Source organism: Diadema antillarum, unplaced genomic scaffold (genome assembly GCF_040938485.1).
Source record: "Diadema antillarum isolate AM-2024a unplaced genomic scaffold, OU_Dant_1.0 scf00000211, whole genome shotgun sequence".
In the NCBI taxonomy this organism is placed as follows: domain Eukaryota; kingdom Metazoa; phylum Echinodermata; class Echinoidea; order Diadematoida; family Diadematidae; genus Diadema; species Diadema antillarum.
Window position 1 is genome coordinate 2,743,006 of NW_027271100.1, and position 142,833 is coordinate 2,885,838.

The window sequence follows — 142,833 nt, forward strand, 5'->3', positions numbered from 1 at the left end:
TTGATCTTCCCATCTCCCTGACTGCATACTGCAGTTATTCATCACCACTGGCTGGCCGCAAGCCAGGATTCGCCCACTGGTCTCGCTCAAAAGCAGCGAGCGGGAAAATCAATGACTGCGAACGACTCCGGACTTCGACCCATTGATTTCACACAGCCCGGTTAGCTCAGTCGGTAGAGCATGGGACTCTTAATCCCAGGGTCGTGGGTTCGAGCCCCACATTGGGCGTCTACTTTTTCTTTTCTTTTCCTGTTAACAATCACAAAGGGCTGGGGATGCTTAGAAGCAAGTTCAAGGAGAAAGCTTCTTTTACACCGACAGGAAGGCTGGACGGGTCCCGCAAAGAGACGCCACAGAATAGTAACACTTTTTGTCATCTTCATTTGGCTGGCCAAGACGGCGGTCTAAATCACTGCCCTGTAAGCACGTGTTACTCCGCTCCATAATAGTTCATTTGTACGAAAAATGCCCGGACAGATGATTTTTTTTCTATATTTAGGCTGCTTTTTGTCATGCGCTTGAGAGGTTTAAACATCGAAAACCTTGACGCCTTATTCCCATTCTTGAAATAGCATCTATTTCGTTTAATTCGTAACGCTCTGCCCACAAACACCAACATAAATCTTATTAACGTTGTTTTAAAGAGTTTGAAGGAATTGCAACTTTCTGAGGAGATGTTATCTTATTAATGTTTCACATACACAACATAGATTATGAAGACGATATTGCGTCATCGTATTTAAAAGGATTTAAACCCCTCGATCGCAGAATACCAAGTTGCGACGGAAAATTACTCGTTTTACCCGAAACCAAAATACAATGTTATGTATTGAGAAAGGCTATTGAAATTTGTAGGCTTTGAAACTACTTGTAATGCCCATTTTGTAATCAATGTCATAACGGTTAACCTGTGCTTAAAATACCAGGGGCATAAATTAAAGAATGGGTAATAAACTTTATACAGGATTTCTGAAAATTTAGATCTCCTTTGCCCCAGTAAGTGGACGGCATCACATGCATAAAATCAAGGGGTCATCTCAGTATTAAAATATGCATCATTTTAACCCTATATATTACCATGTTACGTCTATCTTGTATGGCGTAATTGCATTAATGTATATGTAGGGCCTATGCTGGTATCAATAAACCGAAAATCATGACTTCTCTCCCTTTTTAAGTAATACGTTTTACGGATTTTTAGATCAGGTCAAGTAATTACAAGAAGATGAGAATCGAAATTATAAGTTCGATAAAAAAAATCTCTCAGAAAAAGAGTTAGAGACAAAAAAAAAAAAAATGCCGTGACCAGGATTCGAACCTGGGTTATTGCGGCCACAACGCAATGTCCTAACCTCTAGACGATCACGGCTGCCTGTGATTATGCAACGCTCGGCATGCTAATAAGTACTGCCCTGTAACGGAGTAGCACTAACCCTTCATAACTACATTTACAATGAATACTATTTGCAGCAGGTCGGGGACGAGGAAGTTCGAGCGAATTGCTTGCATTCATTGTAATTATGCAAATGAATGCGCTATATAACGTGATCATGTACGGTGATGAGGCACATCGTAGATTGTGACATGTAAAAATGGTGACAAAGCAACAGCGTCAACAGAGGAAGAAAGAAGAAATACTGATGAATAGAAGGAGAATATTTAATTAACATCTTATCGTCAGTTGGTAAATTTGTAAATCATGTCTTATATAAATTATGCCTTAATCTTTCACAATATGTCTGAAACAATGAGAAGTTCAAATATCTAATAACGAACGGCAATTTTCTCTCAGTACGGAACTACAGTTACTAATGACAAAATACTTGTCAAGTTTTGCACAATATAATTTTTCAGTGAAAATCAGAGTCTAAAAAGCTCACTGTCGTCAAAGCCCGGTTAGCAAAGTCGGTAAAGCATGCGACTCTTAATCCCAGGGTCGTGGGCACGAAGCCCCTCATTATTTTGGCGAGTTATTTCCATTTATCTTTTTGTTAATATATTCTTTTTGCTAATTTATTCTTTTAGCTAACTTATTCTACTGCTTAATGACTTATCTGTGACTTATCAATAAACTACTCATGTCGTTATCATAATCATTATTAGTTATTTTTTATCATCAAATAACATTTGTAACATTTATTTTAGAAAGCGGCATTTCAAATATCAAGTTGTAGAACAACGAATACCGGTGAAAGTTTCTGCGTTGAGACAAAAACTTTAATTTCGAAAGTATTACTTAATGCTGATATCGTCGAAGAAATGTCGGAGTAAAGTATCCTAGTCCTGACTTAATTATACCCCCATCCACCCTCTATCTCTCTCCCTCTTACGGAGGGCAATATGCAATATAACCTCGACATGGTGTCAAATGCATGTCATCTCCAAATGACAGGAGAATCAACCGTACAAGGAAAATAGTGCAAACTCATGCAAGCTTCAAAGCAGTAAACAATGACTTGAAGGGAACGAAGCCAAGGGAGCCGTCGATATCAAAATCACAAGATGGTCCTTGTTTGTTGTTTGCTCGTTTGTCAGTCTGTCTGTCAGGTGACAAGGTTAGCAGCATGAGATGATTTGGCCAAATATTTCACACTTGAAATAGTTGAAATTTCATTAATCTGTTAAAAAACAGAAACATCCTGGGGTCAAATTCCCGTTTGGTTTGATGAATTACTAGTATGAGTCAAACAATTCAAATTTCCCCACACAAACCAAGGGCTTGCGATTCAAATCGTAGCCATGATCGTAGACCTACTGGACTGCTGCCATATTTTACGAAATTGACATGTATCCCGTACATCATTAGCGGAGACAATGTGGCAATGTCATCAGACTGTACTACATTGCAACATATACGTTTGCCATATGTATTTTGTATTTCCGCCAACTGATATGTACCCTCTAACATGGAATTCTAGAAGATACAACAAGTAAGTAAACAACAAGCTGTCTGTCACTTGTTGAAAACACGGAACTCTCTTTTTTTTCAGATTTGCAGCAAACTTTGTTCGATTTACTTCGGGGTCGACACACAGTGATAAATCTGCTTGGACGATGGACTTGACAATAGGCCTCTTCATTTCTAATGCGCCGTCACAGCCCGGTTAGCTCAGTCGGTAGAGCATGGGACTCTTAATCCCAGGGTCGTGGGTTCGAGCCCCACATTGGGCGAGTTATTTTTTTTTTCTTTAATTAACAGACGTTAATTTGTTCGTTGCACAGATAGATATAATACTCTACTGCACTGCGCATTACAACATAATAGTCATGACATACATGATTCATGATTTGAAGAGATTCTTTTTAAAGACACATTTTATAAAAACCCGAAATGACATAGTCTAAGAAGAAAAGTAATCAAACTTTAATGCATTAGCCAAAGATGCTATTTAAAAAAAAATCTATTCGATATATATCAGTTGTGTCATTTTATATCAATCCCTGCCCGTGTATATACCACGGGAACAAGGGAAATTTGATATGAAAACTGCGGTAAATGAACATCCTTGGCCTTACCGTCATATTTCTCACCGCCTGTAGATCTGTTCGGTCGATAAGCGTCAAGCTGTCGGCGAGAGAGCGTAAGTCATTGGCCATGTCCTGGGTTTACGAAAGGCAGACATTTAAAAAGGAATACCCTGTAAGTTTGTGGCAACATAAACATGGCTGATGTATATGTCATTCTGTTAATATTAATCATTCACTTATGGTGCTAAAAAATATTTCTCATTGATTTCGTCTTGTCAGAAGGATCAGCTTTTGAAAACATCAAAACTTTCTTTCGTTATTTATAGTTACTGTTTTCAATGTTCTTGATGTTGTTGTATCAATGTTTTCCCGAAAGAAGATGCTTTATTGTTAAATCAGTTATCAGGTGATTGAAAGGCGGGACATTTAGACGTCCTTATTAGAAAGACTGAGATGTAAAGGAGAGACTGATTAGAGAGTGAAAGTATACACGAAACACGGCAATGCAAACATGAGATACAATAATTTGGACTTACGGGATAGGCACCAGCAACTGCGTCGGCTGCATCGTTGAGGGCGTCACTCACATTGGTAAGACTAACCTGATTGATTGCCAGCTCCATCTGTCCAAGAGGCAAAATGGGGGGAAATGTGCAAACTAGACGATATCACACCTATAAAAGATGAACTTCATGCTTCTTGTTGAATAACATCAAATTAGTGTATGATGAACCAGTATTAAATTCCAATGACGGGAAAGTTGATATTGGAAGGGCACAAATTCCAATGGAGAATGCTGCAAGCAAGGTAGTAGGCCTGTATATATTCTTCTTTTTTTTACGATCGTGGTGAAAGCAACGTATCTCCTTCGAAACATTCCAATGATGGTCTAGGTAAAACTCGAAGATTAAATTTGGATATCTCAAACGCATATCATATTCAGAGATTTCTTGCAACAACGCACAGTCAACCACAACTTGTTATGATCATTTAGGCTTTGGCATGACGTGTTGCACAAGAACTTTACATTCTTACGAACTGCGTCGCAACAGGGCCCGTAGTAAAAACCGATATTAGAATATAGTGGAGGTTTAATCATGTAGAAATACAATACATACAACATACATAACAAAGGTATTCCATTCTGATGGCTACTTGTGTCCATTACCTCTGAAAGAGTGGTGGAAATATTTTGCGGTGACAACTGTCCAGTCAGCTCGTCCAGGAGATCACCAGTCTGACCTTCGGGCAGGATTTCAATCCCGGAGACGGTGTCATTCACGAGATCGTACACACTGGTAAAGTTTGGTAACATCTAGAGGAAAAGGTGGAGTAACAATTGAGTCTCATGTTTGTTGTTTTACACCCGTGGGAAGAGTATTATTGCATTCCAGCAAATGTTCATTTTAGGGATGATAAAGGATGAAGACACCATCTCCACCCCCATGTCCGGAAAATACTTATTTGTTTATGAATTTCGCATTGTTCAATGTATTCATCAAAAAGGCTCAGCTATTCAGGTATGTAACTGTCCATCAACGGCCTTCCACAGAGAGACAGACAGACAGACAGACAGACAGACAGACAGACAGACAGACAGACTGACTGACAGACAGACAGACAGACAGACAGTCAGTCAGACATCCAATACACTTCCTTACCATTTTTGCGGATGTTATGTTACGTCATTGTTTATTGACACTTTGCGACTTTGGTTGGTTGAAAATTAAAACTATGCTTATAAATGTAGCAGCGTTATGTTACCAAAGCAGTAGGAAAGATTCTACTGATTATATTTGTATTATACTGTATTTATTTTCCGCATAAAGCACGACACACAGCGGCTGGAGAGCCCATCCTTGGGGGCTTGTCAGCGAAAAACCACTGATATCGAACGGAGTCCAGGGGGAAAAAAAGATATATAATTGCATATACAATGCATATGACATTGGGAGGAGAACACGAAAAGTATTTTTAAAGATTGTAAATGTGTCTCCGTTAGCTGTATTTGGATGAAAAAAGGACAGCTTTGCTGAAACAATTCCGGTGGTCTATGACAAAACAGAGCATTGAAGACGAACGACACCCACCTGACGTATATCTAAGTCAAGAACAATGTCTAGAAGTCCTGATGACTCAAGATCCAAAGCATCGTAGAGAGTGGCGTCATCCTTACAATCTCTGGAATTGTAGAAAGGACACGATAAAGCATAGGAAACCATGACAGATTTTGGTTAGTTGTCATGACGTCAAATTACCATAATAATTATTCATATACAGACATGGTCCTCTCTATGGTAGAGTGTAGTAGAAATATGAAAGAGAGAAAACTATTATGATGTAAGGCAACAGGGGAAGATACTGATAATTTCATCGCTGTTAAAAATATTGTGGTTTTTTTTTCTCTTTCTGGATTGTTTGTATTTAACCCCATTTACACAGTGCATACATCATGGAATAAAGTTGATGATGTCCTTTATATCTTGCTTTTTATGAAAAGTTTCTCCTTCAAACTATTCGGTTTACAATCACTAAAGAGAAGTCAATAATTACTCACTCGAGAACCTGGTAGACTGAGAGGTTTTGAGTGGTGTTACCAAGCGGGAGATTACTAATAGGCGAGCTACCTCCCCATACGACCGGGTCGTCGACGACCTGTACGTAATAGGTAGACAATGAAGCGGCTTTCGGCATGAAGAACGATACATTCATGGATTGCAAAAACGCTTCGATGAAACCCGTTTGTATAGGTGGATATGTTACGCGATCAAGATGTACGGATATTTCTTCCCGTTTAACCGTGTATCCTAGCAACAAAAAGAAATGAAAGTCAAACGAAAGAAGTTGACAACCATGACAACGTTAATCATATAAAGTTTTGTGCGTGTGTGTGTGTTTTAATTTCAGTGCAGCTACTCATGCAAAAATGTTACAGTTTATTACTTTTAACATCGACGACATTATCATGGCGACGATTACGTTTATTTCTATCACCAATTTGATAAATTGATATTTCATTAGTTCATCATATTATCAGCATCACCATAATCGTCACATATAATAATGTCTAAAAGCTGTAAAGGTTACTGATAATAATCAGGACTGTGGGGGGGGGGGGGCATCAAAATATGATAATGATTATGATGACTTTCACCTCTCGAATGATTGACAGGTCGAGCAGAGTCTGACAGCCAATGGAAAGGGTGGATCCCAGGAAGAGAAGGACGGCAGCCAATAGGCACACGAGGAGGGAGATGGTGAAAGACCAGCAGGCGGAGCTAAAAGAAAAGTCATCACCAGATCGTTGAGTTTGAGAATACCTGCCATTTTAACAAACTCTGAATTAGGCGATTTGCGTTAGTATGAATATCTATAATGTATGCCAAACATCATGATAATACGATTCCACTAAGGAAAATGCTTCTGCAGATGACGACTACTACCTCATAGCATCCAATTTTCATGATCACCTCGAAGTCACTGATCATGAGTTCCATGTGAGTGATCAGTTGCAAAGAGAGATCGTTAATGATAAATGATATCTGTACATTGAATGATTTCGTGCTTTCAAGCACACAAATGAAGTAAGCACGCTTATCAGTTGTTTTGACTACATACCCCATCAGCATAGTGCCTCCCCATTCGCTAGGGCAGCCTCGATGGGTGGGTCCGGTGTTGTACCTCAACCCACAGCAAGCCAGTAGCAGCCCAGCCCCCGTCAGGATCACCATCAGCCCTAGGACCAATGGTAGACACCTAGCGATGATCTTGCTGCCCAATATAAAACAAAGAAAAGAACAAGAAATAAGGATACTTGATTTAGAGTAGAGATGTCTTTTGAAATATTAAGAGCGAGCGTCACGCTATGCCGTTTCAACATCAGTATTCGCACACTTTTAGACATCCGGCATCGACTGACTGAATATTCACGTTTCTTGCGTGTCTCTTTTTTTCGTGTTTACATTGTCACAAAGATTATCAATATTCATCATAATACTTGACTCATATTTCATGTTCGAATACAATGAAATTTTTGCTTTTTATTTGTTTCCTTTTACCTTACATAATGTATTACAATATTATACTTGAGTGTGAGTATAGCGTTGTGCTTTCAGTCACAGCTCTACAAACAAGTGTAGAAGCGACTCAAACAGGCTCTTATAAATCTTTGGGCAAAGAGTCAGCTTTTATTTACCAAATCAATAAGATTAATCAAGTGGTATTTCTAGTGGCCAGTAGTTACATAGATAGCAGCTTGACACGAATTGTGTTTTTAAGCTGTTACAATAAGCAACATCAAAAGGGGGACATGAACGCCAAATATGCATTATACTTCAAATGGTAATAAAGCAAGCTTTAAACGGGAAAGCATTCAGAGTCAGTAATGTTGACATAATGATTAAACATTGTTGTAATTGACATAACCCTTCGGGCAAACAATAATAAAAAAAGAAAACTTCTTGCAGGCCCGTAGCCAGGATTTTTCAAGGGGGGGTGCGGTCACTAAAAAAACGGACCTTCGGTACCAATACCAATGATGACACACACACACACACACACACAATTATATATATATATATATATATATATATATATATATATATATATATATGTATATATATTCTTTGGACGACCGAACTACAAAAGTTGTATAAGAATTTGCGCGCGAAGCGCGCCGCAAATTGTGAATTTTGACTGTTTTAATGACGTTTTAAAGTCTCGAGGAAATTTGTATTTTTGTCTGTTGCATGCAATCGCGTTACGGTATTTCATCTAGGAAATAGTAAAAACTCATTTTGCCAGGAAGTTGCAAAGTTTAATTGTGTTCGAGACTCTGCGCGCGTAGCGCGCCGCAAAATTGAGAATAGTGATTTTCCTGGTGTTGTTTTAACTTTTATTTTTTCTATTGTATATACCCGCGTTAGCAGGCCTGAAGCCAGGATTTTTAAAGGAAGGGGGATTGCGTTAATTAACAAAACGGTCCTTTGATACTGTCCCGGGAGGGTAGCGACAATTAAAAGTTGGACACCATGCTCATACATGGACTTTCAAAATGGCCCCTAAACGAGTAATGATCATATGATTTTTTTGGGCCTTAAAAACAAGTATTCCTTAAATGTTTCCTGCACCCTAAAGAAGTACTTCATCATGATTGAACAATATACCATTTTCCCAAATTTCGGCCTTTTTGATACCCTTTGATTATATACGCTCGTACATCACACTTTCCATCTAATCCGTGAGAAAAAACGACCCCTATTACGCGTTTTCTTTAGCGAGTATGGTCACGGTGTCCACCTTTCAGTTGGAGTTTTCCATCCCATTGGATGCTGTTTGGAAGATGAAACATTCACTTTACTATACAGTATATCAGCCGTTGGTATGCGAGTTTGTCAAAAACGAAAATAAATAAGAAAATTTTTAAAACAAAATGAATTGTAAATGTGAACCATTTATATTTTGCCTCCTTGTGGTAGGATATTTCCAGCATTTCCGAACTTTCAAATAATCATTTTAGATTTAGTAATATTAAAGGTAGTAGATCCGATTCGCAAACATCTCCAATATCAGTCAAATGTCATATTAACCATCATGCTAAGAAGGTTTTCTATGTGAAATTTGGAGGTCAGTGAAATTCAAAAATTAAACATCCATTAGCCATTGGAAGAAGTATATAAGCGCCCGATTGCAGACAGCAGGTGGCAAGGTGACCGTTGCAACTACGTACATTATTACCACCTCCGAAGGAAATGCACCAGTCCGACTACAGCCACAGTGGCGTATCTAGGGAAAACGGCGCCCGGGGCAAGCGCGAAAATTGCGCCCCTAATTTCTGAAAAAGTGTTCAACCCCAACCCCATCCCGGTAGGGACTTTTAGAAAAAAGGTCCACATATGCTTTTTCAAGCACTTAAAAGGGGTCTTTTTGAGGGTGATTTAAATGTAATAAATTTAGATAGATATTGGCGAGCGAGCGCAGCGAGCGAGCCGAAAATTTTTGTATATTTCGCGTCATCATCACGTTTGGTTCATATCTTCTTTTTGATAAATTGCGGCGAGCGAGCGCAGCGAGCGAGCCGAAAATTTTTGTATTTCAGCTTACAATACATGGAATTCTTGTCATTTTTTGCTTACTAAATCTTACAATTCTAATCAAGATATTGTGACGGCCTTATAGATAACGATTTATACCAACAAACTTAGGACTTGAAAAAATACTCCAAATTAGTACTCACGAGTGAGCCGAAATTCGTATATTTCCGCGCCATCATTACGTTTGGTTCTTATCTTCTCCTTCTTCTTTTTTTTTTTTGATAAATTTTGGCGAGCGAGCGCAGCAAGCGAGCAGAAAATTTTTGTATTTCAGCTTACAAAACATGGAATTCTTGTCATTTTTTTGCTTATTAAATCTTACAATTCTAATCAAGATATATAAGTGACGGTCTTATAGATAATGATTTATACCAACCAACTGAGGAGTTTAAAAAATATTCCAAATTAGTACGCACGAGTGAGCCGAAATTCGTATATTTCCGCGCCATCATCACGTTTTGTTCTTATTTTTTTTTTTGATAAATTTTGGCGAGCGACCGCAGCGAGCGAGCCGAAAATTTCTGTATTTCAGCTTACAAAACATGGAAATCTTGTCATTTTTTGCTTATTAAATCTTACAATTCTAATCAAGATATATAAGTGACGGCCTTATAGATAACGATTTATACCAACAAACTGAGGAGTTGAAAAAATATTCGAAATTAGTACGCACGAGTGAGCCAAAATTTGTATATTTCCGTGCCATCATCTTGTTCTTATCTTCTTTTTTGATACATTTTGGCGAGCGAGCGCAGCGAGCGAGCAGAAAATTTCTGTATTTCAGCTTACAAAACATGGAATTCTTGTCATTTTTTGCTTATTAAATCTTACAATTCTAATCAAGATATATAAGTGACGGCCTTATAGATAACGCTTTATACCAACAAACTGAGGAGTTGAAAAAATATTCCAAATTAGTACGCACGAGTGAGCCGAAATTCGTATATTTCCGCGCCATCATCACGTTTTGTTCTTATCTTCTTTTTTGATAAATTTTGGCGAGCGAGCCGAAAATTTCTGTATTTCAGCTTACAAAACATGGAATTCTTGCCATTTTTTTGCTTATTAAATCTTACAATTCTAATCAAGATATAGTGACGGCCTTATAGATAACGATATATACCAACAAACTGAGGACTTGAAAAAAAATACTCTAAATTATTACGCGCGAGTGAGCCGAAATTTGTATATTTCCGCGTCATCATTACGTTTTGTTCTTATCTTGTTTGTTTTTTTTTGCGCCCCCCCCCCCCGTAATGTTCGACACCTTTGGTGCCCTCGTTTGATCCAGTAGGCGATCGCTTCAGAACGAAAGAAAAAAAATTGCAGCCGCTGCTCCGTGTAACATTTTGCTTTCTAACAATGGCATGTGTGAACACTTATACATTGTCATTTTGTCCGCGTTATCATCACGTTTTGTTCTTATCTTCTTTTCTATACATTTTGTCGAGCAAGCGCAGCGAGCGAGCCTAAATTTCAGATTACAAAACATGGAATTCTTGTGTGAACATAATTAACATTGTCATTTTTTGTTTTTATCTTGTTTGATTTGGTTTTCTTCCCCCCCCCCCCCCCGGGTCCGGGCGAGTTTTTTTTTTTTCGTCTTCTTTTTTTTTTTTTCTTCTTCTTTTTTTTTTTTTTTTCGTTTTCGGCGCCCCCAAGGAGTGGCGCCCGGGGCACGTGCCCCCCTTGCCCCCCCCCCCCCCCCCTAGATACGCCACTGTACAGCCATCATCGAAAAATGAGATGGAATGTGGAATGTATTTGGTCGTTTTTGCTCCCAAACTTAACAGTTATGTTGTCAATAAGGCTGCTACGTATCTAGATAATGTCTCACATATAACTGTATCTGGATATTGCGTTGAAAATGATATTTGGCGAGAAACAAAAGCTTGAAATCACAGGAATTCACACTGCTGACAACGGCAGACAGTGAAGGTCAACGGCTCAAATTTTCGTTGGTAGTCTCGTCACGTGATAGTTCTGTATGGATTGTACACGTTCCCTATGACAGCAATTGTGAATGGGTAGTCTAGCTTTACTGCAAATTTGCGTCAGGACTGCTGAACCAATGGACAAGATTCTTATGTCACAAAAATGGGCAGAACCTCTACTTTCTGAAACCGTGCGCCCCAAGTTTGTGCGATCTTCCGTTCTCGAGATATCCCGTCTGGAAGAATTGCAAGACGGCAAAATATGCTCAAATTCGTCAAATTTGGACTGTTCGCCATAGACAATTCTACTCATAAGGTACTTTTCTGATCTAATTTGCGTCACTGCTACAAATGTTACAATAAAGATATATACACATAAATAATCCCTAAAGTGTCCACTTTCAGAATCCGGGCGCCCCAAGTTTGCTTCTTAAACAGTTTAAAAGTTATGGCAGATTTTGTGGAAAAATGCGTCGATTTTTGACCCGTTTTACGTGTTGTAGCGTTCGCGCGGAAGCGCGGCTTCGCAGATGACCGAAAGTTTTCAATATGTAATAGCTCGCACAAATTGATACATAACATTTGTGTTTGTGTGCATGGGGACGATCCGATGGTTCATACAACAAAAGGGTTTCGTACAAATATTTTTAACATTGTTAAACGTACTCTTCCACATTTACGTAGCATATAATGTGTCTTTATATTTATTTGGATTGTTATCTTGAGAATTGCTGAAAACCGTTATTATGAAAAAGTGGACCTTTCAGAATTTGGGGGGGTGCGTACGCACCCGACGCACCCCCCCTGGCTACGGGCCTGCTTCTTGTGTATGTGTTCAATGACTTACACATTCTGTTCTTCGAGTGGAATTTGCAGTGTAGTCGTAACGGTGTCATTCCAGGAACCAAGATCCAACGTGTCAAACATCTATCCAACGAAGAAATTGAAAACAGTCGTGATAATATTTCATTCTACTAGTATTTTGCAGTTTATATTGCCATTACATTACCGAACACACAAAACAGTTACCATCTTGATTCACTGGGTCACAACGAAGCAGGTTAACTTTAAAAGGGAGCGATTATCGGTTGGTCGCGGAAGAATGTTGAATATTGTGCGTGTGGCAGCAACAAATTGTTAAAGAGAAACAGATGTGAGCACACAAAAAAAAGGCAAACGAATGAAACGCGTCGCCATGAAATGCAAAATTACTGAATAGGGATATAGGCACACATTCAAGCGTCTCCAAATCTGATAAGCGAACTTTCACAATCATATTTATCATGTCTCCAGTCTCGATTACCGAGGGAAGTATGGAGACTCTCATGGATGACTAACAATGGCGTCAAGATGAAATAAAGGAATAATTGGTCACCCGTACGTCGTTCAGAGTGGATGTAGTATCGTTCACGAGACCTTCCACGGTTCCTCGAAGATCACTGACCGCCGCTCGCACGTCTGTACGTAATTATTTGCAGAGAAAACAATCGTATTATACAAATAACCATTATAACACTAATAAAAAATATATCGATAGCATTACTGCTAGTGTTACTATTCTTATTATTATCATTATCATTATTATTGTAATTATTGTTATTATTATCATCAATCATCATCATCATCATCATCATTGTTGCTATTTTTGTTGTTATAGTTCAGTAACATACGAAAAAACGTTGATATTATGAATATGATACAAGAGTAACAAATTATTTTTGAAAAAGCGTTTAATTCACACACTTTGCCGCAAAATGCAACGACGGTGTCAGCATAATATCTATTTTTTCATTATTATTTCAGCAGTTGTTTTCAATATACCTTCAATCGTCGAACCACTTGCATTGACGATCAGATCTGGCACATTTTGCAGAGTGGCGTTTCCCTTTAAAAGATAAAATTATGAGGAGAAAGAATTATTTAAGTTGATTCACTTCAGAATACTTATACGCTTACTTTCTTGCCAGCTCCTAGATATTCTCATACCTTTAACAAACGAATAATATTTGGTATGTGTCACCCTCGGACAGCTCGTCTCATTGATTTTTTGCACAAGTCAATGAATGCGCTACATGAGAACCAAACTTCACGTCTTCAAAGAGAATTGCAAAATTTATATACCTTCTCCATATTTCATGTTCAGAAGTTTCCTTACCAAGGAGGTATACCTCCCATTAGCCAAGAGGTCTTGACAAAATGAATGAATGAATGAACAAATAAATAAATTAATAAATTAATAAGCTAATAAATTGATTAAATAACTAATTTCACTATCCAATGCAATAATAATCACTTTAACTGTTTACAAATATTCAGCTACATAGAAATGCACGGATAATAAAAATCAGAAAATATGCTAGTGATGTCTGACCCCATGCAGTTCAGGTAGTTACAAAGAAAAGGTTATGCTTACCTCTTCTAGCAAATTCCTGATGGTTGTCATGGCTATTTTGGTCTCATTTCGTATGGTTTCAAGGTCGAGATTGAGATTGTCTTCGATCTGGGAAGAAAAATATTTGAGAAATTGTACAGCGGTAACGTTAAAGGGTCGCGCTGTGACTAGCAAGTTGCAACGTCCAATGACGTCAGAACCTGTTGAAAAGAATATTGGTGTCGTAAATCGTTAATATCTCTTTACTATTTTTTTTTTTTGTGTGTGGTGCGTGCTTATACTCTGACACCCGATACAGACATATACAATATTTGCAGGCCGTCTAGCTGAGGAAACCTGTGATGTGCCTATACTAAGTCTTCTTGACTGACGATCTCTATAAATGTTACGAGGAATGAATTAATGATCGTAATTGTTATCGTGTATCGGAAAAAGGCATACATCATTGTACATGGTTGCATTCATAAACATTGTACGTACAGTATACGAGGCTGATTATGGGTATGAGTGTGTTTAATTCCTTAACAGGCAATCAGCTCTGTTTCCATCATATAGGCCTATACTGTTTCATCCGGGATCTTCTAATGTTCACATCAAGAATGTTCTTCATGACTCCCAAATCGTTACTCAAGGATGTCACGTTCCCGCGTCGTCAACAGACACCAGAGGAGTCTTTGATATAATCACATCAAATCGATAGGAGGGGATTCTTGACTTTTGTAATGACAGTCCTTCGGTGGTCATGTCTGGGAGAAGTCTGAAACGATCAATATTAATTGAACATGCACAGAGAATGATCTACAAGCCCACTGTCTCAGTCGAAAGAGAAAGTAGCCCATGTGAATCGTCTCTATCCTGTTCGTCAGTGCCTCGTGTAGTCGCCCAGGGCCCATACATACAACGAGTCTCCAAAGCCGAGAGGAAAAGTCAATCATACTGCAAACAAGCTTCACTAAGACAAGACTTCGTCCCTAGAATTCACATTTCAGGTCACGTTGACCAGTCTGAAAAATCCACTGAATCACAAATGTTGATATTAATGACACATCCACTTACACAGAATATCGCACGACATAATTATTATTACATGATGGCGTTAATCACATTATGAAATTGGTGCTCGTACCCAGTAACAGCACTTTAAATCGTGACCCTACGATTTTTCACGTAGAGCAAAAATATTTGTTTGTCCATGGAGTTATCACTCATATAGCAAAAACAGTGGTGTTAGATTTAACACCACTGGTGTTGAATCTAACACCGGCCGAACTTCAATAAAGGACCACACCATCTGGTGTTGAAGTAACACCGTCTCTGGTGTTGAAATATCCAACACCCATGGGTGTTAAAGGGTGTAAAATTATACCAACACCAGCCTCGGTGTTTTTTCAACACTTAAGAGAGTGTTAAGAAGTTGACACCATAATGGTGTTCATTTGACATCCCAACACCAGTTATGGTGTAAGTTCAACACCCGTGGTGTTAAAATATACCAACACCAGCTTTGGTGTTGCTTAGATTATTGATAAGTTGACACCACTTTGGTGTTCTTTTGACACCCTTTAACACCAATGACGGTGTAACTTCAACACTATTTGTTGTTAGAATCTATACCCCAACACCTGTCATGGTGTTATTCTAACACTTCAAAGTGTTATAAGTTTGCATTATTTGGTGTTTATTTGACACCACAGAAGTGTTGATTCAACGCTTCAGAGTGAGAAATAAATTCCAAGTGATGCCAACTTATTAACAATTTGAAGTGTCGATACCTTGACATCATTTCACACTCTCCACATTCAATCGCACAAAATAACACAGTAATGTAAGTAGGCGAAAGACAGTCACGTGCTACTAGGTTGATCAAAATATTTAATAAATTCTGTCTGTCACAACAAAACACAATAATTCTATTACATGTAATGAAAGCCTCATCTCTACAATATAAGTATCAAAATGGAATACCTTTGACCCTGTCAGTTGGTTCTTTGATTATCTATACAAATGAGATACATTATGGCTATTGTAGGCTAAAATATCAAATTTAAATACTCACTCTGAATACCTTTGGCCTTCTTGGCACTATCAATTTGAATTTTCAAATGAAATTGATACTAGTATTATATCTTCTTGGCTCTATCATTCAAATGTTCAAATTGAATTGCCTACTCAGCTGTATAATTCAAATATTCAACATAGATCATCCAGTCTGGTTGTAAAATGTTAACATTAAAAAAAAAAATTATACTCTTTCTTTTGATCAATGCTATTGCAAGTGATGATACAAGCATGTGAAATTCGGATCATTTAAATATTCAAATGACACACATAAGGCCTTCTTGGGCCAATATTTTCAACTCGAACTGGATGTAATTGATACCCCCACCTAAAACTTAGAGAGTTAGCTCAATTCATGATATTCTTGTATGCCTTTTGTTGAAAAAAAGTACAATGTAACAAAAGTTGTTACCATAGCAAGATTACTCAACAGTGAGATCAGTGTGCGACTCATTTTAAGATTACACTGGTTACATGAGCGAAACCTCAAGTCAAATGCTAGAAAACTGAGGGAGCTCACCCAATTCACAGTATTTTTTGTTTGATTTTCATTTTAAAAGATGGTTGCCATTACATTAGCACTCTATTCAATATTTCAGGCCAGATGCTCAGAAACTGAGGGAGATTGCATAATCAACTGTTGTGTAAGTTTTTAATTTGAAAATGTCACTGCCATGATAACACTTTCTTTGACCGATACTAAAGATGACATTTGCACATTAGCGCACTACAGTGGTCACGTGCCAAATTTCAAGTCAAATGCCTAAAACATGAGGGAGTTATGAGTCAATCACAATATCTTCGATTGCTTTGTATTTAAAAAAAAAATAAGTTAGCATGGCAACGCATTGTTTAACATTGACGAGAAAAGTGTTTTGCACATCTAGAATTTATCTTGTCACAATATATAGGTGTCATATCTCAAGGTTATTGCTAAAAATTGAGAGAGTAAGCTCAATCCACTTGTAGTTTATACGATTCTCATTACAAAATACCATTAACTTGACAACATACTATTTGACAATGACGAAAAATAAAATTTGCACAGGTACATAATACAGTGGTCACATGTGCCAAATTTAAAGTCAAATGCTCAAAATCTGAGGAAGTTAGCTGAATCCACATCGTACTTGTGGATGATTTGTATGAAGATGCTGTTGCCATGGAAACGGATTTATGACCCCCACAAAAAGTGTGTTGCACGATAACATATTATCATAGTGACCATATGTATCAAATTCAAATTTAAATGCTAAAAAAAAAAGAAACTAAGAGAGCAGCGTGATCCACACAATTTTGTATGATTTGTTTAAAAACTGCAATTGCCATGGCAACAGATTTCTGGACAATCGAATTTCAACAGAATTGATTTAAAACTGAGTAGCTTGATCCACATTCTGTATTTGTAATCTTTATGAAAATTTGATGTTACCATGGTAATGCATTACTCCATACTGACACATGTAAACTAGGACATGTAAAAATTACAAGGTCGTTGTTCAATGTCCCCTGGACTAAAGGTAATCACCTCCTCATCAAAAACTGTCATCGACTAATGGAGAGTACTGCTTCATCAACTGTATACAACTTGTATCATCAGTCTCTATCTCGGTTCCTCCATAGAACTGGACTTGGAGTATCTTCACAGTTTCATTGTCACAATGATGATTCTTCAAGTGTCTTCTAAAACCATTGAACGAATCAAATTATGTCCGTACACAGGCCCCCTGGGCGCAATTTATTGTTTGTCCATCACTCAGTCCATGTTCGTATGGCAAACAGTGAAAAAAAAAAGCAGTTTCAGTGGGAACTCCTAAAGAATGCATCACTTCATTATCTATTTGAAAGTTTAGATCTCGGTTCACGAACTCGGGGTAATTCCAAATGTCCAAAGGTTGATGAGAGGTTTTGCATACCGTAGACAAAACACATATTTAATGTGCTTTGAACAATGTGTCGAAGGCACTCTGAATGATATCACCAGGGCAGGGTAGTACCAAGTGGTCAACAATGAAGTAATATTGGTACACATGTATGCTATCCTTCTGACGTCCTCTGTCAAGCAAGCTGCATCTTCTGATCTTCAAGCAAGCAAGCTGCATCAAGAGCTGCATCTTCTTCTGCTTTCCCTCTTCAGGTGGTGATCAAAACTAGCATCAGGCTGAAAATGTAAGGAAACAATGAAAAACAAACAGACATTGTATGAAAATATTACAAATAAAAACTAGACAAATTTGACTGTGACCTTTATTTCGATTCCATACACGTGTAATGCAATTTGATAGACTCAGTCATACATAGGCTTAACACATTTTATTCACATTTATGATTATTTTAACAGATTTCAAGCTATCACACACACGGAGGGATGGACTACTCAAAACCATAACAATTCAGGCACCACTTCTTGGCAGAGGATAATAAATGGATCTTATTCCATTTTACTTAAAGATCACTATAATTTCACAATTAAAACTCACTTATACCTATTTTGTCTTAAAGAAGCTTTGAAATTTATCACTTTTCTCTTATTCGTGACTGATCAAAAAGCAACTTCAAAATTTCAGCCTACATATGGGGAAGACAATCTTTAAAGTTCAAGGATCGACTTTGAAGCATTCATGAGTAAAGTTCTCGTCGACATCAGGACATAACCCTGACAAAGGCAAGTGCGCAAAAATATTCACAACATCAAAAAAAAAAAAGTTAACCTGTGAAACATTGAAAAGCAAGTGATCTTAATAAATTACATAGTCCAACAACACAAAAAAAACAGAAAATTTCCCTTGACCTCTAATTTCTTTTCTAATACAAAAACAGATCATAGAAAGTAGAAAATGCAAAATCAATTAAACTCGTAAAAATCAATTTCATTTTCAGAATACCAAAGTACTGTGAGTTCTAATTGCCTGTCCAAAATGACTCATAAAGGCTTGTTCAGATATGATGACTCAAACTCCGGCAACATTTTAGTGTACAAATCAATGCGATATGAGATGGTAAAAAACAAACAAATAAACAGATCAAAATGCAACAAAACAAAACAAAAACACTGAGGCAAGAGAAATATATTTTGCCACACAGTGGCAAGAAGTTATGGTGCAATCAAGCTCAAAAGTAAGTGAAGATACAATGTCATGAGTTTATCTTTATCTTATTTTTTTTTTTTGAGTCATGTGCATTCATTAACATAAAGTGGCGTGGTTCGGCGCACCATATCTGAACACTAAAAATGTCAGGGGGTTTGTCGCATCATATTTGAACAAACCTTATAGTCATGTAGACTTACCTTTTGAAATCGGATAAGGTAGTCTATAGCCAAAGCCACAGCAATCTTGCACAATCCTTGCGCCCTGGTTCACAGGTGGAAGCAGATAGAGTACAAGAAGGATTTGCAGGTTACTTACATTCTATGCTGTGTTGTAAGAAATGCATGTTATATACAATATATTCTACGACTCATTAACAAAGTATCCAGGTATCAACAGAAATTATCAGTGAATTGCACTGCATAATCAGGGAGCATTAAAAGTAAAACATATGATCCTTCATGTAGGATGAACCCATGGGTTGTTGTGTGACTTCTTTTAAAAAAAAAACAAGAAAAAAAACCTCTTCTTTATTTCATCAGCATCTCCAAAATAACAAAATTATATTACATATTGATTTGTGACTGTGAACTTTTATATTACAATTGAGTTTGGTGAAATCCATTCATCTGCCTTTGAAAAATCAAAGACACAAGATATTTCCTGCATTTTTTTTTTTCATAATGAAGGGCTCCTGACCCTTGATTATTGACCTCATGACCCTTATCGACTCCAGGGAAACGTTTGATAAAATGTATTGTCAGATGCAAAGATTTCAGCTACTTATAACAGTTGTCACCAATGACAAGTTTTGTGGAACGCCCCCTGGATTTACATAGCCTTACCAAGTTTTATTCACAGATGATTGTTTTCAACTTGCAGCATGATACACAAGAAACGATATTGGATGGATAGACATCTAGAACATAAAAAAGGGGGCTTTCAAAACCTGTAGTATTGTGCATACCCTGACTGCTACCAGGTCTGGTGGTACACTATTTGATGATTGCTCCAAGTCTCATGAATCCACATCAGTTTTCCGCATGTGTTCTCCCAGCAATCTCAACAGCTTGACTGTGAAGGCTTTCCTCTTGCTAGCTTGACAAGACCTTCCACCAAAAACTGGCCACTGCTCAAAAAAGCTTGGCATCGTTGCCTGGGAGAAGGAGTGAGAAGTACTGTTCAACCTGCAAGTGTAAGGACCATGAACATACATACATGTAATTATCAAGTGGCTACAAGTCCGCAAACTGTCAAACTGGTGCGCAAGGTGTGATGCACTGGCTTAGGATTCAAAGTACTGAACATCCACATAACTGCACTAGTGTATTTACTGTATACAAGTGCATGAAACAGATTTATCTTGTGTGCATGAAAGATTTGATCAGAACTGCAGAAAACAAAGGGTTTTGTTCAGGTGGCTTCAGATTAATTCAGTCGGTGATTCTATTATATATACCTACTTGAGATATGCTCATAATTTCAAGTTCGTTTTAATTAGCCACTGGGGGGGGGGGGGGGGGCAATAATATCCTGCTTCCATGTATTCATCATCTTTATGCAATGTACATTTATGCAAATAATATTTGAGAAATGGAAAAATCAAATGCCATTTTGCAATTGATCTACTCTCATTTTCAAGGTTTTTTAGATAGATAATAAAAGGTCTTTTTGCAATTCTGTCATTTTCAAGATTCTCAAGTGCACTATTGCCAATATCATTAAGTGTGGCAATAACATAAGTATGGGGAAGAGGCATATTCCAGAAGGGATTCTTTTTTTTTCAAGAGATTATTTCAACAAATACTAGGGGTCTACCATCAAAGTAGACGTATATTCCCTCACCTGAATCATGAAAAAAGCGATGATACATGTATTCTATTTTGACTCATTTGTGAAATTTAGAATCAGTTCTCAGACAGAGAACAACTGCCAGTTATTAATATGGGCTGTGATTCTGTTTCTCGCTACCCTTGAACTCGCACCTTACAATTAGATCTAGAGTCTAGAGTCTTAACATGGACTCGGTGGAAATACCGGTTTTACATGCATGTGACGTCATCAACTTTATAAGAGCATATTCTTATATAATGTAAATTTGTAAGCGGTTAGCAAACTCATAAATAGTAGTACTCATATTAGAAACTAGTTAGTAGATTCTAACGTAAGATCCACGCGCAAACACTAGCGTCCTATATAGGCCCCTACGTTCCTACGTGTACACTGTAGCTACTGAAAACATCACGTAACCTGTTGTGATAAACAAAAATCGGGTCGGGAGAACCCCCCACCCAGCCCCTTTAATCGGGTATTTACGCTCTTTTTAGAGCGATATTTGCTACTAGTACCTAGTACTAATTTAAACCTAACAGTTTGGACCTAGAACAGTTACAGTAGGCCCTACAAAAAATATAGTAGGCCTAGGGGCCTACCACTATACCTACGAACATGTACAAACCTACGAACATGTACACACAAACATTGTTCGAACTTCGTCTTCGTGCACGTCAGTAGCGGGTAATGATTTGCGCGCTAACAAAGATCCGCACCAGAGCCTCAGAGGTAAGAAAACTACATCAATAACAATACAAAATGCCACGGAACCTTTTATATTTAGAATTTGATGATATTTTTAAAATGCAATTATTGGACAAAGGAACCCTCAGCAAAATTCGGACTCAATGCACCGCTCCAGCGCGTTGGTGTTATGGCCTATTATGTATGGCAAACACTATAGGCTACATGTACTTAGTATGCTGCGCTACATAGTATACTATAGTATTACGAGCGTGCAAAGACAAAGTTGTTTATAATATGCAATGAAATCCGTGAAAATCATGCACATCGTTTATGATAGAAAATAACTGGTACAGGAAATAATTACCTTAAAAGATACTTATCCCCGCTGACAGACTTAGCAAAGTCACCATCATAGATTCAATGTCATTTTTAGCCCCAGACGACATCGAAAACCTGACTATCGCGATGACAGACGTTGACGACTCCGCGCCACAGCAACAAATTTCAGGCATTGGCATGTGTAACCAATGAGATCATCGGACTGCGAACACGTGACTTTCTCTGGTGGACAACTAACACCGATACGGTGTTATTAGTGAAAACCCCCTTTTCATGACAAAACTATAACACCACTTGGGTGTCATTTTAACACCGAGAATCTAACACCCAATGGATGAGAGAATATTGGTGTTAAATTAACACCGAAGGGTGTCAAATTGTGTCAATTTAACACCAAATTTAACACCCACAGTTTGACACCCGGTTGGTGTTACACTTTTAACACCGCATTTTTTGCAGTGTATGGTGTAACGGCACACAACATGGGGGAAGGGGGAACTCACTGGCCCAAGGGTTGGAGGGGAGTTGGGCGGGGTTGGGCGGGGTCCTTTGCGACTTATAGTGGTGTCAAGAATCATCAGTGAGATGTTAATGTTTTATTGACATATTACCTTTCATCATCGTCAAAGGTGATATCGTAGACTGGCAGTAAAGAAAAAAATGTGGGGAGTTTGGTTTGATTGCTTCCATCCCAGTTTGCGTACCAAATTTGGGTCCTTTCCGCCACTATCCAGAAGAGTTTTGATTCCTTGCGATCTACAATGAATTTCAAAATCCCTGCAAAATATGGGAAGAAACGGGAAAACAAGTTTCACGTAAATGGCAGAATTCGGAATCCATGGCACGCCCTTATCCTTGTACATCTCATGAAATATCGCTCATTAAAGTTGAAACTTAGTAAAGTTACTTACTGTACTACTGCGTGCGCAAAATAAATGGGATCCAGGGCCCCGTTGCTAGAAACTTTGCGTTTAAACGCAACTCCAAAAATCAAACGCAAGTCCTCCAAATCTCTTGCAACTTTGCGTTTAAACGCAAGTTGAGCTTCTAGCAACGGGGCCCTGGTGACTGATTCAATCAACAATTTCGTTTACTATAGTCATGATGCCATAGAGAGGCATGATCATACCTGGGAATAAAATCTTGAATGACTTGGAATGGAATGGATCTGGGTTTGTGTGCTTGTTACCAGACCATTCAAAGAAAACAAACATCGTTGAGACGTTGGGCCCATTACAAGTAAAAAGCGGTACCGGTACCGTGACACCATCAGACATGCAATTATCAAGAAAGCACTCAAAAACACGCCTAAAACAGAGGAAGAATTATATTCCGCGCGAATGGAAATCACTGTGTGAATAAGTATTCTGTAGATATTGCATGTAACACTTTTTTCCCCGCACTGAATATGGAAGCCTTATACATGGGGTCTATAACATACATTAATTTCTTTGAATTTTTGAGAATACAATGTGCTATTTGCATTGCGGATTGTTGTTTAAAAGAAACACAAACCCAAAAAGAAATGTGGATTGAGTGAAAGCAACAACATTATAGATAGAACACAGCAGTGAAGTTTGAGGAAAATCGGACAATCGATGCAAAGGTTATTATTTTTTACAGTTTTGGTGTGGAACAGCTGGATGAGGAGACTACTAGAGGTAATGGCGTCATGTGTGGACAATAATCATTTTCAAGAAAATATAAAGGGAATTCCAAAAAAAAAGATCATTTTTCATGAAAATTACACATTCGATCAACTTGATACTGACATGTGTAAGAGTAGCATGATTATTATTTCCCCGCTTTCTGAAAGCGGTTAGTCAAGTGCTCTTTCATTATGCTATATAGAAAAGTGAATCTTTGTGGAATTTTCTTTATATTTTCTTTATATTGTTGTTCATTAATACGTCATAATCTCTATTATTCTCCTCATCCAGCGGTTCCAACACCAAAACTTTAAAAATTTATAACTTTTGCATCGATTGTGTCCGATTTTCCTCTCTCTGATTTAGTGCACATCAAATCATTATAATATGACAATCCTAAAAATGCAAAAGCTCCTTAGTTTGGGAGGATACCTTACTAATGTTGCTGCTTTCACTCAATCCACATTTCTCTTTGGGTTTGGGTTCCCTTTAACAGAATTGCCTCACATACTTACGGAAGCTTATATAAGTGCCAACCAGATGACGCGATAAGAAGACGAGAAGACAAGTTAAAGTTCAAGTTCACCTTCATAGACATGTGGGTTGAGTGAATGCAGCAATATTAGTAGAACACATCAGTGAGAGTTTGAGCAAAATCGGACAATCCGTTAAAAAGTTATGAATTTTTGAAGTTTCTGCTCAGTCACGGCTGGATGAAAAGACTACTATAGCTTGTGATGTCACATGAGTACAACGATATAAAGGAAGAATACAGAAAATTCGACATATTTCCATTTTTCTCGCATAACAAAAGAACACTCGGCTTCTCTCTTTCAGAAGGCAGGGGGAATAATATTACCCTTAACGTACGTCAGTAGCAAGTCGAAGAACTGTGCACTTTATTCAAAAAGTAAAGTTTTGTGAAATTCTCTTTTTATATTCATTATATAGTTGTACGTATGTGACATCATACACTGTAGTAGTCTTCTCTTTCAGCAGTGACTGCGCAGATACTTAAAATATTCGTAACTTTTGAACGGATTGTCCAATTTTCCTCAAACTTTCAGCGATGTGTTCTACTAATATTGCTGCATTCTCTCAATCATTATGTATATGAAGGTGGTATTGTCCTTTAAATACCGAGAAGCCGAGTTATTGGAACTCGGCAAGTCAGTCGACTTGTTTGGGTCAAGAAGACAAGAAGCCGAGTTGTTGAGTCGATTTGTTTGGGACGAGAAGACAAGATGATGAGCTGTCGAAACTCGGCAACTCGACTTGCTTTGGACAAAAATACAAGATGACGGGTTGTTGGAACTCGGCAAGTCGACTTGTTTGGGTTAAGAAGACAAGCAGCCGAGTTGTTGGAACTCGGCAAGTTGACTTTATGGGACAAAAAGACAAGATGACGAGTTGTTGGAACTCGGCAAGTCGACTTGTTTGGGTCAAGAAGACAAGCAGCCGAGTTGTTGGAACTCGGCAAGTTGACTTGCTTGGGACAAAAAGACATGATGACGAGTTGTTGAAACTCGGAAAGTCGACTTGTTTGGGGCAAGTAGTCAAGATGACAAGTTGTTGAAACTCGGCAAGTCGAGTTGTTTAGAACAAGAAGACAAGATGAAGCGTTGTGAGAAGTCAGAAAGTCGTCTAGCTTATGACAAGAAGACAAGATTACCTTTTGTTGAAACTCGCAAAGTTGACTTGTCTGGGACAAGAAGTTTAGATGATGAGTTGTTGGAACGCGGCAAGTCGACTTGTTAAGGACAAGAAGTCAAGATTACAAGTTGTTGGGACAAGAAGTCAAGACGACAAGAAGCCGAGTTATTGAAACTCGGCAAGTCGACCTGTTTGGGTCAAGAAGACGAGATGACGAGCTGTTAGAATTCAGGAAGCAGACTTGTTTGGGACAAGATTTAAAGATGACAAGTTGTTTGGGACAAGAGGCCGAGTTGAAAATCGGCAAATCGACTCGTTTGGTACATATAGACAAGATAACGAGTTGTTGAAACTAGGAAATTGACTTTTGGGGGATAAGAAGACAAGATGATGAGCTGTTGGAACTCTCCAAGTCGACATGTTTAGGACAAGAAAACAAGATGACAAGGTGTTTGGACAATGGGACAAGAAGCCGTGTTGTTGAACCTCGGCAAGTCAATATACATATTTCTTTGCGACATTTGCAACTTCATTGCGTCGTGGATTTGCATACTGAGTTTCTCTTCCACACGACAGCAATCTCTCGGAAAATTGACATCCTTCCTGATTTTTGAGCTATTTGCCATATTCCACAAATTGTTATCATGGAAAAGAATAGTACTGGAATACGTCTTGCCTAGTTGGCACTTATAAGCTTCCGGCAAGACGGAAGGCAGCAACTTGCTCTTTAAAGCATCTGAAACTATCTGAAATTATATTAAACTAGGAATAAATTGTGACAGTAAATAATACGTACCTATATGCCTTTCTCTTCAAGCCTCTTCATTTGAGATTTTGAAATTTGGGGGAAAAACTGAAACTAAATTATGCAACTAATTGGGATTAAAACCAAATCAAAGGCATGCACTATTAAGCCATTCACTCTGGAAATTTAAAAAAAGAATCATTGAATAAGCGTTTGTGAGTTATTCAACCTACAAACTACAATTGACAAAAGTAATATCATAAGCATTTCTCAACAAAATGTGATATTAATACATAGCATTTATTTACCAAGGGCGGAATGGGGAGAGGGGATATTTATCTATGGCCACTAGCACTAACCATTTTGACAAGCTGCAAGAACTTAAAAAAAAAGATAACAGAGTCAAGCTTATAGATCGATTTACGGAGGTGGAGGGGAGAAGGCAGCTCAGTTCACAGGCCTGTCATTTATGTATATTATGGTCGTTCCTTTACTTCTACAGCAATATCATATTTCGCAAACATATTGTTCCCATCTCCCAGAGCACCCCTCCCCACCAAGCAGGGGCGAAGATAGCAGGGGGAGGGGGTGGTATGTACAATCATCCCCCGCAGGTTTCAGAGACAGTAAAATATATGTGTTCCTGATAAATCGCCTGATTTTTCCTCGTGAAGGGTGGTGGAGGGATTGGGGCAGTTGGCAATGAAAATATTGGGGGAAAATATTGTCCCAGACCCCCAGTAATTCCCTCCAAAAGAGAATTATAGCAATATTTACAAAGCAATGCTTAGAATTTCACAAAGATTAAAACTAATCTAGCATTAAAACACAACTAAAACAGGACAATTTCGACACGGGCTTTGCGCGGAAAAGGCCAAAACATCAATAACCGACAAACATATCACTTTCCTCCCCCCATAATAATTCCATCATTCCTTCCTTGCACAAAAGAAGGCAATGGTTAGAAAAAAAGCTTAGAATCACACACAATTAAGCGTTAAAGAACCACCAGAACGGAGCATTTTTTTAATTCACCGCGAAAGTAAAAGAAAGTTAACGAATGCTAACTTTCGTTGTACTTTTTTCAACTCCTTTTGTACACCTAATGGTTTGATTGTGTATTGATTATAATCTTGCATCATTTTATTCGCTGTTTTGATATATCCCTTTTATCATATTGTCTTTTCATATCGTACCTTGATCTGGTTACTACAGTAACTGATTTTAACTAGACGTTTTGCTCCTTTCAACTCTGCTTGTTTGAAGTGGTTTTTATGCTTATATTTATGTAACATGATTTTATATTTATATAGTTGGAATGTACAGGACTTTAATGTAAAACAGCACTCACCTGCTGAGCTTGTTATCCTGTCAAAATATGTTGAAAAAAAATAAAAGTTAAAAGAATAAATAAATGTTTAAGAACCTTTTTTATACTTCTTATCCAAAACAAGTCGACTTGCTGCGTTCCTACAACTCATTTCTTGTCTTCTTGTCCTTAACAAACCGACTTGCCAAGTTCCGACAATTCGTCATCTTGTCATTTTGTCTCAAATAAAATCTACTTGCCGAGTTCAAACAACTCATTATCTTGTCTTTTTGTCCAAAACAAGCAGACTACCCGAGTTTCAACAACTCGTCTCTTGTCTTCTTGTCCAAAATAAGTCAACTTGCCAAGTTTCGGCAACTCGTCATCTTGCCTTCTTGTCCCAAACAAGTAGACTAGCCGAGTTTCAACAACTCGTCATCTTGTCTTCTTGTCCAAAAATAAGTCGACTTGCCAAGTTTCCGCAACTCATCATCTTGTCTTCTTGTCCCAAACAAGTAGACTAATAGCCAAGTTCTAAAAACTCGTCATCTTGTCTTCATGTCGAAAACAAGTCGACTTTCCGAGATCCAACAACCCGTCATATTGTCTTATTTTTCCCAACAAATCGACTTGCTGAGTTTCGACAACTCATCATCTTGTCTTCTCGTCCAAAACAAATCAACGCGCCGAGTTTCAATAACTCGGCTTCGTCTCTTCTTGACCCAAACAAGTCGACTTGCCGAGTTTCAATAACTCGGCTTCTCGGTATGTAACTTGTCTTCTCGTCTTCTTATCGCGTCATCTGGTTGGCACTTATAAGCTTCCGTACATACTCGACCCGGTACGGAAAATGTGGCGACGATCCTTGTCCTTCCAACCGATTGATATTACTTCGTGGAGGTTCTGGTGCACCGCAAGTATTCTCCCGGACCTCGGGGAGACTCCGAAACCTGTCGTGGCGTTGATGTTCGATATCGTCGATCGGTGGAAGTCGGTGACATCGCAGAGAGAGACGTTTTCAGGGACGTGTCCAATCAGCATGGCATCTTGAGGTGCTGCGATCACGATCGTCCCTGTTTCCGCTAAATTAACGCAATCAAATGGAGATATAGGCTAAAGTGAGCTCTTCCCTGCTACCGATCAAGAAAGCGTGCGATATTATTGTTTCACGTACTGATGTCATTTTCATGATTATAATTTTCCCACGTGACTCATACGATGTTCACCTCTACGAATTGATCATCTCTCGTAATCTCTTTCTTCCTCCTCTTTTTTTTTTTTGAATGAACATTTTTTAATGTAATTTGAATGAAATTCCTAGCGTTGTGTCTTTCCATATACATCATAGTAGGGTTAATATCACGAAAGATTTGAAAGATTCAAATGAAAATTCATTCACTGGCTCAACTTCATTAAAATTCTATTTTGAATTCTGATCCATGTGACATCTTAGGCCAACATTGAATTTCACGTGATCCCCAAGCATTCGATATTCAAGATAATATGCGAGCGATATATCTACCTAGTTCGCACTGACTTCCTTTAAAGTATTTGAGGCATGTGCAGTGGAATCCATCATCAACGTTTACACAGGTACCTCCATAGTGACAGGGGTTAGAAACGCATGCGTCAAAAGTTGCTTCTTTTTCTTCTTCTTGTTTCGTTCTGTCTGTAAGGGAAGAATCAGATGGCATCATGAATTGGGTCCAGTTATCATAAGTAACTTTCGTCAACATCTTAAATTTTTCATCTATTTTTTCGTCTTTTTCAACTAAAAGTTTCATAAAATCGAAATTGTTGGCATGTCCTACACTAGCGGTGGAGTTTCTCGTTCTCGTATACTAATTAGGAAACTTCGTTTAATCGTGCTGTAATTTCAATTTAAAAAAAGAAATTAACAAATACGACATCACTGTACAATGATTTTTTATATGTAATATGCATGGATGCATTAGCATGACTTAACAGTGAGCGGTGATGTAGATAATTCAAATTCAAATTCATATTCATTTATAAGAAAATCATTGTACCATGCCGCAGCTACAGTCACGGACGTCCTAATAGGTGCAGAGCAAAACTGGCACACACACAAGCATACTGATACGTTATACGCATATTTATACATGCACACACACGTACATAGACAACTATCTACAAGATGATTATTTGCATAATATACATAGATATTCTGCATCACCAGCTTATTAACGTACTCACTCTCCAAAATAGAAGAGATTAAGACAATGACAGATAGAGAGAATGATAGCGGAAAAAGTCTTAGAACTATATATTCATGATCATACGCTTTTGATATCAAGCATGCAGGCTTCTTTGCTTTCAGACAGATTTCTTTTATTTGCCGTATTCTTGGTTTTAATGTTTTATATAGAATTTATGCATGAAGGTAACCACAGCGACGGCGCGTGAAGCGAAATGCATAGTAAAATAGGAAGACTATAGTATGTACTCACTTATACTTTGTATTATTGTACATTTATGAACATTTCTAAAGCTTTTCGTAGGCAAATCACTCTTGCTTTGTGGTTTCTGGACGTTTAATGTCAACTACAGTGAAACGTGGTGGCATTATTTGATATTATTGATCGGTGGGGACATAACAATATCTTAATGTTTTCTTTCCTTTTTCAAAGTTAATCTTTAGGAACATACTCTCTTTTCGTAAGCAGGTTTGTCTCTCTGCGTAGCAAATGAAACAAATAAACAAACTAAAAAACAAAAACAAAAACAGAGTGAAGAACATGAGCTGGGTGGAAACCTCAAAGAGGAAAGTTTGTAATTTGTTTAGTGCTGTGGATGAATCTGATCAATATTGATTTTATGTGTTGCTGGTATTCTATACAAATGAGTTATTGAATGATTAATCCACTCAACGTACTGGTTGCCTCTACTTTTCGGCACACGAAGTAACCAGACAGCTGGTTACGCCAAGTGCCACAGCCATAAGCCGCGACCCTCGGCAGCCGTACGAATGCCGGCTCCGTCTGAATCAGGGATCCGTTCTTCAGCTGCAGCAGACCACACCTGGCCCCCGAAAAGTGGCTTGAGGGCACTGCTGTTGTATTGGTGGTTTTTCTTCACGACGTCTCATACATATCACCAAAAGAGACTGTAATGTATAAGACAAATGATAAATACCACAAAGGTAAATCTAACACTTCCCCACTATACGTCTCTCTCTCCGTGGCGCCCCCTCCCTCCTCTCTTGATGTATATAGGTAGAATTGGGTAGAATTTATGTTTTGCAAAACGTGCAGATATTTCATTTGAGCTATTAATCAAACTACACGCCTCGGTTTTGCGCATGTTTTATATCAATTTACACTGTGTTTACTCCTTGTTGGATGGACCTGGTTGGACACCTTGTTGGATGGATCAACTGAATTGAAAAGAAATGAATTGAATTGAATTAATTGAATTGAATTGAATTGAATTGAATTGAATTGAATTGAATTGAATTGAATAGAATTGAACTGAATTTATTGTCGCAGGAGCAAATGTCATGCAATGCAACCATCCATCATTACTATTCTAGTATTCTGCCGAGTTAAAGGATTTTCTCTTTAGGTTTATAAATAGTCACACTGTCATAAGAACCAAGTTTGCTTGTTGAAAACCCATCGTTTTTTCTTCTTCACACAGAAATGGCTATTTAATGTACTTTCACGACAAAATTAAAAAAAAAACGAATGGATCAGAAATATCTTGGAGAGTTTGAACTGGATTCTAAACGTTTATTGTATTACTCATAAGATTAAAAAAAACACACACACTGCAGAACTAACCCCTTTTCAGTGCTGTATGATGCCATGTTTCAGGTGATGTTTGTTATTCTGAAGATTCGTTAGTACGAAAAAGAAATAAGGTTCGGTATTCCGAAACTTCGTTATTCTATAAAGCACACAATTTCCGTATGATGATGGGTATTAAGGTTACGGTCACAACCCCCAAAATCAGCCTACTCTGCGACAGGTCGGCGAGTTTTTAGTCAAATCGGTCGAGCACCAACCGGTGACTAACCGGTGACCAACCGGACATCACTGATTTTAGGGAATCGGTCGGTCGCCACTGAAGTTTTAACGCGGAGTTAAAATTTCACCGGCGACCGCCCAGTTTTCACTCGCCGCCTAAAATACGCTCGGTGTCCGAGCGGTAACCAACCGGGCATCGACGTAAGCAAGCGGTCGCCACCGAGCGATTTAGGCAACAAAAATAATAGAAAACAAAAATGACAAAAGCGCAGGGGACAAAAAAGTAATATCGACAAAGGACTAGATGAGGAAGAGGAGCTAGGGCTATCTGGAAGAGGCAGGGAGATGGATAGAGGAAACCCCACTAACTTCTCCTCTTGAAATGAGAAACATGTAACTGCAGCTTCTTTCATTCTGATATTCTCCGCGACGCAGAAGAGGACTATAGACTAGCAATATGAGGGACATTTAAGACAAGAATTAATGATCACCGGCCGGTCACCGAACGATTTTGTAAAAATCGGCCGGTGGCAGGTGGGAGATCATCCAGTTGCCGGTGGGGCATCACTCGGTGACTGGTCGGACTCTGCGCTGAGATGATCCCCATATTTTGCAATAACGTACTTTATTCCATTTTCAGAATTACGAACCTTCTTAATAACGTAGCTTCGGATTAACCGATCTTCGGAATAACAAACTGTAAAAAACAACCAACTGCGAGGTGTGTCAAGAGATGAGCTTTGGAATTTGTAGTGTTACCTTTATCCTTATGGAAAAGTCTACTGTTAGTAGAGAACCTGTTGTGTTTTACTGCTTTAAGAAAGAAAACGATTTTCGATTTTCCCCGAAAAACGTACAAGTCATCACAGTCAGTTGTTACTCTTTCAGTTTGTTTTGTTGTTGTTGTTGTTTTAAATCAAAGTAACATTGACAAAATTATATGTCAGTGTCTTATTTCATAATTCAATCACAATCGAACTAGTGGCGTAGGAAATCATAACATCTGTTAACTTTATTTCATTGGAGCCTATTCTTAGAAATTTCATGTTACTTTAAAACTCGATTTTTAAGACCCCCTTCTGTCATACACAGAAAAACAAAACCTTCATTGATTATATACTCACCGAATAACAGAAAGTGCAGACTCAAAATACAAAACTTCCTGTTCATTGTCTTGTGAAAAGCGGAATGAATGTTGCTGATTAAGCCTGCTAGATGTGAATGGCATTGATCTATGGGAAAAAAAATAGCAACATCCAGACCCGGAGAATGATTCCAACAGGTTTTCAAAAATTGAAGCAGTGGTGGTAGGGGTTCTGTACTCTTCTTTCCCTTGACAACCGTGCTTGTGGAGCTGCTTATGAGGAGAGACGATAGCGCGAGCTAGCTCATCAGCATCAAAATGAAGGATGTCTGGATATCCCAGTCTTTTCTTTATAATTTATTCTATTAGTTTACTTGTCTCTTCGTAGAAGATTTCATAATTTGTGAAAAAAATCACTATATAGTGGCAAATAACGTCGTCGAACTACACCCATGGATCACGTTTCTAGTGCGTGACTTTAGGCGCAGACTATACCTGAAGCTTGCAAATGAAATTAATTATGAAGTTCAGAGAAGCAGCAAAAAAATCTGTCTATTCGTTTTCGTTCTCAGTGCGAAAACAAAATCAAATTTGCGTTTTCCTATTTCCACCTTTCTCCTTTCTTGTTAAGGAATGTTCTCTCGTACTTTACACCTGTACTCATGACTCTACGACCTCCAACATTCAAGATCTCCAATCGATTCAATGGACGGTTTACATTATTTTACACACAAAAAAAGTCAGACATGTTAAGTTGAAGGGGAAGAACGAAAGAGCGGAAGTATACAGTTATCAAAAGAGAGAAGAGAAACAAGGAAAGAGCTAGCAACCACTTATTTTAAGCTTCATTCATTTTTCCCATAGCACCGTGACTCTGTAATCTATTTTCCAGAACCCAATTCAGGGCTTATCTAAGCAGTATGCACGTATCTTGTTTGCTTAAAAGGATTCTCCAACTTAACTGAAATACTCGTAAAGACGATCGCGACTGGCGTGTCATTTTTCAACCCTTTTACTGGCACGTACTCTTACGTTTATCATAAGAATCCTTCCCAGATATCACTTTCTTTCTTTCTTTCTTTCTTTCTTTCTTTCTTTCTTTCTTTCTTTTTTGGCAAACATCAGCCTAGTTAATCACTTATAAAGACGCCATGGTTAAAAAAAAGGACCCTCCTCTCCCCCGTCTACCACGAAGTCGTCTGATAATTGTGATGATTTTGTGTGTGTGTGTGTGTGTGTGTGTGTGTGTGTGTGTGTGTGTGTGTGTTTCTATCATGATGGTAATCATGCCTTCAAGCTGAATGCTCACTGTGGAACCTTGTGACAGAATTGCAATTAAAAAAGGGGGAAAAAACAAGGTAGTTCACTCATGCACGGGGTTGCTCATAATTATTACACTCAAACCGCTTACCAAAGAACGGAAACCAAGATTCATCGTCACTCATATTTACGAAGACTCTAAAACAAAGAAATAAAAGATTGCGCTTTCACTATTGTCCGTTGAGGAAAGGATTCTGTAAGACACTATTTACCAAAATAAATGAATTTTCATGATACTTATGATAGTAAGAAATCGCCTCGTCATGCTGCTCTCGTGTCTTTGAAAATATGTCCTTATTGATTTTCTTGTTATTTACATGAAAATGGCCTATGTACCAAAGACGCTTAACTACTCTACTATCTTTGACATGTACTTCAAAATCCCATTTCTTTTTGCATCCAACGAATAGAAAGACTCCTGCCTAATCATCTTTGCGCTTTAAAAGCGTCAAAGAACAACAGCTGTTATATATATCTATCCCAAACCTGAATCCAAATCATACGATGTATAGAAAATGTAAAGTGGCAACCCTTTGTAGACACACAATGAATATTGTACATATACATTCATTGCGAAAACAAAGTCAAATTTGTGTTTTCCTATTTCCATCTTTCTCCTTTCCTGCTAAGGAATGTTCTTTCGTACTTTACATCTTGACTCTGCGACCTCCAACATTCAAGATCTCCAATCGATTCAATGGACGGTTTACATTATTTTACAAAAAAAAAAAAGTCGGTCATGTAAGTTGAAGGGGAAGAACGAAAGAGCGGAAGTATACAGTAATCAAAAGAGAGAAGAGAAACAAGCAAAGAGCTAGCAGCCACTTATTCTAAGCTTCATTAATTTTTCCCATAGCACCGTGACTCTACAATCTATTTTCAAGAACCCAAACAGCCAAATCAGAGCTTATTTAATCCGTATGCACGTATCTTGTTTGCTTAAAAGGATTCTCCAAATTCATTGAACTACTCGTAAAGACGATCGCGACTGGCGTGACACTTTTCACGGTTAACAACCCTTTTACTGGCACCTACTCTTAGGTATAAGAGACCTTTCAAGATGATAGTGTGATTCTGTATAATTTCAATAAAACATAAACTTAAAAAAAAGATATCACTTTCTTTCTTACTTTTTTCCTTTTTTGCCGACATCTGCCTAGTTAGTCACTTATAAAGACTCTATGGTTAAAAGGACCGTAATATCCCCTCCTGTAGGCCTTCCAAGAAGTCTTATGATAGTACCGGTATGTGTGTGTGTGTGTGTGTGTGTGTGTGTGTGTGTGTGTGTGTGCGTGTGTGTGTGTGTGTGTTTCTATCAAGACGTTAACGCCTTGAAGCTGAATGTTCATTGTCGACCTTTGTGACATATTATGATTGCAACTTAAAAAGAAAACAACAAACAACAACAAGGACCCATGCGTGGGGTTGCTCGTACACAAAAAGCGCTTACCAAAGAACTGAAACCAAGATTCACCGTCACTTACAAGACTGAAAGACAACGAAATAAAAGATTACGCTTTCAATATCATATAGAGGAAAGTTTTCTCGGGTCGTAAAGGCACGAACATGTAAACAATGTCCTTATTTACCTAGAGAAATGCATTTCACCATCGTCTTCGCGCACCTTCACATTCTCATTTGTTTTTTATTTGATGTGTCTATCATGCCCGCTGATGGCGGTGCTTTTCTGTATAAAGTACACTGTCTGTGTGTTTGTTTGTTTGTTTGTTTGTTTGGTTTATTTCTGCATTTTCTTTCTCCGAATACAATTGCAAATGAAAACAAAATGATACAGATACATACAAATCAATACAAAAAAAAAAATCATTTGCGTAACAACATTCAGTCTGAAGTGGCATAATTATGAATCAAAATAACATATTAAGGCTTACTGTATCTAATAACAAAGGAGAAATCAATACAGGGGACCGTCATCATAAGCAGAGCTTGACGTGGATGAGGCCCTATCTGAATATGTGATACCAATGTAATACAACACCAATTATACATGTACTCATAAAACTCTTAATCTTAATACACAAAACACATTTTGCTACAGAAAAAAAAAACAGAAAAGAAAAATAGTGACTTGGCGCTTTAGAACAAGAAAAAAAAACAGCACGCAGCACCATTGACTGCTGCATGGTATAGTAGACAATAAAAGTGTAGGTGTGTGCGAGTGACAGTGCGTCGTGTGTGCAGGTGACAGTGCAAGAGAGAATAAAGGCTGTAGCATGCCTATTTTGGGGGTAAGGTATACGCTTTAATGAATGTATGCAATATCATTATCAAAGAAAGGAAAGGAACGGGAGGGAATGAAAAAAAAAACACTTTGCATGGATCAGGGCTTACTGAGACTTCAGAAAAAAAAAAGTACATTGATCAAAAACTACTAACTGGAGACATATTTCAATAATAAATACTTTTTTTAATGAGCTTTAAAGGAAAACAGTGAAGTACACTGCTTTAATTGATCAGGTAGGTTATTCCAGACATCGGGACCGTAATGTCTAATTGATTTCTGAGCTAAAACAGTTTTGGGGTTTACAAGGTGAAAATCTGTCGAACGGCGAGTTGGATATGTGTGTATATTCGAATTTAAGTGAAAAATATTATGAAATAAAGAGGGAAGTTGATTTGTTGCATACTTGTACATAAATATACCTGTTTGTAAAATGTGGATGTCCTGAAGCTTCAAAGTATGCAAACGATGAAATAAAGGATCTGTATGAGATAAATATGTGGAATTAGTAATAATACGAATAGCACGCTTTTGGAGTAAATACAATGAATTCAGTTTAGTAATACTACAATTTCCCCATACAATATTTGAATACAATATATGAGGCAAAATTAAAGAATTATATAAAATAATCAGGGATCGTTCTGATAAGAGATCTTTCAACTTCCAGAGTACACCAATATTTCTTGATAGGGTCCTTTGTAAACAGGATATATGTTCGTTCCATGTTAAATGAGAATCGATTGTAATGCCTAAAAATCTAATAACCTGTTTCTCGCAAAGAGAAAACCCATCAATTGATATGTTGACATTAAGATCCTGTGAGTAGGGTTTTCTAAAATAAACGAAATTTGTCTTATTAACATTCAAAGATAACTTGTTTGATTTAAACCAATTCAATATATTCAATAATTCAGTGTTCAAACGATTAACAAGTGTCCCTATATCATAATCTGATGTAATAATGGATGTATCATCAGCAAAAAGTATAAAATTCAAAGATGGAGAAGAACCTATAATATCATTTATATAAATGTTAAACAACAGAGGCCCTAAAATGGAGCCTTGAGGTACCCCACATTTAATATCAAGTTTGTGTGATTCATAAGACTGAAAACTAACATACTGTTGACGGTTTTGCAAATAATTTATAAACCAGAGCAGAGCGTGACCTCGTATACCATACGTATTAAGTTTATGTATCAATACTTCATGGTCGATGGTGTCGAATGCTTTCGACAAATCCATGTATATACCTATAACATGCTTTTTATCAGCAAAAGCTTCAATCATTTTATCACACATGTGAGCGATTGCATAGTCAGTAGAATATCCACTTCTAAATCCAAATTGATTGGGTATCAATAAATTATTGGTTTGTAAAAACTGATATAACCTTTTATACACAATTTTTTCAAGAACTTTGGATATACTTGGTAATAATGAAATTGGTCTATAATTACTCATTAATTTAAAGTCATCTTTTTTATGAATGGGAATAACTTTTGCAAGTTTGAATGAGTTCGGAAAAATGCCTGTTGAAAGAGACATATTAAATACGTGAGTTAGAGGGCTTGCAATGTAAAAGATTATTTGTTTCAATAAATGAACACTAAGACCATCATGCCCACTCGATTTAGTTGTTTTCAGATTCTGAACAATATTGATTATTTCATGGTCATTGGTAGGCGTGAGAAATAATGAATTTTCACAAGGATTGGGTAAATAATCAGTAAAATGTGTATTACATGAATTCATATTAGATGCTAAACTAGGACCAATATTTATAAAATAATCATTAAATGAATTGGCAATTGTGGTAAAATCAGTAATTTCCTCATTGTCAATGATAACAGAGTTGGTAGTTTCTTTTACCGTCTTTCCCATAAGAGCATTGACAGTTTTCCACAATGAAAAAAGATTATCCTTATTTTTTTCTATATTAGTTGAATAATACAATTTTCGGGACAATCTTATTACTGATGTTAATTGATTTCTATATTTCCGGTATTTCATAAATGAGTTATTACTTTGATTCTTTATTGCTTGCTTATATAACTTATTACGGGTTGATATAGACCGCATAATACCTTTGGTAATCCAGGGTTGTCTATTTTTCTTTAAAGGTTTCCGTTTAACCAAAGGAATATTTCTCTGATAATAATACAATAATCTGCTGATAAATTTTTCATAAGCAGTATCAGCATTGCTTTCATCAAATACATCGTCCCATTCTTCCTGCGCTAAATCAAATATCAAAGAATTTATATTACTTTCTGTTTCCTTATAATACATTTGAGATTTTTTATTTTCAAAATATTGTTTTATTTTCAAAGAACTATTGTTGATGGTAAAAACAGGTAAATGATCGGATATATCATAATAAAATATACCATTTGTGAATTCTGTGTTTATTACATTTGAAAATATATTATCAATAAGAGTTTTTGATGTACTGGAAATTCTTGTTGGGTTGTTGATATGTGGTTGAAATGAGAAAGTTGCTAATAAACTTAGCAACTGCATTGTATGATTATCAGAATTATTTAAAAGATCAATATTAAAATCTCCCATTATAAAAGTGTCTTTCTTTTCCTGAGAAATAATACTCAGAATTTGATCAAAACTTTCTAAAAAACAATCAATGTTATTTCTTGGGGACCTATATATATTACCTATTATTATATTTTTTGCTTTACTGTTCACAATTTCAACAAAAATATCTTCCGTACCCTCGATATGTAAGTCATGCCTGACTTTTATATCAATGTTATTTCTAATGTAGAAAGCAACCCCACCTCCCTTGCCTAAGTAACGATCAGAACGATACATTCGATAATGCTCTAAATTAAACATTGGTGGTGAATTTGTATTAAGCCAAGTTTCTGATATGCCAATTATACTAAATTGAAAATTTTGTAAAGAGGAAAGAAATGATTCTATGGAATCAAAATTCTTATTTAAACTTCTGGCATTGATGTGAAGAAGACTAAACAAATCCAAAAATGATTGAAATTTATTTTGTTTTATGAGTGCATTAAACTCGGCAGTTGTGTAATAAGTACTTTCGGAGTCATTCAAACTTTGATCATCAAAGATCATACCATGAGGGATCATTGTCGGTGTGGGGGTATGAGTAGAAATTGAAGGGTTGTGGGAAGAGGTTTGAGTGCAAGTGCAGGTGTCTGTGTGTGCATGTGCGCTGAGCGTGCGTGCGTGTGCATTCATCTTGAGTGTATGTGATAAAGAGTGAAGCGTCTAAATTATTTACTTGAAACTAGAGTCACCGTATACAGAACTAGAAAAATATACAATGTCTGGAATATGCGGGAAGAATTAATGGGTAAAAAAAAACCTACAACAGTATTTGGCAGTCTGCCAGGGGTACCAAAATGGGTAATTATATACAGCAAATATTATCTAAATAATCACTTTTTATATATTTACGAGAAAAAAAAAACCAAAGTGATTGCGAAGAGAATCACGATACATACGAGTCTCATTGAACCCAGAGTGATTGAGCAAGAAGATGACAGGAGCAGTGACATTGGTGTATTGACCAAAATTTAAAAAAAAAAAAATCCAGCTGGTATAACAATCTCAGCTCTGGAGAGGTACAAAAAAAAATGGAATTTAGCAGTAAATAGCCTTGTGTGAAGTACTGAAATTATTGTGAGCTATTACGAAACCAAAGGAGCTAACAGTATACAACTTAATACGGTTAATGAACTTAGAGAAACTTGGTGGGCTTAAAGTCATTGGACAAGGGTCGTCGTACTGGACTAAAATTCCCGTGCATATTTTTTATTATCTTTCAAAAAAAAAAATCAAATTTATGGCAGTTAAACCAAATCGGTGTTTGCAGCACCAGGGATAAAATAAACGCACTGACATATTCATGCAGAAACATGCTGTCTTTAAACACTGTGAAAGTGCTAGTTGTTTCATTACCCTCTTTTAATAGAGGGTCACACACACAAAAAAAGAAATGGAACAGAACCTGGCTGCACATACAGATGTATATTCGTATATAATGTGGAATGACGATCGAGTTGTCGCCTCAGGATTGGAATATTGCTATGTGGCATTGAACAACGTGTTACTAATGTCTCTCTTTGCCTCGTTACAGACACCATTACTCCAGTAGGTGTCACCAGTGGCGTATCTAGGGGGGGGGGGGGCAAGGGGGGCACGTGCCCCGGGCGCCACTCCTTTGGGGCGCCAAAAACAAAAAAAAACGAAAAAAAAACGAAGAAAAAGAAAAAAAAAAGAAAAAAAGGGGAAGAAAAGGAAGAAGAAGAAGAAGAAGAAAAAGAAGAAAAAAACCCTCGCCCGGACGGGGGGGGGGGGGGGGGGGGGGGGGGCAGAAAACCAAGTCAAACAAGATAAAAACAGCACATGAAGATGATGCGGACAAAATGACAATGTATATTGTGTTCACACATGTCATCTTATATTTAGCAGGCAAAATGTCACACGGAGCAGCGGCTGCAATTTCTTTCGTTCTGAAGCGATCGCCGATTGGATCAAAGGAGGGCGGCAACGGTTTCGAACATGGGGGGGGGGGGGGGGGGCGCAAAAAAATCAAACAAGATAAGAACAAAACGTAATGTTGACGCGGAAATATACAAATTTCGGCTCACTCGCTCGTACAAATTTAGAGTATTTTTTCAAGTCCTCTGTTTGTTGGTATAAATCGTTATCTAAGTAAAGGCCGTCACTATTGTGATTAGAATTGTAAGATTTAGTAAGCAAAAAAAATGGCAAGAATTCCATGTTTTGTAAGCTGAAATACAAAATTTTCGGCTCGCTCGCTGCGCTCGCTCGCCAAAGTTTATCAAAAAAAGCAAGAAAGATAACAACAAAATGTGATAATGACGCGGAAATAAACAAATTTCGGCTCACTCGCGCGTACTAAGATGGAGTATGTTTTTCAAGTCCTCAGTTTGTTCGTATAAATCGTTATCAATAAGGCCGTCACTATATCTTGATTAGAATTGTAAGATTTAATAAACAAAAAAATGACTAAATTGCATGTTTTGAAAGCTGAAACGCAAAAATTTTCGGCTCGCTCCTGCGCTCGCTCGCCGAAATTTATCAAAAAAAAAAGAAGAAGATAAGAACAAAACGTGATGATGACGCGGAAATATACAAATTTCGGCTCACTCGCGCATAGTAATTTAGAGTATTTCTTCAACTCCTCAGTACCATGTTTGTATAAATCGTTAGGTTATAGGTTAGGCCGTCACTATATCTTGATTAGAATTGTAAGATTTAATAAGCAAAGAGATAAGAATTCCATGTCTTGTAAGCTGAAATACAAAAATTTTCGGCTCGCTCGCTGCGCTCGCTCGCAAAAATTTGTCACACAAAAAAAATAAGAACAAAACGTGCATGTGATGACGCGGATATAATATATGCAAATTTCGCCTCACTCGCGCGTACTATGTTGGAGTATTTTAGTTTGTTGGTATAAATCGTTATCTATAAGGCCGTCACTACATCTTGATTAGAATTGTAAGATTTAATAAGCAAAAAATGACAAGAATTCCATGTTTTGTAAGCTGAAATACAAAAATGTTTGGCTCGCTCGCTGCGCTCGCTCGCCAAAATTTGTCACAAAAAAAAAAGATAAGAACAAAACGTGATGATGACGCGGAAATATGCAAATTTCGGCTCACTCGCGCGTACTAAGTTGGATTATTTTAGTTTGTTGGTATACATCGTTATCTATAAGGCCGTCATTATATCTTGATTAGAATTGTAAGATTTAGTAAGCAAAAAATGACAAGAATTCCATGTTTTGTAAGCTGAAACTCAAAAATTTGCGGCTCGCTCGCTGCGCTCGCTCGCCAAAACGTATCACGATTTATTACATTTAAATCACTTTCAAAAAGACCCCTTTTAAGTGCTTGAAAAAGCATCCAAAAGCATAAAGTCCCTACCAGGATGGGGTTGGGGTTGAACACTTTTTCAGAAATTAGGGGCGTAGATTTCCGCGCTTGCCCCGGGCGCCGTTTTCCCTAGATACGCCACTGGGTGTCACGTATATAATATCTTGATACCTGTACAGCTAATTGTAGAATTTATTATCTGCATGCTTTTGTTGAAATCAAGTCAAGTAGTATAGTGAGTATGAGTATAAATAAGAAATAACGTGGTCGTGCTGCTCTCGTGTCTTTAAAAATATATAATCGAACTATAGCTATAATTCACTGCATTCAGAAACGCAATGTTTGCATAAACACACACACACACACGCAGACACACACACAACACAACACACTTAACTTTCTAGGCGTACATTGTATTTACTTAACAATCACGTCTTAGTTTGACTGAACTAAGCATGATCTTTCTCCTTTTTTGTACATCAATGGGTGAACGAATCGACATTATTGTCACCCTATATCATTCACGATTCCTGATTAATTCCTTTACAATGCACCTGAAAAATCAAACACTTCAATCCTGAAGGCCATCAATGACCATCTTCTCAAATGGACACTTTTGTACGACTATTGAGGGGGCGAATAGTGTTCCCGTCACAATACTGTATATAACCACATCATTTCCATTACATTTCTCTCTTCATAATAATATAACGTGATCACAGTTCCGAAGAAATACGATATATACTCTCATCTCCCTTTTTCTATTTGGACCAAAACACCGCTTATACACGCTTGGGCAATCATTATTTTATGAACCTCTGACATCTCGATTCTTAATAACAATGACGCATTCAGACATTTCAAATGTATTTCCAAATCTCTACATTTATTTCATGTCAGAATAAAAATAAATAAAACGATAAATATCACATTTCAAAACTGTTTATATAGTAGTGTGAGTTCATTAATAGATAAATAAGATTACAATCAAGGGCACTAATGTTGGAAGAAAAAAAAAAGGAAAGGAGAGGACACACTTTCTTCCTGTGAAAGTATCAGTAATTAAGCCTTGGAACTTCGCCCTTTTTTGATCAGCAGGCCTTCGCATAATCTTTACGTGACTGCTGATATCAAGACTTCACAATTTTGTTGGGGCAAAATAGATTTTGCTTTTGTTCTTGCTTTATCCTTCTTCAAATTACCAATCCAATTTTATGATCCGATAGGGTAAAATATGCAGATTGTAGTCTGAAGACTATTTTCGTGGTGCAACAGGGGGGTTGCTCTGGGGAGAAATTTTTACCCTAGAAAATGCATACAGTAAATTGTGATATTGTCATTATTATCACAGAATTTGATAATAATGATTGTGATGGACCATAATATACGACCTGACTTTCAAAAGCAGCATACTCTACTCTGTGAGTTGGATACGCTCTCCGCTATATACAGACAAACCACAGGAAAACAAACCATGTCCGTGTCCATCCATGACAGTGGTATGAGATAATGTGGCTGTTATGATTGACTGAAAACAAAAAATAATGACATTTCTGGATCTCTTCATTTTTCGATACAGTATACAGTGTACATCCGGAATCGCTCGTCGTGATCGTTGACCCGGAAACTGACACTCTTTGATTTCCGGTGTCAACGCCAACGCCTCTATCCAAGACATTGTCGATTGCCGGGCGTATGCCTATTGACAACAGGTGCTTAAACGTAATTACAATTTTAGTAAGATGATGATGATGATAATAATAATAATGATAATAATAATAATGATGATGATGATGTTAATAATGATAATAATAATAATAATAACAATAACAATAATAATAATGATAATAATAGAACAAAAATAGGAACAGCAATAATTACATTATCGATTGATTAAATCATACTTTTGAAGAATTGAATAGAAAACTTTATACAAGAATCTATAACATCCATACTTAGGCTGTTATAACACAAAATTCTACTTTGCATTGACGTCAGAGCTTGCACCATATACAGTTGCACATTTTTCTGCATTGCTAAAATCAAACATTCCATGAAATATTTTAGGGTGTATAGATACTATGATTCAAAGTTCAAAATGCCCATCGCAATTTCTTTTTTAAAATAAAAAACGTTTGCGTATACTGTCTTTCGATCACATCAAGACTCATGTAATGAATTATAGTACAGGAGTATATTGTTACTGGTCTTGCACAGGCAACTAATGTCACGAGAGCGACAGAAAGGCAAGAAAGGCGCTTGTGCAATAATTTTACATGGCATGCCACACAGTTGAGACCAACTGCAAATTGCAAGTATAGTCGCAATCTTATTCAACTCTGTATACATATTTTCATCGACCATTCTTGAAAGGCAGTCAATCTTTGGCTTTACGTTATTCATAAGAGTTGAAGTGTATAATACGATGCACTTCTTAATGTTTTCTCTGAACTGTAAAATGTGCGTTGGAAAATTTCAGAATTCATAAATGGCAGCAATAGCTTTTAAAAGAAGGCGAAACAGAAACATTGGCCAAAACTATTCATCTTATGGGCCGTGAGACAGAATGTGCTAGGTACGTTTCTATCAGTCTGAAGTAAACTATTCCTCGAAAATTTTCAAGCAGCAATACACCCCAAGAAAGTAACTGTAGTGAGCTTATCCATGAGTAAACTATAATCAGTGAAGGAAGAGGGGAAAAAGAAACAACAATTGAAGCAGTAAATACGATAAGCCGCTTCTCACTTGATTTTCAAATTTCATATTTACACCTTGGTATATTCACATTGACACCTTCATTAATTCTGTAGATGTTACTGTCACTTGGACGGCACTTTCAAAATAAGGAAAAGAAAGGTTTTAATAATTCTCTATGTACTTCTTTTGCATGGGGAATCATCAGCTGTCTGAACAAAAGTTTACGACCATCATTTTGGCATCACTGTTTCTCCATCTCTCATCTCTTTCTCGTCATGATGATTAGAATCGTTATTTCCATCATAACCCACTCTTGAAAAGAACTATATCAAATTCGTGTTGCTTAAAGGTCCCCCAACAGAAACACAACAACAGAAACAGAAAAAAGTATAACAGGTCTCGTAATTCAAGCCACGCACTGTAAGCATGAATTAGAATCAACCAAACGGAATAGTATTCGCTATGATTTCACCGATGATAGTCCACATGATAATCTTACGGGGTGCATGTTCTCTCCGCTGACTTGATTTTTTTTTTTTTGTCGGAAGATGCTCGCTATAGTCTCTTCGTGTTATTCAAAGGGGCTTGCACTTTCTGCAGTAAAAGTACCCTTTCACCTCGAAGTATCCTGAAAATAAAACAGGCGAATGAAGTTAAAATAATTTAGACTGTCTGGCATTGAAATTTGTTTGCACTGCGGCTCATTCTCTCTTTTTTTTCCCCTTAAAGCGTCACTATCAGAACAATCACAAGAGGGAATATTATGTTACCCTGTTGAACAACCTTTGGAAGCATGGGTGGCCTGATTAGATCTTGAAAGCCAGAGAATGTTGATCTGAGGGGTGAAGGTTGAGGCGTGAATTTTCTTCAATTTGTCTCCTTCTACAAATGAAATTTGTTAAATTTCAGATCAGCAGTTGCGATCTATACAAATTTCATTCGTAGAGGGAGACAAATTGAAGAAAATTCACACCTGAATCAATCTTTATTCACTGTCCACCGGCCGGGGTAGGCCTGCATTGGAAAACCAAGAATCGCTCTCGTCAAAGCATTTTACGCTCACCGAAAACGGTCGACTATACAGTCGAGATTCTTCGGGTGTGTGTGTACAGTACAATCATAATAGGCCTACTTACATAAAGATCAGTGATTAAGCTGTACACAATTCATTACGGAGATTCTCGAATACGAGTATACAATGGGTACATCCGAGCCGGGACAGTTCATTACCCTCTCCATCACGGTATCCCCAAGTTACTGCGGGTCTTTGAATAATTATAAGAGAAATACGAGACTATGGGCATCGTTGGTCCGTCGGTTGACACTGGTATCACTGTTACTTTCATGATGAAAGCATCGTATAACTTTAAAATGCCATAGGATTCTTATGTATATTTGTCAGTAAAGTAAAAATTGTGAATGAAGTCGCACTATAAAGCTGTAATGAACAGGTCAGTATTTTGCCTACCAATTCCTCGCAGATTCTTGCCGCAGCCGGCGCAGTTGAAACAATCGAAGTGGAATCCATGATCGCGAATCTTTGAGAATTTGCCTCTGTTTTGGGGAAGAGTATCAGAGAACCAATCGATCAATTAATCATAGAACCAATCAATGCACATTGAATATTTATGGATAAGATAAATGAATAATCAGATATGATTAATATCATATAAATGTATATTATGAATACATATATAAGTAAATCGAAAATAATACCAAACTAATTCAATACCGGTAATCAAGATAGGGCGCTGATTGGCCGATACCTGACTTATGTTTGATTTTGTGACTTATGCTTGATATCATCTTTATTTGCCAAATCTGACCCTACTACAATGTTTGCTGAGAATAGTTAACCCTAACTAGGCCGGGCTATTTAGGTAGTTGATAGAGCCGGGGGGGGGGGGGGGGGGGGGGCTCCCAGGCCCCCCCCCCCCCTCCCCCCTCCAGATCTCGGCCATCGACCGCGCGATCGCGACGAAAATTGGCACACACATTGCCTATGATGTAATCTAAAATACCATGAAGTTAATTTTTCAAAAAAAATCATCATTTATGTTAATTATGCTAATTTATGCAAGATGATGCATAAAATCAGACTAATTGGTATAAATCACAAAATAAAGCTCAAAACAGGCACTTTTTTGTGTAAATATTCTTTTTAGTGTCCTTAGCAAATGTAATAAAAAATAATTGTGATATCACAAAAAATGCTTAAGTATTTTATTGTTTTTTGAATTTCTTATGTATTTCTTTGTTTTTTCAACTTTATGTTTTTCATTGTTTTTTCATTGTTTGTTTACATCGCTCCAAACAAGAAAATATGTTATTCATTGATTTTAATCAATAAAACACCAAAATAATCATGCTTTTATGAAATTTGCCAGTAAGCACAGTTTGCATTGAAATTGTAGACGAATTAACGTTTTTGAGCAATTTTTGGTCGGACATGCATGTACATATTTATGCGTAACTTCGGAACCGCGCGCCCGGGCGTCGCAAATTTGGTGTCAAAAGATGCGGGACACTCGAAAGAAAAAAGTCATGAAACGTCGCGGCGATAGCTTTTTGCGATTGCGATACATCACGCGGAACGTCGAGGGGGGGGGGGGGCCTCGGAGGCCCCCCCCCCCCCCCGACCTAGTTAGGGTAAATCATGAGCTCGTTACTAAACCTCTCACCTGACTCGTGCTATACCTCACATAAATAGGACGGGTTTTCATAAATCAACTTGTGATGTTTGTCATTGTGAGATACGATAATACGAATATTTTGAAGCAGACTTCAGACAGAGCTCAAGGGCAGATTTCGGGCTTCCACTCCTGCCCAGTCCTTACACCTCAAAAGATGCAACTTCATCAAAGGGCATCAAAGGACAATTATTGTCCTTCCCAATTTCGATGTAAAATTGGATAAATAGACAATATATTTTGGGGAAATTGAATAATAACCGTGTCGGGACTGTTAGAAGGAGCAATATTATTTTTAAGGAGGTTATGCTGGCTACTCCTACACCACATAACTAGTAATCTTGAACAAGATCAGAATCATAATCATGCCTGATCTCCAAAATCTCTCCTTTTCCCAATCATCTTAAATAATGGAGAGCAAACACCTCATAATTGAACTTTCTAGGGTCTAATCATTGATTGCAGTCCCATTAGAATTTGACGGAGCTTCTGATTTTACAGCATTTCATATCGCAAATCTTGCTTTTTCATATTAATTTATACTTTTTCTTTTATTGATAAACGTCCTTTTCCACTAAAAAAAAACAAAACATAAACAACCAAATTTCATCGATAAATTTTGAGTTTGTGCCATCTCTTGAAAGGACACCTTTCATAAATCACTAACCAGTACGGCTTCCATCGCATTATCAATCAATGCGACAGAGTCAATCATTGTAAAGTAATGCGTTAGCAAAGATCATATCAAACTAGTTTCCATGGGTGCACGTCACGAGACCGGCAACCACGAGACATGCAGCCCACGAGTTATACAGCCCACAAGTCATACAGCCCACTAGTTATACAGCCCACGAGTTCGACCCTAAGTTAATTATGAAGCCCATGAGTTACACAGCCTATGAGTTCGGCACTACGCAGAAAAGGCTCACGAGACCGACACTACGCAAACAAAACCCACGAGACCGACACTACGCTTAAAAGGCTCACATTCATCCTTTCCGTCTCGTGAGTCTCTTTTACGTAGTGTCAGTCTCGTGGGCTTCGTTTGCGTAATGTCGAATTATTTACTCATGGGCTGTATGACTCGTGAGCCGTAACTCGTGGGCTGTATAACTTATGGACCTTTTTTTTTCAATGTCGACCTCGTGGACCGTATGACTCGTGGGTGTCGGTCTCGTGGGATGACCCCGTTTCCATGGTGACACAAATCTTACTTGAGTTTGACGCCACACGCAACGCAGTGGCCGGGGGTAGCGTTCTTCAGTGGGTTGGGGGCGTTGTCGACTATCGGGCCTTCCCTCCTGAACACCGACTCGGAGCCCTTGGCTGCCCCGCTGAAGATGTGGGGTGCTGTCATTATCAATGATTAGAAACCCGGGATGAGAAAGTGTGTGTGTGTGTGTGTGTGTGTGTGTGCGCGCGAGTGTGTGTATGTGTGTGTGTGTGTGCGTGTGTGTGCATGCGTGCGTGCGGCGTGCGTGGGTGTATATGTGTATATGCACGTGTTTGTGATAGTATCTTAACGTGTAGAATACACTGCCCTCAAAAAATCTAAATATCTCGCTTGAAAATATTCTTTAAATAGATCCGAAATGTGCCTTTCTCCTCAGCTGCGCATAGTGCATTTCTTCAAGTTCAAGTTCAAGTTCAACTTTATTTTCATTTCCATTCAATAAACAGGAGAAATTATATTCAATGCATAAACAAAACAAATTTGTTGTAATTTCGATAAACGTACATCAACAAGATACATGCGATGATGAGTAACGACATACAATTGCATTTATAAGGTATATACATATGCATATTACACGGATGGGAATGGAAATGGAGGGTTCTTGCAGTCATACATTCATAAATCACTCGTCATTACAGCACCAGATATTTGTATTAAAAATACCCAAAATAAAATCAAGAGGTAAAATGAAGAAAGGTAACGTAAAAAAAGCAGTTTTCAAACATCTTCGTCTTCCTCTTCAATCTTCAATAACATACCGTGCTTCATAGTGACGGCGAAGAAAGCACTAAACGTTTGTTTGCTTTTTTTTTTTTGAGAGTGAGGATGGGGTCTAAGAACCTCCTGAATATCTTACCGCTCTAGGTGGGGTCCATGGGGAATACACGTACAGGCTCCCCTCCCCTCCTCCTCCTCCTCCTCCGCCACCCGCCCCCCCCCCCTCCCCCAATTCCGCCTTTCATTCTCGTATGTACCCCAGATGGCATCCTCATCTTGACTGCGCACTTCGTATTGATTTCGCATCTCCTCATGAGTATACTATGATACTGGCACATGAAATACCATCCTTGAATCTACGCCACGACAAGCTGATATAATAGTTGCCATGAAACTCAACTCAATTATCAATCTTAATTTGATAGATATGCGAATAATATTTAAGGCTAATACAACAGTGCAGTTTTCGAAAGTCGTTGAAAATGGTAAACAAGTTTTATATATATTTCACATAACGACATTTACAATAGCATAATTTCCATGCTTATCTATAAGTTTGAAGGTCTGCAGGGTTTCAGTGATAAGGCATTGACCATAATTATTTTGATTCTATTACCAATCAAAATTACATCATCAATGCATGAGATGTGAGATGACAACATCGTTTTATCTTATTTGTGTATACATGATTGTTAACGTCTTTTTTAAAGTACCTGAAACTTTTGAAATCATATATAATTATCTTTTTATTGCAGTGAAATTTGACTGTTGTCTTTATTAGTTGTTGTTTTTTATTCTAATCATAACTAAGTCAATTTAAACACAGAGTGAAGTTTCCCTTTAAAGATATATATTTTCTAAATGTCAGATACCAACCGTTGCCCTCTTCGAGCTTGTTGAACGACTCCGAGATCGTGAACGGGTTGGCTTGCAAAGCATCGCCGGCATCACTGACGTCCTGGTCGGTGATCACCGGCCGCTCGATCTTGTCCTCTTCGTCGTCTAGTCGCTGCGTGAAGGAGGAAGACGTCAGACAGATATGACTCAGTGTTGTTAATGGCAATAATCAATTACATTGTATATAGATAACTATTTTCGTCTCTCTCTCTCTCTCTCTTCCTCATCCCTCCCCTCTATATTACATGACAATCTATATTCATCCGCTATATTCATCTTCTCTGCGCGACATAATAACTCAGAGATACATATAGCTTTTATGCATTTATATCCATGTGATGATTATATTCATAATGATGATACAATATTTGGCACACTGAAGATAGGAGGGTTGCTATAACGTAGGTGGATTATGACAGCTAGAGAAATAAACATAGACACTAAATAACACTACATATCTTGCATTGTATAGTTGCACATTGCACTTGACAAGACTAGTAATAACAATAACCATAGTCCGCTGCATTACAAGTATTGAATGCGCATAATTATTGACATACGTAGATTGCGATTTAGACTCTGATCACTCTAATCTGATTCTGATCACCGGAGAAATATGAATCCCTCCCTTGGACAATGAGCACAGTCATAAAACCCATGCGAGTGTCTATACTGGTCATTCGAAAAAAAAAGATGTCTATTCAATCGATATTGTTACTTTTCGTAAGACATCTGTGCATGTTTATATGTTTACAGTAACACAATGCACGATTCTGCGATATTGAATGTAATGACGAGGGTCAGACCCCATCCCGCCGCTGGCATAGGGTATGCTCCCCTCATGGACGGCTACATATTTGGCATTCCGAATGGGCCCATGCAGCTCTCTCGATACGTGCTTCAGCGTACACACAGAGCCTTGTCGTTCCCTTTCGGAAGCTACCAATCAGCTGTTCAGACAAGGTGAAGTCGCGCTACTGGGTTTATGGAGATTCCCATGTTGTGATTGGAAATAACAGGATGTGCCGTCAAAAAAGTGCAAATACAGGAAGATATCCGATAACAAATTATGACACAGAAATTATGAGTTAACATTGCAGACAAGCCCGTGCAAACACGCTGGCGAGTATATTTTCATTTGTGTACTTGTGGGTGTGTCTGTGTGTATATAAGCAGGGGAGGAAGTGGAATGGGGTAGTTTCAGCGAAGCAGATCTGTTTTGCTCGGAGAAACGAGCTTCTTGCTGGAAGAAAAGGACCCAGTTTTGTGAAACAAGAGTACATTGTACAGCAAAGGACGACTCGTACGTTTCTTATATTGGTATGAGCAATAGGATAATAACATTTTTTAAATTTCTTTTCATCTTTGAAACCAAACGGTAAAGGATTTCAACTTATTCGTAGAAATCCTTTTTACCACTTGGTTGCTGAGGTAAAAGGTCAATTTCGTAACCATCTTCCCCTCCTATAGTATGTGCGAACAAAAATCAAATTTCCAGCTAACGACAGACCTATTTCATGTATACATACTACCACTTATCAAAACCAACAATTATCCATAATTATGCCACCTTGATACTGAATTGATAATCATCTCAAGTCTATATCACTTCCTAACCGCTGTCTGTCAACATGCGAGAGGTAAGATATCATAAAGGCCTATTTCCTTCCTCTGCGGTTTCATCATGAGAAGTTTGAAACTTTGTTTTCGTCGTTATCACCCATGCGGCTTGAGTCAGGTTTGACGTAAGCTACATCGTCCTCCAGCAACTCTTGCCTTCCTGATTCGAAACGTGTGAAGGCTCGTTTTATTTGTTGCCTTGAGATCATGCGCGGAGACGATTGTAATCGAAATGCTGTAGATTATCATGATGAAAGGACTCCAGCAACGTTTTTTTTTATGTTTTATTGAAAAATTACACAGAACTGACGTCTCAAGTAAATAGTTTTGGTTGGGATGGGGATTCAGATTTTAATTTTTTGAGAAATGATTAGAAACCATTTATAAGAAATATAAAAAAGCATACAATTCTAAGAGGAATTAAAGGTTTATTTGATGAAAATCTGTTTTGAAATGACTGAGATATCCGCAAACACTAATTACTGAAAGAGGTCTTAATAAAAGGTATAGAATTTAACCCATCATTTATTTAATAAGACTACTTTGTTTTGCTTTGTTTCTTGATCAGATTGCTGATCATTATAATATAATAAGTTTTATGATAACTTTGGTGTTGTCAAGAAAATTATCACAACCTTTTGATGTATTTGATTAATATCAGATTGAAAAAAAGAAATATTAGCATAATTAGCAAGCTGTGTTTTAGGTAAGACTTGATCTTCAATAATAAAGTTATAGGTACGCATATAATATACGCTTTTAAACCAAAACGACCCTTACATAAACTAAAAGCTCCCGCTACCAGAACCACTCCTCCCTGAAACATTTTAAAACGAAAAATCTGCATATTCATTAATGCACATATAGTACGAGGAAAATGGATAGATTTCATAAACTAAATATTAGGGAATACACTTGCTAATTTCACTCTCCTTTGTCTTCAGAAGCTTAAATTGAAGAATCAGTTACTTTGTCATTATAGCCACACTATCTCAGACGCTAGCAGTATATGCCAAAATGAACCTGAGAAAAATAACCGTCTTGGTATATCACTTCTTTGTAATTTCATTGACATAATGGGACATTGGTTGCCAGTGGTAATTGCAGCTGAAGAGTCTTAAAGGACAAGTTTACCTACATGTAGATTGAGTGAATGCAGCTATATTAGTAAGACACATCAGTGAGAGTTTGAGAAAAATTGGACAAACCATTAAAGAGCTATGAATTTTCGAAGTTTCTGGATGAGAAAACTATTATACTACAGCTTGTGATGTCACATACTGTAGAACGACATAAAGAAAATATTAAGAAAATCAAAAATATTTTCACTTTTCTCGCATAATAAAAGAACACTTTCCTCTAACATAAGTTAGTGACAAGTCGAGGAAATGTGCACTTCCCCCCCCCCCCCCAAAAAAAAAACAAAAAAAAAAAACAAAATTGTGGATCGAAATTCTCTTTATATTTTCCTTACATCGTTCTACGCATCTGTACACTATAGTCTTCTCAGCCAGCAGTGACTGCGCCACAGATCATCCAGCACTGACTGCGCAGATACTTTATAATTCATTACTTTTGAACGGATCGTCCGATTTTCCTCAAATTTTCACAGATGTGTTGCTGCATTAACTCAATCCACATAATATGATATGAAGGTGGACTTGTCCTTTAGCAGAGGTTACCATGGTAGGCCCTACCTGGTATACCACACCATATTCACCCTGTTCACATCGCATCATGTACACGAACACGCTTTGTTGATCTAGAGGATTTGAAACCTGGAACGTGGTCCTTCAGACCATAGCTGCGTTACAGGAATCCAGTCTGACGTATACTTAAAATTACATTCCTTGCTGACTGTCCTGTCACTCAAACTGATAGCCGTGGAGATGCTTTGCGACTACTATAGGTCACCATGAATCTGCTTGGAGCTTGACTGGGTATGAACTTTGGATATAACAAGCTTGCTTGGGCTTGTAGAGAAATGGCAATTAGGTTTATGAATATCGTTGGAATCACATTGGAATTATGAATATGCCATAGGCCTACCAATACTCTTTGAGATATTTCCAGATTGAGAATAAAAACAAAACATAAGAGCTTGATATTAATCTGTTCCTTCAATTAATTCCTCATATAAACATTTCAACAACAGCAACAGCAACAGAACCATGTAGACATTTAATGATATCAATCGAATTTTCTGATTCGCTGCGAACTTTTGACAATTTGGTGTATGACGGGTGTGTACTGCGAAATTTCATGCTGAGCATTATCGCCTTATAGTAACCACGTCTGCCATCTCTATAGCAGCGACATCCGCAGAAGAAACAGCAGGGATTAGGGAGCTAGGCGACACTTTTTATGTATTTTCATTAATGAGAAACAGTGACTGACCAATAAGTACAAGAATCGGTGTTTAAAAAGTTCTATAGGATATGGAGAGCCTCCTCTATGTTCCTCAAGATGGGCACAACAATATACCCATGGGCCTAGTTTATAGGTCCATGCTATTCAAGGAGGTATACAATAATAGCGATCATTATAATCGAGCTCCATGATATCCTAGATGATGCGCAACCTTATTTGCGTAGCTGACCCAAGACATACACGCACCTCATATTCATATTTTAGGTATATACTACGGTGCATGGTTGCGAAGAAAATATTATTACGATGCAGAGACTGCACGATCGAGTGGGTGTCGACACACCCACACGCATGAACACAATCATACAATAGTTACTTTTATCAAAGTCTCTTTTCATGAACGCAGGTCAACAGAAAAATGCGTCGGTGCAATGGGCCCGAGAGACGAGCGTATTTGTCGAGAGAAGTAGGCCTATATATTTCGAACGGGCATCATCAGTTATCTTACAGACGTATGATTCTGAATCCAGAGAACTCTGTCGCATACAAAGCTATAAGATTGTACATTTGCAACAAACAAATTGAAGGCTGTTCCCGATTCTTACCGGACCCGGACCCAAAGCAGACATGATGGTATTATAGCTCCGATGATATTCCTCAACAGCAAAACAGCAGACTATATGAATACAGTACGGGCGGGCGAAGATGTCACAACACAGTATGGAAGTGTCAAGAAAAGTTTGTTGGTACAGAGCGCCCCAGGCGAGATCTATAGACGTGATCCTGCGAACTGGCTGCCTGTGCAAGCATAGCTGGAGGCTGAATCACGTACCGAGGAGAGGGACCAGGGGAACCACTCATATCAACAGCCCATGTAGAAGAGATCAGCTTTTGTATGCTACACATTGTCATATATGTATTACGATGCACACGAGGAGGAGATCAGTGTAATCCGTTATCCTATCACGAGCCTTGCGATGGCTATGTTGAATAAAGGGAAAATCTTACGAAGATTCCAGGAGTCCACCCTATAATCAGATTCTGTAACTCTACTATTTCCATAGTACGTGAACGGTATATAATGTGTTTCATGCAAGTTCAGTTTATGTCACAATGCAGTATGTCTCCCAATCTCTCTCTGTCAAATTGAAGTCTATAAAGGTTTGGGATCTAATAGTATGCATACATACCATACCAAACCATACCATACCATACCATACCATACACGCAAGTTGTGAATGGAATGAATAAATAAATATATAGACACAATTTTATATCTTATAGTGGATGTAGAAGCATACAGTGAAAGAAATTAGACTTGAGGCGGACGTTGCTCTATATATACATGTATAGAGCAACGTCCGTCTCCCGTCTAATTTCTTGTACTATATGCTATACCCACAATGAGGCAACGCGTACGTTGGGAAGGGAACAATCTCTCGCACTTATGAATATATAAACATATATATATAAACATATATAGGCTTACATGTATGTTATAACAATAATTATGAATATATAGATATATACTGTATATATATATATATATATATATACATATATACAGAGAGAAAGAGAGAGAGAGAGAGAAAGCGAGTAAAAATATAGAAAGATTACAATACGATTATACTATAAATTGTGATATCATTTCTTGCTATTTTTTGTCATAATGAAAATTAAGCATGACAACGTTGTAAATAAATTCTAATTTGATTGCAGCGTCTTAATGCTTGACACTGTACGCAGGTGCACTCTCGATCATCAAAGCATGAGTCAGTTTAAAACATTTTTTTTTTGGTTTTACTATTCTAGTCTCAATTACATACACGCACACACACACACACACACACACACACACACACACACACACGCGCGGATACATACATAGAGTCAATGCACATACAGCTGTACATGTGCTTCTGAATGAAACAAGTGAGAATTCAGCTGTTCAATATTGCAACAAAATTATGTTTGATGACATGAACCCAAATTTGGATATAATGCATGTCATAAAGTTGTATGAGATTGGCGTCCACTTTTCATTTCTTTGCTTTACGAGTGTGTGTGTATGCGTGTGTGCGTGTGTGCGTGTGTGTGTTTAAAGGTGTTTGCCTCACGTGACAATCGATATGTTAATTCTACCTTCCCTTATCCAGAACAGTGCATACCCAAAATACATTCGCATATACCGGACCAAAATTTTAGAACTGTTGATTTTCGTTTTTTTTTTCTCTCTCCCTCTAAAATGTACACTGTGATGTTCGTTATTTTACGGAATGTGTAAAATAAGCCGTAATAACACGATGCCATTTACTTTGGGAACGCTGCCCGGAGCATCATTCGGTTGTGTTGTTGTTGTTGTTGTTGTTGATTTTTTTTTTTTTGCGCTTTCAGTCAAACTTGACTATTTACACCACTCTGATCTGTAGGCCTACAGTGCGTTTGTTGTGCTTTTACAGTGGCCTGATCGGCACCGCCTGGTCTTTCGCTGTTGGTTTATTATTCCTTATTCTTAAAGCTTTTGCATACTGACTGGGCTGAGGCGGGTTGTATGGGTTGGCTTGTCGATCGAGTCTGGAACTAGTACCATGGTTCGTGTGTGTCACGTCGTCATTGTGCTGATTGATGTCGTTTGATGGCGCTCTTTAGTCGGTGTAGGCAGAGGCTGAGTGTCGGCAGAGCCTTTGCTCTGGGTGTCGGTGTCCTCGCACAGCAGCTCCCGGCGAAATACTCTGGATAAATAGCTAAATAATGATAAATTCGGTCGTGGTCCCTGAACAATTCTTTTATAATCGATAATCATCCAATCAGACCACACTGTTATCCACCAATTATGTCCACAGGTCTTCTAGCGCTCGGGCAAATCGCATACAGCTTGATGTATAAGAGGATTGATAACCACAGCACTTTCGATCATCACGTAACGTTCCATTACTGTACTCACTACTGATTGGAGAGGGCGCTTCAGGAATAAACGTCGTTTGCATCGAACACCCTTGCTCACAAAATACACGAAATGAACACACTATCCTGGCAAATCGCTTTAATCGAGTTAGTTTCATTATACCCTTCCGATGTTTTGCAAACAAACTCCATTTTGTTCACAATTGCCCTATCAAGATAGTCATACAAATTCGTATTTAGATCATAAAACTGACACGCCTCCGTCAAACAAAATAGCAAGTAGATCATTAAAGAGAATGCCCACTGAGAGCTGTCATATTGGACGAAATGAGAGGAAGCGTGTTTTCGAACATTCGAATTCGCAGGTTAGCATTCACATTCGTATTCTAAGTAAGTTCATTCCATTCAGCAGCGACGGGTTGGCGACAGGGCTGCTGCAGAAGAAGCTGACATGATCGTGAAAGAATGACGAGCTCTCGTTATACAACAACTGTTATACAACAACAATAACAACAACAACAACAACAACAACAACAAACTAATCATTCTCGGTAAAGACACTCCCAGACCTATACCGTATACAGTATACCTTCCGAGATACCATGACCGCCTGGAAATATACAACTAATTCCAATGAAATGAGATCTCTTTTTATCTAAACCATAAAATTTAATATCATCTTAGTGTGCCATAGCATCGTTTATCAATGACTGAAAAAATAAAGAAATTGTGTTTTCCCCTACAAAACAAAACGCATGGAACGGTCAATTCATCCCGTTTATCTGCTTTGATTTAATTTAGGCATGCTTTCTTCAGTGTAACAAGGTATCCCACTTGTTGTCACTACTTATCCCAACAGCGGAAAAAGTTGTTATAAAATCTTGTGTTAATTGAATCCGTAATTATGTTGTTCACGTTGGCTTGAATGCAAGAGTTCTTACTGTTTCAAGTTAATACAAGATATAAGTTATTTTCACAGAGAAAAGGAAATAATCTTCTTAGCTTGTTTGTTTTCTGGACGTCGAAATGTCAAATATGTAAAACATAGATTAACTTCATACTAGATATGATTATTTTATACTATATCATATTATGCTATACAATGTTACTCTATATAACATGTATGATATACTTATACTTATACAATTGAACCCTCCTTCCCCCAAAGAAGGGGAATTGGGGGGGGGGGGGGGGTAACTGTTTGTGTAATGGAGCAGCCAAAACTTAACAACAGCGAGTTTACCCATATGCGGTATTTTCAAAAACACTGAAAATAATTTTAACTAATGCGTATTTTCTGAGATTTATGATGCAAAATCATAAATGTATGATATGACATCTTATGGAAAAATAAAATAGAACAGTCCAGTAAACGATCTAGACTATATTGCCTGACATTTCGTTGTTTCACGTTTTATATTATCCCATTACTGTTACGTCACATGCTCTTTCCTAGCCATCTTATCTATATATCAGTCATCTTATTCTTTATTCTTATGACGGTACATGTATATTTATTGAACAAAAAAAAGAATGAATGTCATAATAGTCTGACTAATTTTCCTCAAATTTCTCTTATATGTTCTTCTGATATGTTCTACTGATATTTTCACATTCAAGTGAATTCTCAAAAATAAAATGAAAGAAGAGGCGTTTTTGTTTTTGTCAATATGTTCAATCTGCAACACAGATAATGATGGGAATAATTTTATGCGACCATGTGCGAGACTCAGAATAAGGTGTGAAGGTTGTGGATGACGTTACTATACACATAAAAACAAAAAGCGATGAGTTTTACATGTGACGACAATGAAATAACAATACATAACTATTGATTATGCAAACAGGATGGGGAAAACCAACATTGTGCAATAACTGTCGATGTTAAAAGAAGGAAAAAACAATAAAACACACAATGGTAGACAGGAAGCGCCACACCCTATCGCCTATAGCATATAAGCTCGCAGAAAGTTCGCACTTCCTCACTTGAACCAGAGGGTTCAAGTCAGAATCATTTCTAATTTAACGTGTAAAAAATTTAATCACTTTTTAAAATTTCAGATTCTCGAATCAGAAGTTTCTATCAATAAAACCCAACATGTCTGATCGCAGAAGGTGGTATAGTATTTTGATGGACATGGAGAGATCTTTGGAGGGCGATTGTGTTATTGACGGGCCGTCCGTCAATATCGCAAAAAGCCTGTACGAGAAAGAGTACGCTCTTGAAGACCATAATATAGTCAGTCTCGTCGATCAGTGTGGCAAAATTGATCTAGTGATTAAGAATGAGATTGTGTCTGTCCTAAAAGAAAGCAAGGAGAGTTCCGCCGATGAGAGGCGTTTGTATTATAATTCTTGTAAGAATGATATTTCGTGGGCAAACTTGATTAATCGTTCCGTTACTGGAAAAACAAGCAGGTTTGGGGAATCTAATCCTACCAAAGATATTGATGAGATTGATAGTTTTAGGGTCAAAATAGGTCAGATTGTCTGTTCTAGGCAACAGGGACCACTTCAATCTTTCGTTCTCGGATTGAAAGACAACTTAGCCCCTAGTAGGAAAAACAAGAGAAAAATTGACCGAATCTTTCGCAAAGAATCCAAAGTCTTTAATCTTGACGACTCTTCTTAGAATTGTTATACTAAATGAGTAATGACAGCAGAGCAAAATGAACACGTGAAATCCAATAACTTCGCAATGCTTGTTATGCAGAATTATACGAAATTAGATAATGCCTAGAAGAAGTTTCAAATGTTTTAGCCGAACTATGGCAATATGGCCATAATGTCGCAAAAAAAAAAAAAAAATGTTGATGACGTGGAGAAGTGAGGGTGCTTGAAAATCTGTAGGCCCAACTTCGGCATGTGACGAAATTCATTTTCAAACTCAGTTGATTACTCAGTCATTGCTTCATATACTAAGTATCAATGCAGTGCCTAGAACACAGCATAAATCAGGAGAATGCCAAAATTGTAACTTATTCGAAGTGACGAGGTATAATTTGGCCTTAGTATACCGCACTTGCTATTGTGGAGCGCACCCCCTGGCCCGCGAGATGTTTGCCTAGTTGTGTGCAGAGGTGCGCGTCCATATCTCGATGACACGTACTGTACCGCCGACATGAATTGGACACTTACCGGTATCTGCAAAATGTGACTCTCCCACTGACGCACGTCCCTACTGACAAGACGTTTCATTCGCCCGTCGGATCTCCGTCATGAATTTCAGACACATCGGCCAAATGTGACTCCTCCCACACTGCTCACAAGAAAAACTTGCTCGTTTTATACGCCCATCGCCACTCGGTCATGAATTGGGGACACATTGGCCAAATGTGACTCTCTAAACTGGCGCACAAACAAAGAGGTTTTATACGCCTATCGCAACTCGGCCATGAATTGGAGACACATTGGCCAATTGAGACTCTCCCACTGGCGCACGACTAAGAAATGTTTTATATACGCCCATCACAACTCGAAGCTCGATTTCACTATCTACGTAGCACATTTTTTTTTTTTCATGATAAAAGTCCGTGACAAAGGCTACGGCGGATAACGAGACCAACTACTTGTCAAATTCTCTGGCCCTTACCACCTCTCTGGTTCATTGTTAGTTAACATGCCTGGCACATGGACATACCATCGATTCTTGGCGCTACTCTGTTTTACAACCTGTCACTATGAGCCGTATTTTCATGTGTATACCTGCTCCTCCCCAAGCTTGTTTAGCAGCTGTCGAGTTAGTATTTTTCTTTTTATGTATCATTTCGAACATTGCTTCATGTACTTCCTGTTTACATTACATATACAAAACGGACGAATTACCGGCCGCGACTGACACAATTAGGGTAAGATATGAAATGGCTTAGGAAGTTCATTGGCAGTAATTAACCTTCGGAGGTTATCCACTGACTCTATCGGTTGTAGTACAACAAGTTCCACGATTCGAATTTCATTTTGCCTTAAAAAGTGAAGCGGCACGCCAATGCTCCGAGAGCCAGTTATTTTGCACCAAGCTGATCATGGTGTCCAGACTTAACGACGTATAGAGACCCAGAATTTAAAAAAAAAATGGTGGGGTTGTGGCTGACGTGTAACGCACCTGGCACATGAAGACAATGGAATATTGATGCATAACTATACCCGTTGTGAAAACAGGCTGGGAAAACCCTGTGCAGTAAGGCTCGACACAAGAGACACAGGTGGCACCACCGTCAGTGTTGAAAGAAAAAAATGATAAGGCATAAAATATGATGGAACATGCAACGGCCTAAACAAAGTAAGCGACCATACACTGAAAACCGTTTCCCTTGAATCACACGTTAACAAAGAACAGGCGGATGAACAATTATATCGAAGATATTTAGAATATACGCCAAGCGCGTGGACAGCTGCATTTCCATACATGAACCATACCTTAGCATTAGAGGATTACTCATTTCTCATTCAATGTATACATGACTGTTTATCGACATCAGTTTTACATAGCTTCTTAACTGTGAATCAGCAACTTCTACGTTGTCGTCAAATTTCTAAGCCATTTCATATTTTTCATATCCTCTGGTGTAAACGAGAATAGTCATGAATTTAGACATATCGGTCAAAATGTGGCTCCTCCCACTGGCTCACAAGAAAAAGTTGCTCGTTTTATACGCCCGTCGCTAATCTGTCATGAATTGGGGACACATTGGCCAAATGTGACTCTCTAAACTGGCGCACAAACAAAGAGGTTTTATACGCCTATCGCAACTCGGCCATGAATTGGAGACACATTGGCCAATTGAGACTCTCCCACTGGCGCACGACTAAGAAATGTTTTATATACGCCCATCACAACTCGAAGCTCGATTTCACTATCTACGTAGCACATTTTTTTTTTCATGATAAAAGTCCGTGACAAAGGCTACGGCGGATAACGAGACCAACTACTTGTCAAATTCTCTGGCCCTTACCACCTCTCTGGTTCATTGTTAGTTAACATGCCTGGCACATGGACATACCATCGATTCTTGGCACTACTCTGTTTTACAACCGCTCACTGTGCGCCGTATCTTCATATGTAGGCCTATACCTGCTCCTCCCCAAGCTTGTTTAGCAGCTGTCTTTTTATTTTGTTTTTTTTTTTTGATGTATCATTACGAACATTGCTTCAGGTACTTCCTGTTTACATTACACTATTATACAAAACGGACGAATTACCAGCCGCGACTGACACATTTAACACAACCTACAATGAAATAATGTGCTAGCAGGGTAAGATATGAAATGACTAAGAAAGTTCATTGGCGGTAATCAAACCCTCGGAGGTTATCCACTGACTCTATAGGTGGTAATATAACAAGCTCTGCGATCCAAATTTTATTTTGCCTTAAAAGTGAAGCGGCACGTCAATGCTCCGGGAGCCAGTTATTTTGCACCAAGCTGATCATGGTGTAAAGACTCAACGACGTATTAGACCCAGAATTTAAAAAAAAAAAAGATGTGGGGGTTATGGATGGTGACGTGTAACGCACCTGGCACATGAAGACAATGGAATATCGATGCATTACCATAATCGTTGTGCAAGCAGGCTGGGAAAACCCACTCATGAAATAATGCTCGATACAAGCGACACAAGTGGCGCCATCGTCAGTGTTGAAAGAAAAAATACATAATGCAGAAAATTTGATGGAACCTGCAATGGCCTAAACAAAAGAAGCGACCATACCATGAAGACCGTTTCCCTTGAATCACACACACACACACACACACACACACACACACACACACACACACACTTAATATTCAGTAGGCGGATAAACAATTATATCCAGGACTTTGGAATATAATCCAAGCACATGGACAGCTGTATTTCCATTCTTAGCTATATAATACCTCAGTAAGGTTGAATCATTTCTCATTCGACGTGAACATGATTATATTGACTTCTGTTTTATAGCTCCTTAACTGTTAATTGAATCAGCAGCTTCTTCGCGGTTGTTAAATTTCTGTTGTTAAATTGCCCTGCATCGATAGTGTGAGAGAGTGCGAGAGATAAAGGGCGAAAGTGTTATAGACGAACTTCCCGTCGGGTCTCGAAAACTAGGGAGTTTTCGTTACTCGGACTCCCGTCCCCATAATCTAAGCAGTTTCGCTTTCCTGTTAGGACGGAGGCGTGGGGGCAACATCGTTGATTGGCTGGCTGGCTGGCTGGCTAGCTAGCTCACTCCCACAGAACTTGTGTGTAGAGTTCTGTGCTTACTCCTGCCTAGCCTTTTGTCAAGGCCCTCTCGCTGTAATGGGCGAGCGAAGCGAGCCCAGCCGAGCGCGCCAGCGCAACCCCACTCAGATGGGCTCTCTTCACCATACAGCGAGAGGGCCTTGACAAAAGGCTAACTCCTGCCCAGCACACTTCTGGTATTTTGGCCCAGTACCGTACTCGTTTTCCCCAAGGACGGGACTTTTTTTTTGTTTTAAAGAATATTTTATTCTTCATCAATGGGAAACATAATATACAAACAGATTTATACAAAATGCTCTGGACCAATTTCATAATCCTTTTCGTCAATGGATACAAAATTTATGCCAAAACTTTACACCAATTTAATACATTTTGATACACTCTGATACATTTTTTTTCACAATCCATACACAGAATCCATAAAATATACACGTCCCTTCTTTTCTAGTTTTACACTACTAATCCATCATTCTCTTTTTAATTTTATTCTTTCATTACATTATAAATTTTATTAACTAAATCACTTACCCAAAAAATAATTTTTCTTTTCAGCATTCATTCAATCCAACCTAAAATATCAATATCCACTGATTGAAGTTTATTGTTAAAAAACAAAATAAAAAACCCACACGCAACCCCCCCCGACCACGCTATATCCCCGTCCATTCTCCCTCTTACTACCCTACCCCCATCCCCCCTCCCCTTCCAAAAACCCCATCACAACAAAACCTCAAAGGCAACTGAAACTGATGTGTGTCCTGACTTACATTATAACACATATTTCAATACGAGTGCGTGGAAAAGGCATTTCCTGGTGGATGTGCAGCAGACCCTACTCTATCAAATAAAAGCAAAACAAATTCTCAATTCTTTTCCAGTTTTCCCGCTTTTGTAAACGTATTACGTATAACTGCTAACTTTTCTTCTTCTAACTTATCCTGCTCTATAGACTTATTAATGAAATATTCCGTTGGGGGTGTCTTATTTTTCCTTCCTAAGAAAAGGAACTTCTTCATCCAAATTATAACATCTTTAACTAACTGAGCTTTTCCTTTATCTGGTAGCTCTATACAAACAAAAAAAAATCTCTTCCCAACTCAACTGTTGCAAATCAACATATTTAAAAAAAGTACTACATTTTCCCTAAACTTTCCTAGCAAATTCACATGTATGAAATATATGTTTATACGTCTCTTCCTCTTTATGACAAAAAGAACATAAATTATCATTGACGAACTTAAACTGAAATAATTGATGATTTTTGTACACTATTCCATGCAATAATTTATATTGAAAATCCCTCAAAACAGAACTCAAAGTGCTACTTCTTATCCTACTAAAAATGCATTTTATATCTTTATTGGAAAAATCACAAAAATATAAATTTCTCATTTTTTTCTATCACCAAAGAATCATCACTTACTTTCTTCACTAATTCAACATAAATATCTTTGGAGGTAATCTTTTCCAAAGGAATTTCCTTCCCATTTCTTATAAAAATCATTTCATCAACACTTGTATCCTTCTCTACCTCTGTGTTCTCTATATTCCTTTTCCAACCAATTGGAAGCGCTTCATATATCTTCTGAATACTCAAAATATTTAAATAATTACATCCTTTATTATAAAAATATTCAACAGAAAATAATTTCCCATTCCTATCCATTATATGTTCCAATCTAAAATATTTTTTCAAAAACAGATTTTCATCAAAACTGCATTTTCCCCAATACGAATCATTTTATTATTAAACAATTCTTCCTTCTTTATTTGATTATAATTACCCCTGAATTTCCTTGTTTTCACCCATGTTTTCAGCAGATCCCTGTAAAATTCCGGTACAGACAAATTCAAAAGACAAATAAAATAATTACAACAAAATATGAATTTACCTCCAATATGTTTAGTAACGAGCTGAAAATATTGTTTCCATTTCATTTCTTGTTTACCATGAAATAACCTTTTAACCCACATTACTCTTTGATGAATGATGGAAATCAATGATGGAAAATGCATAAATTTTACTTCCCCGTGTTCATAATCTAATACCAACACAGTTTTTTTTTTTTTTTTTTTTTTGGTTTCCCTTGCCAAATAAATTCCCAAACAACCGATTCCAATTCATTATATACCCATTCTGGCAAAGGGGTAAGAGACCCCACATATATCAACTTCATTAGAACAAATAAAAGTCTTCAATAAGTGAATTTTACCAACTAATGTCAAATCTCGTTGCTTCCACCATATCAATGATTTCTTTATTTTACTAAGTATTTCTTTATAATTCTCGGATTCGATCATGAGCAGAAGCAAATTTTGCACACGGCAATCTCATTTTATCTGCAAAAAATTGACGACAAGTCATGGGTTAGTCAAATACCGGTTAGTGATTGGCTAAACACAGTCACGTGATGTAGGCACATTGGTTATTTTCGCCCATGGGAAGAACATTTTTGTAATGTTCTCCCATGGGACAAAAAATAAAAAATAAATTCACGTAACAAATGACAAACGATACCAAACGACTGAACGATCATTTTTTTTTCACGCAATCGATAGGATAAATTTGCCTATTCCATATACAATGTGAAAAAGCAGATGACCGATTATTGTAATGCGTACGAAAGTGTGATTTGAAGGACCAGCGCACAGCGTGATTTGACTAACCCATGATATTATAATATAACAGATGATGACTTTTGTTGTCGGGAACATGTACCAAACGTTCCACCCTCAGGGTTTGAAATGCTATTTCGGGAGGCTATAAGTCCCTCAATCAATAGCATTTCAAACCCTTTGGGCGGAACATTCGGTATGTTCCCTCCCCCGCCAGTCATCATCTATATCATAATGTACAACATATTGCTTTCTGCGAGATAAATAATCCCTAAACCACGAGAGTGCAACACCGCGAACACCATAAAACTGTAACTTTTTAAGTAAAATATCATGTTGTAACATATCAAATGCCTTAGATAAATCCATAACATCCTTTAACATGTTTTTTTTTTTTTTTTTTTTTTTTTTGCCAGTGCGTTTGTAATGTGCTGATGGACCAAAGCCAACTCTGTAGAATGATTCTTTCGGAAACTATATCGATGTAAATTCAAAACTTTATGATTATGCAAAAATTCATGAAACCTATCATATATATTTTTTTCAAGAAATTTGGAAATACTATCAAGAATGGAAATTGGTCTATACTTTGACAAGGATTTTCTTTCTTAAACTTTGGGCTTACCTTTGCAATTTCTATAGAATTGGAACATTTTCCAGATTTCCATATGATTTCCAGATGATACACGTATATACATTGTATATTCTTAATTTTGAAAGGAGTGCTACATTGATTCCCAATCTCGTGAAATACATCGTGTCACCGCATCGTTATCTATGCACAAATTTTAGGTTGGTATCACAGGTCATGATACACAAAACATGAAAGCCGATATTGATCATAAGGTGACAAAAACAAGACAGACTCATGTCATCTTAACAGAAATTCCAGTATATCTCAAATTGATTCAGCGGATATATACATTTCTGTGCAACGATGAACTCCGTTCGATACTATAGCTATAGTCTAGAAGATAAAGTGCATTACAGTTTCTGAAATGAGCTCTGATATATGAAATTGGTAATTTCAATTGAAGAAAAACTTAAATGGGATGGTATAGTAATGGTTGAGATGAGGATAGACATTTTGAGTGCTTGCCAGATCTATGAAATCACTTATGAAAATGTTGCAAAGCATACAACTCTAAGGGGAATTCAAGCTTTATTTGATGAAAATCGGTTTTGAACTGGCTGCGTTCTCAAACAACAGTATAAAGGAAAGTCATCCAAGAATATCCCTTTGTTTTGGATATCCCAATCATTTCAAAACTTTTTTTTTAAATCAAATTAATTTTGAATCACTCTTAGAATCACATGCTTTTTCATATGCAATTTTTCATTTATTTATTCAAGGATAACATGCAATTATAGGAACGACGCGATCACCTCGTTAACAGCGATTCCTCGTTGTAACCCAACTCGTTATAACGGGGTTTCACTGTACTGTATGTGAATGTTTGCATGTGTGTATGTATCGGAACGATTATACCATGTATACATTCATTATTACATAGATGAGTGTGTGAGAGTAGGCTACTTACAAATTTGAATAGAATGAAATACTCATGGCCTGCGTGGCTCTGTTTGTTTGCGTACCGGTGCGTGTGCCTATGTACAGCTCCGGGTACTTAAAATATTACCACAACAGGAAGTGAATGAATTTTATTGCGGTTATTCACCATGTTCATAATGTGATTGTATTTTCCTTTTTTTAGGGGTGATTGCAAGTGATTTTAGGCTTCTGATGTAATGTAACATGTGTTAATTGAACTTGATATATTGAAGATGAATCTGAAATATATTTTTTTTAAAGATAAGATATAGCTTTGTTTCCAGATTCAACATACTTGCATTTTGACATATCCCACGTATTGACATATCCCACAACCGAAAGTCATTTACCTTCTATTTATGTGCGTGTGTATGTGTGTGCATGTCTGTCTGTCTATGTGTGTGTGCGTGTGCGCCGTACGGGCTGGCCAGGAGTGATAAGCCGATATAAGTCTGCTACTAGTATACGCACCAAGCCAGCAGGATGGGTACAATGTGCAAGAAATTTTACCCCTCGACCTGTAAAATCTCTTTGGTGCACTGTTAAGAAATGAAAGGGGAATGAAACTCAAGTTGAAAAACAGAACTGTGAAAAAATGCAACAATATCAATAGAACACACGTGCCAAGTTTGATTAAAATCGGAGCATTCTATATATATAAGAAATGAAGTTTTACAATGATGGTGCAGGAGGAGACTTCAACACTTTGTAATACCACGTTTTGACAGATATATGATCACAAGAAAATATAAAGAAAATTTAGTATATTTCAACTTTTCTAGTATACATGACGTAATGAAAAGAGTATTTGACTAAAGGGCTCCTTTAGAAAGCTGGGGAATAATGATGCCCGTAATTTTATTCGTTCATTTATTTATTTCATTTTCAACAAATAATATAGGTTTTCCCATTCATTTTCAAACTTTTTTCATTCAGTTTCACAAATTTTTACTTCAATCTCGTCGCAGGATGTCGGGAATAGGCCAATCTTACTTTCAAATGCGTCTTTCGTCGTTCATTTTCAAATAAAGTCCATTCAACTTAATCATTTTTTGGCATACATTCTCGTCATTTACAGTTCAAATTTGTCAGTCTCACTCGCAGCACTTAAAACGGCAGGATCGATTTCGTCTTTTGTCAATCATTTTCGTTAAATTTCGTTTATATTCGTCTCATATCTCTATCCGGTGTGATTTCCAGTCATTCATGTATTTCTGTCTGTAACCGTTCACATTTTACATTCAGGAGTTAACATACACACAAAATAAATGTCCCCCCCCCCCCACACACACAGAACCACAGATTACTGTATACAGACACACACAAGCAATCCGAGTATACACACTGATACAAACAGACGTACCGTCTCGCAAATGAAAACACTGACAAACGATTTCTAGGCAAACATGATTAAAGACAAAATTTAAGTGTAGAATTGTAGCCTGTTTAATGTCAAAGAATGGATAACATAATTATGTTTGCTGCTTTCCAGGGTACAAAAATTAAAGTTTGCTTCATGCATTATGATGCGAAAACCTGAACATTACGAGTTAAAGTTCAAAAGGTGACACTGACATACTGTCCTGGGTTATGTCTTTTGACTGTCGTTTATCATTCAATCAATTTTGGTTGGCAGTCATGTTTTTCGGGTGTATTGTCTAAGCAAATAGTTAGGGAATAATGTGTAACGATACTACGAGAGAAAATAAAAATATGTCGGCTTAAAGTTGGTTCACCATCAAAATACTACGAATCCACAACATCTGACTAATCTGAATGAAAAATTCATGAAATTGTGTGAACAAAAATGAATTTTGATCTTCACATTCTGCGATCCGTCAGCGGGAGGGATGAATTTGAATGACTCACAATTGACGATTCTGAATGCGAGTATGTCTTCGAAAATGTTTGACGAAAAACGAAATACAATGACACTTGACGAAATTGAAGTTGGGATTTGCGTTCCACGTGCTTCTCGGGACGAAATTTAATAATAAGTCTTTGAAATTGAATGACAAAAGTGCGAAAATGGATGGGAAAACCTAGAGTATACAATACAATTATCACCCTCAAAAAGGAAATATACACATTCTACATAAGTGAAGATATCGAAAATATGACATCTAGGCCTACTAAATAATGATAAAGTTGTTGAAAATAGAGGGAAGCCAAAAAGCAGCGCTCTAATTTTAATACCGGTATACTTTCCCCTCGAAACCATAATTGTTAATAAGGTACGTTAACCATCCGGGGAGAGATATAAAGATTTAAGTGACCCTTTACATTATGCCAATAATAAGTCGAAGGTTTACTTTTCATAATAACTGAAAATTTTCGGAATTCTCTTTATATTTTATATCGTTGTGGACTCGTGGTTATAGGTGGCCGGTCACGACGCCACGGAAATCTTCTCATCCAGGGATCATCCATGGCATAGATGCACTGAAACTTTAAAAATTCACTTTAACAGATGGTCCAATTTCCCTCAAATTTCGCCTGATGAGCTCACTCAATCCGCTTACCCAAATTTCGGTTTTTATTCTCTCTTAAAGGGAAATCAACCCCAAAATATGGGGATTCAGCGAATGCAGTAGTATGATTATCATGATGACACGATCATTGACAAACGTGAATAAACAATTCCTTCAGAATATATAGGACATTTTTTAATGTAGAAATCATTTAAAGAGAATTCAACGCTATACATTGCATCTTCCTATCATATAGGCCTGCCTATGATAGAAATGAAGAAGTACAGAAGCAGAAATCAGTTCAACGAGACGAGTCGACGGACTGTATTGGAAACACTTTGTTAAGTCTGCACTTCCAGACTAGCTAGCAACAGATGATGTGGTACTCCTAGTAGTAACATCAGTTGGGATAGTGTGCATTTGAAACAAGCTGTTATAGATAGTAGCCCGACCAGCCGCTGTTGCATAATCCCGCTGTGCGATCCGATATGTACAGCGACTTACTGTATACTCTTGATATGATAGATAGTATTCATTCAAAACACACATAGGCCTACATGTACATTGAAGTTGAACGGAAGGCGAACTTAGACTTGAGCTGAGCGCCCAGGCTGAGCGTGTGGGTTCTTTCTACACCAACAAATCTGCTTCACAAGGCGAGTTTCGTAAATTGTATTCTAGACTAGTAACCAGTTGGTAACGGTATCCTAAAGATCAACTTTTGTCTGCACGCAACGCAACGCAGACAGCTGATTGATTGCAACTAGACGCTAGACCTAAGTTAAGTCAGATTTAGAAGTAGCGTAGCATAGCCGCAAGTTATTGTTGTACTGTCAACCCCACAGCTTTCAATATCTGGGACCGAGGAACTACCCGAGCTAGCCGAGCTGCGGAGGCCTGATAGTGGTGAGGATTGTCGATGTCTGTCTGTGTGCTGTGATCTTTTGCTACTGAGTAAATTGACGACGGGAATGTAAATTGGAAGGTATTAAGTAGTAAACTTGGACTTATATATCTAGATTAGTTAAATAAAGGCACTTTGAAGGCGTTTGGTTTGTCCATGTGCAAAATAACTCAAAAAAGCTGTGATTGTGAGTGGATTTGGATGAAACTTGCAGAAAAGGTTGAGAATGACACAAGGAACAGATCAGATGATTGAATTTTGGTGGTGATCCGGCTATTATTATGATATGGATTTTATGAAGGATTTTCAATATTTTTTTCAATATTTTGGTCAATGGTCAATGATGTTCAGAGTTCAAGCTGTGCGTTTTTTAGGTTTTCATATGTGTACTATAGTAAACATGCTAAAGACAACGTGCAAAGACCCAAAGTAAATTACTGAGGAATACAGTGCACTCCCGTTACAACGAACACGGTTATAACGAAATTTCGTTATAACGAAGTAGATCTTCTGGTCCCAAAATTATCACCATTAAAGTCTATGGTACAAAATTCGCTTATAACGAACACGGTTATAGCGAAATTTCCGTTATAACGAAGTCTTTTCCGAGCGCCACAGACAAAGAGAAACAAAGGAAATGTGCTCCGTTATAACGAAGTCTTTTCCGAGCGCCACAGACAAAGAGAAACAAAGGAAATGTGCTCCGTTATAACGAAATGCGATTTGCTTTCGAAAATACGTAGCGGAACATTACAGCATTTATAGCGTCTCTGCATGGGTGAACGTTTCACACTACTGTGTGTTCGCTCCTTGTGTCACGCACAATTTCTGAGGGAAACTTGCGTTTATTATTGTAATACAGTCATCCCATCACATTTCACATAGCTTTCCAGTGTATGATGAGTATTCAGCAAACATAATGTGATATATACGTGGTTCCTTGTTTTCGTTATATATTGTATTTATTCGGTTATAACGAAATTTCGTTATAACGAAAGAAAACTGCCGGTCCCGAGCATTTCGTTATAACGGGAGTGCACTGTACTGTAGTTTCTGCTAGGGCGAGGTGTGCCGTGCAGCTGAGGGTTGATGACATAACAAAAAGCTTCTCTTTTATACTGGGGAAATCCGACTATTTTCAGCATGCATAGATACATATAGGTGGAAATCACTGATCTCTGGAAGAACAAGATCATTGACATTGGTGGAAATAAGCAGCTGCCACTGGTGGAGGTCTGCACTGTCAGAGTACTTCTAGTTTCATTGCAGATTGTTGTGATTTTCACTGAGTGATCAATAATTTAGATGCAGAAAGATGTAAAAAGAGATATGCATTAAAAACAAACTACTGGTACTGTATGTGAAAGGGCTTAGACACAAATGATTGGAAAAGTTGTGCGGTAACATCACAGTAGAAATGTAAGTTTTAATTAGTGCTGAGTTTCAGTAAACTAGCGTGGTTTAATGAGCAAGCACTGCATTTATTCTTTGTTTTCTTTGTATAGTTTTGTTTTCATGGTGACTTTCAATAAGCAGCTTTACTTCAACAATGGTTATATGCAAATTAAGTGTTAACCTTGATAATGTCATCAGAAGTATATTCCAGAAATACAACATTTACTGGATTAAATATCAATACCTGGGAAAAAGTACAACAAAAAACAAACAAACAAAAAGGGGGAGGGGAGAGGGGGAGGGGAGAGGGGAAAGAAAAGAAATAACCCCAACATCACTACATTGTAACAGGTCAACATAGTACTTTCTCAGTTGTGGTGTGGATCATATTTTATTTGAATGAAGACCACAAATACATCATTGCCTTTAAAGCCCTCTCATTAACAAGATGATAACACTGTCCACCAAATAAAGTGACAACTGAAGAAAAAGATTAGGAAAACAGTAATTTGTTTTGCAATACATTTGGCAATAAATTCACTGACCATTGTGAAGAAATCATTGATGCTCTTTTATCTTTAGGTACTTTTCATCAAGGGTTGTACAAATCAACGATGGGCCAATCTGAAAGTACGTCAAAGACTGAGGCTGCATGCGGGCTGCATGGAGAATACCAGAGCTACCGCTCTCTCTTTTCAGCCGAGGAACAGGATGAGCTACAGGCTGTTTTTGACAGCATCTGCCAACAGAAGGGAGGGAGCAGCAAAAATAATTCACCTAGTGCTGCATCAGCATTCGCCGAGTCCCAAATGCAGGTAACTTTTGCCCCTCCATCACTGATTACAAATGTATTCTGCTTCAAAGTGCTTGTGACATCATTTGACAGGACACACCTAGTTACCTCTGCCAAGGAGGTTATGCCTTTGCCGGCTGTGGTTTGTTTGTATGTCTGTTTGCAAAATACTTAGTAACTCAAAAAGCTTTGAACTATCAAAATGAAATTTTCAGGAAAAGTTGATAATGATACAGGGAATAGAAGATCAAATTGTTGTAGTTATGGGGATCACTGTCTGTGTTCAGGAATTTGGTTTTGAATTTTTGGAAGGCTTTTTTTTTTCGTTGGTAGCCGTGCCATCACAAACACTAGATGGGGCGCTTGCTTTTGTGACCCCCAGAACCAATTACGCTGTTGGCCAGAAAGTGTGGCAGAGGCAGTAACAGCTGGTCAGCAGTGAGGGTATGTATGTTTTGATGGTTAAGGTTAAGGAGTCTAATGATACAGATGATACAAATGTAGGACCATAATATAGGGTTGAAATCACAATTGGATAAAAATGACCTCTTTATTGAAGGTCTGCACTCTCTGAACACTTTTCTAATTCTTAGAGAAATCGTTCCTTGGCTGGTAACAACAGACCTCCCAACCATTCTGATTTTGCAGGAAAGAAACTGAATTTTGACCATTACCATCTCTTGTTTCAGTAGGAGTTTCCTATTTTTCGTGATAATTTTTCTCCATGCTCCTATATGAACTGCTCTTGCTTTCCTACTTTTGAGCCAAGTCATCCCTATCGATCTTCCATTCAGAAAGATTGGGAGGTCTCAGGTCTGTAACAGTCAACTCTATTCTCACAACAGGAGTACCTTGGCGACAGGTTATCGGGGACGACGGTATCCCGTCTCTTCAATCAGATGTGGCTCTTTCAAGGTGCTTTCAGCAAGTCGTCTCTGGCGTCCATATCCCACGAAGCGTTTGTCGTGGTTATGGCGAAGCTCCTTAAGGGAACCATGGAGGAGACAAGTCACATGGTCTGTTGCCTAGCAGCAGAGAGTGCCGACAGAATATCCAAGGCAAATCTAGCAGAGGTACGTTACCAATAAACTGTTGATGTTGTCAAATGCGTCATGTATTGGAGAGGGTTCCATGACATTTTCTCCTGCAACAATTGCTCTCATGAAATTATGAATATATGCATGCTATAAGTATGCTACCTACAAACACAACCCTAACCCCAATCCTAATCCTCTCATCAAACTAAACCTAAAACCCATCACAACCCTAACCCTAACTGTAAGTCCTTGGAGAAACTAAGACCAGAACAATTGTCGCAGGAGCAAATGTTGTGTCACAGTCAGAGAGAGAATCCCCCCAAGTATAGATCTTTGCTGATATATCACACATTAAGAGCTGCCAATACCATGCAGCTGATATTACAAAGATAATTTTCTCTTATATGTTTTCCAGGGAAGTCTGTTATAAATTGATATTACTGGCCTGAGTTGTTGATTCTGAATAATTTGTATCATCTGTTTGAAAAAAGCTCCTCAAAGCCATTCATCTGTAGGGATGTTGGTATTGGCTATATCCCAACCATACATATACCATGAAGCCTTCTATCTGAGTGCCCTAGCCCATGTTAAAGATGCAAACTTTGCATCTTGTACATCTCAGCTGTAGTAAGTTTTCACATCTTAAACTAGAACTTTCCATACAAAGAAGAAATAAAGAATATTATGGCTTGTAATGTGCAGGCAAAAAGTAAAAGATTTTTGTGTGGCATTTCCTTCTCTCTTTTAATGAGATGGAATATTTGACTGTGATCATGACAATAATGCTTTACAGACTACTAAATTGCTCTAAACCTTCATCCGTGTAGTTTGTTGGTGACATCCTGCGTTCCTATGAGAAAGCGTTACGAGCATCAGACAAAATGGGAGGCTGGCAGGTGACTTCAGATGCGGATTCCATCAAGAGATTTGTCAGGTACACCCTGCACAACATGGAAGGAGGTAAGATACAAATCAAAATAATATTAGGGGGCTTGAATCCCTCTCCTTTTCTGCATAGTATGTTGTGCTTTCAGTGAAATGAAGGAATATGTCATTCCATGTACATGTGGAAGTATATGAAAGTAATGAACATTCTTATAGCAGCTTCAGTCTGTAGATTCAGATTCTGCAGGGCAAAAGGTTTGTCAAAAAGTCTTTGGTGCTTCATTATAAGTGTCAATCACTTGAACATGTGTGTACTTGGTGTAATTGTGTAGCATATCAAGTCATTTTTCAATTTAGTTTCTGTATATTCTTGATGCTTACCTGAATAAAGTAATGCAGTAATGCATCATATTCATGTTGAGGGATGTGTGTGTGTGTGTGTGTGCATGTTCAGTATTTCTTGGTATTTGGTTTTCAAATTGTATGTGTGCCGATGGGTTGAGGAGGGGGGAATTATATAATAAGCATCATGCAAGGCTTTCCGTACTTAAATTTTGCACATATGAGTTCACATTGCATGTGCTTGAAGTATGTGTGATTTGTTGGTGTCCATAAATTGGTAGACAGAATATAAGCTTTTTCCCTTCATGCTTGTTCATCTACCTTAGCCCGTTGAGGACAGGCTGATTTTCCTATGACACGCATTTCCCATCTAGATACCTGGCCAAGTATACTCTGGACTTGCCTTCAACTGGTTAATTGAGCATGCACCCAGTTTTTAAAATCTTTTGTTTGTCTCTTTATATCAAGATTTTTTTTCCCCCTCACTGGGATATTTATTATTCTCTTTCATCTATACACGTATTACAACATATTTCAAATAACATCATACTTTTTTCGAATTCAATACAACATAATATACATCAAGAAAAAAAGGTGTCTAAAGAGACACCATTTTTTCTGAAACACTTGCAACTTATGATTATTTCTTGCAATAAATTTCTCTTTATCATGATATTCCCTTATACTATATTTACACAAATCCAAACGAGGTATTATTTTTCTTATTTTACAAACATAAATTTCATATCTCACAAGCGTGGTAATACAATTCAGTGCCGAATTGTTAATACCCCCAAAACCAAATAATTTATTTTCCGTCGTAAATGTTATTTCTAACCCCGTGTTAACATTAATCCATTCTCTTACTTCAACCCACAATCTATCAACATATTGACACTCACTCAAAAAATGTGTAAAAGTCTCAACATACACATTACAAAATGAACATTCTTGTTTTTTCAATCAATCCAATTCTGTTCAACATCTTATTTGTATATAAAATTCTATTAACTATTTTAAACTGAAACCATCGTAAATTAACATCTTCCGTGCTCTTGAACGGGGGCCAACAGAAAAGATTGCCATTTCTTTTCTTCAAGATGATGATGGCATCTTGGACGAGTCTCAGGTGCAGTCGTGGCTGGAGAAAACAGTCGTCTTCTACTCACTCCTCACAGATCTCTTCCAAGTCTGTTTTCACCCAGGAAAAACACTTACCAGAGTAAGCAGTACCTCCTTAGCCCTCATCCCCCTTCTGCCACTCTGTACTGGAAACAAACAAATGAACAAACCAAACAAACCAAACAGACCAAACTGACCGAACAGACCGAACAGACCAAACCGACCAAACCAAACCGACCAGACCAATCCGACCAGACCAAACCGACCGGACCAAACCGAACAGACCAAACCGACCGGACCAAACCGACCGGACCAATCCAACCAGACCAAACCGACCGGACCAAACCGACCGGACCAAACCGACCGGACCAAACCGACCGGACCAACCCAAACGGACCAAAGCAAACCGACCAAAGCAAACCGACCGGACCAACCCAAACGGACCAAAGCAAACCGACCAAAGCAAACCGACCAAAGCAAACTGACCAAAGCAAACCGACCAAAGCAAACCGACCGGACCAAACCGACCGGACCAAACCGACCGGACCAAACCGACCGGATCAAACCGACCGGACCAAACCGAAAACGGACCAAGCCAAACGGACCAAGCCAAATGGACCAAGCCAAACGGACCAAACCGAAAGGACCAGACCGAATGGACCAAACCAAACGGACCAAACCAGACGGACCAAACCAAAGAGACCAAACCAGATGGACCAAACCAGACGGACCAAACCAGACGGACCAAACCAAACGGACCAAACCAAACAGACCAAACCAAACAGATCAATCCAAACGGACCAAACCAAACGGAACACACCAAATGGACCAACCAGATGGACCAAACCAAACGGACCAAACCAAACGGACCAAACCAAATGGACCAAACCAAACGGACCAAACCAAACGGACCAAAGCAAAGAGACCGAAGCAAATGGACCAAAGCAAACAGATCAAAGCAAACAGACCAGAGCAGACCAGAGCAAACAGATTAGAGCAAACAGACCTAAGCAAACAGACCAAAGCAAACAGACCAAACCAAAGAGACTAAAGCAAACTGACCAGACCAAACCGACCAGACCAAACCGTCCAGACCAAACCGTCCAGACCAAACCAAACGGACCAATCCAAAGCGACCAAAGAGACCAAAGAGACCAAACCAAAGAGACCAAACCAAACGGACCAAACCAAATGGACCAAACCAAATGGAAAAAAACCAAACCCAACAAACCAAAGAGACCAAACCAAATGGAGCATGCCAAACAGACCGAAGCAAAGAAACCAAAACAAACAGACCAAAGCAAACACACCAAAGCAAACAGACCAAAGCAAACAGACCGGACCAAAGCAAACGGACCAAAGCAAACAGACGGACCAAACCAAATGGACCATACCAAATGGACCAAACCAGACGGACCAAACCAAACAGACCAAACCAAACAGACCAAAGCAAACCGACCGGATCAAAGCAAACGGACCAAAGCAAACAGACGGACCAAACCAAATGGACCAAACCAAAGAGACCACAGAGACCAAACCAAAGAGACCACAGAGACCAAACCAAAGAGACCAAACCAAACAGACCAAACCAGGGGGACCAAACCAGGTGGACCAAACCAGGCGGACCAAACCAGGTGGACCAAACCAGGCGGACCAAACCAGACCAAAGCAAACAGACCAAAGCAAAGAGAAGATAGCAAACAGACCAAAGCAAAGAGACCAAAGTGAAGAGACCAAAGCAAACCGACCGGACCAAACCGACTGGACCAAACCGACCGGACCAAACCAGAGGGACCAAAGCAAAGTGACCAAAGCAAACCGACCGGACCAAACCAGAGGGACCAAACCAAAGGGACCAAACCAAAGGGACCAAACCAAAGAGACCAAACCAAAGAGACCAAACCAAAGAAACCAAACCAAACAGACCAAACCAGGCAGACCAAACCAGGCGGACCAAACCAGGCGGACCAAACCAGAGGGACGGAACCAAATGGACCGAACCAAAGGGACGGAACCAAAGGGACCAAACCAAAGAGACCAAACCAAAGAGACCAAACCAAAGAAACCAAACCAAACAGGCCAAACCTGGCGGACCAAACCAGAGGGACCAAACCAGGCGGACCAAACCAGAGGGACCAAACCAGAGGGACCAAACCAGAGGGACCAAACCAGAGGGAACAAACCAGACGAACCAAACCAGACGGACCAAACCAGACGGACCAAACCAGAGGGACCAAACCAGACGGACCAAGCCAGACGGACCAAGCCAGACGGACCAAGCCAGAGGGACCAAACCAGAGGGACCAAACCAGAGGGACCAAACCAGAGGGACCAAACCAAAGGGACCAAACCAGGCGGACCAAACCAGGCGGACCAAACCAAAGGGACCAAACCAGAGGGACCAAAGCAAAGAGACCAAAGCAAACCGACTGGACCATACCGACCGGACCAAAGCAAACGGACCAAAGCAAACAGACCGGACCGAACCGACCGGACCGAACCAAACGGACCGAACCAAACGGACCGAACCAAACGGACCGAACCAAACGGACCGAACCAAACGGACCGAACCAAAGGGACTGAACCAAACGGACCGAACCAAAGGGATGGAACCAAAGGGACCAAACCAAAGAGACCAAACCAAACGGACCAAACCAAACGGACCAAACCAAACGGACCAAACCAAACAGACCAAACCAAACAGACCAAACCAAACAAATCAAAGAAACACAAAAACTTCATACCCATTTTGTTTGGACATAAAGTGACATTTGTACGGGATAAGTATTTTACATTGTGTCATGATTGTGGGGTGACACTGTGGAGTGCAGACATGATGGATAGTATGAAAATATGGCATTATGGCGAAATGGGAATGTGGGCATCATAAGCCATTAGTCCTTTCAAGTTGTTGTTGTTTTTTCCCCACAAGGTTTACCATTTTGTGCACTCATCTGTGATGTTGGCAGTATCTTGATGGCACAGGCAATATACTCAGTACCCATTTGTATTGCTCAGGTCCAACCACTGTTTACCTCATATTGAAATTTTGAGGTGGCACATTATGTTATGAGTTGTAAATTCTTTCAAATCGAGCCAATTTCAGCTCATTTGTTTTGATAGAAGTCACATAACCTCTCTTTCCAGGACACTAGTACAGCCTCAGCAGAATCCTATGATGACACTGCCGACACCGTCATCGATGACGTGCTGCACCACGTGCCCACCTTGCCCCTCTGTGGCGGGGCCGTGAAGTCAAAGGTCACGTCCCTGCTGGATCTGCCCACCCTCCTGACGCTCAACTATCACCTGCCCCACGAGCTGCGCCGCGAGTGGCGATTCCTCTACTCCTCGGCTGTTCACGGCTCTAGCTTCTCCACGCTCCTGTCCCACATCCAGGGCAAGGGGCCGTCCATCATCCTCCTCCGGGACACGGAGGGTAGGACCTTTGGTGGGTTTGCCTCGGAGAGCTGGCGCCTGGGACCAAACTTTGTCGGTATGCTCTCGTCTTGTGATTCTTGCCTTAACCAGTTCCCTGCGACATAATTATAAAATCCCATAGTTTTCATAACGTAGTACCTTTGCTCCTTGTAAGCTATGGGTTTCTGTCTTTGCCTGTATTAGCAGAATGGACTACTGGTAAACATAAAAAATGCATACAAAATATAGAGAATGTGTTTTTTAATGGATTATATGTTGGGTTCACCAAAAGCGGGCATTAAAATGCCATTTGTGAAGATTTTTACATTGTATGTACAGCCTGCATGAGATGGATATATGCTATGATGTCAATGTCTGCATAAAAGTGCTATAATATTAATCTGTAATAGAGTGAACAGTCAGAAATGAATTGCAGATGAGATTTTGTACACCAAGAGGAATCAAAATCTCCAAAACATCAAAATTGAAAGTCAAAATAGAATATATAACCAAGGAATTCTTACATTTAGTGAAAGTTATATCAAAAAGATAATGAATTTGCAATGCTCTATCAGTCTATCAGTAATGGCCTAAGTAGATTGCAGTTGGAACCTACCTGGCAGAGTGTCAATTCATATGATTGCTTCCATCCACACAGTTATTGTAGGCTAATGTTATTTGTCCCCGCCGAATGAGTTCGAGCAGGGGACTATGAAACGGGCTCCGTACGTGTGTGTGTCAGTGTGTCTGTCTGTCTGTCTGTCTGTGTGTGTGTCTGTGCGTCCGTGTGTGATCAAAATCTTCAATTTGCTACTTCTCTGTCATTTATGAGCCAATTTTGATTCTGTTTGCTTTATATGATAGCACTACATGGGAGCTTTGAAACTTCTACACAGAATTTCAGTTGTGACCTTTGACCTTGACCTTTGACCTATCTTGTACATTTTGCTACAAAATGCTACTCCTTCGCCATTTCTAACCCGATTTCGATTCCGTTTGCTTTATGTGATGGCACTAGGTGAGGGCTTCAAACTTCTACACAGAATTTTGACCTTTGACTTCTTTGACCTTTGACCTTGATTTTTGACCTATATTGTACATTGGCTACAAAATGCTACTCCTTCGCCATTTCTAACCCGATTTTGATTCCGTTTGCTTTATGTGATGGCACTAGGTGAGGGCTTCAAAACTTCTACACAGAATTTTGACCTTTGACTTCTTTGACCTTTGACCTTGATTTTTACCTATATCGTACATTTTGCTACAAAATGCTACTTCCGGCGGGGACATATATTACGCACCGCGTAATTTCTACTTTTCCTTGTTTTAGATTGAAAGTATGCCATGTGTAAGTGCTCTGACCTGTATAGTATTAACTTGGAATGATGGTGATGTCATGTTCTTCCCACATCAGGGGACACGCACTGCTTCCTGTTCACGTTGACCCCTGACCTCGGCATCTATGAGACGACTGGTCACAATGATCATTACATGTATCTCAACATTGATCAGCAGACCATGCCGAATGGCCTGGTAAGTGAAGTTGTGATTATTTGTCAGCTTCATGCATTCATTCATTTATTCATTCATTGATTCATTCATGCACTCACTCATTTGCTCATTCATTCGTTCATTCATTCATTCACTCATTCATTCACTCACTCATGCACTCATTCACCCATTTACTGATTTGCCCATTCAGTCATACACTCAACCACTCATTCATTTATTTGATCATTATTACTCATTATTACACATTCATTCATTCAGTCAGTCAGTCTGTCATTCATTCAATCAACTTGATATGTCAATATACATGTCCCTGTATTATCTTCTCTGTGTTCATGCGCAATGTGTAAGAAGATTGTAGGTTCACAGCTAATTCAGCAATATCTTGCTCAGAGATATGATATTGCGTGTTTGCATGAGATGTCAAGGCTCCTATTGTCATATTTCATTCACCTTTCTTTTAAAAAAAGGACATGATTTGATTACAACATCTCTCATAATCTGATTAACCATCCCTGACCCGAGGAATGATTATGTTATGTTATATTTTGTAGTGGAAAATTGAGCAAAGAAAATGGGATTCCATCAGGATTTGAACCCGAGACTTCCGGATTGCTACCCTGGTGCTCTACCGACTGAGCTATAGAAGGCCCTAAATTCTCAATGCTCGAATGGTCAGAAGCTATAGCAGTGTGTTTGTGTGTGACACACACATACACACTTGAACCTGGCATAAACCCGAAGGATAATTCAACTTGGGGGTAAATGCGAGGGATCACCGAAGTGATGCAGCTTTTTGAGTATGTAACAAAGGCAAACATAAAAAACTGACTAGAAATGAATGTTATTCATTAGTGGAAAATTGAGCAAAGAAAATGGGATTCCCATGCAAGGGAATCCCATTTTCTTTGCTCAATTTTCCATTGATAAATAATATTAATTTCTGGTCAGTTTTTTCTGTTTGCGTTTGTTATATTTTGTAGTCACATTTCTGTAGGAACAAGGTCAGGTATGATAAAGCAATTAAGATCACTGAGCTCCTGGTAAGAGCAATTCACTTCAGTGTTTGCCAGATCTCTTTGAGGAAACTATGCTATTCCAGTACAAAAGTACTATTCCAATTGCTGGAATGCACAACGATACAAGAGCTGCCAAATATATTGATAATTAATGTCAATATCTTACTCAAAAGTAAAGAAGTTATTCCTCCTGAGTTGAGGCTGAGTTTAGTATATTGAGCATTCATAACAACAGTCTACTCTTCGTTTGTTGTGTTTTCTGCTATATTCTTTTTGATTCATATTTACAATGACATGAAATCATCGTTATGCCATTAAAGATTTCATCTCATGTGATCTTCTGCTACTAAAAGGGCAGATTTCTGATGAGCCCTTTGACCTTCTGTGATCATTCTTTCATGTTTCAGTTTACCAGAGAGCATATTTTAGACTGAAATGATAAACCTATTCCACAAATTTTGGTTCTCAGGGAATGGGAGGACAGTTTGAATACTTTGGACTCTGGCTAGACCAGGACTTTGGCAAGGGGCACAGCAGAGCCAGACCAACGTGCACCACATACGAGAGTCCAAGACTATCTGGATCAGAGGACTTTATCATTGACTGTCTTGAAGCCTGGGCGGTGGGACCTGTCCCGAAGAAAAAAGCAGAGGTATTCATCTTTTGTTGAGGAGGAATACTCTTACATTAACATTGGGAGATACACAGTAGCAGCATGTGTAACTTGCTAATTCTAATGAGTCAAACTAGCTTTTGGATGTAGTGGAAGGTCGTAGTGATGTCACATGTTAGTTTCAGGTGACAAGTGTCAGCGGTCTCCCAGTGTGCAATCATGAACTCTGACCAGTAAACATTCTGCTGCATGTCTGAATTTATATCTTGTTGGGCTAACTAATTTCTTCACTGGACAGGAAATATGTTTTCCCACTTGTTAAAGACATACATACAATATGTGTGACTAAATGTGCTACTTAGATAAATCTCTCTGGAAGTTCATTTAGCCATGTGATGCTTCTTCACAGTCACTCATTGTCAGTACATCAATGAAACTGAATTAGAGATTTCTCATGTGTAAGATGCCTTGTAAAGAAAAAGGAATACTGTAAAATACAATATTTTCGCAGCATGAACTTTTCGCGAATTGGAGCCAACAGCCTTTTTTGCGGCATGAAATTTTCGCGAGTTGTCTCTAACATTCAATTAATATAGTGTAGATAAGAACTTTCGCATGCATTTTAATTTTGCGAATCTTGGCTCTCGCAAAATTCGCGAAATTAAATGCATGCGAACATTCCTTGTTTTACAGTATCCTTTCAAGGTCCAGTATTTGTTAGCTGGTGGTATCTTTTGTTTGGTTACCCGCGATCGTCCAGTTCATCCCACCATTATAATGTCCCATATTTTATGTTTTCCACTTGCTGGCTGTACAAGATAAACAAACTCATATCGGCCTGTACTTCAGGCCATTGTAGCTGCACATTATTTGTTTGATGTGTTCCTTAAAAAAAAAAAAAGAGCAAGTAAACAAACCAACTGTCTGTTTTCAGGATGATGAGGAGGAAGGGGGCCCCAAGAGCATCCTGGACAAGGACCCGGAGGCCAAGGCTCTCCTTGATCTGGTTGGGAAGGAGAGAAAGAGTGAGGGTCTGAGAGAAGTGGAGGACGACGCCACAGCAGATATACCGGAGGTGCATCATCTCCCTCCTCTGTCATAGACTGACAGAGAGAGATGGATAGATAGAGAGAAAGTGTATGTGTGTGTGTGTGTGTGTGTGTGTGTGTGTGCATGAATGAGGGGGAGAAGGAGAGTGTGAAGGAGGGAGAGAGACAGACTGACAAAATTGAGAGTTTGTTGAACTCACAAGTTATGACAGAGGCATAGAAATATGAATGCCATCATTCACTGAGAAATGATGATGAACACAGTGGATTTGCAGGTCTGAAATGATAGCGTAGTGAAGCGTTGTGTCCATGTTAACAAATACTAGCCATCCACCGATAGGGTTCAACATATACATTGTAGCATGACAATTGTAACTTGAATTTTTTAAATGTTGCTACCTTTTTTAAATGGGAAAGAATGAATGAATGAATGAATGAATTAATTAATTAATTAATCAACGAACGAATAAACAAACAAACAGATGAATGAATGAACATTAGTGTTGTTAGAACCATCATGGAATGATATAAAATGTATACTTGAGTGACCCACACCATTATAGTTCATGTTTATGCATATTTAAATCACGCTACATCACTGAAATTCTATGAAATCCCTCTAACATTTAGGAAAAATTATGAAGATTCCAGTGGAACCACAAATTCAGTGATCGATAACGGAAATTTGCAGCTATCGTCGTCAAATGTGAACGATGTGGAACAGTTGTGCGCTAAGGAAGGGGCCCGCACCTTGCCACCCTGGGCTCCCATAGACAATGCATGTAAAAGATGTGTACAGGTGACTATGGTGATACTAAAACACGAGATACCTTTTCCTAAGAAATTAAGATTTTCGAGAAAACTGGCAGGTTTCCACCTCAGTTTAATTGGTTGTGGCAACCCTGCAAAGTTTCAAGCGTACTGTTCAGTGTGCTTGTAGCAATTTTACACAGGGTGATGATATTAGGGCCCTTGGCGAGGTGCGGGTACCTCACTACACCCTGTCCTGAATAATCATTCAAGAGGAAAGGAAAACTTTTTGGTGTGGCCAAAATTAATGGAATGTAGCATATAGAAACTCCAGTTTAATTACAAATGTCATAGCTGCAGTTTAAATTGGTATACAAAGAAGAATTGGACCTATTTAGTTATATGAATGCCATGATAGTATTAGATATATCAAATATATTTTGAAAGTACTAGCTTCAAAGAGTAGATTACGAGTAGAAGATGTATCTCTTCGTAGGACAGTACAAGGGCCAGTGTATCATTATGAGGGCTCATAGCTTTAGCATCTCACGAGATGTAATGGGGCTAGTGCAGCCTAAACTGATGTGGAAGTACTGTGTATACTACAGCAGAATACAGTAACATTTATTGAGTTTTAGGATTGCAGAGGTCAGGATTGGAAGTATTTTGTGCTATGACCGTAGTCACTCCAAAGCATCATCCTTGATGCTAGGTGTTGGGGTCATCAATCTGATTGGAGATAGAGGAAACTTTCTATCTACCAGATACTATAGCATTACTTTTATTAGACTATCATCAGGAAGTAATCCACTTTAGACTGTTACAAGATGCAAATAGAAGATCAGGTATGTTGGTATGAAATCTAAGGTGTCCATACTTTCTTGATGTGTGTATATTTCTGTAATGTCTCCACTCCACAATTTAGTGGTGCTGGAGGCATATTTATTGTATTATATTTGTGTCAGCCTACCATGTCTGGAAGATTGGACTGAGAAGGGACAGAAAGAAGTATTTTTCCTCCATGCTGTTTTTGCTAATCTTGTCAAATTTTGATATTCTTATTATATTATATATGTATTCCACATAAAATGTGCGCATATGAACAGCAGCAACTGCGACAAATGCTAAGTGTCTCTGCATGTGATATCTGTTTTCCATCGCAGTGTACGCTGATTCATGACAATTGTGCCTTATCACGAAATGGTATAATTTAAGTGGATATTATTGAAATGTTAAGTACCGGTATACATGTTTGATTATTCTTGCCCTTTGTCCACTAACGTGCCCAAGTTTGTTTACAGTGCAATGTTTTCTCATTTGTCATGACAACTTTGATACAATCTCTTGATTGTGGCAAATTGCTGTATTTCATCTCGTTTCATTATGCAATTAACAATAATTAAAACTTGTCATGTGAATGCCTGTTTGATGACTTAAAGGAGCACAGTTCGCATACTTAATGTTCTACTTGTGGCAGCTCTCTCTGTTCCTTTGGTATCATGTTTTGTTTTGTTTTTTGTTTTTTGTATCCACAAAAGTTAATGTAGTAAATAGTGACAATTAGTTATAACTCGGTCTCCGTTTACCAGTCAAACACATGTGATTTAAGCCTCCATCAGTAGTTTATGCAGTTCACTGTTCAGCGATGCAAATCATCAGCTGCTAGATGCTAGCAAACATAGCAAAATATGTCCTGTTCTGTATGTGCGTAGTCACACAGTTTTGAAGTTAAGAAATCAAAGTGGTGGTTGACGAGTTGATTACCTCCACACATGCACACTTGGAAATTGTGCTGTATTATTGTACACTAAATTAGTGCAATGGTCTGTGGAAAACACAGCATTTTTGTTAATAAAAGCACACATTGGACAGGCTCTGTTGTAAAATACAGACAAGCTTATAGAACACAAAAATATATATTTGTATTGTAATTGCTAGAATGTTTTATTGAAAAAATACTGGTTATATCAATGGGTGCATGCAGATGTTATTTGAATTTATTGTAATTGATGTTACGGACATGATGTAAATTATGATGGACCTCTTTCTGTCTTGCACCAATGATGAGAAAGATTGAATGCAAACATGTACTGGATTTGGCTCCTCCAGTGTGAACGATGTGGATAAGTACTCTATTTTTCTCCGGCCCAAACCAGGTCACAAGAATACTAGTTTGGATTAATGAGAAAAACTGTCGTTGGCGAGACTTTGCTCAGAGATTAGCCGATGATTTCGAATTCTGTCTGAAGTGAAGTACTGCAACAGAAGGAGCACAGATGTTTATGGTATGTCTGATGACAAAACTCCAAAATACACGCATTACTAGTTAGCTTTCCATACTTCTCATGCAGTCATTATGCATACATGTACCTCAGAGAAGCTGCCAATGCTTGTGCATTATTTTGGACATTTTCAAAAAACAAATATATATTCATATAATTATACCGTATTAGATGTGTACTTGTTATTTAAATAATTCTTTTTTCCCAAGAAATAGAAAGAGTCATTGCAAATGAGAAGTTAGACAGACTGTATTTAGAAAACTGAATTTGGACATTTGTGCTCTGACTGTATCACGAGTTGGAAATTTGATTTCAAACTGATTTTCCATTCCATTTATTTTCAAATTTGTTATGTTGACAGTTCCTTTGAAGCACATTTTTTTTTCCCCCAATTATGGATGAATTGTACATTCCTTGTGGTTGTCCTTCCTACTGCCCGTTATTGTTTGTATAGAAACATATATATTTTTTATCGGGGGGAGGGGCAGTGGGTGTGAGAATAGTTTTGAAATTGTAATTTGCACATTGCGTGAACATTTTGTGAAACCCATAAGTTTTCCTAAATATTGAGTAGAACAAGAGAGTGGGCTCTATATGCAAGTCATCCACTGCCTATGTCTGTGACTATTAATATCTATTTCAAAAATGTCAGCTGACCTCTGGAATATGTGTCCTGTTTGATTGCAATATACATTATCAATAAGTGGACAGTTTGGCAACCATATCGGGAATGGTGATTGGTGCATTACGTCTATGCAATCAAAATGTTGCCGATTCAAGTGACAGATTCTGGCTTCAGTGAAACGAATACGGAAAACCTCATTTACAGCTGTTATCATGTAGTGGTGCATATTAGACACTACAGCAGAAGAAGGCACCATCTTATTTCCAGCACAGTGCATAGTATTGACATTTGGCTGGAGACTGGGCCCTGTGGAAAGCATGCTATTCATACTAACATAGAAAACCATAGACCACACTAATAATCTTCCTCCAGTTTAGAATGATACGTTTGTGTACTGGCAAACACTGCTTGAAGTTGTGATACATGTACTGCTATTCAATGAAGGATTTATTCCCATGTATTTTTTTTTTTCCAAAATATGAAATTATTGTGGGTCAGTATCTGTCAATGCGATGCTGATCAGATGGAAATGCAATCTTCTTTGCTCGTATATGGATAGTTTGCATATTGAAGTTTATATTTTAAGCAAAGATATGTTAAAGTTTGTATGTGTTATGTGTCAAATATTAAATTTTCTGCATATGTGACTTGACAACTAATATCTAGTAATTTCTTGTTGTGGATAAATGCTTGTGTTTGAATTTGGCAGCAACACATTTCCTGTGTATGCCATATATTTTGCAAGATTTTTAATTTCTTGAATTTTGCGAGTCGGGTTCTATTCACGAAATTTGATAATGCACGATAATATCAAATCTGATCCAAACAGGAATGCAACGTGCACTTGTACATTTCTCCATTCATTACTGCACTCCACGATCACATATTTAACCACTTGTGAAATTGTTGGGAAGTCCCGATTCACGAAATATTCGACTTGCTGAATATATTATGGTGTGTACAGTAAATGATGTACAGCAGCAGTCTGATAAGCTGAAACTCTGTGAAACATGTGCCATAAAACTTGTTGAAAAGACAGCTCTGTGAAGGACACAATGCTTAATTCTACTTCATAATATCACGAAAATAGACAATGTGGTAGTGAATCGCAAATATTACTTTATATTTGGCAATCAACATACACAAACAAAAATTTCTTACAACCATCACTTGATTTAATTGTAATCACACTGTCATACTAATCAGAGAAGTATTTGTGCTACATGTGGTGTCATTTTTTTTTTTTCATTTTCAGCATAGGCTGAAAATGTATAGCATAAGAGCAACTGATTTTTAGAAAATTTTTCAGAGAGAGTAGATTAGTGAGAGTAGTATATGTCTTATTCTCTTCTCAATATTTCAATATTGAATCACAAATCAAGCTTTCCCCAAGATTTGATTGTGGACTTAACAAAATAGAAAACCTTCATCTGCGCTATTTACAGATGTTTTACAACATTTATTTTGCCCGGAAACCAGTGCTCAAAATGATGAGGGAGAGAAAAATTCTCCACCTGCAAAGAATTGGTGCAACATTCACCTGCAGCTACTATGAATTATGCTTGAAATTACATGGAAAGAACAGAATGTTTTAATACCACACTACCTTGATTTAATTTTAACAAATACAAATGTACTACATTTAATAGAAAAAGAGATGCAGATCATCAGGTAAGAATAATCTTGCAGATGCTTGTCCGTACAATGGTGGTTTGAATACATGCACTTTACTACAAAATTTTTGGACAATCAATATTTGGAGGAAAAATTATACAGAGAAATTATACATCAACTGTGATGTGTGAAAGATTTGCACAATATCAAAGATGGAATGTGTGCCTCATGTGAAGCATATACAAAGAATGGGCAGGGTAACTTCCAAACTGGGTTGAGCAGTACTCACACAGTAGAGATTTGGTACCATTATCAGGCAGCTCATGACCCTTATGAGATTATCTCCAGTAGTCTGGACTTTGATGATTATTTTTAGTACACTGCATCTTCCTCACTGTCTTAGGGTGCATTCAAGTGCTCTCCTACTTAAAAGCGAACTGTTACTGTACCGTAACCGTGCCAGAGGAGGGCGCGAATGCTCCTAAAGTGTACCGTACTGTACTGTACTGTACCGAGCAGTGGCGTACCGTGGGTCAAGACATTGGGGGGCACCTCATGGCAGCAGCATCAGAATTGCATAATGGTACAATTGAATGCGAGCGAGCTTGAAAATTTTGACATTTTACAGTCCCCAAACTGCCGTTTGTAGCTATATATATATATATATATATATATATATTTTTTTTTTTTTTATTTTATTTTTTTCTTTGGAAATTAAGGGGGTTGCACCGGGCGCAACTGCTGGCAATTGCTGGCAGTAAAATCAGGAGAATGGCATAACGATTAAATGCGAGCGAGCTTGAAAATTTTGACATTTTACAGTCCCAAAACTGCCGTTTGTAGCTATATTTTTTTCGCTTTGGAAATTAAGGGGAGGGGGCGCACCGGGCGCAACTTCTGGCAATTACTGACAGCAACATCAGGAGAATGGCATAACGATTAAATGCGAGCAAGCAAAGCGAGCGAGCTTAAAAATGTTGACATTTTACAGTCCCAAAACTGCCGTTTGTAGCTATATATTTTCGCTTTGGAAATTAAGGGGAGGGGAAGCACAGGGCGCAACTGCTGGCAATTGCTGTCAGTAACATCAGGAGAATGGCATAACGATTAAATGGCGAGCATGCTTGAAAATGTTGACATTTTACAGTCCAAAAACTGTTGTTTGTAGCTACATATATATATATTTTTTCGCTTTGGAGGGAGGGGGCGCCCGGTGCGCCCTCTGGATCCGCCACTGGTAGTCAAGGGTGTCAGTTTACGTTCATGTTGGAGGAGGTATGACCAGCGAGGGGGCGTCGAAGTGACCAAGCGGGAGAAGGATGTCCAAAATCTGCACTTTATATAGAGCATCCCCTAATTGTTTGTGTTTGTGAGTGTGTGTGTTTCATATAAATGGAAAAGTTAGGAAATAGCCAAGGTCAAGTCTTATTATTGGCAATGCAAGGCATTTTAATATAGACTAGTATGTAAAGCAACACTTCAAAATCAATGATCTAGCTTTGATATAGCAAATGTGTACAACCTACATCACATTGCGCAACATTGCAGGGACTCTTTTTGCCGTTTCGATGTTCTGAGTACACTGCGCACATCCTGCTTATATTCAAAATGCCAACCAGGAATCATGCTGAATCACAATCTTTTGTTGTCTCCGGGCTTTTTGAACAATGTTTCACTATATATATACCTCTTTAGTTATATGGTTAAAAGAAATCTTAGAAAAATATTTTTTTTCTTGATCACCCTTTCATGTCGATTTCAAAAGCAGTTTAGTAACCCTTGAATTACCATTTTGGTATAGGTTTTTTTTTTTTTTTTTTTTTTTTTTTTTTTTTTTTTTTACCAGCGGATTGGGGGGGGGGGGGGCACGTGCCCCCCCATGCCCCCCCGTAGTTACGCCACTGGTACCGAGCCAAAAGTGGATCACTTCCCGATGTGCTCCAAAAGGGTACCAAACGCGTATCAAAAGTTCGCATGTAAAGTATGCGCGTATCATGGGCCTACGTCATAATGCAAAGAGTCCACAGACATCATTTTCTTTGTTCGGGACAGCTGTAAGTAGTTCAAGCGCACCAGGCGAATGACCCTTTTGCTACAAAATGCGTGACTTCTTCTATTAAAGGAAAAGTAACTCATGAGGTACTTTTTCTCAACAGCGAACTCGAATGCTCCAAATCTGGCACAGTTCAGTACGGTACACTTTAGTTCAGTTCGCCTTGGTTTGCTTTAGAACGCTCGAATGCACCCTTAAGAGACAGATTACAGTCTCAGATTGTTCATAAAAAGAATAAATGTGCATCCTTGGAATAGGCTCTATACAATATTGACTGTGATTTAATACGAGAAAGAAGATAGTCAAACATTTCATTAAGTTCTTTTGACATACACAGGGCAATATTTCTAACAGTGAATCATAGTGGTAATGTTTAATAAATGATCTCACAACATTTCAAGCACAGAATCACAGGATTGTTAACCACAACACATTTGATTTTATGCCAGAGGCTTAATGTATATCAAACTAACTTCTTAGTATGACTGCCTGGAACCACACTATCTGCAATGCTCTTTCAATTGTGGCTATTTCAGGGTTTTAATGGCAATCATAAACTAATAAAGGAAATATAGACTTTCAGACCATCAAAAATAACTTTGCCAAATGAATTTACATGTATCTACATAACAATGCTTTTACAATAAACATACTCTGTAATTGTTTAATACTGCTGAAGGTGTCTCAGGAACCGACATACATTGTACCTGTCTTCAGTGCTTGGACAGTTCCTTTCTTTCTACACATCAAATGCCTTCCAAATGAGTAGAGCCTGATGCAGAGTACTGAAGTGTGACATCATAGCCATGGACATTCATCGCCATGGAAACTGGTTCTAAACAACCTCACATAGCCCAAATACAATTGTATCTGTGAACACAGAGGTTGCTAACCATGCTTGTACCTGGTTTTTACGTACTGCCTGAAGCTTTTTGCAAGGATATCTTGTTTGGAACCAGCGCTATTGTAAAGTTATAAAAAAAAGACTGACATCATCGCTTCGGTACCCTATGGATTGGATGGACAGTGTTACATGTTAACTTGAGCATTGTGAATATATGACTTTCTTGGTGATTAAAACAGGCCTAGCTTCAGGAAGCTGTACTATGCCACATAAACCTTCCAATGCATCTGGAGTTGTACACATGAACTATGCCTCATTTTTTGTTGTTGAATGATACAATTAAATGAATTTTGTTCTACTGACAATTAACACACATATATACTATTAAAGTGCTGACTATAAGCATATAAGCATTAATTCATTATGTACAAGTACACTGATTATTTTTAAGTATTGCACCAATGAAGAAATAGAAGACTAGTCAATTCATCACTCCACTCGCTTTAAGTACTGCCCTGCAGTATTGTTCTAAAATGGACTAACGCTTGATAACAATCACAAAGTTGGATGCCATCTGCATGCACCACACATACATCAACTAGCAAAGAAAACTACTACTATACCATCATGCACGGATACAAATGCCCTCTGAAACCAGTTTGTTTTCCAAGAAACGCTGACATGCGATCGCATACCAGTACTACAACAATCTATCTGCACAAGTGCATTTCAGTGCATGAAGGCCAGTCATTCCTGGAACTTTTAAACATTAGATTTTTGTCTCTGTGTGTTGCTTGTCTACAATAACGTCCACTCGGTATTTTTCTCTGTTTCCGTCAAATGTTTTCTCATGAGCTGTGAAGATTGTGTGGTGTAGAATGTGTGTCTGCGTACTTGCTGTATTGGCAACTGAGCATTCATTCAATGATTGACTAGTGCACAGAAATTCTGCATATCAGCAAGGGTTAAAAAAAAAGAAAGTTTAGGATAATTTCTCTGAAGAAATGGCTACTGTAATTGGAAATATATGCCCAAGCATATAACAGTACTGTCAATATTCTAACACGTTATAACTGCATCACAAATCAAAGAGATTGCATAATCCTCTACAAGCTTACCTACCTCACTTACTCAAACAATTAAAAATCTACAAATAAACTCCACAAAGCTATATTACACAGTATCTCAATGTATTATTCTGTATAATCCAATTCATGCACATACAATAAATACACAAATGATATACTCGTTTTCACAAACATGTAAATAAATGTTGCAGTTAAAAGTCGATGTTCCAACTACAGGACTAGTATCCACTCTGAATTTCGTATTTAGTCCGCAGACCTTTAAGGGTTAAGTGTAGGTAGTGCATCAAACACCACATGCCAACTATGCACTGCCAGCATTAAAGGTACACTCGAGACTAAACCAATGGCTATATACTTTCTTCTTAATATTTGCCTTTGAGTAGCAGCTGCTGTTCAGGTTGATCTTACGTGAGCACCAAACCTTTCTTTTCTTCTTCTTCTTTTTTTTTTTTCATGCAAATCAAATTACAAAATAAATGCACACAAAGTATACATATTTGGCTTCAGCTCAGACAAGGGCCTGTTAAGGTGGGTTATACAGCGATTCATCACTTTATAGGTGCATTGACCACTAACAACATGTTGAGAGTCCATTCTCTGCTTGTAGTCAACACTGAAGCATGACTGCTGTTTGGAAAAATAATTCCACTGCCTTATCAAGTAATACAATTTATCTCAGGTATTCTCAATTAGTCACTTACCTATCCATCCATTCATCTATCCATGCATCTATGCATCTATGCAAATTGAATATTTTGTGAGTGTTTTTTTTTTTTTTTTTTGGGGGGGGGGGGGGGGGGGGGAGGTGGTAGGGTTAGAAGTGAACTCAGAGTTCAATATGCATGCATATTTTTGTCTCTTGCACAGCTCCAGTGATAATAAGCACACATCTTAATCAGTGTATCCCAAAATGCTACAAAGTACAATTTGTCTATTTTGTTGATGTTGGTGTAGTTGTTGATGATTTTTTTTCCAAACCCCCTTCAGGGTTGAATGTACAATGATCTAGAAACCCAGTTTATGCTGGCACATTCAAATACATGAATATCACTGAACTTCAGAGTTTGGACACACTGGCAGAAGCATGTTCTACTGGAGTTTTTCAAGTACAGTATGTCCCAATAAAAATTACAATCAGAGCTTTACAATCAGATCTTTGCATCTTTACCCAATATGATTAAACTGTCTAAATGCAACTTCAAGGTCTTAAAATATAACATCGTAGCTCTAATTTGCAGAAAACCCCATTCAATTTGGTTAAGCGGTCTTAGAGAAATGTGGATTGTTGTAAAGCATGTCATGAGTCTGATTCTTCCAAGTTTAGCACTTCGATGCTCTTGTGTGTGAAAACAATCGACAAAACTTGGACAGAAGAGATTCCTGACATCCTCTACAAAATTCCTCATTTCTCTTTGACCACTGAAGCAAATCGAATGGGGGTTTTCTGTAAGATGTGGGCAATGAGTTATGGTTTCATACCCTGAATTTGATATCATTGCGAAGCTCCCGTTGTATTTTTTTTGGGGACATACCGTACAACTTTTTTGCGATGCCCTAAAAGAAAACAAAGTTCACAAAGGTAAACAAGCAAGGACAGCGTCGCTTTACGCAGTACAAAGTCATCGTTACATCCTTTTGCTCTCATTCTGGGAACACAACTATCATCATCCAGCCTGCAAGGTTGTCAGTAAAACTAAAAACTCTGTCTCCGTTTGTGCTATGCTTATCTCAAGCTGAAGTCGTCGTCATCGTCATCCTCCTGCCCGTCCACGGCGCCTCCCTCCGCCCCACCAGCACTGATTCCGCTGCCTCCAGCCCCGCCCGCTGCCGATGACGATGAAGCCGCTTTCTTGGACCCACCGCCTCCCCCTGGAACCTTCAGGCTCCTTGCAAGCTTGACATACTGAGAAAATGAGAACAGAAAATAAATCCTATACCTCACTGCCTGCTTATAGACAAATATCTGTGCTTCTACACACTAAAAAACAAAACAAAAAAACCCCCCAAAACCCCCCAAAAAAAACAAAAACAAAAAAAAAACCAAACCAAAGAAACAAAACAAAAAACAGAGAGAAATAGGAAAATATCTTCACTGAACGGCAAAAGAAATAAAACCTGAAGTTTGATACATACAAGTAACAAATGTTAAAGGTCAAACATAGTACACATACAACTGCAGAAAGTGTCAATTTTTGCTCCAATATGGACACATACATAATGTAAGCATAAGAAATGTGTGAAATAATGATGTGAAAACACAATTTCAGCTTGGTAACAACAAAAATGTGAAATGTTAGCCAAAAAGGTACACCAACAATATTGCAATCTGAAACATAATCTGATGGTAGTTGCTACATAATGTTTTATGATCAATTACAAATCAGGCCACAGCAGCATTCATCAGCCTTCTGCAAGAGAGTGAGTTGCATGCAGCTTTTTGAGACATTCTACTGCTGGGGCACAATCACAGACCTCTAGAGATCAGTAAGCACGATTGATCATTGCATAATGTTCTACCTGCTCACTACTGAACTGGGAGGGTGCTTCAGGAATAAAAGTAGGGTACTCCAATTTGAATCATTTACATATTTGGATCTCAAAATACTCCAAAGCAACTCATTATCCCGGCAAATAGCATCAGCTAGTCAAGTTTTTCAGTCATAACCCTTTCAATACATTGCAAGCAAATTCCAAACTTAGGAAGATGAATTTAGAGCCCTTTCATGAACTATGTTTTACCTTGAAAGGGGAAAAAAATGACACTATCACCTCTATCTATGTTCTACGGGAATGACAGCAAAGTATGATTTGACGCAGTGATGAGACAAAACGTGAGAAAGACATTTTTAATACATTATCTGCAGAACAATGCTACACACTACCCTCCAGCACCCTTTGGTGTAAAGACACAAAATCAACAATCTGAGAGATTGACTGACAAAGTGAGTAAATCAGGATTGGTCCTACTCGATACACCATACACGTTAATTTCAGGCAAAATGATGCTAACATAGAGAGATTGACAATGGAAATACTTCTTGTGTAGATGTATTGACCTTTGACCTTTTTGATAATTGACCCTACTGCCTATGTCATCATATCTTTTGAGATATAAAAACCTGACATGGCAAATGTTAAAACAACATCACAGACAAAACTAGAAAAGCACTCCGAGAGCGCAGACCTCCATCAAGCAGTTACTTTCAACCGATGATCTTGCTCTTCCATAGAGATTAGTGATTTCCACCCACTGAAAAATTGCCCGATTTCCCAATATAGGAGCCTTTGTTACGTCATAAACCCTCAGATGCGCGGCACGACTCGCCCCAGCAGAAACTAGAGCACGCACTTTAGTGCGCGCATGAAAACTTCAAAAATGCGTAGCTTGAACTCCCTAGTTCATTGACCCTACGTGGCAAAATATCAAAAATTCTTCATTCATGTGTAAAACCCATAAAAATTTCCGGATCACTACCAAAATTTAATCATCTGTTCCTTGTGTCATTCTCAACCTTTCCTGCAAGTTTCATCTAAATCCGTGCACAACTTTTTGAGTTATTTTGCACACGGACAAACATACAAACTAACTAACTAACGAACAAACCAATGGTAACGAAAACATAACCTCCTCCCTTAGCGGAGGTAACAAGCACCTGAAAATAGAGACTCCAGTCATGACTACAGAACAGAGGAAAATGAAGAGGAGGAGGAAAAAAAAAAGTGAATGGCGGGTGAAAATAAAGAGGCAAGGGAGCCAGAGAAGATCATACTTACACAGTTGTCCATGTATCTGAAGAGAGGAAGGTTGAGAATTTGTGCAAAGGTCTCTTCATCTTGCTTGTCGTAGGATTCCAGTAGATGGTGCAGCGCTGAGGCAACGTCGCTGCCAGCGTAACCATCAAAACTGAGGATGCAAATGGTACAGAGAGATAGAAACACTCACACTACAATGTCACAAAGATGAGATCGCTTCAGTCCACGACAGGGAAATTTCATCTAAAAAAAAAAAAGGGTCAAGGTTTAAAATGAAACCACTGCCTACATTTTCTATACAACAAGATTGAACAGTGTCGAGTCACCGCACCTTGCTGTCATTCTCATAATCTGATTTAGGGAGGATGAGTTACAACAGCAGCTGATGCCAAAACATACTTATTCCATTTTAAAGTAGCACATACTGTAAAACCAGAAACATTTGCAGCACAAAACTTTCACGAAATGGAGCCGATGGGCTTTTTCATGGCATGAAACTTTCATGAATTGCCTCTGACATTCAATGCATTGTGAACACGAACATTCTCGTATGCATCTTACATTGGCGAATCTTGGCTCCTCACATAATTTGCGATAGTTTCATGCACGCGAACATTTCTACTTTCACAGCACTTTTTATGGACATCTGGCTGCAAGGGGCATTACTACGAAAATATCATACCTATTTTACCTCAGTTGGCATTTGGACTTGTGTGATCATTATTGATAGCAATAACATATTCATTAATTTTATTTGCCAAACGGTGAGTTGGGATTGCCCTGAGTAAGCAGAAATATTGGTATGTAGCACCAACTGACTGACCATGGGTTCGGTACTTGCCTCATTGCAATTCCACACATTTTGTCCGCTGCCACGTAGTCTCCTCTTTTGAGGTGAACCAAGACCAGTGCTGATACAGTCTGCGGGGGGAAGAATAGCAACACAGTATGTAAGAAGCTGTAAAGCTTTAAAAATGCGTCGAAGTGAGACATGGTCAAAGATTTCACAAGCATCTGACATGGTGATTGCCAGCTGTCTCAGTTTGGATGTAGTCTGGTGACAGTCAAGATACTGAGCAAAGCGAAATCCATATCAGGTTATTTCTTGTGAAAGTGTAAGACAGAGAGAGAGAGAGAAAGACACACACACACACACACACAAAACCCCCCGAAAGAAAACAAACCTTAGAGAGACTAGATCATGATTACATCGATGTGGAATCAAATTGCAAGTGACTTTATTCCCTCACAACAACTTGCACATATGCAGTAAACTTTACGGTGACACGACATTTGCTCCTGCGACAATTGCTCCAGTCCTATTTTCTCCAAGGACTTAGGGTTAAGGTTAGGGTTATGACAGGATTTTAGGTTTAGTTTGATTGGGGATTAGGATCAGGGTTAGGGTTACATTTGAGAGTAGAATTTATGTTTGGCTTAACGTGCAAATATTTCATGGGAGCAATTGTAGCAAGAGCAAATGTCATGGAACCAAACTTTACATTCTGAACTGCTGGTAACACAACACATGAACAGGATTGGATCAGTGGAGAGTGTAAGAACAGGAAGAGTGGCGGAATGCAGAGTGTAGGAATATGGTGATAATGACGACAAAGACTGTAAGGATATGAAATGAGGACACGATACTCACCCTGTTTGTTGCATCAATATCTCCTAAATCATTCCTCATGTCTCTCTCTCTGGATAGGAGCTTGGCAGCCTGGTCATAGTCCTGTATATTCACCAGAATCCTCGCAGATTTACCGAGAAAATCTACAATCTGTCGAGGGCGCTCTTCCAGCTATATCAAAAACAGGCAAACAAACAAACGAAACGGTTAATCTCCATTGTATTTCAAACAGCTCTAAATTAAAAAAAAAAAAAACTGTGTCAAAGAACCAAATACTTTCCTTCATGACAGAGGCTACAATTTACTGAAATGGTTTGACTTTGGATTGGCTCGACTTGCAAGCAATATGGAGTTTTGACTTCAGGAAGTCAGAGCTGGCAGGATGAAGACTGACTTTGGTGACCTTGCTCATAAAAACCAACTGTCTCTGTTTCTTATTTTTGTTTGAACCACAAAGGCAAGACACAGCATGAAAATTTATATTTCCCTTGTTCAACCTGCTTCAGTCTGCCACATCTGTGTATAAAATGCGTAAATACTAGTATGTTTTGTGAAATGAGTCCCATTTAATGGACTGTGTAGATTGATGATTTTCTTGGTGATTGAGCAACCCTTGCAGTTGTGACAAACAGATGCCAAATATTAAGTGTGGGATTGTTGGCAGTATGTAACCTTGCGGTTTGACACAGCTACGAAAAAGTTCAACATCGGAGTGCCAAATTAAGGTCTAAAATCTATATATTTCCATAAACTACTGTAAAACAGATTTTTTTTTGTGTGAGCAGTTTTTCATGCTTGGCCGGGTAAAATGAGTTTCGTGTTTTTTTAATTCCTCAGAATTAAGACATCAACTAATGGAACATATGGCAAGCAAGAATATACGCATGCTTTTATTTTCGTGCTAGTTTCAGGTTGCGCAAAATGTGCACAAATTTCACCACCATGAAAATTTCCATATTTACAGTAACTAATTGCAGACCTCCTTGCTTTGGTTCTAGATGAGAGAAATGTATAAATTATTACTCATTGAAGTTTTTATTCAATATTATCAATTTCAAGCTGCAGACTTTCAGCAATACAATGGATGTCAAGCAGCACACTGCATCAGTGAATTGTACATACACACAGTGCTTCTGTCCAGTTTCCAGACTGAACACTAATTCCAGCAAATATCATCCTGAAAATTGAGGGTAATGCCAGTCATTGCTTTTCACACTACGCAAAAATTAGTGCTGTGGCCAGCTAACTGTACTCTTGATTCTACTGTCCTGTTTGTGAAAGTGCCTCATCAGGTTTTTGGTGCTGAGCAACTGCACCTGTGCTAAAATGCATCTCTAGAAATATATATTCATTGAAACAGTAGAACAAACCATCAATTGTGCCAATGAAATTTCATTCATTCATTCATTCATTCGTTCATTCATTCATTTATTCATTCATTCATTCATTCATTCACTTACTCACTCACTCTCTCATTCACTCATTCAGTCAGTCAGTCAGTCAGTCAGTCAGTCAGTCATTTTTTTATTGGTCTATGATGGGACATTGACATTACATTGTAGAATAACCCACATGACACAAACACATCTTGCATCACAATTGCACTGAATTTCACTGAATATGTGAGCTCCTTTTTCCTTACTTCCACGACATCACATGCCTTCTGGTAGAACTCCACGGCCATCCTAGGATTCCCTGTTTCCAGCATCCTTTAGTGAAACAAAGAAACAAAGTCTTGATCGTACATCATACAACATGGAGGTAGCCACAACATCCTCTGAACACACTATATATGCCACATAATATATGCCACATAACTTGCAAAAATAATAGTACCCACAATGAGACTTGAACGCCAATTCACAAGTGGACAACTTTCCGATTGAGACCACATCGGTCAGAGAATATAGTCTAAACAATTTTCAGGGAGCAAGGTTACTATCAACCACAAGAGGGACAATATACATTGCATCTGTGCTATGGGAGGCAACCTATTGGTGTGTTGTAAAACTTTGCAAATATCAGAAGATGTGCAAAAAAGAAAAGAAAAAGCAATTTGGCATTTCGAAAGTTAGACGATCCCTTTCTGATGGAATAAAACATTACCTAGTCTCTGAAGACTTTTTCTCCAGCCATTAATTGGCAAAGAACTGATAACATAAAATGGTGACAATTTTGCAGGGATTTGCATTCTCACCACAAAGAGTAGCATTATAGAGCAATATTTACCATGTGTACAAAGTACTAAGTCTGGTGCTCATTTACATACACTACAACATATGGTTCTTCAGTCATAAGCACAGGTCTATGAACTGGAGATATCTCGACAAAGTACTGTACGAGCTGTTATTTTCGCGTACAGATATTTTCGCAAATGGGGAAGTCACAGACATTTTTGTGAGATGCTGTTTTCATGATTTGACATCAAGACTATCGAAAGTGGACTCACCCCTGTCTGTTCATTTCGCTACTTCATGCAATCAAGATCAGGTAGCGATATTTTGGAGTGTTACTAAATTTGCACGCCAAACAGTGATTTTGTTTTGTTTTGTTTTTTGCGTGTGTATTTAAGCATTTTTTAGCATTTGATTATTGCTTAAAGTATATTCAGTAACATAAATTATAGCAGAGTTTGTTGTTATGTTCAATAATGTAAGATTATGTTTTGGTATAATCATGACACATGTACAGGTAAGGCGCTTAGAAACATTATATTAAGCGTAGTATAAATATTAATGATGATTATTATTTGCAAAATTTGTGAAAATTAAACCCTTGTCAAAATAGCAAATTTTACAGTCGCAGTGAAGGGTTTGGGGTGGGGTGGTATATCTCACTTGGCAGCTTTCTCCAGTGTGATGGCAGCAGTGTCTGGAGTACCATGTTCCTGGTAGAGACTAGCAGCCTTCTCAAACAGCCCCATCACTTCACCCCAGTCCTTCATCTCCTGTAACACATAGATTTGATGACATTATCATAATTTCGATTAAGAATATATATGTATGTACAGACATTTTTTCCTCCAACCAGATTGATGCAGTTTTTCAAGCACTGTGTGAAATGTACACTCTATTTTCATAAAGTCAAACACATGACTCTGAATTTAGCTGTATGATTATTACATTTATGTTTTGAATGCAATCTTAATAACCATTAAAAAAATACATACAAAATTAACAGGTTATGTTCCTTCAGTTATAAAATTCACAAATCATGAACGCTTATCTAAAGAAATTTAGAGTGTTTGCCACTGACAGGTCAGAACTAGATTGCGATTCAAAGGCAGAGTAACTCTCATTTTCCTTTCAAGAGCTTCAGTTGAATCAAGAGTGCATTTTCTATTTCACATGAAGACAGGCTATAGATGATACATACCAAATTCAATGGTCAAAATACATTTGCCCTTTACACATCAAAGCTTATCTAACTCTAGCAATCAAACAATGCTCACCTTCATTATGAATGCGGCCTGTTCATATGCTTTTCCAGCGTGAAATAGTCTGTGATGTATCACTAAGGAACTTCTGCTGGAACAGATTATGGCCTTTAGAGCTTTGCACTCTGAACAACTTAGATATTTCACACACAGTTCAAATATGAAAGAGTCAGGGATATTATACAATAAAGTGATTGTTAACAAAATAACATCATTGTTCTTTCTGTACAACTTATTTTTTTAATGATAGGCTCATTAGCATCTCTGAAATCATCTAATACTGTAAAAGTGGAAATTTTCGCGGTGTTGAAATTTTCGCGCATTTCGCGCAACCAGAAACTATCGCGAAAATAAAAGCACGCGAATATTTTTGCTTGCCATAATGTTCCTGTGCGTGATGTCTTGATTCCGCGGAATTAAAAACACGCGAAACTCTTCTCACCCGGCCAAGCGCGAAAAATTAGTCGCTCGAAAATATCCACTTTTACAGTATCAGTATGAAAGTAAGGTGCACAAAGAGGTTTTAGTGTATATAATGACTGAAAGCAAGGAAGTCTCCACTTTGCCTATTTCCACAACACATTTTAAGAGCCAGTTGCCCTATGTCACAATTAACAAGAAAAAAAAAAAATTAAACCAATCAGGGATGCCAATTAGAATGAAAGAGACCTCAGGCCTGATGTGCGCCTTCATGTAACTAATTTGAACACAAAAGGGCCTGAACTTTGATACAACAAGGCCCTGAATTCAGGCTTTTTGCCTGAAAACTGGCTTCCCTGACCAATCAAGCATTCAATTTATGACTGGAGGCTGCATGAGAAAAAAATGTCCTTTATTCCTCTTCCATTCTGCAGTCTACACAATTTCATAACAAAAATTCATTTTGTGTAGCCAAAGTACAGAAAAGGTAATTTGTTAAGTGACATGTCATTTACACTGAAAAAAAAAAAAAAAAAGGTAGTGTTTTCTGCCGAAGACCCACGACTGCGTCTTGCTGATGATGCTTTCATTTCGGAATGTCTCACAGATTCAACTGAAAAAAGGATACGCATCGTTGTTCCTGTGGGCTCCAGCTGCATTGATGTAAGCCTTCTTGGCCTCCATGGGTTTCTTGGCATTCTTGAAGCAAATGGCTTTCAATTCAGAAAAAAAAAATAAGATAAATGACTACAGAGTCAGTAAAAACACTTTGCACAATTAAGAAAATGACAAATTTAGCACGATGGGCTGAATATGCCAATTTCATGAAAGGGTGATGATCTACTTAATACATAAGACTGATAAAATTTAATCTAATCTTGTGATTTCAAATGCACCTGGCTAGTTATAAAAACAGTGCTGTACATGTCATTTGGTCTAAAGAGCTACAGACTGCCATGACAGTTTTAATTTAAATGCAGGAATAAAACACATCAGGTTCTGGAATATCTCAACTCAAGATAGAGGTCTAAAATGATACACTGAAAAGACAATTCATAAGTCTAGGAAAGACAGCACAAATGTGACAAACAATTTTTTAATTTGCATCATCTTGGATTACCTCACATTGTTATTGTTTTTATTATTATTATTATTATCATTATTATTATTGTAATTATTATTAAATATTGTCTTCTGACATAAAGATACACTAGAGCCCATTCACACTAAGGCTACAGCTTTTGCAAATTTGCACTCTCTAAAAAAAAAAGAAAATACAGTTGTACAGTGCTTAATATTTTCAGAGGCAAATTTGATGACCACTGTCCACAACCAGAAAGCGTGTATATAGTGTTGTATTTCTTCTCATCTACAAAGAAAAATTCAATTACCTGCTTGTTCATACTCGTGAGCTGCACTCCCAAAATCTGGTTTCCACTTGAAGAAAGATGTTTTAAGACTGGAAGATATAAGAATGCAAACTGATATTAAGAGAATGAAGAAAAAAACAATCACAAAAATCATCAATACCTTGATCGCCGATAGGCCTATATGGTGATGTTATTAGTGGAAGTGAGAAACTGGATTTGGAAATGTGTGGCTTTTGAAACTATATTTTATATCTAAATTCATATTCTTTGGTTTTAAAGATGCCAGCAATTTGACAATACATAATGTAACATGCATTTGTAATTTACAGGAAATTAAAAACTGAAAAAGGAAATTACACAGGGTCACAAAGAATTCAGTGCACAACACATAATTGTAGTATTGAAAAATTCTGAAAATGGAAGAAAACCATGTTGATTACATTCATTTTTTTTTCTTGAAATTCAATGGGTCATCATATCCAAATGTGTGGCACTACAATTTATTGTCTGTTTCTGCTGTCTTTTTTTCCAACATACATTATATTGACCTCATTGTATGACCATACGTGGTCGGACCGGACAAGTTGTGGGACCGGACTAAAAATTTACTTCCACACACAATTGCATTGGCCATTGCAATGCTTGGAAATATAGGTCTAGAGAAAATAAATAAAGCGTCATTCGCTTTCTATTCTATATTCACGAAAATCGTCACGTTTGAGCCTTTCTGACTGACGAAATGTCGATTTTCGCAGTAACATTTGGCAAACACTAGTAGTGTCGATTTCCAATATTCCACCAGTTTACCGAGCTTGCGAGTACCGATGGAGATGATCCAGATCCCCGCCCCGCATCAGCCGGCGGGTAACAGCTGATGCTGGCCCGAGCCGTGTGGGTCGTATGATGGGGTATATATATACAGTACGTACAGAAATACGCCGAACAGGCGGTTGAATTGACCTATGGAGCCGTACAAATCAAAATATGGATTATCTTCACGATGATTACACAGTCACTTCGACATCTAATTCGCATGTATCATAATCAAATGAACCTGAATTATAACAGTAAAGAAAATATGGGGCAAATTATAATAATTCATACTGTGTGGGCTGTTATATCTGACCTCTTTTCTGCTGCGGCGATGTGCTCATTAGCTTCGGAAAGTCTCCGTGCGTCCGCCATGATCACAATTTTTGTTATGATTAGTCTCATGTCAAGGTCTTTTTTTGACACGTAATATCAGAATGACGTGGAGATGGTGTCTCACCTCCGCCTCCTCACCGAGGCCCATAGCTCCGACATTAAATAATGTGGATGAGCGCACAACTCACCTGTTTGAGTCCATGTGTAGGTAGCGAAAATATTTTGACTCGAGACGATGCACGCAATAGGCCTAATGGTAAAAAAAAATAATAATAATAAAAGCCAAAACATGTAATTCCTGATTTTGTTTGTTTACCACGTTTATATCGGCCACGTTTCATAATATGGAGACAACCGAACATTTCGAAGAAACAACGAAATCTTCAGCTGAATGACCATGTCGGCATGTGCATTCATTATTAAACGCAATATTCCAGTTATCATGGGCATACCTGTGGATCTTTTTTTTTTATTTGTTGTTGAATAATCTTCATATCTTCATTATATAGTTAGAGGGATATTGCATCTTGTGTGTATACTCAGTACTCTCTACAAAAGATCGAGTGAAAATATTCACTCTTGAAAGAGTGAATACAAAAAAGAGTGAATTTATAGTGAAATTGGAGTGATTTTTGAGTGAAAATTTTCATTTTCACTCATTTTGGTGTGACCTCAGGGATCACTCGAATATTTTGGAGTGATCCCTGAGGTCACTCGAAATTAAACGAGTGAAAATGAATATTTTCACTCAAAATTCACTCCAATTTCACTCTAAATTCACTCTTTTCTGTTATTCACTCCTTCAAGAGTGAATATTTTCACTCGATTTTTTTGTAGAGAGTAGGCATGGTTGGTCGTATAGGCCATTTGGCAAATCGTCTGATGCAACCTTGATTGTTCTCTGTGATGTATTGGTAAGACGAATTTCCCTACAAATGGACACGATTTATCTGAATTACTACAATTCAAATCAGTTTCGCAAAAATTAAAGTGCTCTATACAAAAACTCTGAAAATGAAGTCGGACTTATTTATTACAAAGATTATGTTTGTTAATGTGTTGAACAATAACAACATATTGTAATAATAGGTATATGAACGTATCTTATTGAAATGTGTCTCTTCTATCTATGTACAGAAAATTGATTCGATGATTGATATCATTATGGTATCAATAAATGTACTAACATTGAAAAAGATTGTGAAATCAACGAACATAGAAAAAGTGTTTTTAGGTCACTCGGCCAGTAAGCTCCATAAAAAGGTTGAAAAAAAGTCGTAATAGTTCATATAGAGGTATTATTATCGTTTCACAGGAGAAAAAACAATAATAGTCATAATAATGATAATGAACACGTGCAATCTGAGGACAATTGACACAAATTCAATAGTCGCAAAGTTCCGATCAGCACACTGTTACCTATACGAACTGGGATTCAATTAATTCAATATTAATTCATATTATTCAATTAATATATTCAATTAATTCAGTATTGGTGGAGATGAAAATTGGACTTCAACTTTTTTACGAGATAGGCCTACCAAGAAAACACAAATGAAATAGTACAGAGCATACCATTTTAAGAAGAATCCAAAGTTTATTTGATAAAAATCGGGTTTGGAATAGCGAAACATCCAAAACAAAGTCAAACAAAATGATCGCAATAAAAATAATGTGGGTCTCACACTTTATTAAGATCGCTCTGTTTTGGATATCTTGGCCATTTCAAAACCAATTTCTATCGAGTAAACATTAAATCCCTCGTGGAATCACGTCAAAACAAGAAAGCCTAGCTGAATACTCAATACCATCCCTTTAAGGGGTTAGGAGCAAAATGTTAATCTCAGTGAATAAAGATAAAAAAAAGTGGTGTTTCTATGCGGTGGAAAACACTTAACGTGAAGGCTCAACTAACCTGATATTCTTTTATGGGTTTGAGTGATTTCGTTATCAATCATATTGAATGCGTTGATTTGAATCTGCGTCTGACCGTATGTAGGTCTCATCACTGATGGGCGCGCGTTATTTCCAGTATATTGTCGTTGTGGGGTGTTATTTATAATCAAGACGTACATTATAAAGTGTCTCGGGGAGCAAAACGGACCCTTGGGTTTGTTTTTCCAATGGACAAGAGTAAAGCAATGCTTCTGAGAAGGACTCATTTTTGAAATGTGCCAACTCTATTTCACAGTGTATTCATATCCCTAGGCCTATACCGTGTAGGCCTATCAACTAACATTGTTTAGATTTCTTTGTTTCTTTATAGTTAAATGGATTAAAAGGGTAATGACATCTCGTTACTTTTATTCCAATGTATGCGTCTGCATTTCTTTTTTTTCTGCAAATACTGATTGCCCACCCCCCCCAAAAAAAAGATGCATTTAGGTATATCGATTGCGTATACTCCTAGAATCTGACAAAATAATGAAACCAAAATCTCTTTTAATCACCCAAACATACTGTAGATCCATGCTGTGAAAATAGTAGGGCCTTATGGACCTCGAACAAAATGTATTGCACTCAGGTAAGTCGCTCTTATACAGTGAAAAATCTGATAAGGGGTATAAACGGACAGCAGTGGTCCACTGTGAGCATGCGTTTGGGAGGGGGGGGGGGGACTTCTTCCAAAAAGTTTTTCAATTATATAGGGCCTATTATTTTTTAAAGAAAACTAAGGGATTCGGAAGAAAATAGTAATAATCTTTAAGATAGAATTAAACAAAAAATCTGGTTAAACAATTCCTTGAAGCAGATGAAAATTCAGTTGTTGTTGTTGTTGTTGTTGTTGTTGTTGTTGTTGTTTTCAATTCAAGCGACTTCTTCACATTCTGTCGTCAGATAACCAAAGGATAGGGTAATAATGGTTGTCCAGAATTGCAATACTTTTGTTACTGGTACTCGCTTCTTACTCGTTGAAGTCTGTTATTGTGTGCGCGTGTATGTCAATGTGTGTCTGTCTGTCGTCTGTCTTGGGAAAAAAAGAAACATATTAGTGTTCTACGCTTGTGAAAAACTAGCAGAAAATACATTGTAATCTTAGAAATACTGAGTAAGATGTCTTCAAAAAATGATACTATTTTTTTTTTTCGCCCTCGTGTTCTGTTTTTATAGTAACATTACTTCCTTATGAGATTACTGTTAGCTACTGTATCATGTTCTTTCTTGTAAATGTACCACTGTATTTGTGGTTGATCAGATCAGGGAGGTGGAAATTTGTAATACATTATGTACATGATGTGTTTTGAAATGATTAAATTGAACTGAGAAGTCAGCAGCCCCTGCAAGTGTTATTACAAAATGGACAAGGCGTTTCAAACTACACTGTACGAAGAGTTCTGTGGTACATACTGTAACTATGATTTTTTTTTTCGGCAAATAGATGGCGCTCTATATTCGCTTCACAATGCACAGCAAGACTCTGATTGGCCAGATACAAGCGGTGAAATTAAAACGGGAAGAGCAACAATAAAGCAACAGCACAGCCGCCTCCGCGCTCCGTTGATTTGAACTCGAGCTCGTATTCGTTCTTCGTCACCAGTTTCTCGTAGAAAGTCATCACATAGATAAGGGCTTGATTATTTTCGTCAAAATGGAGGAACGACCGCAACTCGACGACAAGTACGAATACAACTGCCCTCAGTTTGTGGACTTCAGCATGCCGCAAACGAACGACGATAGAGCCGATGAGTACTTCGGTAGGTGGACCGACATGGTTGTGCGTGCATGCATGTAGGCCGTGCAGACACCTACGCCTAGGCAAATTTGAATATTGTATTATTGGATGTGTGGTGTGGATGTGGTGAACCGTGAACGTGTGTGTCTGGTCGTTGAAAATGTGATAGAGTCTAAACTAATGCTAACTGTCAGGCTTCCATTGCTCGTAGGTACCGACGTACTGTAATATTAAAATAAATTATTAATATCCATGTATACTGAGGACGTAGAACTAATTGAATAAGTATTGTAGATATTTCGAATTCTACGTTCCAGATCAGTCCGGGAAACCCGTTCATGAGGACCGCTCCCCCGTAAGAAGACTGCCCCCGCCTCATGAGGACCCCGGAGTTCCTCATACTGACCCCGGGGGGAAGTCCTCACGAGGACCCCTATTCACTTCTTTTTCATCTCACATCTGACGTATAAATTGTCGCAACTTTGCACTGTGATTTTTTGTTACACACACATGATCACTATCCATGATGAAAAGAAGAAAAAATCCTGTCTGTTTTTTTCTCAAAAAATCGAGTTTTAATAAACCGATGCAGAGCGCCCATCAAAACACGGGCGCCAACGTGTTCGCACAATGCCAGAGCAGACTGCCACACCTAGCGGCCTGATCCGTCTAAATATTTTCGGTGCTTTTTTCTGCGGCTCGCACATCTCTGCGTGCGAATCAGCCTCGTGAAGCTGAAGTCTGACATCTTTTCACACAAATTCGTAACGAGAAAAATGAAATCAGTACTAACCTGATCTTGTATATGTTATATTCCAAATTACTATTCCACACCAGTAGGTGGGTACTCCAGTTTGTTAGCAAACTAATCACTTTGTCAATTCTCCAGTCAATGGATTAGAAATTTGTGCGCATGCGCTGGCCGTCAATTCAGTCTGGCTCTTCCAGGTTTCTCTCGACCGAGTCACATTAAGTCATCAATTCGAACAGAAAGGAACTATTGACAGAACCAAACGTTACACAAACCCTATTGTAAATACTTTAACTTCACTGGTAAGTCTTCAAATTGAATAAATTTTTCGATTCAAAGTTGATATTTAGGTGCGATACTACCTAGTCACGATCCTGACTGCTACAGTCCGCAGCCCCATTACGCTATGCGTATGGGGCTGCTGGTCGCAGCTAAGTTACTAGGAACTGTACACTGTTCTTTTCTTCCCACCTTACAGACTTTGATCATGAGAGTGGACAGCCAATCACGTTTGGCGATGAACCAGACACAGAAATCCCTCAAGACTTCCAAGAACCATCTGAACCAGAAAAAGATACAGCTACTCATGCTGACGACATACACAGCACTGAAGATGAAATTACTTGTGGTAAATGTGCACATCCTCATCAATTCTGTGTAGTTGGTACTTGCTGCTTTTTGCATTTGAGACTATGAAAAGCTTGTATTTCTCATTTTTGTTGAACATTTATAGAGTAATCTTGAAGTGACCAATTTCTGAAACCATGTCAGACTGACAAATTAATCGGTTTACAAGGATAAAACAATCCTTTTTTTAAAACTTTTTTGTAAATTTATACTTCTGTACATCTATGATCTATAATTGATTACTCTTTTAGATAATACAAGCCCAGGCCTCGAATTTCGCCAATTCTAGGGACAGGCAATTTCTGGTTTAAGGGGCACTCTCTCTCAAAATTTTTGAAGGACAGCAAGGGAAAAGTTGCAGTAAGCATGGTAATTTTGAGAGAGGCATTGCGGCAAGTAGATAGGGCATTGCGGCAAATTGCCTTTTGCCTCCCGGGTAATTCGAGGCCTGCAAGCCATTTGAATTTGATATGGCTGACACATTCTATCCGTGACATTGGGGGGGGGGGGGGTTATGCAAGGTCACATACATAAATACTTGAAGAAATCTTTCAGTCTTTTGTTTGGGAAGCTGTTTGTACTGGTACTCCTTTTCAATTGGACATCTTAACAGTTTTTTTTTCCTTCCCCTTTTTGTCAAAATGTTGGTATTTATGCCAAGAAAAAAAAAAGTGTAGTTCACAAAATGATTCAGTTCTGCCCAACAACTGTCTTCATGTAATTCACAGAGCGAGTTCTCAGTCCAGCCCAAGAGTGCCCGGTGAGTGCTGAACGAGTGGAGCCTTCAGGTGAAATGACACGTGACCAGGGACATGCCAGACACCAAGTGGACGAGAGGGTCGGTAATCTTGAAGCAGAGACTCCTCTGCAGACTGCCGAACCTGCTGTGACAACAGATGTTGGAGGAGCAGATGATGCCACAGGCGTGGAGAGAATAGAAGACAGAGAGACTGAAGAATGCAAAGAGCATGCACCTGCCAAACAAGTGCCAGAAGTTCGAAAAGAAACCGCAGGTGTTGTGGACAGTGGAGAGACCGTGTCAAATGAGGACAGTCGTGAGCAAGATGTGAGAACAGAGGATTCAAGAGATGCTGTCATGGCCGTCGTTGACGAGTTGCCCGCAGAGGCAGGAGGTCAGAGTGAAACGATGGAAGCTCTACCAGTCGAGAGCGCAGACCATGATCAGGAGATGACACAAGCTCCATGTGAACCCATGCAGGATGACGTACAGAAAATGGAAGCCACTGAACAACACTCAGGTAAATACATGTCTTTGAATTTCAATAAGTGCAACGCTATTGGTATCCAAGGATCTACATACATTTATGACTTTTGTTAACTCATGAAGATGTCTGAATTGAATATTGAAATCTATGTGTTTCTCAATATCATCAACTGTCCATATTCTCTTGAGATTGAAGCACTTGTGTGCATTTTCTTACATTTACATCACTTTTGATAGCTTATGCTCAAAAAGAAAATCATGGTGTCCACCAGTAGTTACATTTGTCAAGAATTTCATTCTTGTCAAAATGGAGCATAAAGTATCTAACAATTTTCTGATGATAGTACAATTCTGTGATTGATTGATTTACACATGGATGTTAAATGTATTTTGAGACCTCTTGGACCCTATTCCTATTCTGGGTCTGCAGTTTTGACAATATACCGAATCTTTGATGTATAACATTTTGTAATCCTCAACACAGAATCACATCACAGTGAACCAGAAAAGGAAGTGGCTTCATCGCAGAGCAAGATTCCATCAAACCTTGTAACGAACTTTGAACCCACAGCACCCTTGGCAAGGCCAGCACCAAAGAACATGGTGACTTCATGGGGTGCGAGGAACGATCATGATGGCGGAGAACCTGTCAATCGGCAGATGGAGACTAAAGAAACAAAGTGAGTGGGAGTTTAACAAGAGAGCAGCCGATCTCTTGTCATGCCAAGTATTGTTTTGGGTGACTGTGAGCTACAGGTAGCTTCTAAGGACATATCATAACTAGCATTCAAAGAAGAAAAAAACATATAATTCATCCCTTATTACGTCTGCTTTCTATTTTCAGTATAACATTGAAAAAAAATATTCAACGGATTTTAGAATTGGCATCAAATAAAATGTTTGTAGAATATAATTTGAATTACAATTCAGTTTGCTCTTGCACAGTTTACAATGTAGCTTGGAAATGGATTATAGCATCATGGTAATGATCTAAAAACTGATGGAAGAACACTACTCAGTCACTATTGTTGTGAAAATATACCCAGGTCTACAAGTTAAAATTTAATTAGAATACGGTAATACCAAATGCATTTTGTACACGTTCATTCAGATCCAGACCAACAACCAGGAGGTCAACCCGCTCCCTAAATAATGACAGCAATCTGAGACGATCAGCTGGCAACATGCAACGCCGCTCACTACGCCTCAAGTCCCGGTCCAGCGAGTCTCCGGCCAACAAGAGGAGGCGGGTGTCTGAACAGTCCCGTGGCCAGGGCAGCGCAAAGAAAGCAAAGCCAGCGGCTCCTGCGCCAGCCCCTGCCAAGCCCTTCGTGCCGAAGCTCACTATGCCCACCACTCCGACTGTCATGAAGTATGCTGTGCAAACAAGAATGTATTGTTTTCTAAGTACTCTGCCAAAAAAGATCTACAGCAAGAGACCAATATCTTATTTCCTCACATGGAAAACTTATTTCTGAAAGCAACTGACTGATTAGTTTTACATCAAGACATCTGATGGGTATTATTGATTTGACAGCAGACATTTAGGAAATATGTGTCACTTACATTTTTACCACTTGTTTTCACATTTAGATGCTGTAATTAGCATTTTATTCCTGAAAGGTTGAATAATTAAAACTTTAGGTTTGTTGATAGAGTAATGCACTCAGTACCTTGTTTCTGAGTTTTAACAGATGGTCATTTTACAAAAATGTCAGTGCAATAACTGAGAGATTTGGAGTACTGGAGAAGAACCCAACAATGTGTCAATCTAAGAAATCAAGCATCTTGTCTGAATGCTTATGATAGCTTTGAATGAATCCAGAAAAGAAATGTCATAGATAAGTTTCTCTATTGTTTGAAAGAATAAGGGTAGGGTTATGTATATTTCAGAATCTAGTCAAAATATTGGAGAAACTGTTGGTTGATTTTCTTCGTTTTCAACAATGGTCATTTTATTACCAATGAAAAGTGAAATGCAGTTTTTTTTTTTGTGAATTTATTTTTTTAGCAGTCTTTTACTGCAGTGTTCCATACTTTGCCGTGACTAATACATTATCACACACCTTTCCAATAGACGCAATAACATCAAGCCAGGCGCCCAATTCAAATCCACCGAGCAGCTGGAGATGGAGAGGATAGCGGACTTCCGCAAGCAGCTGGCAGAGCGCAAGAAGCAGTCCCAGGCCTCCTACAAGAAGGTGCAGGGGTCCAGCGCGTATCAGCCGCTCAAGGCGGTCATCGCCCCCACCAAGCCAGAGGCATTTAACTTTGAGACTGACCAGAGGATCAAACAGCACCCCATGGCCACCAGGCAGGACGCAAAGAGCTTCCAAGACAACTTGCGCAAGGGCAGGTCCTCCCCTGTGAGTGTTTCCCAAGATTTGAACTTCAAGATTTATTGCTATTTTCATTTGCATGCGAGATTTTCAGCGCTCAGCTCTTCATATTATGCTCAATATTTATTTTTTGGATTCTAATTTGGAATTTCCAGTCCCAAAAGTACTGGCTAATGTACAACTAGCTGTACCATTGCATTTTGGTGTCTCAATATCACTTTAAAGGGAGAACATGAACCATGTCAGACACGACCAGTATATGATCTTTTCATAGTTTTAATGGACCACTTGATATATGAAAACAATCACAATATATGCTATGCAGTGACACGTGACAGTGGTTTTACACATTTCTAGATCCCAGCACAGCGAGGCCCAACAGTGCCCAAGCCATTCAAGTTGACTGAGAACAGGAAACGCAAACTGGACAACGCCGAGGCCGCAGGCGTGAAGAGTTCCCCGTATGTCTCCATGGCAACAAGAATAAATCAGTTCCAGACCAAGACACCACAGCGCTACCACACAAGGCGAAGTGGAGAGCAGCAGAAAGGTGACTTCATCGTAGAGTCTCATACCATTGTTGTTTTTCAGGTGCACATGCTACTGTGAACTGAGGTATTTAGCCCCACTATTTCACAGAGCATTTCTGACCCTAAAGCCTCGGTCACAACCTGTTGTACTTGCAAGTGCGTTTTGTCTTCTTGCAAAAATGTGGACAAAATTTGGGGATCCGTATGTAGTAAGTACCACCTCAGTACGGATTTTGGAGCACGCAGACATGTCATAGAACTTTTGCTGCATTCGGGCTAAGGATTCATAGCAAGTAAGGGTTGACGTGCCCCCTCTTGCTCTTGCCTCTCCCTCCCCGCGTTTCTAGAAAAACGTGAATGCCATTGTCTCCGCTATAAATGTACGGACTATAAACACGTACAGTGGGTTGTGGGTTGTGACCAAAGCTTTAGTATCTACTACAACTTTTGATTGTGTTTGCATTCTTAATGTTCTCAATATAACAGCTGCACAGTTGACTGTAGAACCAAGAACTCATTCGATCTACTGTTTCAATAGAATGCCTCAGAACTACACCTCATGACCTGGTACAAAATGATAGAAATACCTTCCCTCACATGGTCCAGCATGCAGGTGCCAGACACTTTTGCAAGTATGTTTAGAGAATAGTTTTTGTTATAACTCAAATATTGATGCTTTGAAGTATTATTGAAAGGCTTCCAAATGAAGGGCTACAAACTTCGTGTTTGATGTGTTGCCCCTGCAGATACTTCCCTCCGCCAAGAGGCAGTCCAGAAGCCCAAGCTGACCTGCCCCAAGACCCCCAACCTGGAGAGCAGAACCAGGAAGCGACCAATCACGGTGCAGAGTGCTGTCGAGAAGGAGGAACAGGAGGTGATGGAGATGCAGAGGTAATTGGAACACGGAGAATCAACCTTGATGCCGCCTTCTCTTCGTAGCTGTCACATGGTTGTGGTCTGTTGGTGATTTAGTATGGCTTGGGACCGGACTACTGGTCGTAGAGACTCCAGAATTGTATTCCATACCTGCTGAAATGTCATAACATCCATTTCAATGCTCCAACCGCAAATTATAAGACTTGCTTGCATTACCTCCAGTTAACTTACCGTACATCTAATCCAATGCTACTCAGTTGCTCTTGGTTACTTTTAGCCACAGAACTTTGTTAGGGGCATATTAGAGGTCACAGAGTTTATAGTGTAAAAAGGTCAAAATGCTACCTTTATGTGATGCTTTGATTCATAAAGGTTTTGATGAAAATGAGGACTTTCTGCAGCTGTTACAAATGTATAGATTTTAAGATAGATAAAGTAAAGGTAAATGCGTCAGGATACTTCAGAATCTTACATACTATTTCACACTTCATACTATATGTGTCTATATCATCAATCCTCTGGATACAAAGCATATGGGTGGTGGAGTAAGATAAGGGCATTAAAGTTCCCATAACCTTTGATTTTAATGACACCTTATTGCCCTTATCTTTCTCAACAGACAATTTTTATCATGGCAAAGACCATTATCAAAGTGTATTGGACTGATGTGATTTTTTTTTTCCTCACCACAGTTACAAGTTCAAGGCAAAGCCTGTGAACCCGCGTGTCCTGAGTAACCTCAACGTCGGGATCAAGATTGTGTCCCACAAGGAGCCCACCAAGCCGGTAGGGTTCAGCCTTGAGAGTGAGCGGCGGATGAAGGAGAGGGAGTCCAAGAGGGAGGAACAGAAGCAGGAAGAGGAACCCTATGAGTTCCATGCTCACCCTGTCTCCTCCAAGATGCTGGAAGGACCAACAGTAAGAAGACAAATATATGACTTTTATTTGAATATGGTCTGTTGTGTTCTATCCTAAATTTGACAAATTTTTTTTACAAGTGATTTTTAAAAAAAACAAATATATTTATAAATTTTATTTGAATATGGCCTGTTATGTTCTATCCTAAATTTGACGAATGTTCTCCACAGATGATTAAAAAAAAAAACCCCACTGTGCTTTGTTTACTTATTGACAATGTCTTGTGAATAATTGTCAGTGAACAGGGATAATATAATCCTCCTAGTCCCTTTTGATATTACAGTGGTCCTTCTGTGGGACTGAAGCATTGTTCCACCTCGACGGTTGATCTTACTTTGTGGACAGTTTTATATTTGCTTGTCTTATGCATGTTTGTTTGGTTTAGCAAATACTGGAAGGTGCATGGGCATGTGAAAGATTAAATGACTTGAAAAATATGTGTATACCGGTACTCACAATCCACTTCATTTTTGGCAGATAATGTGTAACAATGTTGTAGCTACATTTTTGGCAAAGCCAAGATTTGCGAATTTGATGTGCACTCAAAAGTTTTTTTCTACCCTATATTCATTGAATGCCAGTGGCAATTCATAAAAATCTCATCCTAGAAAGAGGCTGTTTGCTCCAATTTGCAGAAAATGTCGTGCTGCAAACATTTCTTGCTTTACAGCATGACAAATAGAGCTGTTCGACCACTCCATAGTCAAACAGATGCTATCGAGGTCGTATGAACTCAGTCTCAGCATGGATTTCACTCCCACTCTATGAAATCCTTCCTTAGTTAAGACCGATGACTTGATGACGCACTGTTTAATTTTTCCTTCCAAGGGTCTCGGTCCATCTCTCAAGCGTCCTCTGACGTGTCCCAAGTCACCAGCCTTTGCCCTGAAGAACCGGGTGCGAGTGAAAGAAGACAGTGCTCCCGAACCTGAAGTATGAACCTCTGCAAGATTTATGTTGCATTGTGATCCTGTAGGGCCAGCATATAAACTTCAGGATACTTCCTGCACTTTGTCATTGATCTGTATTGAATGTCTCCCAGTTTTATACAAAACAAGATATTCACATTTCAAATTTTATACTGCCATGTGTGTGTGGATATCTTTTTGTATGATCCAAAGAAGTGTAGTATTTGAGGTGTATATATTACACCAGGCATGTACATCTTTACAGTTTCATGATGTAACACAGCTTGAAATCTCAGTCTGACTTGAATAGCATGTAACAGTTAAGCCCTCATGCTGTATCAGTCTATTTCATGTCAAGAATATAGGTAATGCTCGTGATATTGTACGGGATTAGAAGCGTACCATAAAATAGTGAGAGTACTTTGAACTTAGAATACTGATTCCAGTTTAATTGTATCAGTCTATCGGCCATCCAAAAAAAAAAAAAAAAAAAAAATAGCCTGGTAATGATTCCTGTAACATTCTACAAAATTAGAAACATACTGTAAAAATCAGCAGTGAGAATTCTTTGTACAGGAAGAACTGATTCCAGTCTACTGTATCCCTAAAGAATGCTGTAAATGAAAGGCTCTTCTTCCTATCAATGTGCTGCAGGAACACCACTCTCATGTCATCCACGCCAACCCCATCGTCCATGTTGGGGTGCCCTTCCGGCCGCAGCTCTCTCACAAGATGACGGAGGCGCAGCCGTTCTCCTTTGAGAAGAGGGACAAGGAGATGATGGCGCGCAAGGAAGCCAAGATCCAGGAGATATACAAGGAGGAAGAGAAGGTACCTTCATTGCTACACCAGCCTCATTTGCTGCATGTTTCTTTGAACCAGCTTGTGGCTGGCTAGTCTGCGACTTTTCTTCTTTGTTGTTGTCTTTTTGGACGCCACCTGAATAAGGTCTAAGTGGCTTGCAACATTATCTAAGTCACTGCATGTAGGCTATTTTGCTGACGAGTTGTGCATTTGAATAGATTCCTAGCTAACCCATTGAGGACGAGCTGATTTTGCAGCAACGCGCATTTCCCATAGACGTACCAGCCAGAGTATACCGGGGACTAGTCTTCAATGGGTTAATGTGACAGTGGGAATGATACAGTTCTAATGGCCTGAGTCAGAACAAATTATTCGTAGATTGTTTTTAAAACATGCTCCAAGTGAAACACTCCCTTATTGATCTAAAGAGCAAAAAGTGTGTGTAATCTTGTACTGCAAGAGAAATTAATGTGTCACAAATTCTCCCATACACTTTGTCTGTGCAGCTCATTGAATGTCTCATGAAGCTATTATTTAAATGTGTCACATTGGGGATTGCTGTTCACGAAACTTGCCATCATTGCAGTCGTCACAGCGACAGATGTAAAAGGCTTGATCAGCTTCTCATGCAATGCTTGACATGATTGGGTATTTTTTTGTCTTTCAGTGATTGAAAATCTCTATGGAAGACTTGGCCCACATGAGTTGTACCATCAAAATCAATGAGTCTTATTTGTGCAAACCTCCCTTTCCTCACTCATGATTAATGAATAGATGAAACAACCTTTTAGCCTATCATGTCCCACAAATTTTGTTGCAGAAAAACTCATCTTGCTATTATCAACTTGGCATTTCTGGGTTTCATTGCATGTAATAGCTACATTAAGATTAGATGGACCTTGTTAAAGTGTAATGTTTAAATGTACACAAAATCAAAGAAATGTACTGAAATTTAAGAATCAGTTATACATAGCAATGAAGAGGCTTTTTAAAATTGCAACTAAGACAAACAATGATAAATGAATAGGAAAGTTCTGAAAATAAGAGAATTTGAACTCTTTTGAAACACTTAAAATGAATTAATACAATAGCACACATTATGATGTAAACAGGCAACCCTCAAACCACAGAAATATGATTATTGGGACTTGATTTGATGAATACCATCAGTTATTTCTCTCCTTCCACTAGGCTCGTCAGTTCAAGGCCAAGCCCATCCTGGAGAAGGTCTCGATGCCAGAGAAAAAGGTGAAGCCCACCACCAAGCTAGAGCCCTTCAGTCTCTCCATGGAAGACCAGGGTGCCAAGAAGGCCGAGATATGGAGCAAGAAGGTCAGAAAACTGGTTCCATGACGTTTGCTCCTACGACACTTGCTCCCGTGAAATATATCCACACTGAGCTAAACATAATTTCTACCCATAAACACAACCCTGAACCCTAATCCTAATCCTCACATCATGAACTAATCCTAAGTCCGTGAAGAAAATAAGACCAGAGCAGTTGTTGCTGAAGCGAAATGTGGTGTCACCCAGAAAAACGTGTCACAATTTGCAATGACTGTTACCCTTGGCTGGACAGGTGGAAAGTAGTCGCTCAGTCTGTTTCTTTGTCTGTGTATTCTTTCCCATCTAGTCAGGGGAAAAAAATGATGTGAGGTTGGTAATTTATCCATGTTCTCACAGACATAGACAGGTGAAGTATAGGTGATTTCATATTAAAGTTTTGCTGTACAAAGGACACCCCATTATAATGAGCTCGCTTACAAAGTACTGCTTTTAAATGAGGTGAATTAGGCTGTCCTGATTTTCCATTACTTGCATTTAGTTGATCTCTGTTTTATAGCATGTTTACGAGGTATTGGTTATAATGAGGTAAAAGCAGCAATCCTGGCGACCTCATTATAACAGGGTTTCCCTGAACTCCCTATGTAGTTTGTAGTACATGGTCAGTCTATTCAGTTTGGCCTATCCTGAAAAAAAAAGTGAAAAAAAAATCCTTTCTTAATGTTTTTGAAACGCTGAAATTTATACATGTAAGTGCATTCTAATGTACGTAATATGATATTGCTGTTTGTCTCTTCTTTCTTCCTCCACTATAGTGTACATGCTTTACATAGATTTTATCATGACATATGTGATGGTTCCGAGGTGTTTAATTGCATTAATTTTGTGCTCTTTTGTGTGTTAGAATGGAAAAGTGTGAAATATTCTTTTGCCTTGTCTTTTCCAGATGGAGGAGGAGCTGAATGAGCAGCGAGCCATGGCTAGCGCTTTCAAAGCCAAGTCAGCTGAGGTGATCTACAAAGAGCCTTTTATTCCCCAGAAGCCAAACAAGCCTCTCACAGGTAGGCTGCAGTCCCAAACATTTCTGTCCAATTTTTTCCATTACTGGGGAACCTTGTTACAATGAGCTGCTTGTGATCACTGACATTGCCAAGTTACATTGGGTGTCGTGATAGATCAGCAATACTTAAGAGAGTACAAAAGAAATGGGACCTGCGGAATCACCATGTTACATAAGGTATTTCGCTCTATCAGACTTCTTTATTATGAGGCTCTACTGTACATGGTGATGATGCTTTGAATTAGATGTTACTTTCCTGTAATGAAGCATTTAGTCGTTCTTTATAAGTGACATAAGTCTGCAACTGTGTGCCCCTGCTTGCTTCTTGTCTAGTGCATACGCATACATGTTTTTTCATGTATGTGGTATAATTCTGTATGCTCATCTTAAATATGATGCTCTATTTACAGAGCTGCCATGTCTCCTTGATTCTGCAGGAGGCTTCCTGAAAACTTTATTGTCTCTGGATGTGAAAATACAATCTCCCTGCTTTTGAGGGTTGAATGCTGGCAGTCCCGTATTTATTGTTAAGCTAACCAATCCACTCTTAGACCAATTTCTGTGGTGTGTACATGAGAGACTCATGGCTTTATCTTTTGTTCTTGTGTCCCCCTCCTCTGCTCTCTGTGAATGATCTACCCAGAAATCAGCGAGTTCACCCTGAACACGGACCGGCGCGCCGTGGAGCGGGAGCAGTACGAGCAGTGCCGGCTGCGAAAGGAGCTGGAGCTGCGGGAGAACATGCACCAGCAGAAGCTGCTCCAGGAGGAGGAGGAGCGTCGCGAGATTGAGAGGATGCGACGGGAGGAGATGGTGCACAAGGCCAACCCCGTCAGGCACTTCAAGGCGGTCCACATCGTCCCCAGCGACAGACCGCTCACCGAGGCCTGCAGTCCTCATTTCTCGGACAGGTTCCAGAAGTAGCGAGGTGTGGAGCTACGCCGGCTCTATGACAGATACTTGCAGGGAAACCCTGTTACAGTGATGTCGTGAAGACTGCTACAGTGTAATATTATCTTGTAAGTGGTATGTCATTGTAAACATAAAGAGACCAGCTAAATAAGGTAATGGGACAGTCGGGACCACTTCAGTCGTCTAGAGAAAAGTGGCACTTGGTAAGTAAGCAGCTTTTTTTATTAGGGCTTCCCAGTGATCAGGGCTTATGGTCATAAAGAAAGAGGGATTGCTGCTGGTCATGTCTCGAATAATATGATGTACTCATCTTCCTCATTTTCCTCCTTGATGTCATAATCTGTAAGACATGCTGTTATTCATTTGGTATCTTACTGCATGTCAATGAGCTGGCAGGATCACTTTGATATCTGTAACAGGGATGATTATGGAGAAGACTGTAATCTGTTTGCTGTGTTTGACTATGTGTTAGTCCTCATGAGAGTCATGATTGATTCAAACATTGTTTTGATATGACAGGCAGTCAGCCCATTACTGTAAACCCAGAAATTTTTTTTGTGAGTGAGATTATCGCGAATTTTGCAAGGAGCCAAGATTCTCAAACGTAAAAGGCTTGCAAAAGTTTTGTCTGCACAATGCATCAAATGCCAGTCGCCAATTGGCGGAAGTGTCTTTGCTGCGAAAAAGGCCATCTGCTCCAATGCGCATAAGTTTCATGCTGCGAATGTTTCTGGTTTTACATTATTATGCAAGCCTTGTCTTATCCCCAGTTTTTCCACCAATTTGTTCTTGCCAGCAGGTGAGGAATGTCATCTTTTGCAACACAAAGTGTAACCTTTGCAACTTAACGACAGTAGTTGTGTAGTGTATGCCTCATCTTCTGAGAGGAGTGTTCTACTATTATCACTGCTGCTCTGCCCCCTCTAAACAATGTTGACTTCCCAAATAGCCAAAGTTCTGTGTTACCAAGCAGCCCTAGATGTACAAAATATACTTGACTAGCTTTAGGTTCTTGGAATACCCTTTGTTTGCTGCAACAATCTGCTCCTCGGTTTTTGTTCTGTTTTATTTTTTTCCCCCATTTTGAGCAAGCATGAATGGATGGTCAGATTAAATAACTGGTGGCATGTTATGACACATGTACATATGCCTAATATTCTCTGTAATTGTATTTTATTTTGATGGTATTGAGACTTATGAGATGGCACTTTATGTTGTCAATCACACTACATTTAGAATGTGTATATTCCAATTGCAGCATTTGTACAGCAGTTCCTCTATATCATAATTGAATGTGTGAAACAGAAATAGGATATGTCTTTGAAACAAATTTATCGCACACACAATTTGCAAGCATCTGTCTTTACAAATTTGTTGTATTGTTAGTAAACATATGAGTATTTGCTGGTTAGATAAAAAGCAAATGTTTATGTACTCTTTTAGTCAATGGGTAGCAGCATGAACATAGATATCTTTGACTTTTTTTTTTCTTCAGATTTAACTGGTCTAGGATGACATATATCTTTGGTAGATAAGGGATTCTCATCTGTATACATCTTTGTAAAAATTGATGTTAAGAGATAGTGCTGTACAACACATGTTCTTGGCATTTGTTTACGACCAAAAGCTTTGAGGAGGGAATGGTGATATCTTTAGCATTGGGTGTCCGTGATATTGAGTAGGATCTTTTGTACAGATGGAACCTAATTATACAGTGACTGTTTTTGGATGTTGGAACGTGGTCAAAGTAGTGTAGATTTGTAAAACGGTTGCCTGGTCTACACGTTCTTGCAACTGGATGAAAGAAAGTATAATCTTCACCAGCTTCTGACCATTGTACATATGAAAGATTTTTAATAACTTTTAAAGTAACAAGTACTGCATATCATTTGTTTACTCAAATTTGATACGGTACATGTATATCTCTTTTCCGTGAGTTATTGAATGGTATTTAATGTTTCAGTGCAGTGCCTAGTGTATGCATTTCATGATTGTAGCAGATCAATGCATGTGGATGAATCAGACATGTGTGTATATATGAATATGAAAGAAAACGTGTGGATTTTAGTGCAGATACATCAATTGTCATTATTGTAGAACACTTTAACATTTCCTTCATCAGCTGTGTAATACTTGGTGTTTTTTGTTTTTGTTTTTGTTGATATTTTTTGGCAACAGAAAGGTTTGTTCAATTACACCTATTCTTAGAAAATGTCTGCAGTGTACTGCTGTATGAAATTAAAAGTGACCACCATGAATTAACCCATCTTAAAACTTTTTCTTTTTAATGTATGAGCCCCACGTAAATAATTCAAAATAATGAATCATTAATTTTTAAGCACGTGATTACATCTACTTTTACATGTGCAGCTTAACGTATTGGAAGTGTACGGAATGTTATCCCAACAAATTTTTTTTTTTTTTTTTTTTTTTGGGGGGGGGGGGGGAGGGGGACAAAGTGGATTTTTTTCCCTGTGCTCATACACTAGTTGATAGTCTGTGTATATATGACTGTAACACATCCTCCAGTGATCCTCGGCATGTATGATCATCTTAGAACAGGGGCAGATCCAGGAATTCCGTAAAGGGGGCGCAGACGCCCCCATTTTTCTTTTTTTTTTCTTCTTTTGTCATAACAAAAAAATGAAGGGGGGGTGTATCCAGTGTGCTTCCCCTGGATCAACCACTGTTAGAATTTATGGAGGGTATGCAATCAACTTGACCTATAAGACAGGCTGGAAAAGTCCAGTAAAGTAAAGACTGTTCCCCGAGTCATGACATGCCTTTTCCGTCAGCGATCATGTCCAACCGGCTCCAGCCTGTCTTTGTGTGAGGATAACCTGCACAGAAACCTTGCCTTGTGGAGAATAGGATCAAGAAATTGATGGTTGTCATTAACTAGTCCCTGCTGGTTGCAACGGCCCTGTGAGGGTGCTATCTACTGTATGTCAATCACTGCATGTCTATTTTCACAGTGATATAAGTTCCTCATGATCCCACTCTCCACCTGATACACTGTACAGTATAAACTGGATGGATAGGGGAGATAAGAGTCAAGAATTGTATTGATAATTTATGCAGTAAAGAAAATTACATTTGATAGCTCTTAATGCATTGTATTTTGGTGTCACAGATGTTAGACGTATTGGTTTTGAACACATACCTTTCCCTCAAAATCCGCACACATAGTCCATCTGTGTACATGTCGATTTTCTGCAATTATGGAATTTCTTTTTTTTTAATAGTGAAGGGCTTTTACAATATGATTTGCGCACACACATTGCCTGCTAATATGAGCTTTTATTCTACAAAGATTTTGCGTGTATCAATACACAGTACATGTACAGTTGAATATGATATGTAGATTTTTTTCCTTCCAACGCATGCCAACTGTTCCATAGCAAGGTAATACTGTGTGTCCATGATGAAGCGCAATTAACTTTGGAATAAACGACGCTCTTTATGATGTAACTGTCTTGTGATTTTTTTTTGTCTTCTTTGTGGAATAAATGAGTGGTACATGTATCAATATGTGGCTGTAGATTGTGTGTTGTGCTTGGAAGCTTTGCTGTATGTCACTGTCACATGAGCCAATCCACTATACATGTACATGTATCAACAGACGCTAAATTCCCATTGAGTGATACCAGGTGAACTCAAATACTTACACGTACATGTATTGGTAACCTTGCCTTTCGAGGTCAAATCTATTTGGACTGAATGTCTGAAGAAATACATAACCATTGTAGGTTCGACTGAGAGAAAATTCGACTTATGAGAGATTAAAATCAATAGATTAAACTTAACTAGGCCGGGCATATTAGGTAGATCATAGAGCGGGGGGGGGGGGGGGGGGGGGGGGCAGATCTCGGCCGTCGACCACGCGATCGCGACGAAAATTGGCACACACATTGCCTATGACGTAATCTAAAGTATACTACGAAGTTACAAAAAAAATATATATATCATTTATGCTAAATTATGCTAATTTATGCATAATGATGCATGAAATCAGACAATATGGTATAAATCACTAAATAAAGCTCGAAATGGTCACATTTTTTTGTGTAAATATTCTTTTTAGTGTCCTTAGCAAATATAAGTGAAAAAAAAATTGTGCCATCAGAAAGAAATTCTGAAGTATTATATTGTTTCTTGAATTTCTTATGTATTTCTGTGTTTTTTTACTTTATGTTTTCATCGTTTTTTCGATGAAACTTGTCCGCGACATTATTCCGAACAAGAAAATATGCTATTAATTGATCAATAAAACCCCAAAATAATCATACTTTTATGACATTTGCCTGTAAGCACAGTTTCCATTGAAATTGTACACGAATTCACGTTTTTGAGCAATTTTTGGTCTGACATGCACGTACAAATTTATGCGCAACTTCGGAACCTTCGGAGCATAATTGCGTTTGAACCATAAAACTAGATATACAACAGTACATCTATCACGATTTTACGTACAAACTACTACAGCAGTAGGACCTACATGGCAAGTTGTGAAATGATTATGCATTATATTTCATCAACTCACTATTTGCATATTGACTGTTCAAGAACTATCAACTGTTTTGTGATGATTATTGAAACCTCACAAATTCACAATTTCCCCCATTTTTTATCCTGTTTTGATCAACATTTTCACTATGTTGTGCTTACAAAATTGTACTCTCTCTTTTCAGACTAACTTTTGAACTGGTCCAGAATTCCATTTTAACATCAGTCGAACTTCACATCATACATGTATTAGCCAATGTCTGAATTCTTGCACAGCATTAGAAAATTAGACTCTTGAGAGTCAGTCTGGCATCTTTTTGCGTATGTGTTTATGATACTATTTAGATCATAAGCTGAGCAGTTCTGACCATAAATCTCTGCGAATCCCGACGAATAGCTAATGAATACAAAGAACGCCAAGCATGTTACGAACTATTCTAGTATTACCAACGGATGTGAACATATCTTCAAATTTTCAAATTTATTTGACATTCGTTGGGCATTCGTTGGGCATTCGTTGTAGTGTGACGGGGCCTTTAAACATGTCCAAAATCTCCAGCGTATCTCTGCGAATCCCTATGAATAGCTAATGAATTCAAAGAACGTCAGACATGCAAACTGTCTTCACATTTTCGAATTTGTTGGGCTTTCGCTTGGCATTCGTTGGGCATTCGCTGTAGTGTGACGGGGCCTTAAACGCACCAGCTACGATCTGACACCTTGCCAGCCTTGCTATGACTACTTAGTTTGTCTACGAGTTTTCTACGAGTTTTTTTCAAGGTCGAGGTTCAACTTGGCACGGACGACGCCACATTGGAAAGGGTATAATCGTATGGAACTGGATCAAAACTTGTACTGAAAAAATGGTCAAGCAAAGAGTTGCGCCAACCACTTTTAGTCTTTATTTCTTGATAAGAATCATAGCTTCAAATAGACAACCCTGTATAAGAGGTTCACTCTTTAAAAACTCAGAAATGGAAGCATGCACCTCATAAAACAATTATTGTTCAGTAGAGAGAGAGAGGGGGGGGGGGGCGGGCGGGGGAGTGGGAGAGAGGGAGAGAAGAAAGCATGCAAACTTTCATAGATTTCATGAAAGTGGTCAAAACTCGCTTTCGGCGGTCACTGACCTCCACGGAAGAACATACGCTTCCGTAACACCTCGTCGGTCCCACTCGGACAATCTGTCTTTGTTTACATGCTTTATCTTGCGTTTTCTTTATTCATTTCATTGATTATGTTCACTGCAGCCTACCTAAAGCTAAAATATCGTATAACGTGTTGTATATGGAACTGCACGGTCTTAGATTTGGGGAAGAGATATTTGTGTCTAGATATATATGGAGAAGCTGAAAGACAGGAGTTGAGAAACAAACAGATACATTAACAAAACATTTCCAAACACTATAGAGTGAAGCGTCAAAGTACTCAAGTCTCAGTTCTTTTTTTGATTGATCTCCAGAAATTTGATTGATTGATATTAGAAGGTTATGCATAACGTTTATCACTTCATTCAATAAAGACACGGAATAAAGTTCGTCACCACAATAAATGTTGGGGAGACGTATACAGAATTGGTCGAGAAATGGGTAAACAGTATCTGCATGGTTTATTTCATAGCGAATATACCTTGCATCATTTTCCTTCTCTGCCAAACAACAATAAAAAAAAAAACAATCAGGATCGGTGAACGAAATTTGATTTTTTTTTTCCCACTATACTTCATCCATTCAGTTAATTACATTGTCTTCTCTCGTTTAGCTTTTCCTCTTCAGGTCCTCAAGAGCTAAACAAGAATGATTTCTTTCTACCCCTCTATATCAATTTACCGCACACCTCTGTTGTTATGGCCATCCGCCTTCCTTCCCATCGTCAAGTTTTTACATCGTCTATATTGATGCATCCTACTCAAAAAGTCTTCGTGATTTCAGCACTTTTCCCCCTGCCACTCAAAGTAAATTCAGGATATTGACGTAAGCAGTTTCAGTTTTGTCGTTTTAGATTCATTTCGTGCCCGGGGCATGTGTTTTCGACGTCAAAGTAAAGATAAGCAGGGCACGTGTTATCGATGCGCTGACGTCAAACTAAGCCAATACAAAAATAAATAAATAAATGAATATATAAAATAATTTCTTGTTCACTTCTCGAGTTCTGGCACAACTGGTGTACTCTTTATAGTTCATGGCATCAAATTTCACCTTCATAACAATAGTGTAGGCTTGTATGGTTAGGAAGAGCCCAGTCTCTACGTGATTAATGCCACGCTGTGCTCACAGTGACGGGATTCGTGAAGATGGAAGGGAACTGCAAGTAAAGGGGCATTCCAGACGATTTTCACAATTTCACATCATGTAGTTGACAGCTCCATGTATAGATTTGTGGAATATAGTCCTTGAGCAGAAACTTGAGAAAATACTTTTAAAAACCTTAAACAAATTACACTGAACATTTATGACATATCATATAGGAGGCTCATAATATTTCAGAAATGTAGCAGTGTATAGCTCCATTATAATACCGCTTGCTAAACAAGTTAACTTGTGAATAATCTATGCATGCTTTCTTCTTTTGTATATATACTGCTTCCTTGAGCCCCAACTCATGCATTCTGATGGTTAGGCTATTCATCATCCTTGTTCATTGTTATTTTCTATACATTTGGGAGACATTCTTATTAATCATCCCAATCATTATAAATTCTGAAATTCTGTACTCATTATAAATAATTTATAGTTGTTCAAATGTAAAAGTCTGAAAATCATCCGGCGGTCTCCTTTAACATATATGATCGATGTTGTACCAAGGTCGGTCCGTCTTTTCACTTAAGCCATCCTGCCATTGTTCCGCATTCTGTGTGGAACCATCCACACCACCTGTTAGTTTATGTCGGTTCCCCCTACCGTTGTGCTTTATTAGGTCAAGCTCACTTTAATATAGATACTTGTATGTGGATTGAGAGAATGCACCAACATATTTACGATCACATCAGTGGAAGTTTGAGGGAAATCGAACAATCCGTTATGAGTTTTTGAAGTTTCAGTGCCGCCGTCGCTGGATGAGAAGACTACTGCAGCTTGTGATGCCATGTGTAAAACGATATAAAGAAAATTTAAAGAAAATTTCACATTAATTTTCATTTTTTTCGCATGATAAAAAAGCGTCTGACTTGCTTCTTACAGGAAGCAGGGGGAGTAATTCCACCCGATAGATACGGCAGTAACAAGTCGAGAGAATGTGTACCTGTTTCCCCCTTTTTTAATGTGGAATTCTTTTTATGTTTTCGTTATATCGTTCTACGTATGTGACATCATAAACTTTAGTATAGTCTTCTCATCCAGTCTTCTTAAGGTGCAGAAACTTTAAAAAAGCATAGCTTTTGACCTGATTGTCTGATTTTCCTCAAACTTTAACTGATGCGTTCTTTGTTGTTGCCTTCACCCAATCCATTATGAAGGGGAACTTGTCCTAAATTCAACGACGTCCGCACCAAAACACAACTCATTATTGAAGACATGCAACCTTCGCAGGTGAGAAATAAAAAGAGGAAAGGGTGACCTCCTACCCAAATATGCATACTGATGGAAAAAAGAAAAGAAACAGTAAACACATTAACAGGTAAAACGTATAGTGTATTAACATTTCTCTTTGATATCCCCCTTTTCCACAATAGAGGGCCTACTTGGATATTGAATTGCCTGCATGCCAAAGTGCACCAAAGTGTACCAAAGTGAAAGAGTTCAGGATCAGAGAGGGATGGAGATAACTAGAGTGATGGATGTGAAGTGAGGGGGAAGTTGAAAGATGAAAATTAAAACACAGAATGATAAAGGGAGAGGCTTATAATGCAGAGTTATAGAAAGACCTATAAAGAGAGATAGTCGCGACAGCTGCTGTCTAGATAGAAGCCCGTCGCTTTAACAGTATTCAACCGCTGTGTTCCACTTCATATTAAAGTTCAGTTTGATTCTCAAAAAAAATGCACAAACAAACAAACAAATAGTGGATTCAAACAGCTTTCACCAAAATAGAAGACGAAAATACAAAGAGACGGGTTTCAAAAGTTTTCACAAAAACCCACAATGGTATTGGTAACAATAACAATGTACAAATGATGTTATCGGCTTTCGTCGATATTCTATATGCCAATATTGATACTCTCAAGGCAGGGCTCGACACTATTACTTTTTCTATCTCTCTCTCTCTCTCTCTGGTGGCTACTTAAATCTTCTGAAACTGAAATTTTGGTGGCCGGAAATAAAAGGAAACATAATCAACTCTGAATTTTAAGTGCCCGATCGAGCCTCCAAAAATAATCTTTTTAAAAATCTGGTGACTCGTCATCAATATTTAATGGCCCGCGCCACCCCGGGTCACCGCTAATTTCGAGCCCGTCTATAATCAGATAATAGGTATAGATTTGTCAGTTTTACGTGCATGATACCCAGGCAAATGGAGAGAAACAAAATCATTCATTTCGGCAGGAAGCACTAAGTTACCAAAACGATATAAGAGTCTTGATTTCTGATAATTTACATGTCGAATTTATTGATGGTCTGAATTCACATCGATATCTCCCCATTATTGTTATAACTAACATTTTGAATAAAATCGTATTATTAGGCCGCATAGCATTATAGCAAGGTCGCGATGTTCTGGCAGCCATTGCTCGTGATTACATGTATATCTTTAAGCTATTCATGAGGTCCAGACAAACTACTCAATTCCCCATTCAAGAGTGTTTATCACTATTTTGTATACAATACATGCATGCTGGAAAGGGGGTCATCCCACGGGTCATCCCACACCGACGAGTCATTCAGCCCACGACATAAAATAACCCACGAGCTATCAACACCAAGTAGGCCTAAAACAGGCCCACGAGCTATATCAAGGCCTTGTTGCCGGGCGTTTATAGCTTGTGTGCCTATATCATGTCCAGTTCGCGGGCCTATGAACGACTCTTGATTTGTATTGTTTAGCTGCAGCCACGTATAAGGTACCAGAGTAGGCCATTTATTATGATCCATAAGAGAGAAACCAATTAGCAAAATGTGATTTTGTGAAATGGTTGTTTCATTTTGTGAAATTTTGTGAAATGTGATTTTGTGAAAATGTGAATGTGATTACACGTTTTTATAGTTTGTGCATCCACTGTTATAGGTCTATATGGCTGTAAAAATCTCAATCTCTTGTTGCTATGGCGATTTTAATGTAAAACTACCGACCAATCAGCCTGCCTTATATGAAGCTAACGATATGACGGGCATTACCTGAAACCACAAACCCGGGAAACAAATAAAATTATGTATATGTATGCATGATACACAACATATCGTGGAGGGAGTATATTAAATTATGGCGTTGCACCTGTTTGAAGCACTGCATCTCCATGATCAAGTCGAGTTCTCATGGTGAGAGGGCGAGAGGGCGAGAGGGCGAGAGGGCACCTCCCATGCTGTCCAAGTTCATTTTGTTTGACGACTCAATTTCAGAGAGTTCTGAGGGTTTGCAAATCATAGATCTTATATCACAACCTATAAACCATCCAATCCACCAGGCATGATGATAGTATTAGTGCTGCAAAAATGAAAGCCTCCCTTGTGTGAGTATATCACAGTCACACACAGCTCTAAATTAAGTTGTGGATGGAGGGGAGGGGGGCGCACCGGGTGCGTGCCCTCTTGATTTTGTTTTCTTTTTAATTTTCTTTTTTTTTGGGGGGGGGGGGGGGAGAGAAAAGTATGCATAAAATCTGGTGTTTTACAAAATCGCACGATGATCCCTGTCAGGCGCCTTGTAGAGACACTATAGAAAATTGCGCTCGAGCCTTTTTTTTTGTTTCGTTTCGTTTTACTTTGTTTTGTTTTTTGTTTTGTTTTGTTTGTTTGTTTGTTTGTTTGTTTGTTTTTGCTTGTCAGCCGATTAACCCGGGAAGGGTACGACAAAATACCTGTCTGTCTGTTAAAGCTTTTTTTTCTTGTCAGCTGATTAAAACCGGAAGTGGCACCAGAAATATAAATTGCTTCCCCCCCCCCCGCTTTACGAAATTGCTGGATCCGCCCCTGAGATTCAAGGTTGATGCCCAGTAACACACGAAATTCCAGAGAAATGACAACGGAGATGAAGAGACACAGAGAATCAACGGATGTACTTAAATAACGTAACCAAATTTCAGTTGGGTAACATGACCGGGTGTCCTTGTGTGACGTAAGCCCAAATCTCCTGGTGCTTCATGGTACATGACATTGTAGGCCCATACTATTATATCCACTAGGAGGTGTAGACACCTCTCTGGTTTATCTACCCGGTGTGGTTATAGTTTGCCCACAGAAACGATGAGGGGGGGGGGGGGTTCTGGGTTTTCGTACGTCTTTAGGACGAAAAAGCTTGATTGGAAAATGGAAGTAGAAATAATATTAAAAGGAAAGTACAGTATTGGCGGAGATGAGAATTGGGCTTTTAACTTTTTGCGAGATACCAAGAAAACACTTATGAAATAGTACTTACAGAGCGTACCATTTTAAGAGGAATTCAAAGTTTATTTGATGAAAATCGGGTTTGGAATGACTGAAACATCCAAAAACAAAGTAAAACAAAGCCATCGTAATAGATGGGTCCCACACTTTATTAGAATCGCTCTGTTTTGGATATCTCAGCCATTTCAAAACAAATTTTCATCAAATAAACGTTGAATTCCTCATGGAATTACATGGTCTTTCATGTTTCATAAGAGGTTCCTCATTATCTCACCAAAAATGTTAGAAACCTGAAATTAGGTCTCAACCAAAACTATAATTATGATCCCTTTGACTTCCTTGATTGGAAAGGTCAGTGTACGTATAAAAACACACTCAGGGTGTGTGTGCGTGTGTGTGTGTGTGTGTGTGTGTGTGTGTGTGGGGGGGGGGGGGGTATCTATGAGGGAAAAAAGAAAAAAAAGAAAACCGGCCCAGTCATTATAAGCCATTTCGTAGTTGCATTTGACGCATGAGCAGAAAAAAGGGTCATAAACAGTTTACAGCAGGCACGTATAGGTTTTAAATTTGCTGAGATAAGCATCTGTGACGTATAAAACGATGATAAACATAATTCATAGAAATATAATTGCCAACCCTACACATCCACCTGAATGCAGCAAAGTGTTATTAATAGGCATTATATTAGCTTTTCCCTACATTCAGTGCACAGCAATAAATGCCTTGCTTCCCATTGGTCACCTGCTGTTATGCCAGTGTACATTCTTTGTTTGAACATGAATTGCATAAAGTGTTACATCGAGCAAGCTTTATATTATAGACCTACATTAGTGTCGCTTTAAAAATGAGTGAAGTGCCTGACCAATAGGGGAAAATAGAAATGTCATTTTCGAAATGTGCACATGAGCTATATAATAATAGCTTATGCCATCCAAAATGCAACATTTTGTTTGCTTGTTTGAGTTTTTTTTTCTTTTAATTTCTTCAATGCGACCGGCTTCCAGTATTAACTTTAGTGTTTATACAATGTATTCATAACCCCTGTGTACTGTTTGATCAGGGAGGTGGAACCAAGGAGCTTCTCTTAGCGAAAGGTCCTTGGTAGAACAGTCTCGAGGAGAATCATCCACACTCTGAGTCACGTACTGGCTCGATCATGACTATGCTCTTTTTACGTCACCCTTTTTAGATTCCGTTCAATTCCAGGGAGAGAGGTGTGAACAGGGAGGTGGAAGTAGAACAACTAATCGACTAGCCAACGAGCAATTGGGCCTTTGACTAGTCTTGTACTATTCAGTGGCGGATCCAGAGGGGCGCACCGGGCGCGCACCCCCTCTTTATATTTTCATTAAAACAAAAGAAATAAAAAGAAAAAAATGTGGGTGTGCGCCTCTCCTTTACGGAATTCCTGGATCCCATCTTCCCCGGTACTGTAGGTAACACATACCACACATACATGGACGTATAATAGTGTGATGGGTACATCCAGGCACATTTGCGGTACGAAAAAAAAAAAAAGTGACACGCTACGCTTCACTGCCTTTAAATTACCACATTCATTGATGAGCAAGTTACATGTACATACTGGTAGCTAGCTTACGTACGTACACGTACAGTGAATGCTGAAGCCAGAGATACGAAGAGGGTTTCTACGCTCTTTGATACGAAGCTCATTGGTTGTATAAAGAACTGAAATCCCTCCGCTGCCAGTATGGTAAGCAAACGCCACCACGCGTGTGCAAAGGTCGTAATGGTTTACCACACACTGTGTGTGGATGCGTGCGGCATGAGATTGACCTATATACAAGGTGAAGTTCACGTGCAAGCTTGCACTCAAACCTCGTAGTACCTTGTGATTGATTGTGTATGACACGCAGATTTCGATTTCCTCCACTTTTACCATAGGATTTGTGTGTGTGGGACGTGAAATTAGACCTGTATCATCGGTCGCCCTGAGTTCCCTGGTTCGTGCAACACACCATCTCATCTGTGGGTATCCACCCCGCTGACTCCGGCCTCCGTCGATGTTACCTCCTCGCTTTTAACAACCCGCACTCTCACTGTCACCGACCACGCGATAACTGAGTCTAATTCTACTGTGAAGAACGATCCGCAACTCTAACTTATCGTCTTTATTCATTAGGTAAGCTATGGATATCCATACATGTATTCCAGACTTCAAATGTCACGCAGTCTGGGCTAAGGAGTATAATAAGTGTTTGTATTATTGTTATAGCGCTAAAACAAGTGAAACGGCAGTACCATCTCCTGGTCGATCACGCCACCTCACGCACTCGGGTTCGGAGGCCGAGGGCACAACAAAGATCCTATACACACACACACGTTGTGTACGTAATAATAGAAGATTTGTACAGTCATTTGATGAAAGGGATGTTCAATGCCCTTGTTGTGATAGACATGAAACAGGTGATGAATTTCACAATGTTTTCGTATGCCCCTTCTTTGAAAAGGAAAGACAGTTATATTTAAGTAATCATTATGTGGTTGAACGTCCTTGCTCAGTACGCATGTCCAGATTATTTTCATGTTCGCATAATTTAGGACAGCTTAAAAGATTAGTATAATTTGTGAGGCTGATCATGTCATATTTTGCAAATTTGCAGAAGCCTAGATAAGTTGAGTGTACTTTGGTCAAGAAAGAAAATATTGTAACTCGTAGTGGTAGAAAAATTAAGCATCCAGTGATACTCGATCTCTAGAAGTTGTATGTCACGATTGTTTGGTCGTTCATAGGATTAGTTAACCTTGCTTGCCAATTTGTATATCACTGTATATATGTTTAGTAGGTATAGACTATTTTATATACATCATTGTAATATATCACAAACATGTATTCTTTGTTATTGTAATGACCATATGTTGTATTTATGTGTTGTACTCTCATACCCCAGAATGGGGTCGGAAGAGGCTATAAAATCTAATCTAATCTAATCTAATCTAATCGTAGGATCTTTGTCGAGAAAATTACTTCAAGGTTGTCGCTGTCACAACGACCTAGCATTAGTTACATGTATGTATAGGATCGTATCGCATTGCTGTAAACAAATTTCATGCTACCCAAATATGAATACAGAGCTTGTTGCACCCATGAAAGGCTCTTGTAGGTCGGACGTCTCAAGATCTGCCGCTCAGTTGTCCTCCCCCCCCCCCTGAAAATACTGGGGCAAACATTATATATTTTATCATATCATGTCTTATAGGCCTCAAAATGCTAAATCAAAATCAGCAAGGTATACATGCAATGTCTCTCCTTACTTTGCTTTCCTTTTTTCCCCAGTGTTTTCCATTTCTTTCTTTTTTCGCAGTATCGCAGTATGTTTTCGGAGTTTTATAAGTGCAGGTGACTTGTTGGCAAGTTGGGAGAGTAAATTCTATGCAGACACAATTATAGCAATTCATTTTAACACGTCTCCATTTCTGAGCAGGGTATATGATACAAAAGTAAACAATAAATGAATATAAAGTTTAGATCAGTTCTGTGTTCGGATGAAGCACAAATATAAAGAAGATCTTGTTAAATAGGGCGTGCGATAATGGAACAACAGTCAAATTGGCTTTTTGCGGACCTCGCAAGCTGACTCCCAAACAATGTTAAAAAACAAAGCAAAACAAATAAAAACGAAACAACCTTTGGGAGTATAATACTAGGGTATTCATCCCCCTGTCCCATTCATCTGACGTGATACACAGTGATATACTACGTCTAGTATGACGTGACGCCGGTTACGATCGACGGCTTGTAAATACCCTACCAGCAAAATCAAACCGTATAAGGTAGGCCCCTATTGCGTAGTTAGTGACATGTCATTACATGTAAGACCTCCGTGGATGCGAATCTTTTGTAACTGAAGTTTTCCATTTTTTTTTTTTTTTGTTATCATAGGAGGCCAGTACATCGAAGTGGATCGTTAAGGCGCTCTGATCATGAACTTCCGATCCGAGATTTAAACTATGATACGTACATTGTGTATCTTTCTCAATGTTCATCGTCATGTTAAAAAAACACGAAACAATCCATGAACCTTGATCGATGCGTCATAAACCCGGGAAAATTACATGACATGCCAGCGATAAACTACGAATAATGGACACATATCTACATGCTTGTAATGTGTTTAGTAAAGAAAATAAAACCGACAAATTGCTTCGTGCTGCTGTGTGGATAGGTTAATGTAGCAGTTGTAAGTTCAGGGTCTTTGGATATTGCATTGCATTTTGTGTTTTTAGATGAGGGTATAAACTTACACATTGTATATTATACAGGTGTGATTAGTGTGCAGATGCACATTACATGCGTGAGTTATAGAATATGCCGTAAATCAGGTTCATCATAATTCTTGTTATTTTGTCTATACAGTACCGTTGTAAAGGATTGATGTAAAGATGTGTTATCGCTAACGCAAATCAATCTCTCCCTTCCAGATTATGAACGTGTTAACACATGGGATGTAAAACGGAGGTTACATACTTCCGAAAGATGAAAATGACATCCGACTATCCTGCCATAACTTTCCTAGAACGTATCAATTGGTACCATTCGAGTTGCTGTATATTACATTCTGTGCAAGGACTGATCGCGACTTGTTCACGTGGGATGTCCAGACCTTTATCACTTTGAAACATTTGACGTCCAATTTTGTGAAGATTAAGCCCTTTTACTATTAAATTTCCTGCTTATCATGATTTGTAATATTCTACCTAGGTGATAAGTGTTAAAAATTTATGCTAAAAAAAGAGAAAAACTCCTTTTATTATTCTAACATATTTCTTACAGTTTATCCGATGCGATCGACGTCACAGTTCATGTTTGGTCACACGGAAGAAACCTTTTACCTTTACAACTTTATAGATGCCCTTTTATTTCATTTCACGTTTGGACCGTACCAACTTTGGCTCTTGTATGACACTTAATGGGAGGCGGGGGCTGGGGGGGGGGGGGGGTTGCAAACAGTTGCGGATTTTTTTTTTCTGACTTGAGCATTCCTTTTTGTGCCAGACTGGTTAGAGTGACATTAATTTTTTCCGTGTTATTTCAATAATTATATGAATTTTTTTTTTTGTATTATCAATATCTTTTTTTCTCATTTTTTAAATAATCTTTTCCTTTTAATTCTATAAACAAACGGAAATACAAACTACATTTAAAAGGATTCATAAATGGGACATTTATGCTGAAAAATGGCCTTTGGCTTCGCACTGTCGGCAGGGGTGGCGACTGCTGGTGCTTTTTGCTACCCCCCCCCCTTCCTTGTCGGGTCTGAACTATTAGGCCTAATAATCGTTACCTGCCCGGTATATTACCTCACAGAAAGGCACCTGGCAAGAAGATTTGCCCCCCAAATCAAAATTTTTGTTCATGACATAGTTGACGGTGGTTGTCTCGTGAATAGAAGCTCTTTCATAATACAAGATGCATTGATGCATTGTTTGCGCGACTTTTCTCAACACACAAGCCGTACTTGCGACCCTTCTGCCGGGCAGGTGACGATATTTAGGTTATGTGTGAGATAACATTGGGCTTGTGTTTATCAAAATGATTAACCTTCGAGTCCGCTGCGTAATACATGTGCAATGTCAATACCAGTTTACGCCTCAGTATCTGTTGAAAGAACAATGTGTGGCTTCAACTCCTTCAGAGCGTATGGGTCAGAATACTGGTGTAGTGTTTGCATGGCGAGTTATCAGAATGAGATACAGATTGGATATTATGGAACTGCCGTGCAAGACTTCTATATAAGATACGACAAACTACCTACACAGCCGTCATATAAACTTATTTGATTATAGAAGTGAAATGGACTGTGTCAAAGCTACTGGTCTTGAAACACTTAAAGTGACTATGCAATGTAAATACATGTTTACTTTTATCGCGTGTTTATCGATTCATAATACCCATATGGCCAGAAGAACATGTGACATGTTCCATGCTCATCACATCATTATTTTTTTTTCTACTATTTATCTTCAGATCACTTTGATACGTCTATACAGAAAACTTCCAAAATAAGATTTTGTCAGTGACATCATCTGATAATCTGTGATATTATATATAGATGTCACTTATTATGAGTAAATTCATATTTTGTCTTTTATTTTCCAGGCACCATAAAGACTTATAACTCAACTACGCATGTGTATAGAGCACATTCTTCATAGGAGATGGATGTCGACTTTAAAGAAAGGACGTTCCATGCGTTCATGGTGCTGTCGGTGGTTTTATTTGGCTCTGGATCATGGATAGCCATCAATGCAATTTGGGTGGAGCTGCCCGTCCTTGTCGCCCTGGGTATCCCCGAGGGCTACACTCTAGCTTCCTACCTCGTCATCCTCATTCAACTCGCCAACGCTGGTCCGGTGGCCTTCACGCTGGCCAGCCGCTGCGTGTCTGCGAAGAAACTCGAGGTGCCCGTCATCTACGCTAGCCTGGTCGCTGCCGTCATTTCCTGCCTGTTGCTCGTATTCTTCTGGGACGTCACGACTTTTTGGCGAGCGATTGGTGCTGATCGCAGCACGGCCTTGCTTATTCTGTCTTTCGTCTTGGCCCTTGTGAATTGCACGTCATCAGTCACCTTTATTCCCTTCATGGTTCGCCTCAAGAGCAACTACATGACTCTCTTTTTCGTAGGACAAGGATTAAGTGCTTTAGCCCCAAGTCTTGTCGCCCTCGGGCAAGGCGTCAGCAACCAAGACTGCATCGCCAACTCAACGTACACGGACGAAATCTCCGGAAAGAACTGTACGACCTGGATGCCAGTGACGAATCAACCAAACTTTGCACCTGAAATCTTCTTTTGGTTTCTCTTTGCGTCCATGGTTCTTTCGCTTGTGGCGTTTTGGTGCCTTCATGCGCTGCCTGCAGCCAAGCAAGAATACGCCACCCACATACCAGAAACTGTCGACGACAAAGAGTCGGCCGAGTCCCTTCGAAAGGGTGACGAGCACGTCGACAAACAGACCTCGACTTTTGATCTGGAGGAGGAAGACGTTGTCGAGCACGAGAAACATTCGAAAGGCGAATACATCGTCCTCTTCGTCATCCTAGCAGTAGCCAATGCCCTGAGTAACAGTGTTCTCCCTTCCATTCAAAGCTACTCCTGCGGTGCCTACGGCCTTTATACCTACCTACTAGCCGCTACCCTTGGGCATGTGGCCAATCCGGTTGGCTGCTTCGTCGTCATGTACTACCCGATGAAGAGTCTATCCATGGTGACCCTAACATGTCTTTTCGGGGTGCTGGCTGGGGCGTATTGTATGGCCACCGCCGCTCTTAGCCCTGTGCCGCCACTACAGGAAAACGTTTGGGGGAGTGTGCTGGTGGTATGTTCTGTATTTTATTATAAATTAATTTTACTGTGCTAAGAGAATAGAGATTATCAAGATGTCGATGAACTAGATGCAGGGGCCAGTGAAAAGGAGAAGTAGACGGTATCTAGATTGATCAGATACCCATAGAGTGGTGTATAACTCGTTACTAAAGGTTGATTAAACTGTAAAAAAGAAACAAAAACAAAAAATACGTTGATCGAATGTATCGAAGGTACATTTTATATGCAAGGAGACTCGGAAGAGTGTCCGTTATTTCAATAGTTAATGTGAAAGCGTTTTGACTGCCCTATGCCCGTTCTAAAAGTACGTTTACTGATAGCAATCTAGACATTGACTCCGAATTGGTCCATTCTGTTATTGAATACACCCGATCACCGTTCCAAACCCCTGTGGATTTACAACTTTCCTTGGTTATTTTCTTTTGAATGAATAAGAGGTCTAACTTGTCTAATCAGTTTAATCTGTTCAGGGTTTGCCTTTCCAACACATTATAAGAGTATGTGGAAACTAAAGTTGTATGTTATGATGAATGTGGATCATTAAATCTCAAACCATTCTATAGTGGGTTTGCTTCTTATTTTCTCAGGTCACAGCGTGGATTATCGTCGGCGGCGTGTTCGCCCACGTCAAGGCCGCCATCGGCTGGATCCTACGCAACGAGCCCGACAACCACCGCCTGCTGACGTGGTACGGCATCGTGACGCAGTTGGGCTCGCTAGTCGGGGCCTTCATCATGTTCCCACTCGTCAGCGTCTTCTTCCTCTTCGTGCCTTACTACAGCAATCCTTGTGAAGACTTCCCCGTTTGCAAGTAGCGTAGCTCTTCCCAAGCTCTGGTGTCGTGTTATTTAATGTCCTTGATGTACTGAGTTTCAATCTTTTCAGTCTTTTGTGCTGATTGACATTGGAATGTAAGGAGAATGTATATTGTGTGTGTATGCTACAAAAAGGCGCAGCATTGTTGTATTGTTTTCAATTTGAATGCACCACCTGTATCAAAGGGCACCATCTATTCACGTTGCCTTGTATCTGTACAAGAACTCATTGTTAACAAATATTTTCACCTCAATCAATACCGTGTGTGACATTCCAGACGATGGAATGTATGACCTTGCACTCAGGTAAGCCACCATGGAGATCACCACAGTATTGCCAGTTTCTATGTGGTGCTTTGGTGCAGAGCGACACCAACGTTAAAGCTCAGGACTTCAGGTTCATTTCGTTTATCTCAATTCCAACATCTTGACCATGGAATTTTACAGCGCGTTCTGAATTTAGGAAAAATTAGATAAAGTCGGTTAAAGTGATAAAATTTATTCAAGTCAAAAAAACCATGTCAGTGCCAATTTAAGATAACAATGTTAACTTTAATCCGCAAGAATGTGTTGCCAATACAAGGATCAGGTAAAGATTTAGCATTTGAGTCTTTTGACAATCCTAAAAGTGATAAAAAAGACAACAACTGAAATAAACAGAGGTTACATGACCAAAAGTTGACTGAAACGAAATAGAAGGGTTTATGTCTACCGCATGAATAGAAGTAATAGATGATAGATATAACAACAGCAACATAATGTATTTTGTTTATAACGTTAATATACAGTTACCCTGGGCCCCACAACTTTTGTCCACGTTATAAGCGAACAGATCAGAATGGCCAGCGAGAAAGTTTTATTTATACATACGTCAAAACAATTATTTCCTCTTTCTGCTGAAATATTGATTGGTACACTGTGGAACTAGCGTTTGGTTCATAGACGAGACCGGACCGGGCCGGCCGTCGGCACCGCCAGCTTTCATCCTGTCCGTATAAGAGACGGGAACTAACTTTTCAGGGATCTGTAGTTCGGCGAGGTAAACTAACACGGTCGATTAGTCCGTCATTCTTCTGGTTCTACCCTTCCGATTTGAGAGAGGATCCGATACCGACAGCATTCACATGTTTTTCTTCTATAATTGTCAGATTTTGATCAAAATGCTGCCCACTTACGTCTTCATTTTCATTGCACCAATCTAAATGGCTTTTGGAAACTTCCCCGTTGAGGAAGTGTAAAACTGAAATCTCTTTCTACCTGTGCTCACTCTCTGACTTTGTTTCATTAGATTTGCCCTGATGGCCCGCTTTATTTTGGTTTGCAACAAACATCAGAGCAGTTCCCAGAGTGGATGTAGACTTGACATCAGAAGGCGGCCCAACCCACCGACAGGGAAAACAAACGTTACACTTTGTTGATTTTTTTTTCGTTCCGATTTTATTCAGAGAAGAATATTCTGTCCTGGTGATGGGCTGTATAGTGATTGTGTTAAATTGTTGTCGCGACACAATGAAAAGAATATGTTTTTTTTTTTTTAAAACTCTTTAGTCACTGAACCATGTGTTGTATGGAATTTACAGTTCCCTTCAGTGAATATAGGATAGCATGGTAAGAAATATTTAGAAGCCAAAGGATTATATGAATGGCTGCACCTACATGCATTTTGCATTTGTTATATATGATTATATATTTTTGCATTCATCTACTGGCGTGTGCGTTTTGTGTGGGAGTGTGCATGTCGGTGTGTTACTTGCTTGGCGTGGTTCTTTTTTATCATTTGAATGGATGTGAATAAGAATTACATGTACACTTTATTTAAAAAAAAATAATAAGGAACTTTGACGAAATTGTGGTGAAGGTTATGTGAATTTTTTTTTACCTTACCCTCTCATCGGGCCGATTAAATGCAGCGTCTCAGTACACACTATCATCCATTGCTTGAATAATTCAGTACGGCATGTGTGTATTCTTATTTGATTTAATTTTGGTTTGATTTGATTTAATGGTTCCTGCATTATCATTGTACGTGCACATATATAGACTTGTATACATACATTGTTGGTGCCGTACACATACATAAACATAAGATGTTTACAAAGTAGTTTTGTCTTCCTTGCCTTTACAATGTTACAATGTATACCTTGACTGTACGCTGCTAAAAAAAAAAAAATGAAGTGAAGTATTGCATTCGCACTATTTTTCATGATATTGCTGAGGCCGGCCAGAATCATACAACGACATTGCACATTTTGTGTGTCACCAGTTGCAATCTATTCGACATATGATGTTATTTCTAGAACGTCAACTTTACTGGTATAAATGCAGGTGATGATTGATGCAGGGTAGTCGAAAACAGTAACATGATGCCGCGATCGTAACTGGTCGTCAGATGTTTCGTAAATTAAATACCATAATTAGAAGTATATATGCAGAAACATTTTCACCAAGTTTGGGTTTGATGACCTGTTTTCAAAAGTGAATATATATATTTTTCAATATTGATGCGATGTCTTTTTGTAAAACGCTGTCGTTTTATAGGTGTTGTGAAATAAATTTGTCGTTGAGATACATAATTATGAAGTCAGAAATTTGTCATATATGATTATAATGCGGAATTATGTTTACGTATATACCATGTAACCTAAAATTGCTGATGAGCTTCAATTTTTCTTGATGTATCTTGTAATTTAATAGGTAGATGCATGAGAAACAGGTAGCCAGTTGCCTTTGTTAACATTTCTCACACACACATACGCATTTACGCACATGAAACTGCTTATACCAAAGAGATTACAGGTAATTATTTTACTCGTTGCCGATCACGCACATCGTGCCTTTTCAGGATAGAGAGAGAGAGAGAGAGACAGAGGGGGGGGGGGGGGGGGGGGGAGGGGAGAGATCACGCTACTTCCTTTT

The 142,833-nt window shown here is 38.6% G+C and overlaps 6 protein-coding genes, 1 long non-coding RNA gene and 3 other non-coding genes across 10 annotated transcripts in view; 5 read left to right on the forward strand and 5 right to left on the reverse strand.

The window, feature by feature from the left end:
• The window catches only part of LOC139724374 (prominin-1-A-like), a 25,939-nt gene extending 16,610 nt beyond the window's left edge, over positions 1–9,329 (reverse strand). Inside the window, exons 1-8 of the mRNA XM_071635524.1 lie at positions 9,325–9,329; positions 7,087–7,239; positions 6,623–6,746; positions 6,026–6,123; positions 5,559–5,649; positions 4,637–4,783; positions 4,005–4,091; positions 3,517–3,600 (exon numbers count right to left, since the gene is read on the reverse strand). Coding sequence (XP_071491625.1) covers positions 3,517–3,600; positions 4,005–4,091; positions 4,637–4,783; positions 5,559–5,649; positions 6,026–6,123; positions 6,623–6,746; positions 7,087–7,239; positions 9,325–9,329 — 789 coding nt within the window. The remainder of the gene's footprint in view (positions 1–3,516; positions 3,601–4,004; positions 4,092–4,636; positions 4,784–5,558; positions 5,650–6,025; positions 6,124–6,622; positions 6,747–7,086; positions 7,240–9,324) is intronic.
• On the forward strand, positions 156–228 carry Trnak-cuu (transfer RNA lysine (anticodon CUU)). Its single transcript has one exon. It is a non-coding gene; the product is annotated as a tRNA-Lys (tRNA).
• On the reverse strand, positions 1,298–1,369 carry Trnah-gug (transfer RNA histidin (anticodon GUG)). The gene has a single exon. It is a non-coding gene; the product is annotated as a tRNA-His (tRNA).
• Trnak-cuu (transfer RNA lysine (anticodon CUU)) lies at positions 3,099–3,171 on the forward strand. The gene has a single exon. It is a non-coding gene; the product is annotated as a tRNA-Lys (tRNA).
• An 8,654-nt stretch (positions 9,330–17,983) lies between the features above and the next one.
• Positions 17,984–22,301, reverse strand: LOC139724327 (uncharacterized). The gene is made up of 4 exons (XR_011710465.1): positions 21,918–22,301; positions 20,001–20,220; positions 19,234–19,297; positions 17,984–18,105 (listed from the first exon to the last, which is right to left on the reverse strand). It is a non-coding gene; the product is annotated as an uncharacterized lncRNA (long non-coding RNA).
• Positions 22,302–45,029: 22,728 nt separating this feature from the next.
• LOC139724375 (PDZ and LIM domain protein 1-like) lies at positions 45,030–54,634 on the reverse strand. The gene is made up of 5 exons (XM_071635525.1): positions 54,611–54,634; positions 49,995–50,127; positions 48,379–48,514; positions 45,943–46,028; positions 45,030–45,102 (listed from the first exon to the last, which is right to left on the reverse strand). Exons 1-5 carry the CDS (start codon positions 54,632–54,634, stop codon positions 45,050–45,052), a joined length of 432 nt encoding a protein of 143 aa, XP_071491626.1. The 3' UTR covers positions 45,030–45,049.
• An 18,047-nt stretch (positions 54,635–72,681) lies between these two features.
• On the forward strand, positions 72,682–83,927 carry LOC139724328 (MTOR-associated protein MEAK7-like). Its single transcript, XM_071635471.1, has 8 exons — positions 72,682–72,882; positions 73,706–73,933; positions 74,725–74,857; positions 76,225–76,346; positions 79,394–79,742; positions 81,081–81,199; positions 82,664–82,846; positions 83,742–83,927. The coding sequence occupies exons 1-8, from the start codon at positions 72,682–72,684 to the stop codon at positions 83,907–83,909; spliced, it is 1,503 nt and encodes a 500-aa protein (XP_071491572.1). The 3' UTR covers positions 83,910–83,927.
• A 10,819-nt stretch (positions 83,928–94,746) lies between these two features.
• Positions 94,747–104,906, reverse strand: LOC139724329 (gamma-soluble NSF attachment protein-like). Its single transcript, XM_071635472.1, has 10 exons — positions 104,848–104,906; positions 103,743–103,810; positions 102,980–103,064; positions 101,947–101,995; positions 101,333–101,442; positions 100,138–100,204; positions 98,517–98,666; positions 97,707–97,786; positions 96,887–97,016; positions 94,747–95,015 (listed from the first exon to the last, which is right to left on the reverse strand). The coding sequence occupies exons 1-10, from the start codon at positions 104,904–104,906 to the stop codon at positions 94,836–94,838; spliced, it is 978 nt and encodes a 325-aa protein (XP_071491573.1). The 3' UTR covers positions 94,747–94,835.
• A 3,426-nt stretch (positions 104,907–108,332) lies between these two features.
• On the forward strand, positions 108,333–121,312 carry LOC139724330 (targeting protein for Xklp2 homolog). Its single transcript, XM_071635473.1, has 14 exons — positions 108,333–108,562; positions 109,770–109,919; positions 110,647–111,177; positions 111,628–111,823; positions 112,255–112,515; positions 113,221–113,509; positions 113,840–114,032; positions 114,759–114,903; positions 115,581–115,806; positions 116,635–116,739; positions 117,369–117,545; positions 118,710–118,850; positions 119,749–119,863; positions 120,506–121,312. Exons 1-14 carry the CDS (start codon positions 108,457–108,459, stop codon positions 120,784–120,786), a joined length of 2,916 nt encoding a protein of 971 aa, XP_071491574.1. The 5' UTR covers positions 108,333–108,456; the 3' UTR covers positions 120,787–121,312.
• Positions 121,313–137,896: 16,584 nt separating this feature from the next.
• Positions 137,897–139,917, forward strand: LOC139724331 (solute carrier family 52, riboflavin transporter, member 3-A-like). Its single transcript, XM_071635474.1, has 2 exons — positions 137,897–139,094; positions 139,690–139,917. Exons 1-2 carry the CDS (start codon positions 137,937–137,939, stop codon positions 139,915–139,917), a joined length of 1,386 nt encoding a protein of 461 aa, XP_071491575.1. The 5' UTR covers positions 137,897–137,936.
• Positions 139,918–142,833: the final 2,916 nt, after the last annotated feature.

What these genes read in the sequence shown, in the direction of transcription:
- LOC139724328 (XM_071635471.1), top strand. Translation starts at nt 72,682, where the DNA reads ATGGGCCAATCTGAAAGTACGTCAAAGACTGAGGCTGCATGCGGGCTG. An exon ending in TCGCCGAGTCCCAAATGCAG is followed by an intron (nt 72,883 to 73,705) that starts GTAACTTTTGCC and finishes TTCTCACAACAG; the next exon opens with GAGTACCTTGGCGACAGGTT. An exon ending in TCCCGAAGAAAAAAGCAGAG is followed by an intron (nt 82,847 to 83,741) that starts GTATTCATCTTT and finishes GTCTGTTTTCAG; the next exon opens with GATGATGAGGAGGAAGGGGG.
- LOC139724375 (XM_071635525.1), bottom strand. Translation starts at nt 54,634, where the DNA reads ATGTCTGCTTTGGGTCCGGGTCCG. An exon ending in CAAGCTCGAAGAGGGCAACG is followed by an intron (nt 48,515 to 49,994) that starts GTTGGTATCTGA and finishes TGATAATGACAG; the next exon opens with CACCCCACATCTTCAGCGGG. An exon ending in GCGTGTGGCGTCAAACTCAA is followed by an intron (nt 46,029 to 48,378) that starts GTAAGATTTGTG and finishes TCCCCAAAACAG; the next exon opens with AGGCAAATTCTCAAAGATTC.
- LOC139724331 (XM_071635474.1), top strand. Translation starts at nt 137,937, where the DNA reads ATGGATGTCGACTTTAAAGAAAGGACGTTCCATGCGTTCATGGTGCTG. An exon ending in TTTGGGGGAGTGTGCTGGTG is followed by an intron (nt 139,095 to 139,689) that starts GTATGTTCTGTA and finishes TTATTTTCTCAG; the next exon opens with GTCACAGCGTGGATTATCGT.
- LOC139724329 (XM_071635472.1), bottom strand. Translation starts at nt 104,906, where the DNA reads ATGGCGGACGCACGGAGACTTTCCGAAGCTAATGAGCACATCGCCGCA. An exon ending in GCCCACAGGAACAACGATGC is followed by an intron (nt 101,996 to 102,979) that starts GTATCCTTTTTT and finishes GATACATCACAG; the next exon opens with ACTATTTCACGCTGGAAAAG. An exon ending in AGGCATGTGATGTCGTGGAA is followed by an intron (nt 98,667 to 100,137) that starts GTAAGGAAAAAG and finishes TTTTTGATATAG; the next exon opens with CTGGAAGAGCGCCCTCGACA.
- LOC139724330 (XM_071635473.1), top strand. Translation starts at nt 108,457, where the DNA reads ATGGAGGAACGACCGCAACTCGACGACAAGTACGAATACAACTGCCCT. An exon ending in TAGAGCCGATGAGTACTTCG is followed by an intron (nt 108,563 to 109,769) that starts GTAGGTGGACCG and finishes CCCACCTTACAG; the next exon opens with ACTTTGATCATGAGAGTGGA. An exon ending in ATGGAGACTAAAGAAACAAA is followed by an intron (nt 111,824 to 112,254) that starts GTGAGTGGGAGT and finishes ACGTTCATTCAG; the next exon opens with ATCCAGACCAACAACCAGGA.